Below are 144,179 nucleotides of genomic sequence, written 5' to 3'. Positions count from 1 at the left end.
CATCTGGGCTTATCCCAACCAAAAGCCCTGGATGACCCGGGAGGTCCAGCAGCTGTTGAAGGAGAGGAACTGTTAGGTCTAAACTTATAGACCTCGCTGACTCAGAGACTTATTCCCGTTAACAAAGCAAGACAAAACAGCAATTGATCGGTTTTAACTTGAACAAGGGAAGCCCAGTCGGAACCTCAGAACAGGACTCTGACCTTGACCTCAGAAGACTCCAACTTCGGCTCCCTCCGCAGCCTTTTTATTGAATACAGTTACAGTTTTCACAAGCACCACCCATCATAAAACCTCCTGTGGTGTGTCAGGCACTGTGTGTGTGCATGCATGTGCGAGCACGTGTGTGTGTGTGTGTGTGTGTGTGTGTGTGTGTGTGTGTGTGTGTGTGTGTGCATGTGAGTGAGTGTCTCTCTGTGTGCGTGACTTCCTGGTGATCACAAAGGTGTCATCTCCCTTCACCCCTGTCTATGTCTTGGCTTCCGCTAACGGTTTACCATATACAAACACAGGTGAGCCCACAAATGACAGGAAGTCACATTCCTTACATAGAATGTGCCTGCAGTTAACACTATAGCTCCCCCTCACCATTCAACAGACTGGAGGACAAGAACAAAGAACAAAGATCAAAGACAACGAAAAATGTCTTTGATCATGCAGTTTGAAACAAGATCCACAATTGTAAGCACAAAAATGACAACATTTAACAATTCACTCTAACAGGAACATTGCTTTCAGGTCTGGAAACAGGGACCACTACACCATGGCCCGAGCCAATCTGAAGAGAGGTATCACGGAGGCCAAGGGGGACTATAGGAGGAGGATTGGGGACAATTTGGAGAGTAACAGCAGCTGGCAGGTGTGGCAGGGCGTCCAGCATCTGACAAACTATGTGATCAACCTCAGAGCTGCTGAAGGTGGCCCGGCACTCGCGGAGGAGCTGAATATCTACTTCGCCCACTTTGAGGTCACGGTACAGGAGGCACTGGAGTCACAGCAACAACACACAGCCTACAGCAGCACCACCTTCACCATGGAGGAACACGAGGCGAGGCTGGGATCTTCAAGAAATCCCTACACAGTCACCTGTCCCACCCTGCCTCACGTCCTCCACCATAGTCCCCTTGTTCAAGAAGCCCCACATTATCACTAAACAAAAACAGGCTGACAGGTAGAACACACAGCATGGTAAAATGGAGATCACAACACAGACAAAAGAAAACACAGGGCACTGCAAATTATTTAATCCCAACACTATTCTGGATGCTCTTGCCTTAACTGGTAGTGTGTCAGATTTGTTTGTTATCTTTTGAGCTTATGTAATTGGCCAAAGCTCAATGCTGTCTCCCTCTTTCATCTCTTTTAAATGTGTGTCTCAACTCTCTGCAATCATTAGTTGACCTGTACTGAGGAGAATCTACCTCCAGTCAAGACTCAGGATTGTGGAACCAACTATGGAACCAACAATTACTATCAACAGACCTACATTGTAAATGATTTACATCCATGTTATGTAATACAGGGCTCCAAATACATGCTGACAAACAGCCCTTCCATTATATGTCAGGGCTCGCAAAATTTCAAAATCTCTGGTAGCCCTTCGGGCAGGCACTCTTCAGTTTTTGGTAGCCCAAAATAAATTTAAGTAGCCCGAATAAAAAAGAGAGCAATTTTTTAATGTTTTGTTTCCTTTACAATATTATACATTAAAGTATAATATTGTAACAGAAACAAAAATTAATCAGAAAATTGTTAAATACAAATCACAACTGTATAAAAATTACAATCATCAACTCAAATACTTGGTTCTAATTGAACAGAAATTTCTATGAACTTGTAAGAACTGTGTAGAACATGAATCAGTCTGTGTCAGATCCTGAATCTGAAAATTCCACTGAAGTCAAGGGTAAGGGGTAAGTGGAACCAAGATCGAGGCCATTTGCTTTTTGAAGTTTGCAAAACTGCTAAATTTGGCCAATGGTAGTTCACTCTTTGCAACATACTACGCTTTTGAAAGATTTTTCAGGACTTCTGCTTGTGCTTGTTTTATTTTTAGTATGTTTTTTGCAATTGCTGTTTGTTCTGGGAAAGATATTGCAGACTGGGTGTTGCAGACTGGGTGCAGTATAATGCATTTCTTGCGTTTCTCATGGGTTCTGATGGGGTCTTTCTTAAAATTACTGGTCCCAGTTACAAAGGCGCTTGTCGACTCAAATGAAATGAAACTCACAACACACCCGGCAGAACATCATGTTATTTAGCTCGTCATATTCCAGCCACATAAATTCTTTTGTCCATGAAACCAAAAAAGCTGAGCTTTCTTTTTGCCTCATAGTCTGATTTGTCATAACTTTTCCGTTTTGTGGTAGGCTTTTATTTGGTTGTCCCTTCTTCACCCTGACCTGTCTTATTTGGCTCAGCAGAACTAAAATACCGGCGTAAATCCTGCTGCTTTTACACACGCACTCACATAACGGTCAGCGATTCTCTGCGCAATCAACCTCTCACATGTTTAAACTTGCTGTGGGAGATTTCACTTGTCACGTTTGAATAGTAAGCTAATGAGTGATAAGACGATGTCAGAGGAATTGGTGCGCAATTAATCGTCACTCACCAATCAGTGCTGCCGCTCTCTACACACCGTTCGCGCGATCGCAAAAAACAAGCGCAAATTCAAACGCGATTTCGATATGTCACATATTGACAGTGGCTCATCGATGCCAATAACATAATTACTCAGCTACATTTGCGAAAGAAAATGCAAAAGCATTGACACATATTTTTCCTTCCTATGATAGCCCGACGGGCAGGGCTGAGATAGATTTTGGTAGCCCGACTGGAAAAATCGCTAGCCCCGGGACGTCGGGCTAGCGATTTTGCGAGCCCTGTATGTGTATTCTTGTATGCATTCCTTTCAATATTTTCTGTTATAACAATATGTGGAAATCTTCTTGTAATAATTTCTGTGATTTACTTCAAACAGCTGCACACTCCTACTAACTCTCTCATCCTCTCTCTTGCTGTGGCTGACCTGCTTGTTGGGATTATAGTCTTTCCTCTCAGCATGGCATTCTCTCTCAGCTCATGTCTTTATCATGAGGGTTTGTTTTGCAAAGTGCGAGGCACCTTTGATATTTCACTGAGCACATGTTCCATCCTGAATCTCTGCTGTATTTCTATTGACAGATATCATGCTGTTTGCCAGCCTCTGACATATCAAACAAAAATCAGTCATCATGTTGTTGTGTTCATGATCCTGATGAGCTGGGGGGTTTTCTGTGATAATTAAAATTAGTGTCACCATTGCTGGATTAAATAATGAAAACTGTCAGAAATCATCTTTGATTGGCATTGTTGTGGGAAACACAATTGGAATTATATTATCATTTTACCTGCCAGTGATCACAATGCTTTGTATCTACCTAAAGATTTTCTTTGTTGCACGGAGGCAAGCACGCAGCATCCAGAACACAACAAAGTGTGGACAAACTGCCAGCATGATGGAGAGAAAGGTGACCAAAACTCTGGCTATTGTTTTGGGAGTTGTTATATTATGCTGGAGTCCTTTTTTTCTTTGCATCACATTTCCACCACTTACCCGTGATTCGGTACCAGTTTCTGTAATTAAAACTCTTAACTGGCTTACATTGGCGAATTCAATGCTAAATCCATTTATTTATGCTTTCTTTTACAGCTGGTTCAGGTCAGCCTAGAGAATGATTATTTGTGTGAAAATATTCCAAGGGGATTTTGCCAGCACAAAATTATTTGGATATAATGTTTAAGGTGCAGAAAGAAAACATAAAAATGGTGGGAAGCATCATACACATAATGTCTCTTTGAGCTTGGTATGGTATGTATGGTTTGTATTCATAATATTACAAGATAAGACAACAGTGCCAACCACAGTGCAATCATGACGCCACGAGTATTGATATATAAATATGTGTGTGTATATACACACACACACATATTTATATGTTAATAATAATTAATATATAAATATGTGTGTGTATATACAAAGACATATTACATATTACCCTCATGTCGTGTTCACCCCCCGCCCCTTACTTTAGTGTTCCCAGTCAAAATTGACCAGTCTGTTTTAACTGCTTCGAAAGTAGCACAAAAAACATTGTTCACCATCAAATTCCGTTCAGTGGGTCATTCAGTGGGTTTTTCATGTGGTCGTTTAGTGAGTCATTCATTGGGTCGTTCAGTGAATGTGTGAGTGAGTGAGTGGACTCCCATTCATTTCCTATGGCGGTCACAAGGTTGATTAAAACACTCAAAATTCAGTGAAAGAGGTGATCATCACAGGAAAGATATGTCAATAGTTACTATTACTTGTAAATATTAGTCCACAAATACTGTGTATCCAACATGTCTATACTTCTCTAAATGGTTAGATGATGAAAACAAATGTGATATATTCACTCTCTTGTGGCCTTAAGTGAAAGTTAAAGACTATTGTGCAAAATGAATAATTTAAATCCAGATAGAAATGTTGTGGTACAGTTAAATATTGTTATCATTTCATTGTATGCTTAACAAGTAACAGACCTGAAAAGTATGGACTACCAAACTGTACAGCAAAAGTTCCTGGACTTGACTGCACAGGCTACTGAATTTTCCAGCACAAATGATTTCACTCATATGCATAGTAAACCTGCACAGACCGTTATATTTTCTGAACACCTTATGATACTATTGATAGACTGCCAGAATGCTCATGTATTCTTTGGTCCAGCTTTTGAATGATTTGCCCTATCAAGGAAAATTTAGAATCTCTGATCCTATGGTAGGAAACACAAAGCTTAGATGGACCATGATAGGTGAGAGGACTTGCCCATTACTCCTCTGGTCTCCATTAGCCACATCTGTTAACAACGGTTCCCCACTATATCAGTGAGCTTGAAAACTGTGGAAAATGTAGTGTTTCTGTAACTTTGGGGTAACCTGTAAGAGCTATTTACAGTAAAATGTATTAATACTCAGCTATCTACCTTTATGCTTCACAAAGGTTTAAAAAGGGAATGTCCACAATTTAGACTTTAACTTCAGGATATTTTATTAAAGGAATTTAACAGGAGCAGAGCAAAAGCAGAATCAAATCATAATAATAATAATGGCCATTTCTGGACATCACATCTGATGACATCTGGCCTCACCCACTTTGACAGCCAATCATGTTGTTAACCTCTAATCACCTCATGTCCAGCCACCACTTATCATCATCTGTCTGTCTATCTGCCTTTACTACATCACTTCATTACTTTTTCTTCTTTTCAGTGTCTTTCTTTAGATTATTGGCTGCTCATCTTCCGCACACATATGCACAAACACCAAGTATGTCAGGTCTTATTTGTCATCTTGATTAAAATTATACCTGGTTATATTATGATCAGTATTAAGCAATTAAGTATAATTAACTATCAGCATAACCATATATGAATTAGGATTCTATGTTTAACCCTTACTACAATTAACACAATTTCTCTTATTCAGGATCATGTATAACGATGGGTTGGCTACACATTTCTTATCTTTTCACATTCCTACAGCCACACTATTCTGCCAAGGTCTCTTTTAACATATTAATCAGAGTTATACTTCGATTTATTTATTTGAATAAGAATAAAGATGATTTACTGTCATGGTCCTGGGTTGGTGACCCAGTGTTTTGTGTATTATTGTTGTTATTCTATGATTTTGTCTTTGTAAATGACTTCTAGTGTTCTGAGTTCTGTTTTTGTATTCTAGTTTTGAGGTTTTGTTCTGGTGCCCCTGTGTCTAGTTCTTAGGTTTAGTTCTGTGCCCAGTCTGCTTCCTGTTTTACTTTGAAGGTCAACGTATTCTGTTTTGCTTCCTCCAAATCTTGTCTTTGTAATTAGTGTCAGCCGTGTTTCCTGGGCGTTTGCTCACTGCCCTGTTCTCCACCTGTTTTTAGTGTCTGCATGTGTTTCCGTTCGTTGTCGCGTCGTCCCTCATTTGGCCTGTGTTTGTTCTCATGCAGTTTTCTATTAGAAGCTCCGGAGTTTGAAATCTTTGTCCGCAGCAGCAGCGGACAGAGCTCGCCGCCCGGCAGCAGCAGCGGCAGAGCACAGAGCTCTCCGCAGCACAGCCAGCGGCCACTACAGCAGGAAGGCATTTCCACGCCGCTACCGTGGAATAATTCACCTTCTTGTGACTTTATTGCAATTTATTTGATTTGATGACACCATATTTTGGTTATTGTCGGTGATTTGTTGCCAGCCATGTTTTTTTTTTTAAACTGCTGGTTATAGATTGGAGCTTCTACTAAAAAAGAGCATTTACTGTATGTGTACATTGGGGGACTGCATTTTCCAGGATCTTTTGCGGCAGAAGTGGGAAGGTACTCAATGTTAGCTAGAAAATGGAAAGGTTTTCGGGAAGCCATTATGTTTTGTCTGTTGTACACCTCCCTTTTTTTTGAAGTCTAATATAAAGACTAACATTTCTACATCTGATGTCTGGTCCATTTTTTGACTAAATAGATTTGCCACAATACACCTCCCATGCCCTGCTCCGACCGTCATTCGCTAGCCACTTTCCTCGCAGCAATGTGGTCGGAGGACAACGAGTCGGCCACCACTTCTCCATCTTCAGCGGTCACCTCTGTTGTCCCCACTCCCTTTTCTGTTTTTATTGATGTCATTCTCATTCCACAGACATTTATTCCAGTTCCTTGGATTTTATGGAACTGCGGCTTGTTTCTCTACTGCAGTCAAATTTGTGGTAAAAACATGTTTTTTCTTAGATGACTATATAAAAAATGGAAAATAACAGTATTATAGTGTGAAAGAGTATTTTCTAAGAGTTCAGGGTTCAATTTTAAAAGCAGGGTATCAAAGTACAAATTTAGATGTTAGTGTCATGGTCCTGGGTCAGTGACCCAGTATTTTGAGCTTTGTATTATTATTGATCTTTGATTTCCTCATGATTTATCATTACTAGTCTTTTCGTTTCTGATTCTATATTTCTAGTCATCTAGTTCTTCAGTGTTTTATGATTTCCAGTTCTTGGGCTTTGTTCCTGTCCCCCTCATGCAAGTTTAGTTCTGTCTTCATGTTTATTTTCTTGTTCCCCAGTCAGTCGTGTCTCATGTCACATTTGTTACTCCTGTCCTTTCTGTTCCTAAAGTTTCAGTGTCAAGTCTGTGCCTCTGTGCCTGTCGTGTGTGTGTTACTTCCTATTTTATTTTGATAGTCCCTGTCCTGTGTGCAGTGTGTCTAGTTTTGCTTTTTCCTTGTCTCATTATGTCTGATGAGTCCAAGTTGTGTTTCCACCTGTTCCTCATCCTCTCCTTATCCTGCCTGTATATTTTAGTCCTCAGTCTTCCCCTGCTTTTTGTCGTGTTGTTAACCTTCATATGGCCTCTCTGCTGTGCGTTTTCCTCTTCGCTTCTTAGTTATTTATTCCCAGTTTAGTTCTCTTGTTTCTTAGGGTTTTGGTTTGAGTTTCATGTTTCTAGTTTCTTGTTTTTGGCTTAGTTTTGTATTTGTATGGTAATTGTTCCCATCAATAAAGCTGCCGGTTTGAGTTTAATTTTCCATCTGAGAGTCCTGCATTTGGGTCCTCCTCCTGCTTGCCACACAGCATTGCCTTGACAGAATGATGGAACCACACTATAGACCCAGCGGACTTCAACCTCTACGAGTGGCAACAGGCAGCCTTCACCTAGCTGGAAGAAGAGTTTAGGTGGAAGGCATGGCTCACCCCCGACTATGAGCGCATATTGTGCGGGACTCGTTTAGCTCTTGGGGATCCCCAGAGTTGCTGTAAACCTCCACCTATTTCTCTGCCAGCACCCAAATCTTGGCCGCTTCAGGTGGGAATCCTTCACGTTTCTCTGGACTCACTCCTTAGCCTCAGCGCTGCCATCCTGCGCGCTGGAGACACAGCTCTATTCCTCCTCCTGGAGAAAGCGGCACACATGCCGCCATCACTCTTCCCTCACTAAGCAACTCCCACTGGTGAGTAAAAATGACTATTTTTCTCATGCTGCTCCCGAGTTGGTTAAAGGTAATAACAATAACCACTCTTCAAAAACTGTTAAGACTCTCAAATTCAAGACCGTTTATTCTGAGGTTGCTGATTTACTGGACGAAAAGGACTGTTTTCATTTCACTCCTTCTGAGCCGGGACTCAGAGTCTGTCAACCCCAAGTCTGTTCATTCGGGGTCTGAAAACACAAAGAATGTTTTTTTTTCTGACCCTGCTCCTGTTCCCAGGACCGCTCCAGGTGTCTGTCTCCGCTGGGGGCTCTAGTGAGCTGCTCCAGCTGTCTGCGGTTTCCACGCCACCACCTGTTCTCACTGGTGGCTCAAAAGAGCCCACTGAGCTGCCTGTTCCTGGAGAGGTTCTGGAGAGTCCATCCAGCTGCAAGTGCAACCTTCAGCTCAACTGCTGTCGCGCCATAGCCTGTGGTTCCACCACTCATGGCTTCCACGCCACCACCTGCTCAACTTCCAACTCAACTGTCCACAACTGCCATGCCGCCACCAGCTGAACTGCCTGCAACCGACAGGGCGCTGTCTGGTCCAGCTGCATCTCCGCCAGAGGTCGGCACCTTGTCTGCCAAGCTGCCTGTGAGCCTGCAGGCATGTCCATGTCCAGAATGGCCTGCACATCCAACAACCACACCAACATCGGCCACATTCCAGGTCATCTACCCGGAAGCTTCACTGTTTTCAACGCGGCCGGCCTCTGGACCTGCTTCACCTATGCCGCTGCTGCCTTCTGTGCGGTCGGCCTCCAGATTTGTTTCGCCCACACCACTGCCATTTTCTGTGCGGGCAGCCTCTTGAACTGTGTCTGTGTTGCTGCTTACCACATGGCCGGCTTTTTGGACTTTTGTTTTTGGACTCCTCAGCTGTTTTCCAAATTCAGTGTCTGCAACCTTCGGAGGCAGCATTTGAAGGCTGATTACGTCACAGTTATGTGACAAAGGCTGTCCCAATTCGAAGGCTGCTCCAAATGCGGCTGACAAATGTGCCTTTTATTTCCCTGAATTTGAAGGATGGGTCGGTTGTATCTTTCGTGGCCCAACCTATTCCAGAATTTAAAGCACGGCGGTTTTCAAGAAAAAAAAAAACGGCGGGCGGTCAAAGAGTAAACTTTTAAAAGTAAGTACTGAATGTTATATCACTTATGTGCAAATGTTTGATAGTGAAAAACATTACTGTTGGCCACATGTTGGCAAAGTTATGTGACATTAGTGATAGTGGTTTTAAAGCCTTTATTTTAAAATATACGCCGTTCAGTAGTTGTCCTTAATCTTACAGAGAATGTGATCATTTTATGGATAATTAAAGTCAGAAATATATCCACAAACACAACAAGCTGAAAGTTAGTGAATGATGCTCATTTTTCAGTCTCGAATACCACGACACAAGCAGGATTCACTGCACTGTTAATGTTAGCTATGTTATATTGCTGCCTCTGTTTGGTGGTGTTGAGCCAAACGGACTTGAACATCTGTTTGAACAATCTGTCGGTTCACTCATTAAGCTGAAAGAAAGATGCTTTAATCACAGGAGTCACACATGTGTCCACTGTATCATCTGGGAACTCTTCTTGTTTAGCAATAACACAAACACAAAATACTCCTTCTCTGTTGCTGTTTTGTAGCAGTGTATACACCTGAGACTGTCTTTCCTGCACTCTCTCTTTCTTTCTCTCTCTCTGAATAAAAGTATGAACATGTATTTATAAGTTACACTTGTTTTTGAATCCTGCAGCTTATCACACATTTGATTTCCGTGTGTGACAACTGCAACTGTCCAGAGTAGAGATGGACCGATCCGATATTAGGTATCGGTATCGGTCCGATACTGACGTAAATTACTGGATCGGATATCGGAGAGAAATAAAAAATGTAATCCGGTCCATTAAATATCAAAAAAGCACCTCACAAAACTTGCGACATGGCGTAACTCGCCTCATAACCGTAGCATGTCGGAGCAGTGTGCTCATGTGATTGAGCGGCTGTGTGTATTTGTAGCCTCACTAGCAATCCAGCATTTCATCTCCGAGGAAGTTATCCCAGAGAGAAGTAAAGCAAGTGTGTAAGTTCATCTCTGAATGATTGTAAAGCGTACCCACGTTAAGCTTAACAACCGATATATGGAGCGACTGCCTCTTCTCTCTCTCTCCCTCTCCTGCTGCTACTTCAATCGTGAAACTTATTAATGATCAGTTGATCGGCTTTTCTGTCGTGAGTCCATCTCTCTTCTTTTTTTTTGGCCCACTTTGCACTTTGCACCAGAAAGAGGAAACCAGCGGCTGAACAACAGCAGCATGTTTAAGCTTGATAAGCTGTTGGTAGAATTTGTTAGAAAGTAATTTAATATTACTTTCTAGACCAGGATCCTTTTCTACGTAGCTGACAGCTGGTAACTGTGCAGGGGCGGATCTAGCAAAGTTTAGCCAGGGGGGCCGATAGGGCATTAACAGGGAAAAGGGGGGCACAAAGACATACTTTTCTTTCTCATTCTCATTTAAAATATCTAGCTTTTAATAAATAATTATCTGAATCTTACACCCAAAGTTTTAATCTGATGTAAAATGTATAGAAGTCCATTACTGTATATAGTAACTGTTAAGTCTAATATACCCTAGTAAGCTATAGTACTTTTTCCTTTGGGAAGATACCATCTGTGCAGTCTGCAATTCTGTAGAAGAAAGATGTTGAATCTATCTAATTATTCTTGAAAAATAATTTATTTCTGTGTTCCTGCTCAAACACAGTGGTGTTTCTGAGTAGCTTTTCTGCTTAGCAATTTAATTTAAATCTTTTGATACATCCCTTTTTCATAGTATAATCTTAACGTGCTTCATCTGAATCACCCTTTCTGTGTACTCACTACCTAATTTATAGCCAAAGTATTCACTCACTGTCTCTTTACTGTTTCGCTAGCTTAGCTTAGCTCGTAGCCGACTCGTTAGCACCATGGCTACTTCACCTGTCCCTCCTGCACTTTCCTGCTCATTGTGTCAGATGTTTAGTTACTCCTCGGCCTCCTTTAGCAGTAATGATACCTGTAAAAAATGTAGTATATTTGCAGCTCTGGAGGCCAGGATTACTGAATTGGAGACTCGGCCGCACCCTTCATTCACCCGTAGCTAGCCAGGCCCCTGTAGCTGGTGCAGCCGAAGATAGCATAGGCCCGCTAGCTGTTCCCCGGCAGACCCCAAGCAGCTGGGGAAAGAGGGCGGCTGGGTGACGGTGAGGAGGAAGCATAGTCTTAAACTGAAGCCCCAGGTACACCACCAACCTGTTCATGTGTTCAACGTTTTCCCCACTCGGCGACACACCCGCCGGGGGTCAAACTCTGGTAATTGGTGATTCTGTTCTCAGACATGTGAAGCTAGAGACACCGGCAACCATAGTCAATTGTCTTCCAGGGGCCAGAGCAGGCGACATTGAAGGAAATTTAAAACTGCTGGCTAAGGGTAAACGTAAATACAGTAAGATCATAATTCACGTCGGCAGTAATGACCAGTGTTGGGTAAGTTACTTTAAATTAGTAACTTAGTTACATTACTAGTTACTTCTCTAAAAAAGTAACTCAGTTACTTCAAGTTACTCGTTACTTTCAGAGTAACTAGTTACTAGGGAAAGTAACTTTGGTTTTACTCAGAATTCTCTTGTTAATGTGTTGCTTCCGTAACTGGATACCCAGCAAGAGTGCCAGTCTTCTAGCTTGCTTACTTGCCACAAGTGCACTGTGCCACCTACCAATAGAAAGGAAAAAATAATGTGCACATTTCCACGAGAGAAATCCCACGCCTGGACCGTCGTTGACCGCCACCATGATTCTAGCCTGCTTTTTACATCCAACACAAAAACTGCAGTCGTGGTGCTTTTGATTGTACTCAGAACTTGGAAATTCTGCCTTCTGAATAGGAAGATGTAGGTAACACCAGACTGCAGATGAGCTGCATCCAGGGCTGGACTGGGACAAAACAATCATCCCGGCATTTTGACTAGAGACCGCCCACCATTATAGGAAAAATCATAAAGCCTTTGAATGAAAATAAACACTGTTGTGACAGTGATGTACACTGTTCTGATGGTATATATGTATCAATCTATCAATCGTTTGTTGTAAGACTCAGATAATTATTTTTTTTAAAAGCGAGACATTTTAAATGAGAATAATAAAGAAAACTATTTCCTTGTGCCCCCCTCTCCCTGTTAATGCCCTACCTGGCCCCCTGGCAACACTTTGCTAGACCCGCCCCTGCACAGTTACCAGCTGTCAGCTACATAGAAAAGGATCTTGGTGTTATTTGTCTCGGAAACAGTTCATAACTTCCTTCAACTCATTCATGTCACCTAAAAGGTAAACCTGTTTCTCCATCACCTGTTCAGCTCTGATGATTCAGTAAGGACATCTCCTGGTTTCATCTGCATGTTTCCCTCTCACCAGATAACCAAACTGATATCATGACCAGCAGCTTTACAGCTGTGGCTCCAGCAAACATCAGCTGATACTAGAAATTAATATTAAATAAATTCTAACAACAGCTGATCAAGCTTAAACGTGCTGCTGTTGTTTAACGTGACATCCGCTGGTTTCCTCTTTCTGGCGCAAAGTGGGCGATAAATAAACAAGAGAGAAAAGCCGATCAGCTGATCATTGATCAGTTTCATGATTGAAGTACACTGTAAAAAGAAAATAGGTGAACCAACTTAATTGAATTATTTCAATTGGTAACACCTAATTTAATTAAGTTCTTTGAAATGAAGTTAATACATTAGATAACACAACTGATTTATCTAATGTATTAACTTCATTTCAAAGAACTTAATTAAATTAGGTGTTACCAATTGAAATAATTCAATTAAGTTGGTTCTTTTTTCAGTGTAGAAACGGGAGAGAATGAGAGAAGAAGAGGCAGCTGTGCAGCTTCAGCTTTGTGTCTTTTTCATTGTAGCTGAAGTCCGGGACAAACTGTGTTCCTTTTCACCGCAGTACCTAAACGCGTAATATTTTCTCTGAATACGAGACGATTCTGTTTTTTAGGGGACGGTTGGCAACTCTAATAATTAACCGTATGAACAAGTTCAACATCAGTAACATAGCACCCACACAGCTGTACAGAAACTCCGTCATGCTAGCTAGCACGCAGTACCTAAAATGTCAGCATACCGAAAATAAACTCCACCTAAACTTGGTTTATATCTGACCCAGATAGACTGCAGGTCATAACTTCTTACCTGAAGTTCAGTTCACCTGACACGCGGACCCGGCGGCCGCTTCGGGTCTCTCCTCTTGCCTCCCTTTTCCTTCATCCACCTGCTGGCTTCCACCACTTGCTAATGTTATTGAATCTGTGGAAGCTCCGCGATATCCACCACGAAGTAACGAGTAACGAGCCTATCTAAATCCCAGTAACGAGTAACGCGTTCCTGGTTTTGGCATAATAACTAGTTACCGTGCTCGTTACCACAATAATAACGTAGTTACTGTAACGCGTTACTTAATAACGCGTTAGTCCCAACACTGGTAATGACACCCGGTTACGCCAATCGGAGGTCACTAAAACCAATATTGAATCGGTGTGTAACTTTGCCAAAACAATGTCGGACTCTGTAGTTTTCTCTGGTCCCCTCCCCAATCAGACCAGGAGTGACATGTTTAGCCGCATGTTCTCCTTAAATTGCTGGCTGTCTGAGTGGTGTCCCAGAAACGATGTGGGCTTCATAGATAATTGGCAAACCTTCTGGAGGAAACCTGGTCTTGTTAGGAGAGACGGCATCCATCCCACTTTGGATGGAGCAGCTCTCATTTCTAGAAATATGGACAAATTTATTAAACCCCCCAAAATATGACTATCCAGAGTTGGGACCAGGAAGCAGAGTTGCAGTCTTACACGCCTCTCTGCAGCTTCTCCTCCTGCTACCCCCAAAACCCATCTCCATTGAGACTGTGTCAGCTCCCAAAAAGACAAAAAAAAACCAAAAACCAGCAATAAACAACTTAAACATAAAAATCACAAAGAAAGAACAATACAGTATCCACATCTGAACCAAAGAGTAAAACAGTGAAATGTGGATTATTAAATATTAGGTCTCTCTCCTCCAAGTCTCTGTTAGTACATGACTTAATAATTGATCAACAAATCGATTTACTCTGCCTTACAGAAACCTGGTTGCAGCAGGATGAGTATGTTAGTTTAAATGAATCAACACCCCGAGTCATTCTAACTACCAGAAATCTCAAGCACAGGCCGAGGGGCGGTGTGGCAGCAATTTTTCACACCAGCCTATTAATTAACGAAAGACCAAGACAGACTTTTAATTCATTTGAAAGCCTGATGCTTAGCCTCGTCCACCCTAGCTGTAAAACTCAGAAACCAGTCTTACTTGTTATCATCTATCGTCCACCTGGGCCTTACACAGAGTTTCTCTCTGATTTCTCAGACTTTTATCTGATTTAGTGCTCAGCTCAGATAAAATAATTATTGTGGGTGATTTTAACATCCATGTAGATGCTAAAATGACAGCCTCAACATCGCATTTAATCTGTTATTAGACTCAACTGGCTTCTCTCAAAATGTAAAAGAACCCACCCACCACTTTAATCACACTCTAGATCTTGTTTTAACGTATGGCATAGAAACTGAACATTTAACAGTGTTTCCTGAAAACCCTCTGCTGTCTGATCATTTCCTGATAACATTTACATTTACAATAATTGATTACACAGCAGTGGAGAGTAGACTTTATCAAAGTAGATGTCTTCCGAAAGTGCTGTAACTAAGTTTAAGAATATAATCCACCCACTGTTATCATCTTCAATGCCCTGTACCAACATAGAGCAGAGCAGCTATCTGAACGCTACTCCAACAGAGGTCGATTATCTTGTTAATAATTTTACCTCCTCACTACGCACGACTCTGGATACTGTAGCTCCTGTGAAAACTAAGGCCTCAAATCCAAAGTCCCTGACTCCGTGGTATAATTCTCAAACACGTAGCCTAAAGCAGATAACTCGTAAGCTGGAGAGGAAATGGCGTGTCACAAATTTAGAGGATCATCATTTAGCCTGGAGAAATAGTTTGCTGCTTTATAAGAAAGCCCTCCGCAAAGCCAGAACATCTTACTATTCGTCACTGATTGAAGAAAATAAGAACAACCCCAGGTTTCTCTTCAGCACTGTAGCCAGGCTGACAAACAGTCAGAGCTCTACTGAGCCAACAATCCCTTTAATGTTAACTAGTAATGACTTCATGAACTTCTTCACAAATAAAATTTTTATCATTAGAGAAAAAATTACCAATAATCATCCCACAGATGTAACATTATCTACAGCTACTTTTAGTACCATCAATGTTAAGTTAGACTCTTTTCTCCAATTGATCTTTCTGAGTTAACTTCAATAATTAATTCCTCCAAACCATCAACGTGTCTTTTAGACCCCATTCCTACAAAAACTGCTCAAAGAAGTCCTGCCATTAATTAATGCTTCAATCTTAAATATGATCAACCTATCTCTAATAATCGGCTATGTACCACAGGCCTTCAAGGTGGCTGTAGTTAAACCTTTACTTAAAAAGCCATCTCTAGACCCAGCTGTCTTAGCTAATTATAGGCCAATCTCCAACCTTCCTTTCATATCAAAAATCCTTGAAAGAGTAGCTGTCAAACAGCTAACTGATCATCTGCAGAGGAATGGCTTATTTGAAGAGTTTCACTCAGGTTTCAGAGCTCAGCACAGCACAGAAACAGCTTTAGTGAAGGTTACAAATGATCTTCTTATGGCCTCTGACAGTGGACTCATCTCTGTGCTTGTCCTGCTAGACCTTAGTGCTGCGTTTGATACTGTTGATCATAATATCCTATTAGAGCGATTAGAACATGCTGTAGGTATTACAGGTACTGCACTGCAGTGGTTTGTATCATATCTATCTAATAGACTCCAATTTGTACATGTAAATGGAGAGTCCTCTTCACACACTAAGGTCAATTATGGAGTTCCACAGGGTTCAGTGCTAGGACCAATTCTATTTACATTATACATGCTTCCCTTAGGCAGCATCATTAGAAGACATAGCATAAATTTTCACTGCTATGCAGATGACACGCAGCTCTATCAATCCATGAAGCCAGGTATCACAGACCAATTAGTTAAACTGCAGGAATGTCTTAAAGACATAAAGACCTGGATGGCCGCTAACTTTCTGCTTCTTAATTCAGATAAAACTGAGGTTATTGTACTCGGCCCTGAAAATCTTAGAAATATGGTATCTAAGCAGATTCTTACTCTGGATGGCATTACCTTGGCCTCCAGTAATGCTGTGCCCCATCTTATCTTAATGACCTTGTAGTACCATATCACCCTATTAGAGCACTTCGCTCTTGCACTGCAGGCCTACTTGTTGTTCCTAGAGTATTTAAAAGTAGAATGGGAGGCAGAGCCTTCAGTTTTCAGGCCCCTCTTCTGTGGAACCAACTTCCAGTTTGGATTCGGGAGACAGACACTATCTCTACTTTCAAGATTAGGCTTAAAACTTTCCTTTTGCTAAAGCATATAGTTAGGGCTGGACCAGGTGACCCTGAATCCTCCCTTAGTTATGCTGCAATAGACGAGGCTGCCGGGGATTCCCATGATGCATTGAGTTTTTCCTTCCAGTCACCTTTCTCACTCACTATGTGTTAATAGACCTCTCTGCATCGAATCATATCTGTTATTAATCTCTGTCTCTCTTCCACAGCATGTCTTTCATCCTGTTTTCCTTCTTTCACCCCAACCGGTCGCAGCAGATGGCCGCCCCTCCCTGAGCCTGGTTCTGCCGGAGGTTTCTTCCTGTTAAAAGGGAGTTTTTCCTTCCCACTGTCGCCAAAGTGCTTGCTCATAGGGGTCATATGATTGTTGGGTTTTCTCTGTATTTATTATTGTGCTATCTACTGTACAATATAAAGCGCCTTGAGGCGACTTTTGTTGTGATTTGGCGCTATATAAATAAAATTGAATTGAATTGAATTGAATTGCATTTTTTTTCCACACTGCATCAAATTAAAGTTGATTACGTCGATAAAGTATCATGAGGTGGAGGGTGGGGGGTGGTTCCCTATTTTTTTTTGCTGGGAGTTTGCAACCCTATTAGTTAGGTTACTTAATATTTCTGCTAAGTACTCTTTAAAATACCAGAATAGGAAGGATGGAGTAGGTTTAAGTTTATTAGATTGATCAGTATTGCTGAACTATGAAATATTTTGGGTGCAGTGTATTTTTACATACAGGTATAACAGAATAGCTTTAGTGTTGTTGTTTATTTAAACTTGAGTATGAACTTATACAAAATGCAGCAAGATATTAAAAAACAGTTTTATTGATTAAAAAACACACTATATCGGATTCATATCGGTATCGGCAGATATCCAAATTTATGATATCGGTATCGGTATCGGACATAAAAAAGTGGTATCGTGTCATCTCTAGTCCAGAGTGAGGACTACTGGTGGGCAGATTGATCCAAATATCGATTGTATCGATACAAAGTTGGCATCGGTATCGGATGGATACTAGCCAAGTGAGATCGATTCTTTACTTTAAGTTCTGCTCTTGTTTGCAATGCTGTGCTTTCAGCAAAGACGAAACAGCCAGGTCGCCGGACTCACCGCTCCCATGTCAGTGCAGAGCAGGCACATTTTGCTCCTCCTCCCACCTCTTGTCTTCTGTCTGTCACGTAACGTGACTTAGAGGCTTTGGGGGTTGTTAAGTTGTTTATATATTAATTATATTTTCACTAGTTGTTTTTGTTGAGAAGTTTAATTGTAATTTTTGTATTATAGTTTCTCAACAGTACTTTTTTGTTTGAATTTGTTTACTGGTTTGCGTGCACTTTAAGATTTAAAAAAAAAAAAAAAAAAAAAGAAAACAAAAACAAAACAAAACCGAACTGGACAGCACGCCGCCCTCGGGTGTGGCAGGGCCCTCGGTTGTGGCAGGACCCCCGCGCACCTCGACCTCCGTCTCCAGCTTGGTAGGTCCCGCTGGCGCGCCAGCCTCTGGCTCACCCAGAGCCGGTCCTTCCTGCGCGCTGTCAACCCTTACAATAATCACATGGTTGCTGTAACAGTACATTCAACGGCTGCAGCTCTGACGCTGCCAGCAGTACACATCACCACCAAAAACAACAACAACACAAGCAGAGCACAGATTTTAAGCTAGCCAGGCGTGATTGTAGATCCCGTCCAGGAGAGTCCATCTCACCTGCAGTGGCATCGCAGACCATGGCACGCCACATTAATCAGGCATTTTCTATTTAATTATAAACTTTGTCCTAATTATGTCCTGAGTTTTAACTATTTAATAATAAAAAATGAAACATCACAAAAAACACTTAAGAACATTTAGCAATTCAATGACGTATCCAGCTTATTTATTAAAAAGTATCGGTATCGATATTGGTATCTGCGATACTGGCCCGTATTTACTTGGTATCGGATTGATACCAAAATATGCAGTATCGCACACCGCACCACTAGTGAGGACAGACTGAGGGACCCACAGCTGCACATCATCTGTGAGGCTTTGCACCCCTGATAATCCACCTGGACAAATTGTGTGAGGAAGAGGAGGAGGAAGAGCCAACACCAGTTGAGAGATGGAGAGAATAGACAGAGTGTTCCCTCTTCGTGAAGAACTGCTAGAAACATTTAAAATAACTAATTGTCTGTCCTGAATCAGTCCTATAAGGTAATGTTAAAATAATTTTGTCATTCAAGTGTTTTCAATGTGGGAGAAAGTAGGGTCTTAAAGTTAAACACTATGAAAGGCAGTAACAAGTTTAATATTCATGTATCAGTAGCAGAATGTACCTAAAAATAAATGTCCCTGTTTTTTTCAGTTATATGAAGCTTATTTTGGAGTTCTCCTGTGTTTGTTTTATCATATTGCTGTAAATGTTTATATGCTTTATATACAGTGGCTTGCAAAAGTATTCAGCCCCCTTGAACTTTCCCACATTTTGTCACATTACAGCCACAAACATGAATCAATTTTATTGGAATTTTACGTGAAAGACCAATACAAAGTGGTGTACACTGGCCCATGGTGACTCTGGACGAGCTGCAGAGATCTACAGCTCAGGTGGGGGAATCTGTCCATAGGACAACTATTAGTCGTGCACTGCACAAAGTTGGCCTTTATGGAAGAGTGGCAAGAAGAAAGCCATTGTTAACAGAAAACCATAAGAAGTCCCGTTTGCAGTTTGCCACGGCAAACATGTGGAAGAAGGTGCTCTGGTCAGATGAGACCAAAATTGAACTTTTTGGCCAAAATGCAAAACGCTATGTGTGGTGGAAAACTAACACTGCACACCACTCTGAACACACCATCCCCACTGTCAAATATGTTGGTGGCAGCATCATGCTCTGGGGGTGCTTCTCTTCAGCAGGGACAGGGAAGCTGGTCAGAGTTGATGGGAAGATGAATGGAGCCAAATACAGGGCAATCTTGGAAGAAAACCTCTTGGAGTCCGCAAAAGACTTGAGACTGGGACGGAGGTTCACCTTCCAGCAGGACAAGGACCCTAAACATAAAGCCAGAGCAACAATGGAATGGTTTAAAACAAAACATATCCACGTGTTAGAATGGCCCAGTCAAAGTCCAGATCTAAATCCAATCGAGAATCTGTGGCAAGATCTGAAAACTGCTGTTCACAAACGCTGTCCATCTAATCTGACTGAGCTGGAGCTGTTTTGCAAAGAAGAATGGGCAAGAATTTCAGTCTCTAGATGTGCAAAGCTGGTAGAGACATACCCTAAAAGACTGGCAGCTGTAATTGCAGCAAAAGGTGGTTCTACAAAGTATTGACTCAGGGGGCTGAATAATTACGCACACCCCAATTTTCAGTTATTTATTTGTAAAAAATGTTTGGAATCATGTATGATTTTCATTCCACTTCTCACGTGTACACCACTTTGTATTGGTCTTTCAGGTGGAATCAGGGGCGATTCTAGGATCAGAGCTTTGGGGGTGCTGAGCACCCAGAGAGCTGCCCAGCCAGGCAAAATAAACTTTACACGTCACGATGAGACTTCTTCCCTGTCTCTGTTAGTCCCTGCATCCTTAAATGTCTCCAGTTTTCCCGAGTTCTCTATGACTGTCTCCTTGGTGCATTTAAACCCCTGTTCCTCCCTGTCCTCGCCGTCTGTTGTCTTCGTCTCCGTTATCAGTCATCATAATTTTACCATCTCTGTGCAAGTCTGCAAATTTCTTTATTAAATCATAAGATTCTTAAATTCATTAAGTCTCTCTGTGCCTGGGTCCTCGTCTCAAAACATGACATCACTGTTGTGTACATTTTAACACAATTTAATCCCCACATTTGTGAAAGAAAAACAAAACACTTTTTTGAAAAGTCTGTAACAAAATCATCAAATCTGATAAAGTTTATTTAAATGCTGCAAAAGAAGAATGGATTGGAATAAAAAAAAAAAATACATATCCTAACCTTAATTACTGGGGGAGAATAATGAATGATGCTCATAGTGAGTAAAAAGTAAACTGAGTGCATTTTTTGGCCAGAGATTCACTTTTAATGAGTATGTATAATATAATACAGATACATAAAAAATACTCCCAAAACAGAATAAGTTATTACGAATAAATTATTACAAAATATTAATAAAAAAAAATATAAAAATGGAGGCAACTTTGTATACATTCTACCACAGGCAGTGTATGAAAAAATCTTTACTGCAGATACTAATTTGACTAATTTAATAATACTAATTTTGTGTTGTAAGATTTATGAGTTTCATGCTTTCATAGTGGTACTTGGGTGAGCTTGACATTTTCTCAGGTGGTACACACTGTATAAAGTTTGAGAAACACTGATAAGGTAATTTATGTGTGCTTTTGGAAAACATTTAAAGCTGCAGTACAGAATCTTTGAAACAAGCTAGCTTAAAACATTTTTAGAATATAAACAGAGCACTCTGCTTCTTGTTACAGCTCCTCACTCCACCAGGGCAGTGTTTGGCATTTTCTGATAGTGTGCAAATGTGATGTACGTACTGTGGCAGTCATACAGACAACTGGACGGTCCAAAAGTTGGCCTACCTATTACTGCCTGAGGTTTTAGTAGAGTTGTGGCTGAACCACATAAAAATATATCATTAATTTTAATCTCCCAATCAATGATAATGTTATGTTGGAATGTTGTTAAAGAGGGTCAAAAATGTTTCAACCCAGTTTGTTTTGCAGATTCTGTATAGCAGCTTTAATATAGGGAGAACACAACTTCTAGATTGTATGAGTAAAATCAGGTTTTTTCTCTTTGTCAGTTTAACAGTTTCTGTTTTGCCTGTCACTATTCCCTGTCTGTTTTCTTACCTGGTTCTTCCTGACCTTGTACTTTCTCCTCACGTTCCCTCTTTCCTCTCTCCTCTTTGGAATGACAATCATACACAAATAGATTGTATTCAATTAGATGAAAAATTACATTAATATGAAAAAAACTATTAAGATCACTAATGAAAAGTCCCTCTTAGTGTACTTTCAACCAAAAGGCAAATAACCAAACCACATGAACATCTAATAAAAGATATAAATATTGAAACACTGATCCAACATTATCCTTTATTGACGGATCATTTGATCTTACACTTTTACCTGAATGTTGCACCTTTTTTTGAAAAAAACTTCCTTATATCCCTTATGAACCTGGCTGTCTCTCTGTACACAAATACACACACACACACACACACACACACACACACACACACACACACACACACACAACAGGAGTTATAAGGTTAATGGGCATTCAGTCAGTTAGCTAGTTAGTATCCATTTCAAACAGGACAGTGGTAACAACAGTAGGCTACGGACAATTTTAAGTTTTAGATTTTAAATAGGCTATATACATTTCAATGGGAACAACAGGACGGTCAAATGTCGCTGATTTTACTACAGAGCAGGACGGATTGTAGGGTAGCAAACATCGTCAGTAAAAACAAGTTTTCAACACTGCAGGTTACCTGGGTGTAATGTTTTTCGCTAAAATGAAACATGGTCTGATACCTACCTAACTATATAAAGAGTAACTGCAGGTTAAATGTAGCTAATATGTCCTGTTTTCAGCCAGGTACTTACACCTCCCTCCGCTGCGTCTCAGAGTAGGGGAGAGGCGAGCTGGAACAAACCATTTTGGGAGGGGGGGGGGGTTATCTATACTTTTGTTGTTGAAATGTTACGTGTCAACCAAGTACTGCATGCTTTTTATATTTTTTGTAGTGTGTCACAAAAACAGCAAACATTGTCAAAAAAGTAAGAAATCTTTGGGGGTGCTTTGATTCATTTTGGGGCTGAAGCACCCCCAAAAATGGGCTAAAATCGCCCCTGTTTGAATCCAATATTCACTATCCAGACTTCATTCGAGAAGATAGATGTATCCTAAATTACTGAAATAGAATAATATGCTTTGTCTTAAACTGGTAATTAAATTTTTCAGTAATCATAATCTGTCATATTAACCTGTCAGTTTACTTAGAAGCCTGCAGCACCACCCTGTGGCTGCAAAGAATAACATGAATCTATGTTTGAGAGTTATTGTTGTGTTGTGTGTGACACAATTAATATGATCACTATTCATATTATTTATAAAATTAACATTGTTAAAGCTTGCTTTTATAATTGAACCACTTGTTTACACCTATTCTTTAAGGTACTGTGTGTCTGATAGCACAGTGCAAGATGCTCAGATATTACAAAATATGCAGACTTGAGCAACATATAAGGGGTAAGGGAGCTAAATGGGAATTGACTAAGTTTAAAATAAAATATATTCTTAAAACTAAATTTATGGCACTGTAGTGCGACAGCACTGTTTCCTCGCAACAACAAGGTTCGTGGATTGGGACGGCTGGGGCCTTTCGTTGTTGTCCATTAGTATCCTGGAAAATGTGTGTACATTGGTTAACTGTAAAAAACATAAATTGGTTTAAATTGTGCATAGTTCAAGTTTTATTGTCACTGACAATTTTTTAATAGTGTTCAGCCACAGTATCATGTTGCACAAATACATATGCATAGATGGCATAAATCTGACCCATATACATAAAATAAAAATCCAACTTTCATTAAACATAAGAATATGGATTGTTTTTTTTTCCTTTTCAAGAATTGAATGAAAGGACAGATATCACTCTCCAAATAAAAATAAAATAAAAAGTCAGGGTGAAACAATTAGTCCACCTCTGTCTAAAGGTAACAAATTATGTGCAATCACCCATCTTCGGCCATTACTTTTTATATACGATCTTTAAGTTGTGTAAGAATATAAAAACAACATATTCTGTTTTTGTTTTGTTTTTTTCTCACTTATAAAAAAAACCCTGTTTCTATTCTGTGGTTTTATACAGGTCTCCATAATCATGGCTTCATATTTTCATGTATGCATATATGGATATACATATATATTTCATATTCATACAGATATGAAAGTTAGTCCATAGCTCTAAATATAGCTAAACTGAGCCCATCCTGCACAACTAAGATGGATGCAGCTTCTTGTGGCTGTAAGTTCATTATATGATTGCAGGTTAGAATCTTAACTAGAATAGGTGCAAAATTCTCATAATTGTATAGAATCCATCCATTTTCTCAGTTTGGTATTATAAATTATTCAGTTTGACCATACTGGAAGTTGAAAATGTTTGAGATTTAAAAAACCTCTGTTTGCATGCTAACAAATAAACATTTCGAGGTTGGTATGAGCCACATACCTTGTAACTAGGATGAGCAGCACATTTTCTGGAAGGCAGAAAACTTTTTTGGCTTTCTGGTAGCATGCCATGGTAGCTAGCAGCATAATACCGTGTATAATACAGCATATAAATATAATTATTTGACTGATTTATTAAAAGGAATTGTGTTCTTTTCTCTTTATTCAGGATGGCATTACGAAAGGCAGTGCGATGCATCGTTATTCTCCTACTCATATGGAACTGTCTGGAGTATGAGGGACACAGGGAGTTTCTAAATGGCATATTTGAGGTAAGAATAAGAATAAATGAATGTATAATGATTATCAATCTATGCAGACATTTACTACATTTAACATTTACATTTAATTTACATCTACATTTAACTAAATCTCATTTTTCTTCCACGAGTTAACGAGTGCAGAAGAATCCAGCATTCAACTAAGGCAAAAAAGAGCAAGTGAGTAAAATTGTTACTACAATGTATCACATGTTTGATGACTAATAATATTACTATATAATAATTGTATTTATCATAGGAATTTGCAAATTCCTTTGAAAAACAAGAAGAGGGAGGATGTTAGCAACATCCACTGTTCAAATATTTACACATCCTGGCTAATTGAACAAACAGTATTGAGTAGTGATAACATTATCTAACCTCCAATTTATTAGTTTTTCATCATCGTTTGACTTATTTTAGTTTTTTCCACCTCTAGCTTCATCAAATTCCACTGAGTATGAGCTCCAAGCTGTTATAAGCATCTCAGACCTGAAGCGTTTCCAGTCAACACTGAACACTCTCAGTTTTCCTTTAGTGATCAATGCCACTGGTGAAATTACAAGCATTAATACAACAATAGGTAAAACATCCATTTATGTTGCTTCTCCATTGTTTGCCAAACGTATTCACTCTGCCACAAAGCATCTCATTAAACTCTTATGTTGTGTTCTTCTGTTTCTTCTCAGTGTGTTCACCAAACATAACTTCCAACATAACTTTATATCAGTGCACATGTGAGGAGAGATTTGTTTGGTCATATAAAAAATGCATTAACTATGGGGCCTGTGATGCCATCGTTGGTGACACATGTGGATGCATTAAGGGACTTCCAGCAGATGGGCAATACTACCAGTTAAACACCAGCCAACCAGGTAGGGCTGTGGGTAAAAACATATTACATTATACCGTCACACCTAGGGATGGGTACCGGTGTCCGGTGCCATGATGGGACCGGTTCTGACATAAACGGTAGTAACCAGACCGAAAAGCAGCGAACATTTCGGTGCTTTATTTCGGTGCTTTTTTTTTTCCTGAGCCAATTCTAGCCAATCATTTTACGTTTCCGAGGATAGTAGGCGGGGCCAGGTACATACGTTCTCTTAGAGCAGAGCTACAGATTAAAAATGCCCAAGGCAAAGCGATCAAAAGTCTGGCTGTACTTCACAGCAAAAGATGCAAACTCAGCAGCCTGCAACAAGCGCTTTAAGCTGATACTGTGATACTGTCAAAGGAGGTAACACCTCAAATCTGATGAAACACATGGCGACACATAGCAGTTTTTTTTTAAAGCCGAGAAATGCGCCGTGTTTGATAGCTTGCTGCGAGACCTCACACTGTGCACATCTACTGCGGGTGTGGTGCCTGTTATCGGACCCAGAGTTAGCAACATTCCCCAAAAACCCGAAGAGGAGAGTCCATTTCTGCTACACTGACAGGAAATGATGACGGATGATGATGGCAGCAGCAGCCGTTCTCCTCTGCGTGAGTAGCTTCATGTTGTTCGTGTGTAATTAACGTTGAGTACGCTAACCACATTATTACATTAATGCATGTAAGGTGAACTAGCAAACGCCGTCGTAGTTACATGCGGCTGTCTTCTTGTTTGATGGCAGATACTCCCTTCACCCTGGCCAAAAAGGCTAAAATGACCAAAGAAAAAGTGGAAAACAGTTAAACATGAGAGGTTTTTGGACAAAGTTTGTGTTTTTTCCATTGCTTAAGCACTGCTTCCAGCCAAGAGTGATACCATATATGCCCTATAGCTGCAGAAAAGGCTAACATTGTTATCTTTTACAAAAAAACAGCTGAACATGAGAGGTTTTGGACCAATTTTGTGTTCTCCATTCTTTAAGCACCGGTTTGAGCACCGTTTAAGCACCGGCACCGTTTCAAAAGTACCGGTTTGGCACCGGTATCGGATAAAACCTAAACAATGCCCATCCGTAGTCACACCTGTGACGTGTACATTTAGCCAGGTTATGTAGTTAGACTGTGGATTCTACTTCTGTTTAATTTTACAACACTGTATACATCTGTTTCAGAAAATGAGTAACACAGATTTGGTAGTCATAATATGCACAATGACATAGGTCATTGTTCTAATACAGTTTTTCAGAATTACAAGAGGTAGGCAGATCGATCCAAATATCGGTATTATCAATACCAACACTGGTACCGGTATCGGATCAATACCGACGCAATTGGATTGATACCTTATTTCTATCCCCAAAGTCTAGTATGGGGGTGGCTGGAGCCTACCCCAGCTGTCTTAGGGTGTGAGGCAGGGAACATACTGGACAGGTCACCAGAGAGACAGCCAATCATTCACATTCACACCTATGGGCAATTTAGAGTGAGAGTCTAAGGAGCCTCCTGAAAAAGCTTCTTGAATAGACAAAAACAGTGGTTGTTTTGTTGGGGGGGCTACATGTGAAAACAGTTTTTTTAATTAGAAAAAAAGTGCATGCTACAGACTTACACAGTTTTAATTGCATGAAACCCTGTCTATGTAGATATGAGATGGGTGCTACGATCTTCTAGTATTTATTGTTAAATCACAGACAACATTGTAATGTATCTTTCATGGTTTGGAAATAGAAAGCATTTTTCAATTTAGTTGTTGGATGTTGTACTTAGATAAACACAATTTCTCCTGTTACAGAGTGAAAAAAGTGGACTGAACATGTAAAATGTGTTGATTCTGTCACTGTCCCTGAAGCCATGACTTGATATGAAACACAATGTTTGTCTTTGTGTGGATGAAGTGCAAAATATTCTATAGCTGTTCTCCCAAACATCTTTCTGACAGACATTTGAAGTGTCAAAGATATAGCAAAACTAAAATTGCTGTTTCTTTTTTACATTTTCTCAGTAACAACACCAGCTACACCAAAACCTATATCACAAAATGGTATGTCACAAGTTAATAATATGGCTGTTTAAATAATTTAGAATTTCATCAGATTTGCCTTTGTTACTAATGCAGCTGATAACATTTAAACACTGAATTCAAGCAAAAAGCAAATAATATTTGAAAAATAGTAACAATGCATCTGTTCCCCATGTCAGTACAGTTAATAGGATTGTGTTTTTATAGGAAAAAATGAGGCATTGAAAAAACAGCTTGTTGTCAACATTTTCATCTAAATATTGTTTCTCATGATTGTGACACATTTGTGTGATGGATTTTCTACTTTTCTCCTCCACAGAGCCAGAGGATTTTGATATAGCCTTTAACTTGCTCTTCCCAGTGTCCAGTGTGTCCCCGTATTTCTCTGATATATTCAGAGACTTTCTGGCAAATTTGTCCTTCCCTCAAACCATCACTGAGTCTTTAATCATACAAGACTTGAACTTCACTACATGTAAGACTTTTGTACTCAGTTGTTTATGCAGTGATATATGATTTATCAACTGTGCTTTATTATGCTCTGAAATGTCTTCAACAGGGTGTTATCCAAACTCCACCGGAGGACTGCAGTGGCAATGTGAGGACCAGTTTGGCTGGTCATGTGACAAGTGTGAGGAATACGGTTCCTGCAGTGATGTCATCTCCCAAACCTGTGGGTGCATAAAAGGACTTCCTCCAGGTGGAGAGTTCTGTGAACCAATCACAAGTAAGCTCTCACATTTTTTGAGTTGGAATGGGGTGGGGGGGGATGCTCACAATGACTGTGTTTGAACTTTTAACATTTTCAGATAAATACAAATAAAGTTAATTGTTACCTTACATGTGCATTGATTCATTCTAAATTATGTGTTGTTCAAGTGACAGTGTTTAATTTCTGGCCTGAAAATTATATAATTTGAATCTCTAATATTGCTCCACAGATATGGCTCCCTGTCTAAGACCATGCACTGGTATGAAAAAACATTTTGTTCATTTATTTGCAATAAAATAAAATTCAACTCATTCTATAGTCACTGAGTTATCTAAAACAGCATTCATGTATTCATGCTGTCTTTTGAGAGGTCTGGAAAATGCTTTTGCCATGATGTAATCTGTAATTTCCACAAAGCATGCTGATCAGTGTGATTTTCAATGATTGAACTGTAGTAGAGACGAGCAAACATATTGGTACATCTGAGAAGAGAGAACTTTTGTTATGAAAATGATTTTAATCTTTTACACATGATTGCATTTGAGCTTATTAAAGAGCTGTGGCTCCTGGTCAAGTGAAGGTCAGAAACTCTTGGCAGACGTTAAGGATCAGCCAATACACGGTGAGGAGGACAGGAGCTCTGAAAGGAATGGCAACACACCTGCTTACATACGCCTGGAGTGATTTTTATCTTTTATTACTTATATTCTTTAAAGTTAAGATTTAAGTTTTTATCATTTATACCTTGTATCTGTTGAGTAAGTTTTAAGTTTCAGTTCAGTTTGAGTAAGTTTCCTTCATGGTTCGAGTGTGACATTTACCCTAGAAATCACACAGAGTTCAGCTGTGTAGGTGCACAGGCCTGATGTCTGGCTAAGACGAGCAGTGTGAGGTTAGCAAAGGTGCAGACGGGGGTCATGACACATACATAGCCTACACAGCAGGCACCCACACATACACACACTCTCACATACACACACACACACACACACACCATAACAGATCTATTTTGGTAGGTAAGAAGTCAAGATGTGTTTTTGCTGCAATTGCAAATTGTGCCGGCAGATTGTCAGATGCTTACAGGAAGTATACCTGATCTACGGGAAGATAAGGAAGCGTACGTGGGGCGACACCGGGATGGAGATGAGACGTGATGTTCTGTAAAACTATGTTAAAGTTAGCAGGAACATTTTGTGGTTTAAGTGATGTAAGCTGTACTTTGTCTATTTTTGCAAAAGAGGGGGGCTTTGTTATTGTACCCATATAAAACCTTTGTTTAATCATCGTGAGTTCAGTTCGATTGCTGACTTTGCCCAGCTTCGGACTCCACGCGTGTAATCAATAAATCTTTGCTTTGATCACATCCTCTGGACCAGAGTTGTTATTTGCTTGTGAGCCCTCCGTACTCCTTTTCTCCAACTTTTGAACCTTAACACTTTCTACTTTAGATATTGTTATTACAACAACAACAAAAAAAAAACCCTGTCCATGGTGTTCAAAAAGAGTGAAAAACTATTTCCTCTGTTTCCTCTGTTTTTATTTTTCTTTTTGTCAGTGAGCAGAAATTCTTAAATCTTCATTTTTGAATTAAGCAGCGTCTGAAGCACATATTTTGCCTAGAGAAAGCAGTGAGGTGTCACATTTGCAACCAAGAAATGTCTTTAAAAAACATGGCAACCATTGTATTTTAACTCAAGCATGATATATATAATTTTTAGTGCTGTCAAAATTAACGCGTTAACGCAAATTAATCCGCCATCGAAGTCAACGCGATTAAAATTTTTAACGCAATTAACGCATCTGGAGTGCAGAATGACTCAAAATCCCTGAAATGTTTCTGTCAACGCATTTCAGGCAGTTTGTCCAAGTAGAGTTACCTTCGCACATGCGCAAATGGGCAGTTGATCTGGTAGTGACGGGCAGCTGAACCAATCAACTCAGTATGGAAGATGATAAACGCACATTTGCCTCTCGATGGGAAATTTGAGTATTAAAAAAATAACAAGACGGAACAGTTGATCTGTCACGGACTGCCGGGGCAGACCGTGTGGAGTGAGCAGAGAACCCAAGAGCAGACAGAGGCGAGGAGACAAAACTGGACTTAACAAAAGGTGAGCCTTTATTTAGGGCTGAAAACTCATGGAAAAAAACAACAAAGTAACTGAGGGAAAACCTGAACATAGGCTGGGAAACTATGACTCTTACTGTGATTTTATACTATGACTAAACAACATACAAACTATGACTTACTAGGACTTGACTGGGAAACCATGACAAGGGGTAGGGGAGATAACACAGACGATGCAACACTGAACACAGCAAAACTGAGGACTAAATACACACATTTAGTCCTCAGGGGAAGTGGAGACACATGAGGACACAGCTGACTAGAATGAAACATAATGACAACACAGGGGAGAGTAAAACTAAATGCAGAAAAAAGAACACCAGACTCTTTCAAAATAAAACAGGAAACACGGAGACATAGACATGAAACGAGCTTGACAACAAGAGCCACACAGACATGACACATGACTGGTAGCCACACGAACCAGGGAGACCGAGTACAGGGGGAGATGACAAAAGGACTTTAAGAAACAAAAGACTAAACAGCAACCTGGAAATTAACTACAGGGTGGGCCATTTATATGGATACACCATAATAAAATGGGAATGGTTGATGATATTAAAGTCCTGTTTGTGGCACATTAGTATATGTGAGGGGGATCTTTCAAGGATGCCAATGTTCACATTTTGGACAGAGAGGACAGATGGTTTGAAAGAGGAGTGAAAGAAGCCATCTCTGTCCACTGTGAGTGACCATCTTTGAACAGAGGCGGTGGTTTACGACACCAACTGTCTGCCATCTATAATCCAATTTTGAGTTCCCTCCCCAGACGCCTTAATGCCCACTCACATCCTGGGCCATCAGGAATTCCTGACCTCAGGAATTCACATGACGAGGTGGGGCCAGGTTTCACAATGAGCTCACCCGAAACCCTGGCTGATTAGGTCCCACATCCGCTTTCACACCTTGGCTCATGTGATTAGAGGATCACCAGGGGGTCCTTTGTCCCTCTTTGGGGGGATACTCCCACTGGGTTTTAATCTGGGACTCTCGGCCATTTGACCTTAGAACTGAAGAAGCTTCTCGGATGAGAGGTGAAACGTCTTCAAGCAACTTAAAGAAGTCCAGACGCTTTTCTTTGCAAACTCCTTTGACTACAATGACCTGGATGACTGAGAACCTTCACAGATATATGTGAAGTAGTTTCAGGTGCTGCACATCTCGTATCTTCACACCATAGACAATTGCCTTCAGATGACCCCAAAGTTAAAAGTCTAAGGGGGTCAGATCGGGAGACCTTGGGGGCCATTCAACTGGCCCATGACGACCAATCCACTTTCCAGGAAACTGTTCATCTAGGAATGCTCGGACCTGGCACCCATAATGTGGTGGTGCACCATCTTGCTGGAAAAACTCAGGGAACGTGCCAGCTTCAGTGCATAAAGAGGGAAACACATCATCATGTAGCAATTTCAAATATCCAGTGGCCTTGATGTTTCCATTGATGAAGAATGGACCCACTATCATTGTACCCCATATACCACACCAAACCATCACTTTTGTTGTTCCAACAGTCTTGGAGGGATCCATCCAATGTGGGTTAGTGTCAGACCAATAGCGGTGGTTTTGTTTGTTAACTTCACCATTCACATAAAAGTTTGCCTCATCACTGAAAAAAATCTTCTGCGTGAACTGAGGGTCCTGTTCCAATTTTTGTTTTGCCCATTCTGCAAATTCTGTGCGCCGATCTGGGTCATCCTCGTTGAGATGCTGCAGTAGCTGGAGTTTGTAAGGGTGCCATTTGTGAGTAGCTAATATCCGCCGAAGGGATGTTCGACTAATGCCTCTTTCCAGTGACATGCGGCGAGTGCTACGCTGTGGGCTCTTGCTGAATGAAGCTAGGACAGCCACTGATGTTTCTTCATTAGTGACAGTTTTCTTGCATCCACATTTTGGCAAATCCAACACTGAACCAGTTTCACGAAACTTAGCAAGCGGTTTCCTAACTGTAGCATGGGAGATGGGTGGTCTTGTAGGGTGTCTTGCATTGAAATCTGCTGCAATGACCCGGTTACTGCGTTCACGAGATATCAACACAATTTCGATCCGCTCCTCACGTGTTAACCTCTTCAACATGTCAATGGCTGTGAACAAAGAGAAACTTGTAAATAATTCATGAAAGAATAAAGTTACGTTGAAACCAAGCACACCATTGTTTTTCTTGTGACATTACCAATAAGTTTGATGTGTCACATGGCCCTCTTCCTATTGAAAAAACAAAAGTTGTATCCAAGATGGCCGACTTCTAAATGGCCACCAAGGTCACCACCCATCTTGAGGAGTTTGCCCCCTCACATATACTAATGTGCCACAAACAGGACTTTAATATCACCAACCATTCCCATTTTATTACGGTGTATCCATATAAATGGCCCACCCTGTACAATGTACTAAGGTTGGGGAAGCCGGCAGTCAGCTGAGACTCTAGAAGATCATTTCAAATTTGTTTCTAAAATATAGCATTGAGTTCATTGTACTCAAGTAGATGAACACAATCACCTGATGTTAATCCAACAGACCATCTTTGGGATGTTTGGATGTGCCCAAAGCTATTTAGGGGAATGAAATCCCAGTGCTAGGAGGTTAAAAATGTTTTTGGAAATATGTCAAAGTAATTATTGTGCTATCTACTGTACAATATAAAGCGCCTTGAGGCGACTTTTGTTGTGATTTGGCGCCATATAAATAAAATTGAATTGAATTGAATTAATTGAGAAGACTGAAAATGTAAAACTGCTATTCTGTGACTCAACTGCATATGATGTACATCAGACTTTCCAGTAGATTAATTGATAAGTTCTCTCATTTTCTCTTGTATGGCATGAGTCAGTCAAAATGTACACCGCATACCAGAAATGTGACCGTTTGCAAACCTTTTCTGTATTATAGGAGAGGAAGCACCATTGCTGAATACAGTGTCATTGCTCCTTCTTTACAAGTCATTGAAGCACTAAACAATGGAATTTTTGACCAGCTAGCAAAAGTCTACCCTATGATATCAGATGGTAAACATGCATCTACATTCTGGATTTCATTAAATTTTACATGTATGTTTTATATCATATCAGAAATCAGATCAGATAAGATGATTGTTTGATATATATGTCCACTAGGTTTACTATCCTGCGCAAATTTGCGTAACTTCCCTAAACCCAATACCCCCTAGAATTACTGGCTTTTTTATTTTCTGGCGCAAGTCCCGAGGTGTTAAAGACCAAACTTTCTGGAGTTTAAATTTGAAGGCAAAGGATTTTTTGGAGATAAAGTCACTGTAACATGTGGCCCTCCACCAGTGGATCTCTTTGGTACTGACTGGAGAGCAGAGTGGAGACGTGATGGCAATCTCATACTTGAAGATGAAGTGCACAGCATTTCAAAAATAAAAAATGACTCAGTCTTAACTGTATCACTGTTGGGGGAAATCTCCCAAATAGAAGGCTGCCAAAGTAAAACAGAGACACAGTGAGACAATATAATCAATCACATGTACATGGGTGAACTCTCTAATGAGAGTCACACAGTACTCTTCTTTATTGCAGGTTATATAGGCACGTAGGTTACTCAACAGGGCGGAGGCAGTCTCCGCCTGTTCTCAGAATATAGATTGCAAATGCATATCTTGCTAAAGAATATAGATTGCTTAACAGACAAATGCATATCTTGCTAAAACGTTCTGTTCATACTATACTAAACATCTGCTTAAGTGGAACTTTCCGTTCCTCTTTACACAGGAGCTTGTCTTCACAGGCATATGATAAGCATAGGCAAGGCTTCATGTTTATCAGGGTGAATCGTCATTCAGAGTTTACACAATCACAAGCAAAGCATATTTGAATAATAAACAAAATCTTTTCACATTTCCCTCCTGTTGTTTAACTTTCACACTAGTTAAAACACCATTGGTTTATTATCTGTGCATAATTTCTTGCAGCGCATTTTTAATCAGCACGTCATACATTGGTGTATCACAGCATTTCAGTGTCAGGTGGATCATCATCATCTTCGTCCATGGGCAGTGTCAGGTATGCCTGCACATGAACTGCAACAACTTTATTAATCATTGATTGTACACATGGCAAAATACAAGAAGTAAAACAAATGGTAAATGGACTGATTCTTATATAGCGCTTTTCTACTCTCCCGGAGTACTCAAAGCGCCTCATGCAACATGCCTCATTCACACCCACTCGTACAAGCACTTCTAAACACAGTGCAAACTAACCTGCATTCACACACATTCGTACTCCGATGAACGCATCGGAGGGCAATTTGGGGTTAGCATCTTGCCCAAGGATACTTGACATGCAGATCGGGGAAGCCAAGAATCGAACCACCGACCTTCCGATCAGTAGCTGATCTGCTCTACCACCTGAGCCACAGCCACCCCTCTAAAACAACAGAGTAGGAGTAGAAGAACTCCTACAAAAACCAGTCCTTTTATTAAAAGAGATTTCCAGGAACCACTCAACAGCCAGGTAAGCCAATCTTCAGTGTTCGTGACATAGTCCTGTTGCTGAGCGTCCCTGAGTTGTTTCAGCGCATGTAAGGCGCCGGTCATGTTGGAAGAGTGAACATTATCTGGAATGTACGTACAGCATGTGTTGTTAAAGAGTATACAGAGTCCTCCTTTCTCAGCCAGAATCATGTCCAATGCGACTCGGTGTTGCATCACAGTTATGCGCAGGGCATCAATCTCTTCATTTTGTTGATTGTTGATTTTGCACGAGGCATTCAGGAACAGTCCAAAGCGGTAGTCCAAAGTTTCAATCCTTAACATGTTCTTTCGGTGCCCACCCATGGAAACAGTGAGTGGAGGACCTTTTGTCCGGTGGTCCAAAGCTTAAATTCCTCTGGCACATCACTGCCATAGATGGGGTCATGTGGTTGCACTGTGGAGACGTCTCGTCGTCGTCTTGTAGTCTGAGAGCTATTTACAGCTGACATCCTGAAGGTGTGGTCTGAAATGAAGATTGGGGCACAGGTGCCCGTCCATCCGGGTGGTAGTATGAAGTAGGCACGTTGTCCACACAGCCAGGCCATTCCCTGCACCCAGTAGGTGCCGTTGCTGGGCGCGGACGTGTTTACAGGTGCGCCCTCTCCGTTGGCTGCGGTTTGGTTACAGTTGGTGGTGTTGCCTAGGGGTCTGTTACCGTTGTCTTGTCGGTAGCACATGGAGTGGTTCTTCCCTGGGGTTTGGTCCAAGAACACTGGGAAGTGAATGGACGTGTTCCGATTCGTCACGTTGAAGTTGATCCAGAAGAGCTGGTCACACGTTCCGTTGTCAAGTCCAGCGTTTTCGACGGTGATTACCTCGTATTGGGATGGTCCCTGAAACATACTAAAGAAGTTAAGCGAGTAGATGGTAGATGAGCTTGTCTCGTTGATGATGATTTTATTATGCTGATAGCCAACGCCCGAAAAGCTGGCGGCACGTTTGGCTTGTGTTTTGTTCTTTATTGTCCTCGAAAAGTGCGAGGAGTCCTGCTAGGAGCAGGAGGACAGCTGCTAGGACAGCGAGTGTCTTCATGACGACCAAACACACCTAGGTCCTCAGGTGAGTAGACTACTGGCAAGAAGAAGAGGGCGGGATATACCCAATCAGCCCTCCCTTCACCAGTCAGATCACCTGAGGGTAGGGGTGCCGGAGTCTATGAGTCTGGGCTGTCACTCACTTTTTTGCAGTGGCTTTGGTGAATCCAAGATGGTCTTTCTGCTATCTTACAGGCAGTAGGTGTGGTGAGTAGCACTTGATAAGGACCTTCCCACCTTGGTGAGCTCCAATTTTTCCTTTGGAGTACTTTGATCAGGATCCAATCACCTGGTTTCAACCTGCAAGATACTGGAGAGTTGTTTAGAACAATCTCTTTATTTTCAAGTAATTTCAAGTTGTGAGTTTCTGAGAACTTTGTGTCAGTCTCATCCACATTTTTACCAGGCCTATACACTCAGGCCATGGTCTCCCTGTTTCTTCCATGCATTTTCTCAGTCTCTGTTTTATTTCCTAGTGCTTCAGAGACCTTACTGATTACTTCATTAACAAAATGTGTCCCATTGTCTGATCTTATCAGAGTGGGGATGCCATATATTGAAATAAAATGGTTGCACAAACATTTTGCTACTGGCATCTGCTTTTTTTTTACTGGATAGATTTCTGGCCATTTTGAGAATACATCTATGATCACTAGAGCGTATTTTGAGCCTTGGCATTCATTTAGTTCAATAAAATCCATGTGGATTGTGTGAAAAGGATGGGGTGGTGTGGGAAAATGACCTCTCTTTGGTCTAAGATTCCCTTGTACATTGTGTTTTTGACAAATCATGCATGTTCTGACAAATTCTTTTGCTGAAGTTTCGAAATTTAGAGTGTAAAAGTGTTTTGGAGATTATATCTCCTATCCCTCCTGTTGATGCATGGAGAGTAACTCCATGTGTCACTAAGGCTGCTGTTTTGTGTAGAGATTTTGGAAGTATTGGTTTTCCTTCACAAATCATCAAGTCATCTCTTAGTTGCGCTCCGTATTTCAGCCATTTCTTTTGCTCAGCTGTGGGAGCTGCTTTTTGTTCATCCTTTGTCAGTTTTAGTTTGCATCACACTTCTTAGTTAAAAGAATGTGAAAATCATTAGATTTATTAGATAGGTTTGTATTATCCTATACTGCTGATTTACTGTGAGTGAGTTACACTGTTTCATGACATTTTATACTGCCGAGTTATGAAGAGAATATTGTATTCAGAGAGTAGGGGCCTCTCTCTTTTTTTTTTTTCTTTGTGATAGTAAAGAGAACAGAGCACATGCCACGGGAGCGTCACCCCCACCCTTGGTGGAAGCAGAAAAACAGGGAGCCAAGGTCATAACTCAGGCTCACAAAGAGTCAGAAAGAATATGAATACTTAGTTTTGTGGCTGTGGCGCATTTTGTATAGCTTCTTTTCTTTGTTTTAGTAGCTTTCTGCCTTCACCTGAGGGTGTGCCCTAAGCATGTGACTTCAGGTCTCCATAATTGGAGTTTATTTAAAGATAAATAAGATGATTTCATATATTGCTCGCAGATCATGCACTAGACGATATGTTGCAGTATTAGCCTGCTTCAACACTTAAACAAAACATCACTCTTTGTTTTATTATTATTATTATTATTATTATTATTATCCTGTCTCAAAACAGAAAATGAAATTGTAGTTGTTCTTGGCTGAGAAACACAAAACCTCTTTTTTTTTTTTTCAAAACAAGAAACTAAGTTTTAATTTCTCAGCCTTGTCACATAAAACAAAACAGATAACCCAGCTCTCAGCTGGCTCTGGACTTATCATCATCAAGGACACAAAAAGAAAAGAAAAAGCTGCTGCCAGAAACAGAGCAGAAGTGTGAGGAAAAACTGAGCTCACAGACAGCTGCATGTGTGACCTTTAATATGCAGCTTCTGCTCTAAAAACAAATAAAAATAAAAATGTGTAACTTGCTCATCAGCTTGGTAGTGTCCACATATTTAATTCATTTTATTCAGCTTCTCAAACCTGTAGCTTTAGCTGTTGTATACAGGGTTTGGCTTATTAGTTGTTAGTATAGGTTTGCTCTTCATCTCAACAAAGTCTCATCTAAGATGACAGGTTTACAAGCAGGTCAAGTGTCTCTATGCACCTGATTAGTGTAGTTATTTCCTTATTTTCTTCATCTCCTATATCATTGTACTGAGTTTGAGCAAACCTTAAGCTTGAATCAGACTACTTTTAACAATCTTCCACCTCACATCATAACTGACTGAGGTGCCTCTTCCTATTAATAGTATGTCATTATTAATGTTATCATTGTATTGTTTTTCCTTGTTTATAACAGCAATAGTATATCACAATACACTACTTTACTACTAATATACAATAGTTTATTATTTTATATTTCATTATGTATCCATCAAAGGCCGATGTGACCTGCAGTTTCACAAAACCAACTCTTCCATTGATCAGTTGACCCACAAATAACAACATATGGAAGTATGACTAAATCATCTAGATTATGGAAAAGGTTACTACTGTATGACTATAATGAAGTAAGCAATATTAATTTAGAATGACTGAAAAAATTTTAGTAACCATAAAAGTATTAACTAAAAGATGAATAGGTAACCGTCACTTTTGCACTAGCCTTTCACAAGAAAAAGAAATACAAAATTACAAGTTCCAGTTGTGAATGTGAACTTGCTACAAAGATGTAACGTTGCTGACACACTAGGTGATTGGGAGCACAAATGTCACAAATGTCTTATTAAAAATCCTACTAAAATATGCAGATAAGTGGTGACTGAGCTTTTAATTGTACAGCAGTAACTTAACAATTTACATTTCTATATGTTGTTATGAGCTACTGCTTTTTTGTAGTGTCTAAAATGAAACACTCAATCTACATAGGTGAACCAACCATATTCCAACTGTCTAATGCAGAAATAAGTGACCATGTCATCCCATATATTCTTATGTTTGTTTTGCTCTAGCTTCATTTATGTGTACAATAATTTTCTTTCATTTCAGGAAATTATGAATGCAGGCTCATACGGAAAAAGGATGATTCATTTTATCAACAACAATCCAGTGGAGCCTTCACACTCAAAGAGAAACCCTCAATCAGAGTAGAACCAATTCAAGAACTTGTGAAGTGTGGTGAAAATGTGACACTGAAGTGCTTTGCCAACAGCAACTACATTAACTTTACAAACAAAGATATTAGAGGTAAACCTGAAACAAAGAAGCAAAAAAATTCAAATCAGCTATTGGCAAATAATTTACATTATGTAACTAGTGTAACAATATTAATACTAACAATATTTAAAATAGTCTAACTAATCTTACACCTGACTTGTGAATTATTAGATTGTATGATTCATGTTGATGTTTTGTTATTTCTGTTGTTTATCCAAAGGTAAAGAAAGCATTTCCTATCAATATAAAAACGATACTGGCTGTACAGACAAAGGGACCGATACAATTACCTGTCAATCAGAAACATACAATGAATTCAAAGAAACAATAACACTGACATTTTACAAAGAGAGTCAGTATTGATGAATAAATTACAAAGCATTTGATAAAATTCAGGTTAAAATATCTACCTTTAATGACGTCTTTATTTATTTATTTACTAGGTGTTCCAGCATGTAATGAGATGCCATATGGTGAGGCACTTAAAGATTTCACAGCCAAAGTTCCCTGTGCAATGAATGAGGAAGGAGAAAAGAGTGCATTCTGCGATGGTGTAAACAGTGGCGGTCCTAGCCTGTTTGGCGCCCCGGGCGAACACTCCCTCTGGCGCCCCCCCCCCTACACACACACACACACACACACACATAAAACATATTAAGGATTATACATTAACATAAAACTGTTGTCGGAACCATACTGAATTTCGCCAGAGAAACACACGTACACACACACACACATATGAAGAGAGAGAGAGTATGCATTGTATGCAAACAGCTACCAAACAGCCATCACAATTCATCATACAATGAGAACAGGACAAATCAACAATTGACAATGACTAATTAATATTAAACTCTGTAACATAATGTATTGTTTGGAATTTAGTCTGTTACTGTTACTATTTTTATCATTTCTTATTGGAGCAACTGTAACCCACATTATTTCCTTAGGGATTAATAAAGTATGATTCTAATTCTGATTGTTTCAGGATGACCTGCCATTATCCAATCACACATCTGCTTATCTGTATCTTTTGCTCGTTTCTCCTCCTCTTCTTTTCTATTTTTTCTAAACTGAGCATCTGATGGCTTTGAACTTTTCTTGTCCATCTTCCATTAGTTTTAATTTTGCACTCCAGTATGAACACAAATCCCCCAACCCGAGGATCACCACAACATAACCTAACAGACCTACACCTTAGTTCATAGATTCACTTTGTCTAAGGTGTATTTCTGGGATTTCACACAACCCAGGATTCAAATCATGAATACATAATGGGCTTGGATTTACATCATTATAAATGAAATGTGCTCTATTTGGAAGCAGCCGGCCCCCCTCCCCTTTTGACGCGTTGTGTGTGAGACTTTAAGTCATCAAACTCTGTAAATTATAAATTTTAAATTGTCATTGATCCCTTTACCCCTAGTCCTAAAGTGTATATTTATTTTCTTACTCTTCTTATATTTATTGTTTGTTTACTTGCACTGCTGTAACTGGAGCCTTGTCGTCTCGTCTCTCTATATACTGTACTGTATGTAGCGGAGATGACAATAAAGTTTACTTTGACTTCAGCGGCAAGCAGGCGCACCGAGGGCTCTCGCGCTCACTTTTCGCGTATTGAATTTCGAAAAAACACCAGCGCAAATTATAAGTCTGTATCATAATGTCTGGTGTTTTCGTGTTTGTTGGTTTGTTTTTATTTTGTTTTATTTTGCGAGTTGATTATTAGATGCTGCTCCAGCCAGCCAGAGAATCCCCGCCACCCCGCCCTCTCCTCCCTGTGCATAAGCAGCAGGCGCACCTCATAACGGAGGGCGCCCTTACTCCCAGCAAATGGGCGATAGAAAGCCAATCGGTGCCTATGCCATTCCCAATATGCGGTGGCTGATGTCGGGGCAGCATGAGTATGAGCAATTTTTTTTTTTTTTTTTTTTGCCGATGCCCGTGATGCCGCCCCCCACCACGATGCCACCCCGGGCAACCGCCCGTGTCGCCCGTATCTAAAACCGCTACTGGGTGTAAAATATATTAATAAAAATGACATCTGTATACTCCGACTCATTAAGGAGCTGCTTGACCAGTCTGAGGTGACCTAGCTCTTTTCTTGTTTTGTTATTTGTATTTGAAAATGTAATTAGTCTAGTCTGTTTTTTTTTCTAAAATTTACATGCGATTAGACAATTTAAATTAAAGCGATAAAAATGTTACAAGAACCTGTCTTCCAATTACTCTTTTAATTAATGTTAATTAGTGTATTGTTGTTCTTGCTAACTGACAATTGCAACTATATATTTTAAAACTAAATTACGTGTTAGGGTCCCTGGGTCGTTGACCCATTGTTTTCTGTTAATGGAGTTTTAAGTCTTGTTTATTCATCATTGTGTTCTCTGTGTCTCTTATGTTTCCTAATTGAGTGTGTTTCCGATCAAGTTTATCACTATTTTAAGTTTAGGTTGTCTTAGTTGTTAATTGGTCCCATTCATGTCTTTGTCTCATCTCTGTGTCCTTCCCTCAGAGTCTCCTAGTTAAGTCAGTCTTGTCGTCATGTTTTTTCACCTAGTTGGATATTTGTCGAGTTTTGTCTCTGTGTGTGCCTCTCTTGTCCCTCGCGGTCTTGGCCTTTCTGTCCCTTGCTCGCTCGCCCTCTCTCCTCCCTTTGTTCCCTGGGTTTCATCAGTCTGTGTCTTAGTGTGTGTGTGTGTGTGTGTGTTTCCTGTACTTCCTGTTTTACTTTGATAATCTCCTGTCTGATGGGCATCATGTTCAGTTTTGCTTCCCCCTGTCTCATCTGTTAGATTATTGCCAGACGTGTTCCCCAGGTGTTTCCTCTTTGCCCCGATTCCCTCTTTGCCCTGATTTTCTCTTTAGTGCCCGTGTCTGCCTCCATCCAATGTTGCGATCTCCTAGTTGCTGTGCGTGTGACAGTACTCTACACCTGAGATATGAGTGAAGGACCCAAAATGCAGGCACTGGCTTGGATGCGATGAGTGAACTTTATTTACATGTGGTGAAAACACAGACAGAAACAGAGGTGGCGAGGGCAGAAACTAAGAAATAACCTAAACTGGGTAAACTAAGAAACAAGGAACCAGAACTAACAAACCTAAAATGCAAGGGGACTTAGAGCAGAGGTAAGACAAGGGATGACAAGCAGAAGAGAACACAGGGCTTAAATACACGCTGGAGCAATCAGGGAATGAGAGACAGGAGGGAAACACAGCTGGGAGAAATCTGAGCTGACGAGACAAGGGGAAGCAAAACCAGACACACCACACACAGGACAGGCACTATCAAAGTAAAATAGGAAATACAACAGCCACGCACAGACACAAGCTTAACACTAATACTTCAGACATGGCAACAGGGAGGGAACACAGAGACATGTGACCAAGGCAGGCACAGAGACACAGAACAGAAGGAGCTCAAAAATACAAAACAGAAACCAACCCCTAAGAAGAAGAAGAAGATCTTAACAAGAACTAACCTGAAACACAAGATAATAATAATCCAAACCAAACCCCTGAGGTCACAGACTCAGAACCATGACAGCACAATTATGGTTTTTTTTAGTACTGGTGGGTTAGCCTTCCCAGTTTGGTTTAGTTCTGTTATGTATTTATAAATCCAGCAATAAAGCTCTTATTCAAGTTCAGTCCTACCTGCTGCTATGCACTTTGGGTCCACAATTCTGGCTGCCACACAGCACTTCCTTAACGTCATATTAAATCAGTTTTTATTCTGTCCATATGCCACCTAAGATATACAGGATTCTGAACACATGAAGTTGATTGTTTGCATTCTTTGCTATAATGGAAGCTGAACCCGCCTGTCAAATTCTGAAATAGTGCTTATAGCTCCTCCAGCCAATGTTCACATGGCCAGTATGCTAGACAACAAAAATTGTTTTGATTGTAGGTCTATGTGGTGTTCGATTTCTGTTGAGACAGTTTCTCTACTGTTTTAGTGTCACTTTAAAGTTCCTGGGGCCTGTACAATGAAACAAGTTCAGTATACCCACTGCTTTCCATTGTCTGGATTCACTCACCCTAACATGAACAATCACAATAAATGGTGAAACAAAGCTGATCATCAACTACCAAGTTAACCTAGGTTTTCCCTTGTGCATTCACATGAGAATTAGTACAGAGGTCTGTACTACAAAATACAATTTTGTCTTCTTCAGGTAACTTTGGGCTTTACCAAAGTTTGGTAATTAAACTGAAAGAGATCCAAATGTAGGAGATTCATAATGTTCACAAGTAAAAATAGATGTCACAATTTATATATTAAAAAAATTCTGCTTCACAGTACAGACCTTAGAAAGTAAAAAACAAACAAACAAACAAACAAAAAACTACAGCCCCAAAAAAGCACACAACAGAAGTTGTGTTATGCTAGAATCAGTCAATTACCAAGCCTGCCATCTTGATGAATGTCTTTGTTGCTTTTTTTGTTCTTCTGCGTTTCACCATCCACATGTATGAGCAACTCATTTCCATGTGTATCAGACTGGATACTCACTACTTTTCCATTGACATGTCAAAAAGCAGAAAAGCAAAGCAAAATATGAAGTAAGAAAATTTCACCTTACCAAAATTGAATTTCTTGGAACTAGTTATCATAACAAACCTAAAGAGTGTACTTCATTGCTCTTATGTTGTTTATTATTAATATCAATAACCATACTGATAACTTGGCTGTTACTATGAATAATAATAATAATAATAATAATAATAATAACGGATTGGATTTATATAGCGCTTTTCAAGGCACCCAAAGCGCTTTACAATGCCATTATTCATTCACGCACACACTCATACACTGGTGGAGGCAAGCTACGGTTGTAGCCACAGCTGCCCTGGGGCAGACTGACAGAGGCGAGGCTGCCATATCGCGCCATCGGCCCCTCTGGCCAACACCAGTAGGCGGTAGGGTAAAGTGTCTTGCCCAAGGACACAACAACCAGGACAGAAAGGCCGGGGATCGAACCGGCAACCTTCCAGTTACAGGTGCGCTTCCCAACCCCCTGAGCCACGGTCAGGGGGTTGAGGAAATATTACATTTCTTGATCCTTTTTTCTTTGGTCTACAGTTTCTCAGCTGACTCAATAGGAGAACTCCTCAATAGGAGTTACATGCTGGTTAGGTTCTGGCATGTTGCCCTCATATTCTCAGATCAAACATAATTACTATCTCTGCTAGCTTCAGATATTTTTAAAATGTAATAATAACCTAAGACAACTATATATAATATAATATTTGTGATGGAACAGGCAAACTGTTAATATGTGAAGACTTTAACAAAAATAAAACTTGTCCAATAAATAATCACAAAGTAAGTAGGTAGTTTTTCTTTGTTTTGCCACTATAGCTCTGTTTGCAATTTAAGATCAAAGGCATGGGAAGCACAAAAGGAACACAGTATTCACTACTCTGTTTGTAACTGCAGGCAGATTAAGGTTAAAAGACTGTAGTAAACTTAAGCAGGATTCTCTGAGGGTTTCTACAAACAGAAAAATGAAATGTGGAGATAAGAATTAGTGAATAGGAAGACTAATTTTGTCATTTTAACTTGACATTGAGTTGACATTGTGAAACTAAATACTTTTTCTCTTCAACTCTCACAGGTCTTAACTGCCACTACACTGCCAGGATTCTTGCAACAGCTCAGCAATGTTACTAATGGGAATGCTGTGGAAGTGGTTAACTCACCTAAAAATATTGATGCTGTTGTTCAGATCCTCAGCAATGTCGCCAAAAGAACAGAATTATTAAATATCTCAATTAATGAAAACTCAATGAGGGTATACATGCATGCTAGTTTACTGATGTTACTGGGTTTTTTTTCCTTTCACTGTAGGATATCCTGATAACTGCAGGTGTTCTCACCACAGATCAGATTTGTTTCTGAACAAAGAAAGAGTCTCGTATGAAAGTATCTCGTATAACATCTCTGAAGCTGACCATGTCAGTTCATCATTATTGGAGTCTCTTGAAAAAATAACAAAACACCTTGCCAGTGTCAATGATTCTGGTATTGACACGCCTTTTATCATCTTGAACAGAACTATATACACAAACCCTATCATTGGTGATTTTAATTTTTCAGTGGAGATAGAAATACCAAAGGATGAGGGAAAAAATAAGTCAATCACAGTGATGACGTTCGCCTCACTGAATAATGTACTCCCTGCAAGAGAAATAGACAATTCATCTGTTAGGGTCATCGGTGGCAGGGTTGTACTTGTTCAGTCCAGTGGCCAAATCAATAATATCTCTTTGACATTTGATATTTTAAATAATAAACTGAGAAACCCTAAATGTGTCTTCTGGAACTTCAGTCTCCTTGATGGTTTCAGAGGATGGGACAATGAGGGCTGTGAAGCAGTGTTAAATTCAAATGAAACTGGAACTGTCACGTGCGACTGCAACCACCTGACCTCATTCTCCATCCTCATGTCACCGAACAGTGCGAAGGAACTCTATTTGGACATTAAAACCTACATTGGAGTTGGCATTTCCATGGGTTCCTTGGTCATATGTCTCATTATTGAAGGCTTCATATGGAGAAAAATAAGAAAGAATGAAACCTCTTACCTGCGTCATGTTTCCATTGTTAACATTGCTGCGTCACTCCTGATTGCAGATATTTGGTTTATAATTGGAGCGGCCATTTCAGATGCAAAAGACAAAAAAAACCCAGCATGCACTGCAGCTACCTTTTTTATCCATTTTTCTACCTATCTCTGTTCTTCTGGATGTTGGCCTCAGCTCTGTTGCTGCTCTACCGTACAACTAATGTCTTTGGTGAGGGTTTGTCTAAAGCATCTATGCTGGCCATTGGATTCTTTCTAGGCTACGGAGCTCCTCTCATCATTGCAACAGTAACTATAGCTGCAACTGCAACTGACAACGAATACATTCGAGATAATGCAGTCTGCTGGCTCAACTGGGATGAGTCCAAAGCTCTACTGGCATTTGTGATTCCTGCACTTTCAATTGTGCTGATGAACCTCTTTATTTTGGTTGTGGTTTTGTATAAAATTATAAGGAGAAGGGTCGGAACAACTGTTGCACAAGCAGGCGAAAGGCATGTTATAAAAGTTATTGCCAAAAGTTTGGCTGTGCTCACACCGTTTTTTGGAATAACTTGGGAGCTGGAATCCTGGCTAATCCAACAGACAAAGGAATCCTTATTGCATTTGCATTCTTCAATTCGCTACAGGTATAAATTCAGTTTTTACCAGCCTGTATGATATAATAGTACTCAACCAATGCTTAATAGAGTTTAGATGGTGAGTTTTCTTTTTATCACTTTTGTTTAAAAAGCTGTTGTTGTCTGTTTCTTAACAGGGTTTCTTTATTTTGGTCTTTGGAACTTTGTTGGACAAAAAGGTATCTACAGGTCACTATTCAATTTGAAGTCAGGTTACTTAAAGAATAAAGTAGACTCTAAAAAAGAATTCACATCTCAAACTTTAAATACAGTTATTTATATGTACTCATATTCTACACAAGCATTGAAAAAGACATGATGGACATTTCCATAGGCGTAAAAAATGAATGGACTATATGAAAAAAAAATACTTCAGGTGACTTTTAATACAGTGTTCTAACTCTGAAGAATGATTTTTTTAGGTACGGTCAGAAATAGCAGCATTGTCACAAGTCTCCCGTAGCAGAAGTGGGACGAGGGTAAGAACAGTTTTCTCACTTAAATGTTTTACGTGTTTTTTTTCTTCTTTTTTGTGGATTTCATGGCTTGTTCGTTCATTTTCAAATACTGTTTGGGCATGGTTTTTTTTAACCATTTTAGAGCACCAGTACTGGAAACTCATCAAGTGGATTTGGATTGTGGAGGAACTGGAGACGAGGAAGAGGTATACCAACAGTTAAGAAAATGTTCAAAACTGTAGTGTAAACTATTGTGTTATTAGGTGTGTTAGGAGCTTACATATCAGTCCAGCCCATGAGTCAAAATAATTACGCCATAATGAGCCCAGACTAGGAAGTTAACAAAGGCGGTTTCTGTGGTCAAACATCAACACATTAATGTCATTCACATTTTATTTTTTTTATTTGTTTGTTGCAGATCATGTGTTGCTCTGCTAGCAACACATGATGTGTGCGGATCATTCAGACAACCAAGGATGCAAGTCAGGCTAATAGTTTTTTTTTATATTTCTACAGCAGCGATAACAAGTTCATGTATAAATGTTAAAGCTATATCTTAAATATGATATTGAATCCAAGAAGAATAGGTTATGACTTTTAAGGCTGTAGTATTCATTCTATTGCAGTAATCAATGTTTTAAAGAATGTTAAGAGATTCTATTTAAGCTTTCTCAGAAATTATTTAATATGTAAATGTGTATTAGTCACCATAGTCTAATTCTAAATATCACTCAATTTGGTAGAAAGAAGTGTGTCTGTTGATATTATAGAAGGAAATGTACTTCTACTCATCCTCCCAAATCTCACCATCTTCCCATTTGATACTGTGTTAAGTACTTACAGCACACAATCATAAATAGAGCCTCAGGATTAATAATAAATAAATGAATAATTCATGCCAATTCAATATTCTCTGGAGTAGCTCTGTGTTGCACAAACTCACAGAAGAAAAGTTGGTGATGTACTTTAGCTAGACCTGAATTATTAAAAATTTTCATGGAGTTTTTTTTTGTTTATTTTAATCATGTTTTGTGTTTTTATTAGCCCAATCACTGACTTATGGACTTCCACAGTTACTGTATTCTGGCTATGCAAGGATGTATGTTTTATGCAATTAATATATGCGGTTTGTTTTCATTTAGTTTCTTTTTGTTGTTTTGATTGCTTAAATTTTTAATAAGCCATGCAGCTACATTGTATTTGCTGTTCCTAATTATGTCCTGAATCTGTTAAACAGCTATATCGGAATCACAATTAAAGCCTTTCAAAATCAATCTAACATAGTTCTGTCTAGTTCTGTTAACCTGGCACATTTCTTTGAAATATCCTAAAATCAAACAACAAAAAATGGACAAAAATGGGATGCCTCAGTCATATTCGTTTATTTTGGGTTCCTCCAATTCTCATGATAAGGCAGCAGCAGGGAGAATTTTATGGTTTGATCCAGCAGTTAAAGCTGTATCATGGCTGCCTCTGAACATATTTCAGGATGTCAGTGGGGCAATTTGAGTTCTTGTTAGCAGAGTTGGGACCAGATCTGAGCAGAGATGGACAATCCGATTACCTTTTTCAAGTAATGAGTAAAGGATTACTATTGCAAAAAAGTAATTAGATTACTGTTACTTTCCCATAAGCACGCTATGTTACTGCGTTACTAAACCGTGATTTTGTTTGTGAGAGTGTCTCATGACAATGACGTACAAGTGTACAACGTCTGTGGCAGCAACAGATGTCTGCAGATCAATAATATGGAGAGCGGGAGAGAGTATGACCATGCAGCGTTTAAAGCTTGGAAGTACTGACATTACTTTGAGTATGATTTAGTCAAAAGTGACAAAAACATTAGCATCCGCTCTACACTCTCGGTGGAAAGGAAACTTCTTAGTGTAAAAGTAAGACAACAAGAGGCCAATGGCCCAGTGGAAACTGCCAAATGGATGTAGAGTGGGGGTCTCAGTGCTTGTAATCTGTTAACTATGTTTTGTAAAGGAATTTGGGGTAGCTTGGATAAGGGGAGATGGCCCTCTTTATGACTGGCAGGAAGTCACATATACAGACACACACACTCACGTGCACACACACACATACAGGTACACACACACAGGCACTCACGTGCTCGCACATACATACACAAACACAGATTTTTGGGTTTACAACACACCATGTGGGTTTTACGATGGGGTCGCTTCTATAAAAATGGTGGAAACAAACAAAGAAGTGGAGATCTGCAGAGCGACACCGGCGTGACTAAAGCAAGAGACCTTTGTTAAGAATTTCAGGTTGATGTTTACTGTATCGTAAGAAAGTCGGGGTTAGAGGCCTCGTCACCAGTCAGTGTGGGTGTTCCGGGCTTGGCTGCCTCACTCGCTCTCGGATGCGAGGGCAAGACCCGTGGGACGGGAGGACTAGGTCGGTAACCTTAGGACTGGAACCCTTAAAATAACTAAGTCGGGGCTAGAGTCCCCGTTACGGACTCTGCATAACGTCTGCATAAACGCAGGACCGGTTGCTTGGGCCAGTTAAATTCTGTGCTGGGTCGAACCAGAGTGTCTACTGCAGATAGAGGGCCGTGAAGAGTGTGTGGAATTGCCGTTAGAGTCGGCGTCTCGACAGAGGTTCGGGAGTAAATAGAAGCAATAAAGCAGTTGGAGTCTAAAGTGTGTGTCACGGTGAGTGAGATGAGCCTTGTGGAAAATAAAGGAGGATCCAAACACAGGCACTTGTACAGGTGTGAGGGTGGTTTATTAAACACAAAATGAAATGGACAAATGGCGAATGGAGCAAAGACTAAACTAAACTGGGAACAAACTGACTACAGAACATGAACCTGAACATGAATGACAGCGGGCGGAAACAGATGACGGTTGACAGCAGGGAGACGCACAGAATGAAGCAGGGTGGATACTGTCAGGAAGAGGAAGATATTTTTGTGGCTATTTTTATAATCATCATTACCATTTCATTATTAATAGTGATGTTGCATGCAGATGCATTCAGATGTTCAAATATATTGGTATTATATTAGTCTTTATTACAGGTCCAAGAAGAACCACTTTAAACTGTGGAGTTGAATCTATAATTTTAAATGTTTTTCAATGCTCCTATATAATAATCTTAAATGTTTCTGTGTAGACTGCAGGGACAGGAAATACACTCTGTGCCAAAATGAGACAGGAAACACTTCTGCAAGGCTTGCAGAAGTGAAACTGAAAGCCGAGCCTGAGTGTAAGCCAAGAGCAGGGTGTTTTATTATGCATTTATCGCTGATTAAGCTTTGAGTAGTTGTATTAGATTGAAACATTTGTTTTATATATTTAATATATCAGTCAAGATTATGGCACACATACACACACACATAGTTTCAGTTGTGCTGGCCTTCTGTCTGGTGGAAAGGTTACGAGGTTTAGCCGATGAAGTGAAGGGTGAAACAAAGGGCAGCAGGAGCTGACACGTACACACACATCTGTAGACTCATTTATATAGGTAAGAGTTTAATCATGTTTTGCTATGGCTGCAAAGTGGGGGTGCGTACGTGTTAGTCTGTTCCAGGAAGTACACCAGATGTCCCAGAGATAAGCGACAGCGGAGGCGAGCGTCCGAGGATGGTGACAGGAAGCACCTGGGGTCGAGCCGAAGACGATGACTGTGTTCAAAGTTGTTAACAGAACGTTTGTGGTTTAGGCTGACGTATGCTGTACTGGATCTGCCTGACAACAGAAACCCTATAAAACCTTTGTCTGACTATTGTAAGGTAGTTCGACGCTGAATCTGCACAGCGTTCGGACTCCGCGCGCGTGTATTCATTAAAATGTCGTCTAATTGCACCAGCCCGGATCTGTGGTTATTTTTGGATTCCTCCTCAACATTTTTGAACCTTAACAATACACAGACGGACCAGCAACTACAAACACAGAAGACACAACTTAAATACACTCAGAGAAACACAGGGAGATTACACACAGGTGGGGGACACAGCTGGGAGTATTTAACGTGACGAGACAAGAGGTAAACCTGAACACACTCACATGAGACGCAGACCTTCACAATAAAACAGGAAACAAGAACACTACACAAAGACGCAGACTCGACACTGAGAGACAGACAGAAAATGACACATGGAACTAAACCCACACAAAACATGAGAACACAAATCCTATGAACTAATCCCCAAACAAGAATAACTGAAAGAGAGTCATAATCATCATAATAAGAAAAGAATCCAAAATGCAAAAACACACCAAAACATAACAACTCAAAATACTGGGTCAAACTGACCCAGAACCGTGACAGTGTGTTTGTGGTGAGTGTGTTGGAAATCGCCGTTAGAGTCAGCGTCTCGACAGAAGGTCAGGAGTAAGTTATAGGAACTAAGAGAGTTGATTTTTAAAATTGCGTTTTTTGTGGTGTGTGTGTCGAAAAATCGCCGTTAGAGTCGGCGTCTCGATAGAAGTTCGGGAGTAAGTTACAGGAACTAAGAGATTTGAGTTTAAGATTGTGTTTTTGTAGTGTGTGTGGAAATCATGCTGGGAAGCCGTGCCACTAATTGTTGTAAATTGTGAGTTTATTGGGGGGTTGAATTTGATTGTGTTTTGGGAAAAAGAGAAACCGCGGTTGGAGGCCATGATGTAGTTTGAGTAATTTGTGCCACGATCTGAACATCGTGAGCTCATAATACTGTTTTTGTTGAGGTCTAAAAGAGCGGACTGCATCCGCTCTGTGTGCTGATTAGGACGTTGACCTGAATCAGCAGAGGAGGAAGTCTCTCGCAGTGAGTTGTGAAGGGGGCTGCGAGAAGCATGAGGTGTGTGAAAGCCAGCCTCGAGGGGCGGGCTCATAGGTGGAACGAAGGAGGAGCAAAATGGAGGGGTGTGTGTGTGTGTGTGTGTGTGTGTGTGTGTGTGTGTGTGTGTGTGTGTGTGTGCGCTCACTGATGACAAAATGAGAGACAGAACAGTGGATTGTTGCTGAAACAATAATAGCAAAGAAATAACAGTAATAAAATAGGAGAAGATGAACTAAAATAAATAAATAAAATAAACAGTGGATTAGTGTTAAGGTAATGATAAATAAATAAAAAAAATTAACTGTGAGATTTAAAGGTGACCAAGTATTTAAGGATGAATGGAGAATTCAATCGCAGATTGGATGAGAGTAGTTGGGGGGAAAAGGAAAATGAGGTTGGAGAGGTGAGTTAACAGGTTGATGTGCAGGTGTAAAACAATGGGGTAAAAGAGGAAAAAGAAAATAAAAAAATAAAAAATAATGAAAACAAAGAAAAAAGTGTGGAAGTGTGAGAGGGAAATTGTCTGCAACTGGGGGGAGTGGTGATACTGCAGGTCACCCTCTAAACCTGATGGACGCAAAAGAAAACAGAATTCGAGTGTTGTGGATGAAAATAATTAATAACACTATACAAGAAGGTTTTGTGTTTTGCAGTCAAGAACAAATAAATATCTAATTTTCTGGGTTTCAAGACAGGAGAGTTCAAAACAAAATGAGTGGGGATGTGTTGCTTCAGGAGTGATGAGAATAATAGCAGTGACAGTGAATGATGAAAGTCTCTCATTCTGTCGATCGCAGGTGGGGAAACGGACCTGGGTCAATTCGCCACGGGCAGCAGTCGGAAGAAAATCATAGGTTAACATCATTAGAAACACCCAGCCCGAGTTTTGGCTGAATTTTTTTGCAGCTTCACTTCCTCATCCTGAAAAAGTAAGCTCCAAGGAAGCTAATCTCTCCTTGAAGACAAGGAGTGCAGTTCCAGATGCACAGGCATGAACATCAGCAGTTGACAGCAGTCCAAGAGACAACAGCAGAGTCCTGAGCAGAGAGGTCGAGCAGTGCTATGGGCAAATGGCATCAGAAAGAGAAAGAGAAAACCCATCATCTTGATTAGATGGATGGAGATGCATTTCCAGCAAGCTGCAACTTCATGGTGTGTGAAAGGACTTTTGAGAAGACTGTCGAAGTTTGACATTTGCCAGGTTTGGAGCAAGATGGCAATGAAAGAGACAGTGGGAGAATACACAGGACAAAGCTGAAAAGAAGAACTACCATTGGACTGCTGGGGGAGAGGAGACCAGAGTGGAAGAAGGAGCAGACACAGAGGAATGCTGTTGTTTTAGTGCTACACAATATGTTGTCGAGAACGGTCGCAAAGTGAGTGTCTCCAAAATTAAAATGGGCTCTGGAGAAAGTCACTTATTTGGGACAATCAGAAAGCGAGTCCCTGTCTAAAAGGATTCAGTGAGGTAATCCAGTTTAAATTCTTTTTTCTTTTGAAATGACGTCATATTACTGGTGGTGAGAAACTTAATGTGACGAAAGGGTTTCCACTATCAGCAATGAATAATAAAAAAAATGGGGAACTGACTGGACTGACAAGACTTGACTGACTTAACACCAATAGGGCTTTGGAGTTGACGTCACGCCGCAATGTATTGTGGGAGTGCGGCACCATCTTCCGGGGCAACGAATCAAAACACACTGTGTTGGAACGACGACTACAAGAAAGATGCTTAAAAGCAGCTCAAAAGAGAATGGACTGTATAGAGACCGATTGCGTCCAGAGGCGAAGCGGCGGTACTTGCAGAAAATAGCGTGCACTGGAAACGTGGACCCGTATGAAATACGGCCGTGGAGTAGAAACCCTGAAGACCTACCGCTATTGACGTAGCCTGACATATTTTCGTACCTTGTCTGTGGAGTCAGCGGGTATAAGTCGTCATTCAAACAAAGGTAAGTCAGCTCGAGTACTGCGAGCGAAATGTGTTTGATTTTCCCCTGAACATTCAAATTAGTGCAAGCATAAATTCATTCATGAGGGGGAAATTACAGTGAGAACATGTGGGGGCTCTGTTAGAGGGATAACATAGTGAGTTCAGTGCATTGATGTGACATTGTCCTGAAGGATTTAGTTATTCTTTATGGTTAAAGAAATTGCAGTAATTTATTCATATTTATTATAAATAATTCTAATTATACATCTTGCTTCCATGTTTGTGTCCTGTGTCCCTAAAAATACATTTTATTTTAGTTTTATACATTGATTAATGACCTGCAGAATCTCCTTATCATATTAAGTGATTCATAATTGTCACTTTATGCTTGAAAGTGATTACATCCTTGCATTACATACTTTATGTTCATTTTCTGCAGGCAGGTTTCTGAGAGAGAACAGGCAGATTTAGAATATAACATGCAGCGTTCTATAGATGGATACATAAAAAAAATGAAAAATTACATGTATGTAACCCATGTGAAATACAGGGGTTGCAGAATCCCTTTTTGTTATCTAAGGCTATAGACTAAAATGAACCAGCATTGCAGCCATGGGTCATGGTGAGCATCACAGGGAAGGTTGAAGCCGCCCACCCATGTCACTGCTCTTCTGTTTAATGTAGAAGCAACAGTGCAGATCCGTGGCACAAGGACTGTTACAGATGAACCTGCATACTGGGTTTTGCTGGGTAATATGACCAAGATACAGCCAGAGGTTGGCCATAAGATAGACTTCTCCTCTTCAGCTGCCCAAAAAAAGGCTCTTGATCAAAACATAAACAGACCATCCGTATTGAAAGGTAAAAGGAGCCGTCCTCAAAAAAGAAAAATCCCACCTGCTACTCTGGAGGAGTTGCTAGAACACAGTAAAGCTGTGGGTCGTGGGAATGACCCATAATGTTTTATCTAGGGGTCTAGATTTATGCCTGTAGTGCACTGCCATGTAAATAATTTGCATTTACTGAATATGTACTGACTGAGTACCACTGTTCAAAAGTTGAATAAAGAAACAAACTAATTTTTGCCTCTTTTTTTTTTTTTTTAATTAAAACCACTTTGTAGAACATCACATCAGTTACAATGTAGAATCCATGTCATTTATAGTTTACAAATGACAAAATGTTTACACAAAATCATGACAGTGTTTACATGATATCACCCACTACTAACACTACTTTATTACTGCTATTTATACAGCAAAAGACTTAAGAATATTTAACAGGAGCAAGTTTCATTTTTCCCTGTGTAGTGCCTCTACTCAGGACCAGTACACTTTCACTTCAAATAGAGACCCTAGACATCTTACTAGGTTCAGAAGGAGGTTTTGTTTTGGAGACTCACAAAAGGAGTTGGCTTGGAAGTGAATAACTGGGACTTTTATTGCCTCAGTACCATTCATAAACATGTACAACACAATAAACCAAACTGCACACTAATAGTGCATTTTAAAGGTGAATAGATGTAAAACAGAACAAAATAAAATAAAGACACTTAAATGGAAGACTTATACTGAATTGTATCAGAGCTCTTTTGAATGAATGAAACAGATTAAAGTGTTCCTCTTGTGAAGTTTGAATTGTCCAGTCTGAATTGTCCTTTAAAGTCGTTGAAAACCAAACAGGTGTACTGTAGGGGAATTGTCAGTGTGCAGACCCTATTATCCCGGTAGGAAAAGTAGTGCATAGGGCTTATCTGAAATCCAGGGTTGCTTGAATCAGTTTCTCAGGCAAATCCCACAATGCGATTGCATGGCTGGCCACACCATTTCACGATCATCCAGGATCTCATTTGGGCTTTTCTCGCCGTCAGTGGTTCTCTAGAATCCTTTCTGGTAGTTCAAAAAACCAACCTACACAAACAGTGCAGAACAATGAATTTCTTTCCCATCTTGTGTTCTTAACATGAGCTCATTAACTTCTTTTCCAAATGTATTAATAACAAATGGCATTCCCTTTAGCTTTACCAAGTTACAAGGGTTACAGTAACTTGTCTGTACCAGTATCAACTATTTTATCAAAATTATATCACAATAAAGAACATCAGCAGCTTAAACAGTAATGTAAACAGTCATTGCAATGAAGGTGACATTCATCCTTAAGGCTTACAACCAAATGTAACTTAATTCACAGTGCAAGTACTATTAAACTTGAAATATGCTCATATCTATTAAGACCTAACCATTCTAAGATAAACAGAGCTAGTGCTTCTATCTGAATACCTCCCCGATTGGAATATGGCTTCGGGCGGTGGGGTGGCTAACAGCTATTAGCAGCTAGCATCGGCAGTAAAACATTGTTAGCTCAAAGCATTCAACACTTACAACACACTGTAAAGAACAACAAGAGAAGTAAAACAACACACCAGATTCTCATAGCTCCAGATTGGTTTTTGTTCAAAGGTTTCTGAGCTGAATTGGCTAGTGAAATACGTTTTCTAACTTAACAGGTAGCTAACAAAAGCATGTGACTCACCGGGATTTCCCAAAACAAATAACTCCACAGACGTTATTCCCTTTATGGTCAGAGTTCGGGGCCTAATAAAAGAGTAGCTTATTAGCATTTATACATAAAACAATCTGGTCTCATTAACCGGCTTGCAGCATTGCATACCAAGATATTTTTTTTCCATGTGCTCCGACACTACTTGACCGCCATCAGAGGGAAGATCTCACAGGTAATGCTTCCTGTGTGCCGTGTGGTGTTGGAGGAAAAGGAGGACCCAAAATGCAGGCAGTGACTGATGATTCGAGTGACATTTATTTACAAATGGTGGAGTGGCAAAAAACAGGCAGTGAGGGAAGAGAGTTAACAGAACAACCTAAACTGGGAAAACTAAATAACAAACCAGAGAACATACGAACGGGGTGAGAGGCAGAGAGACACAGATGAGGAACAGGACACCGTGGAACACAGACGAACCGGCAACAGGCAGGAGAACACACAGGGCTTAAATACACACACCAGTAATCAGGGGATGAGAAACAGGAGGGCAACACAGCTGGGAGAAATCAGAGCTGACGGGACAGGGGAAACGTAAATTGAACATACTCACATCAGACGGAGACCTTCACAATAAAACAGGAAACTCAGACACAGAACCAGACAAGACACTGAACTAAACAGACAGATTCACAAGCAGACAGTGTGACACCATAGACAGACGGAGGGAACACAGAGAAGTGGGGGCAGGCAGGCAAAGAACAGAAACCTAACAAATGGCAAATCACAACAGAATACATACTCGGAATGAACAAAAGCATAAGGAAACACAAAACACTGAGTCGGCAGGCTCAGGACCGTGACATCCTGGGCACTAGACGCAAGGTCGTCAGAACACAAGACTGCATCACAGCACCCCCTTGTGACAATAACAGGCTATAGCCTTAGATAACAAAAAGGGTTTTACTACAGTGTGGTAGTAAAACCATGGGTTACACCTGGTTTTACTACCACACTGTTCACCAAAACGCAGCAAACCTTCACCATCTTCTCCAGAAGGGTCACCTCTACACCCTCACATGGAAGAAGTAATCTGATTGGCATGGTGGTATGTTTGAAGCAGGTCCCTTGTGTAGCGCTGGAACCCAGTCTGTCACGACCTGCTGATCAGCATCTCTCCACTCCTAGCCCCCCTTCTCTCCTCTTTTTCCTCTCTCTCCCCTTCTCTCCCCTGTTTTGCCGGGGCGGAACTCATGGCGGGTTCACGCCCTCGGTCCATGCCTTCCCGGATTGTGCACACCTGGGCCTCATCAGACCAGCTGGTATATCAGAAGGAGGAGATCAGCTGTTCAACGCTGGATTGTTGTGAAGGCTTCTGTCAGTACACACCCAGCTCAAGTTTCCCGTGCCTCTGTCTCAGAGACTTAACGTGTTCCTTTGTTCCTAGATTCCCCGGACCCGTTCCCATGTTTCCCTGTGTGGAGTGTGGAAGGAGTGACAGGTCGCTAGCGGAGAGGAGAGAGGCTGTTTTGAGCGCGTGTGTGATTTCCCCGTTTTCCCTGGAGCCCTGGACCCCTGCCCCTCACGTCTTGTATATAGCACTAACCCCGCACTGTCTGTACATACACTTGGTGAAGATCTGTAATAAACGATCTCTGTTTGAACGCTACCCAGGAGTCCTGCGAGTGGATCCTCTAAGCAACCCGTGACACAGTCACGATGTGTTTCATCCATTTCATAGGCTGGTTTGCCTGCAATAATGCCAAATAATTAGCAACTCTATAAATAGAAGGTAGTTCTGTAAAATCACTCAGTAGGATGTTTGTTCTAATTTGCTATGACCTCAGAGTGCATCGCAATTAAAACTAATAGGCTATAAAGAGTGATATGAACATATTTAGAACTTACTGGAATGAAAATGTCTGGAGCACACTGTCAGGTTTATATTGTTGATTGTCATTTATGCTTAGAAATATTTAACCATATGTACTTAGAGGAGTATAATCGATTGGGTAGTGATAGGATGTGTGATCCTTAGGAGTCTGCAAAGACTTTGTGTGCATTCCAGAGTGTTCTGGCATGTACACTCACATCTTAGAGTCATGGGAAGAGGTCGTATCTTCTCTTGCTGATATATGGTATAGCAAACACATTTATATCTGTTTTAGTATAAGTGCCTTTTGTTTAGATGGACTGCTGGACCAGCAGGATTAGGGAAGTCGTTTATGGGGTCACATCTTGACCCCCCCCCACCACACACACACACACACACCTACTCACACACACACACACACACACACACACACACACATACCTACACATACACACCGACGGTACTCTTTGTTCACATGTGTACCTATGTTAATGAGCCTATGTATATTCATGTAACCTCAATAAAAGAGCAGTGTTACGAGGGAGCAGACGAGAGCAACTGGGGTCAAGTGAAGGAACGGCGTTAGTCCAGTTCTCTCCCGTGCACGAGAAACATAAAGAACTTTACCTGCTTGGTGCTTTTTGCTGTGTAGTTGAATTGTCTTGAACGTTCCAGCGAACAGGTTTATGCTACAAACCTATCACACACCAACAGGTATTTGGAGATGGAAGAGAACTGGATATCAGCTCGTCTCACAGCTGCTATCCAGGCTAGACCCCTTCGTTTGGTAACATCTGATACATGAGCTGCCTCATGTTGCTTCCAGGTTGGGAAAGAATGAAAAGATAAACCATTTTCTTTTTACAGGAGCAGAAAGATGACAGCAACATCCTAGGTTGCATGAGCTTTGGGCCTTGCCAATTTAACCTTTTAAATGCCACATGTCAAGCAGAGTTTATCAAATTCTAATCTTCTGTCCTTTCAAGAAGTTGAAAATTAAAAATTTTCCAAAAATTTTCACTTGATAGAATAATAGGTATTATTACAGACCTTGTCTGTAACAATACCTATACACTGGCATGACTATTTAAATAATGATTTAATAATTAATTAAATAATTATAATATAATTAAGTGTCTACAGTAGTCATGATTTACTCCTTTCCTTGAAACTGTAAGCAGGGCAGTAACATTGGAGCACAACAATTTTTCTTAAAACCCTTTTTAGTTTAAGTCACGAAACTGGTAAAACTATTCTACAAAAGTCCTATTGTGTGTCACTAAGTCTCAGTTCTTGCGTATTGGAAGAGTATAAAAATAGTCTTTAAAGCCGCAGAGTACGGGAATCTCTTTATGTCTAATGCAAGTGCATTGTTTTCTTTTACAACCCAACCCTGTGTAAATATGTAAGCTATCCACCTACTAATTAAATTAAGGGGAAAAGGTGTGGCCAACCTAATTTCTTCTGGAATGTAGAGACAGATCTAAACATTTAATTACTGAATTACAAACCAAAGCTAAACATCAAATAGAATCTAGCAATATGTAGCCCTTAGCTCCACTAAGGTGGTTTTTCTTGTTCTAGATGATTCAAACAATTTTGGAAAGATTCTTTAAAATTATGAGACAAAACGAATGAATGAAAACGAATGAAAATAAGAAAATTGTAAAAATTGAAAAAACATATCACAAGCTGACAAAGTGATACAGACATATTTTTGGATCCAATCCAAATTAGTGTTATAGAAATAGCTAAGGTCAGAGTACAGATTGAGATAAGGCAGAATTTTAGCACAATGAGGTTTAGCATAGTGATCTTTACTGGTTCTTTTAGCACCACTCACAATAGTTAATATGGAGTTAAGTGTGAAATATACCTAAAATGTAATAATTCCCAGCACTTTGTGATTACATAACTATGTCCAACGTGCTATGTGGTAGGGCAAGTTCACTGGCACCTGTCAGACAACTTGTCTGTCTTGACAAGGATAATCATCATTGTTTTCTACACAATCACCAAGTGAATCTGCACTATGGCCAAGAAACCTGACAGACAGGTGTGTGATCCACATAAAGTAATCCACAAACATACTTTTCTCATATCTGAGACTGTAGCCTGTATGTGAACGACTGCTGTAAATCTTATGCTCTCCTTACAAGAGGCTTTTCAGATGCCAGAAGACAACAAGAGGTAATCAAACCCATTTTGAATTGCTTTCTTAATCCATTATATATACCTTCAGACTAATTGTGGAGAAGTATACAAAAAAAAAAAAAATTCTCTACTGTGATGTTCTTGTAAGTTTAATATAAAAAATAAAATAGGTTTAACTATTTTACATTTACCGCTGTTTACAAAACAAACACATTACCAACTGTGAGATTACTGAAAGCAAACAGCCATAAATTAAACATGTTGAATTTCTATTGTTTTGATAAATACTAGAAAACCATGTTCTTCTACTAACTTACAGAACTTTTACTTTCACTTTTAAACAGTCAGTAGTGAATGCTTACATTCTTTGCCACTGCTCTTAGTCCAAAGGGTTTATGATCCATTATCATCTCTCATTTAATGCATTTTAACACTTATTCCAGACCTCTACTAAGAACATTTAATACCTCCCTCCAGAAGCGATTTATCATGAGCAAGTGTGAGCAGGTCTCTGAAAGCAGAAGCTTTGGCAGTTTACTGGTCATCAATCTGGGAAAGGTTATAAGGCCATTTCCAGACAATCTGAAGTCCCTAATTCTACAGTGAGAAAGACATTTCACAAGTGGAAAATTTGTGGAAAACCAGCCCTCTCAGCAGTGGGCATACCAGCAAATTCACCCAAAGGTCAGCCAGTGCGTTCAGGGGCGGTCCTAGCCTGTTTGGTGCCCTAGGGGGAACACTCCCTCTATTTAAACAGATAAATATTTTATATAGTGAGAGAGAGATAGTATGCAAGTGGTTAACAAACAGTCATTATAATTCGTCATACATTGAGAATAGCAGACAAATCAACAATACACCTCCTCCAATTAATGGCTAATTAATATTGTGCTGAACACAGTCCAAAAGATTCAATAAGCCACATCAGTGTCTACTGTCTGTCTACTGTTTATTGTCATAGCCAAGTGGCTAACAAACGTAAATAGAAGTTTTCCCAATCCGTACTAATGAATGTTATATTGTTTCAGGATACATGTCATACATAATACCAGCCATTATCCAAAGACACATCTGCTTATTGACCTTTTCTTGTCCACCTTCCAATGTCACAATGTCTTCTGTTTTTGTGTTTGTTGTAGGGCAGTCAACGTTTATGCGTTAACGCCATCATCACAATTAACACGATTAAAATTTTTAACACAATCAACCCATCTGGAGCGCAGAATGGACAAACTCTGGACAAACGAAATGCGTTGACAGAGACATTTCAGGGATTTTGAGTCACTCTCCACTCCAGATGGATTAAAATTTTAATTGCATTAATCGTGGTGACTGCGTTACCGTTGACAGCCCTAGTTTGTTCATTTTTTTTTATATATATATATTTTGCGAGCTAGGCTAGGTATTAGGTGCTGCTCCAGCCAGCCAGAGAATCCACCACTGTCCCACCCCTCTCTTCCCTCTGCAGCAAGCACCAGGCGCACCTCATAAATGGAGTTTCCCCTTACTCCTTGCAAATTGGAAATAGAAAACCGTTCGGTGCCTATGCAATCCCCAAAATGCGCTGGTATGATGTCGGGGCAGCATGGGTGTGAGGAACTTTTTTTTGCCGATGCCATGATGCCGCCCCCACCACGATGCCGCCCTGGGCAACTGCCCATGTCGCCCATATCAAAAACCGCCACTGAGTGCGTTGCTTGATTTGATTGCTTAAAAATTGTGCAGTTGTTTTTAAAAAAAAATGGTGCAATTTTTAAGTGCTTTGACTGCTCAGAGTAGAAAAGCACTATATAAGAACAAGTCCATTTACCATTTATCAATTCTCTGGTAAAAATCTCTGAAACTGCAAAATACAAATAAGTAAATAAAAAATGTAATTCAGGAGCTTAAGAGCCTGCAGTTAGCATGTTAAATTTTATGCAGTAAAATTAGAAATAGACTCCTCTTGTGGTTCTTAGTAGTGATGCGCGAATCATGAACGAATCATTCAATACTCGAGAATCACTTTACTGACTCATGAATCATGATTCACAAGCCCAACTGACTCACTGACTCATCCCTGTTGCTGTTAGCAGCAATAAATCTAGCTTATAATTAAAACTGTGGAGAAAAACACAACATCCAGTATCTTAACAAAAACATTTCTGCTCTGCACTGGAAGAAAAAACCCTGAGTAGAAGCTCACATCAAGACAATAGCTCCTCGGTTCACAGTAGCATCGCTCTGCTAACATGCTAACAACACATTTGAGCTACTCACCCCCTCCTTTCCTGTACTGAATCGTAGGGTAAACAAATCACTCAGGACTCACTAACCCCCTCCCTCCTGTGCTGAATCATAGAGCGAACGAATCACTCACTCACTCACTCACTTCCTCCCTCCTGGATCACAGCTTCTTCTTCTTCTTTTTCGTTGGCAACCAATGTTAAGGCGCATTACCGCCCCCTGGCTCACAGCTCAGTGGACATTTAGATGAGAAAATATATATTTGACACATTTAAGGAAAATACTAATAAAATAAAAATAAACAAAATAAATGTTCCCTTTAGAAATTTGTTTGCTCTGTTTTGCTCTATAAAATAGTTGTTTTCTTTTAGAATCACTCATCTTAGCAGTAGGATTTACATGAAAAGAAAAAAAAAGAAATTAAGTTTGAGTGAAAATGTAAATTTTTTGCACTCTCTGGTCAACTGACTCAGTGAATCAAATGACTCAAAAAACCCGATTCACTTTGGTGAGTGACTCATTAAAACTCGATTCAGTAAAAAGAATCAAATTTACCATCACTAGTCTCAGCTACCATCACTCTGGCAGCAACGACCCTAGAGCCAGAGTGGGGGCGAGCTTGAACAAACCATTTTGCGAGGGGGGAGGGGTTATCTATACTTTTGTTGTTAAAATGTTCCGTCTCAACCAAGTACTGTATGCTTTTTATATTTTTAGTAGTGTGTCATACAAACAGCAAATATTGTCAAAAAAAAAGTAAGAAATCTTTGGGGGTGCTTTGATTCATTTTTTAGCCCAAAAATGGGCTAAAATCGCCCCTGGTGTACAGCAAATGTAGTGTCAAAGAATATCTTCTTTTATAACCACTTTGCTCCATCTTGTAGACTCATTCTGAAAAACATTTTGTTTTCTGAACAATGGCTCTGCAAAATATGCAAAACAAAAAGACACATAAGAGAACACACAAAAACATCTGTGTCATAAGTTACAGTATGTGCTACATCTCAAACTGGTAAAGTCAGTTTTCAGTTTCTTAAATGGATATATAGCTCAAACAGAGCACTGAATGCACTCTATACAATGTGCCTCATTCACCCAAACACTTTGTATTCTGTGCTTTTTCTGTCTAACATTCACATTGATATGAATGCATAAAAGAGCAATTAGGAGGTCAGTATCTTGTCCAAGGCATACTTTGTCATGCAGACTCAAGCAGCCACGGTTTGATCTGCCAAACTTTCGATTAGTAGAAGATCTACGCTACGTCCTGAGCTATAGCCACCATGAATGCTTACCACATAATCTGGCATTCAGATTTAATTAGAAGCTTTCCTGTTCTCCAGTCATCAAAGAGCAGCTACAATATGACATTTAAAAATCAGCAACTAATTGTATATGACAATTGGACAATTAATAAAATCCCTTATTAATTATTATGAAAAAATATTGTTACACAACCCCTTTATAATTCTACCATTTGTTTCCATTTATTCTTGAGTGCACAGCATGTGTTTTGATGCAGTAATTATGTTCAGATAAAATATGCAGACTTGATGTACATTCAGCATTAAATGAAACTATTCATGTATTCATTCACTGTTAAAAAACAAATCCTAAAAAAACAATAATATTCCGGCAGCTGGGGCACCAAAATAATACCAGAAAATAACAGAAAATGACTTTCTCATAAAAATACGGTTATTTTCAGTAATGACAATACAGTTTTTTGCCCTAATTTTACAAGTGCTTTTAAACATTAAATTAGGAACATTTTAATGTGATTAAACAATGAAATTACCTATAAACAAGGTCAATGAATGCAGCAATATGAATAATAATACTTAAATGTAGAGAAATATACAGTTAACAGTTGGTTTAAATAATAATAATGGATTGCATTTATATAGCGCTTTTCGAGACCCTCAAAGCGCTTTACAATTCCACTATTCATTCACTGTCACATTCACAGACTGGTGAAGACAAGCTACAGTTGTAGCCACAGCTGCCCTGGGGCAGACTGACAGAAGTGACGCTGCCATATCGCGCCATCGGCCCCTCTGGCCATCACCAGTAGGTGGTAGGTGAAGTGTCTTGCCCAAGGACACAACGACCGAGACTGTCCGAGCCAGGGGTCGAATATATTTGATAAATATTTGATGTAAAAAAAGTTTATAAGAATCATTTTATATATTTTTCCATAGTATTACATTTGAATTTAACAGTTCAATCTTTCAAATAACGGACAAATATTTATGAAATTATGATACATTTGTGAATGTATTTTCACAATCTAAATATGCATAAGAGAGATATTATACTCCTTATGTCAAACTGAGTGATTTGTGGCCCCCCAATAAAATATTCATGAGCTCAGGAAGTAAAGGAAGTAATAAAAATATAATATTACTAAAAAATATGATATTCATAAAAACTATGATTTTCATAAAAATATGATATTCATCCAAAATATGCTAGTTCATAGCTCATTGCTTTTTCTTCCCCCAAAAACAACTAATTGATTATTAGAAAGTTTTATATCAAATAGCATTCTTTTATTTTTAAGCCATTAAAAAAGTTTTTACTTTTTTATGCTTAAAAAAACGCCATCTGCTGGTGGGTCAGTGCGGGTGTGCGCGCGTGCGCGCCCCCGCGCCTGTGTGTCTATGCGCACGCGTGCCTGTCTCCACACCGTGCTTGTGTTTCTGGGACTGTGCTTGTGTGTGTGTGAAAATGTGTTAAATCATAGTAAAACTGCTTAGTTAAACTTGTGCTTTTGTAACGTTCAGTATGGCCAGACATACAGGGTGCATGCCTTGGGGGAAAACTTATTTCAATTTATATGCATTTGTTTAATCCGAACAAAGAAATTTAACCCTTGTATGGTGTTCGGGTCTGTGAGACCCGTTTTCAGTTTTTTTCAAAAGAAAAATTAAACAATTAATTATTTTTTCAAACTGAAATTCATTGGCTTTGGCTTATTTTATGTGAAGAACATAAATCCGAACTAATTTTCAATGACCTCATACTGTACCTCCCCCCACGCATTTACATTACATACAAGGTGTTCGGGTCCACTGGACCCATGTCTAATAAAAATGTTGAAAGTGTAGATCCTGTGTTCCCATACTCTGTCTTCCTTCTTTCTGGTGCTGCTGATAGTGTTTTCTTCCCCGCCTGCTCCCGCACAAAGTTGCAACATTGTTGAAAATTCAACTATCAACACCTTCTTACACCTCTTACATTCCCGCAGATTTTACCCTCTTTCTTGAGGGATCCAAATTTTATTTTCTCACACCCTGTCCGACCTGCAAATTAGGGGCATAATACTATAAATAAGACATTGCCAGTGTGGTTCTTTATCACAACTGATCAAGATGGCAAAAGATTATCTGCTGCGAGGGCCTTCCAATTGATTTTGGAAGAGAGAGGAGCTTCGGATGATGATGTTGACAAAGAGGTTTCAGAATATTTCACATTTCTGAAAATTCAGAGTCTGACAGTGACTTTGAAGAAGAGGATGAGGTAGAGCACCATTTAGTAACAAAACGAAGATGAGTACCCCATCAGCAGCCAGCTCCAGGACCAGAACAAGCCGACCAGACAGCAGGTGAAGAAATATGGATGCCAATAAATGGTGAAATTGAATGGTCTTCTTACCCAAGAAATGAGCCACCCTGCAGAGCTGTTACTGTGATAAGCCAGGGCCACCACGGCTGACAGTTACTCATGTGCAGGACATCAAGTCTTCATTTGAGCTTTTCATCCCAGATTCCATCCAGAAAATTATTCTGGATTGCAGTAATCTAGAAGGAAGGTGTGTTTTGGGAGAGAGGTGGAAGGAGATGGACCAAATTGATGTAAGAACCCCAAAGGCCTACTTTGCAGGAGTTTTCAGGTCCAAAGGGAATCCACAGAATCCCTGTGGGATGCAGAAACCGGCAAGAACCTTTCCGTGCATCAATGTCTCTGGAAAACTTCCACAAAATTTCCAGGATTATCCGTTTTGATAACCGAGACGACAGACCAGCTTGACGGCAGAGAGACAAGCTAGCTGCCATCAGGACAGTGTGGGATAAGTGGCTGCACCACCTCCCCTTGTTTTACAACCCTGGGCCTAATGTCACCATTGATGAGCAGCTGATCCCATTTAGTTGTGAAACATATTGCTTCACGTGTAAATGTGTTGTCTTTCCACTAACTCCACTTGATTATAACTGATTTATTTTTTTATAATATTTTATAAAAAAAAAAAAAAAAAAAAGAGAAGCACATTAATTCATAAATGTGATCTAACAAAGGTAAAGGGAAAAAATTAACCATGTTTGCTGTTCATATGGCTTGTAATTGGGATGAAGTAAACATCTGTTGAGTAATTTAACATAAAATTGTTTGATAGTGTTAATTTGGAAAGCCAAAACTCTAGCGGGTCCACCAGACGCATGAACACACCCCGAGCATAAACGCACCGTGGCTCCCAGCAAAAAGAACTTCCTGAAAAAAACTCTTTTCTCCAAAACCCTAGAATAACTTGTTAGGGACCCCTCTATTCCCAAAACCTTATATTCGATAACAGGGGAAAACACCTGAAAAAATCCTTAGTGTTTTTTCTCAAATTCAGCGATCCTTAGGCACATAACCGGCCAATCCTCCTGAAAAACAACCCTCCGTATTTCTATCCAAAAAACACGCGCAACAAAAAACCCTAGAATAACTTGTAGGGTTTTACCATGGGTAAAACTGTTGTGAGGAGTGGTAAAAGAAAACCGCCTTTTTGAGTCATTAACTTTTTCTTCTTCCTGACTCCATCCCGTCTGCATGCCATCTGTCTGATCTTCTCTTTGTATCGTTTCAACTTGTTATGCTGGAATTGTGTGATTGGATTATTTCCTTTTAAGAGATTCATACAAATCTCGCAAATAGCCTGAATTAAATCAGGTGAGCATGCTTCTAAAATAACCTTACGAATTTTAGGGGAGCTTGTGGTTAGTGTTTTTAGCAAAGCAAAGTTTCTTCTCAGTCTTACAGACATTGTTTCTCTTATTTCTTCCTGGGTAAGAAAACACACAGCTGTTCTGAGGGTAGTATCCCTGATCTCAGCCTGAGCTGCTCTGGACAGGTGGGGGTTAAATCTATCAATAAATATCCGTGTGGCTGTCTCGTTGCTTCTTCAAAACTATCCAAGAAGTATTGCAAACGTCCTGGACATATTTGTCTAGCTAGTGTATTAACTTGTAATTTATCACGGGGGTTTTTAAATAACACCATATAAGTACTGTTGAGACTGATCGTTCTGCTGTGTTTACCTTGTAAAAACACGTTTTGTGTCAGCATCATCACACTCATATTTTTATGGTGTCTGTATTGAGTGAAAATCTGGACCACTTCTGGATGATTAGCTGCTTGAAAAATAACATCATCCAGTACAATGAGATGACTTTGGTGTGAGGGAAACAAGCTCTCATCTTCAAAAGATTCAGGGAGACCTTCAATGAATTTAATGCTTTTATTTTTCTCTTGAAGCTCAGAATACAGAGGCTGAAAGGATGTATAAACCCACACCCCCCGCAGCGCTCTCTCCTCGTTACTATGGTTACAAGCTCCCTCTTGGTTGTTCATTTCAGCACAAATGCGACAGAGGGTAAAGAGAAGCTTTCCTGACTTTGTTTTATAAGGTAAAACGGGGAAATAGAGTGCTCTGGGTGGGTATACAACCGCTTTGATAAACCCAAAGTAGTTTTTAGGGTCCTGAAAATTTCGAAAGATTATTTGAGGATGACCTAAGGGGTAACTACAGGTGCTATTTACAAATGGATACAGCGAGGTAACATCCACATAACCGATTTTCTCACCAGGCCCAGCACTACAACGCATCTGTGCTGGGCTTGTACGGCCTCCAAAGAGGGCATGGCGAGGGTTCAAAGGCTCTGGTGGATCGTAACGTTTGAGAAAGTTGATTACACTCTCATCACTACGTTTTAACTCGGTCCACTCATGCTCCCAGATTGTAACAAGACACACATTATGCTCAGCTCTCAATCTAGCGAGTCTGTCTTGAGTCGCGTTGTTTATGTCTGCATAAGAGGCACCTAACAAGGGATTAACATCGGACTGATTTGAAAAACACTTAACACAACCATGGAAGTAGCAGCCCAAAAATTCCCACACATATTTTTATCTTTAATTTCGGCATATCCATCTATATAATAACTACCGAGCTGTTTTTCTCCTTGATTGAGGGCATGTCTGATAAAAACACCTTGTGTGTACGAGAGATATTCGAGCCATTGAATTGAGGATGAGGAAAATGATTTGACCTGATTATGGTAATTTAGAGGGCACGGTAATGCTAAAGAATTCGCTGGCATGAAGTTTGTTAAATAAGTTTTCAGGCACGCGCTTGCAAGCGTGTTGCGGCTGAAAGGATCTACACCTGTCTCTTCAATAAATCCGTTTCTAAACCATGTGAAACCCCGAGCTAGAATTTCAACATCGTTTTCACAGTATAACAGGGCCTCTTTCATGAAATTGAAGGTGGCGGAGCTGACTGAATGATACCATTTGTAAAAATCATGCCGGCCTTGTGTTGTCATCCGCTCGAGACTATATGCGGAAAGGGGAGGGTAGGGGCCAACATATTGTAGAGTTTCTCTCGAGCTGAAAGAATGAGGAAAAAAACCTTTAATGCTGTCTGAAAACCCCATTGCTTTGGGTATAGCTGACAGTGGCATAGGGAGAAAGCAGCTGGAGTCCATGTATCGTTGATTAAAGTCTGGGTCTGTAAAGCTGATCACTTTCGAGCCTTGCGTGATTAAGTTTGGTTTTAAACCTTCTTTAGCCATAGCACGTAAAATAAGGTATGCATCATAGCCCTTTGCATTATGCGCTATAAAGTTGCAACCCCTAATCAGAGGACGTCTAAAATGTGCGAGAAACTTTTCAGCACAATCCTCACCGTGACAGCTCCAAGATTTACCATCTGATGTTTTTGTACACACCAGAAAAGGAGTGTGCTCACCGTGATCGTTTACGAACGTTTCAAAATCATAAAAAATCAAAAACTTGTTGTTATGTTTTGTTTCGCGTTCTAAAACCTGCATGTAGCACTCGTGCGTTTGCTGATCAGTCGAGATTTTCTTGCGACAGATTGGGCATTTACTCTTTTGGCATTTGTGAGGTTTTTTGTTTGCTGCTAAATAATAAAGCCGCCAACACTTGGCACATTTTTTATAGAGTTCGCAGTTGCTGGCGGATCTTTCATGCCTCTCAACGACTTTTCTATGGCTCTCGAAACAATACGGAGATCTGCAGGTGCGATTACAATCGGTACATACAATAGGCGAGAGGAAATGCTCGTTGCAGTCAGGCTGCATACAGACTGAGCAGCGAGCAGGACAGAAGTGGGATAACACATGGTTAAACCCTGTGTAACAATGATTACAGACATAGGGTGTGCCTATAAATCCTTTTAGATTTTTGATAGCGTAGTAATGATTCTCAAATAAAAATAAACACAGGGTTTTTTCGCTACTTGATGTACTAGTTTGAAATTTACAAAGGTTGCGATCATGCTCGTTACGGTAAAATACTATAATTTTACATCCGAGTAACCTTTCAAATGTAATTATTTGATTAAATCCCACAGACGTTTGATCATTTAGACCAGCTTTTTGTTGAATTTCTCTAGCGAAAGCCTGTGCTTGTTGATCGTTAAAATCGGGGTGCAGAAGGTGGGCAAGACTTATAGCAAAACATAACTTATTCGCTGGGTTATGGACCACGTATAAAAAACGTCTTTTCTTTTTCACAATTTCGCTGTTGAGTATGTGTCTAAGCATTCTCTTTCCACTACCGGTTGGGGGTCTAACGATCTGAGCTACTAGCTCAAGCAAGCCGTCGCACATTAATGACCAGTTTGACTGTACGGCTCTCAAGAATACATTTTCAAATTCACTCAAATCACGATTGTCCCATATAAAGGCTGAAACATTATTCTGCAACTGAGGCCCTATCAACTCTATCTGTACAACAGCGCCTGGACCTGCATGCGAGAAGACCCTTTCTGATATTTCACGGGCACTGCCCATTACGCCTTGATAATAATGTGCATAATCAGGTATATCGTTTGGAGAAGGGAAATTCAAAATTTCTCTAATTTCAACGTTATTAAATTTATTTCTAACAATTAAAGAGGGTTGTGGTGAATTACCGCAACTCTGGTCTGGATTACCCCCTTGTTGAAAGGAGTGATCGTGATCATTGTTTACTGGGTTAACTGGGTCGTTCGCAGAGACAATGTCTGGGGAAGAGCTGAGTGATTGTTGATTAGACTCATTGAAACAGCTTAACAACTGTAGGGGTGGGCTGTGGTTGAGCGGGTGGTTAGCAGAAACAATGTCTGGGGAAGAGCTGAGTGATGTGTTGGCTATTAAATCATTGAAACGATTTTCATTTAACCTGTTTATTTGACTCAATAACTCTGGCGGTATTTGAACATCATCCTGTATTTGCGCTAAGGATTCTAAAGCACAATTAAGAGCTGCGAAAGGGTCAGAAATGTTTTGTGTCAGACTCCTTTGAGAATGAGCCGGTTCTGACTCTGTTTGGGCCTCAACATGCTCCACTCCTAAATTCTGAGTGTTGTTTTGCGGGGCACTTTCACTAGGGGCTAGTCGTGCAAGAGCTAAATCAAGCATTTCTAAAGGATCATTATTATTATTGATCACATCAGGTTGTTCATGATTTTGCGGAGGTGTATTCTGTGAATGATGGGTATTTTCATTTAACCTAGCTAACGCTATTTCTAAAGCAAGAAATGGGTCTGTAATATCTTGTTCCTGGTTATCCATTTTTATTGTATAACAAGAATATATTAAAAAACACACACACACAGTTTGTTTGAAAAAGCAAAATGAAAAAAAAAAACCTTTTATATGAGATATAATGCTCGAAGAGCGATAGAGGCGAGCTGGTTTCGTATGCGTTTCTGCCTTGTGCTCCTTGTCCTAGCGGTCCTACCGGTCCTCCTGTTCCTCCTGTTCCTCCTTCTGAGATGCCCTAAGAATTTGAGGGTAAGATACAAAACAGTTAGTGACGTTAAATAGAAAGGGGATAGTTTTTTTGGGGTTTTTTTATAAAATGAGAAAAAAAAGCGAGAGAGATTGACTCTCAGATCTCAGATTGGATCTCAGAGGCAGGCGCGGTGCATCTCGTGTGCCTGATGGAGGAGAAGCGCTGCTCCGATGGGCAGGAGCACAGGGACCGAGCGCGGAGAACAAATCTTGCCTCTCCCGGGCGGAGAGACGAAGGTTTTTCCCCGAGGGTCGCGGGAGAGAAGAAGCTCTGGTGGGGATGGATGAAGCGGGGCGACCCAGCATAGAAAGCAACTCCTGTCTGTCGCGGGTCGAGAGACGAATGTTCTTTCCTGTAGCTCGCTCGATCACTGGTGGTGGTGAAGAACTAGGCGAACTCCGAAAAACATAGTTGTCCAAATCCGATATGTCTAAAAAGTTTGATAAAATGAAAAAGAGGGTAAATGTTTTGTTTTTTCTTGTACAATTAGCTGTTAAGAGGGAGAACAAGAATGAAACAAACCTACCAATTCGATCGAGAGAATCAAAAAGAGAAGAGTTGAGCACGCTTATTTCAGAGTCTAAAAAGAAATAACAACGAGTATTTAAAAAACAGTAAAAACAGTAAAATATAAGCATTATATGAACAAGAGTAAGAAAAATGAGGTACCGGATGATGCCATGATCACTGCTATAGTTTAGTGTACTAAAGCACTTTTTAGCTCTGAGTGTTAGAGGTGAGCTTATATATATTTTTAAAGTGTATTCCTGGTGTTAGAAAACCTATTTTTGCATGGTTATGAAGATGAAAAGCTTTTTGAGAGAAAATGGTTAAAAAAGGAAAGTGCGAAAATGTAGTTGTGTGGATGCCCTAAAAGGGCTTCCACACTATTGAGTTCCTGTTTCTCTTTATTCTTTATTGTGTGGATGCCCTCAAAGGGCTTCCACACTATTGAGTTCCTGTTTCTCTTTATTCTTTCTCTTTATACTTTATTCTTCTAGTTGCTCCGTATTTCGCCGTTTAACTACTCCCTCAGTTTTCAGCCGATTTTCACCGTTCAAACTCTAAACTGTTCTGCTCTTTCTGCTAATGACTGCTATGACTTTTGGTGTTTTTGAAACTTGCTTGTTTTTGAAACTTGACTACTTCCTCATACTTTCACCTAGAAACTCCATTCAAACTTTAAAATGTTCTCAAATTATTGGGCTATTCCTGTCTGATTCAGCTTTTTCAGATCTTCTACCGTTTTAATCTTATCTCTCTTTAAGTTTTCAGTTGCAAAATTGTGATTTTTCAGAAAATACATGCGTTGCTATGGTTGCTATGCAATTAACTCAGAGTGAGCGCAGGTCTGTTCTGAATTTTCTCTTCATGTCTGAACAACTTCTTGCTACTCGCTCAATTTCCACTCAACCCCCACAAATTATACATCAAAACGTAGGTATTTTTGCTGGCTTTCAGAAAATGTCACTATCACTGTTGTGGAAGTTACAGATTTTTATCAAATCGCCTCAGAGCAACACAAAGTCTGAAAACTCTCCATAGAAAGTCAATGGAGAGTCTGTTCAAAATCAGCGCTGGGACTCTCTAATGAGAAGCATTTTCAAATCGTCATATCTTTTTAACAAAGCAAAGTTAGGACATGAGGCTTGTGCCAATATATCTTCAGACACTGCTGACACTCACAGTGGTAGCAGTTTTTACAATTATCTTACCGTTGAGCAATGAATTACGTTTGTTTGAGGGGTGGAAATCTGTCCTCCTCTCAGTTTTCAAACTCCGAAAATGAAGCCGTTTCTTCTCTCGTCATATCTCCGCGACAGAGGTAGAACGAGCTATTAAAATCGCAGTCAAAATACACCAAAGTCCGCTGATTCACCCAGTACAAGAATTATGCTGCTAGCCCTACTAGTTTTTGAGTTACACGACGTTTTGTAACTCAAAAAACGGCGTTTTTCGCTTCTCACCGCGATCTATTTTCTGACTGCCCAAGTATCTGTCTTTCAGACCGCCGCCCCCTTTCCAGGTGGCGCAATCAGTAATGACATGGCTCTGCAGCTCAAAGGTCGTGGGTTCAATCCCACCTTGGTCCACGTTTTTTTTTTTTCACTACAAATTTATACACTATCACAGACCTGTAATTTATATTGCTAATTTATTACAATTCTGCAAAGTTTTATGATTTTAGCAGCTTTTCTAATATGGACCTCAGATTCCTCTTTAATGCTCCATGGCAGAAACAAGTACACAGCCTGATGAAGCAGACTGAGGCAGTACCTCTGATTGGTGAATTTGAGCAGAACCAGGTTGTTCTTTCATTTCATTTCTTTATTTATTTCACACAATGGTTCAACAGTGTTTCTTTTTCTACATACAGAACCTTCTGCCTCTTTTCAGCAGAAATTCTGCTCATTCACCTCATCTCTTGTGTTGGAGTGCCCTCTCGTGGCGCCTTTTGGGTAGTGCCTTAGTAAACGTGAACACTGCAAAGAAGTGGTATCAGACTGGTTTGTAGTGGAGGAATTTGTTGCCAGTTTCTTTCATCTTTGATCCGTATTCATGTTGTAATGTAGTAGTACCACAATATGGCAGAAACACTATGTTTTGGCACAAATACTTTGATTTGGTATACTTTAGCTTCTTCACCCCTTTTCAGCAAAATTTTCATTTTTTCACCCCTTTTCAGCACAAATTCCAGCTTTTTGGCTGTTTTCAGAAAAAAAAAAACTCTTTTCAGCAGAAACTCTGCTGATTCATCTCTTTTCAGCGCAAGTTTCTGCTTCTTTGCCTCTTTTCTGCAAAAATTCTGCTGATTCACCCTCTTTTCTGCAAAACTTTCAGCCTTTTGACCTCTTATCAGCACAATTCTCAGCAGCTTCTGCTCATTTCAGCAGAATTGTCCGTCTCTCCACCTCTTCTTTGTAAGAATGACTTTGGCTCAGGGAAATGAATAGCCACCTTGAGACCAGGAGGGCCAGGTTCGAATCCTGCTCAGTGGGGCATTTTTTTTTTTTCACCACCATACAACTTTTGCAACTTTTCATCGTTTTTAGCTTTTCATAGTATCATAGTATTTCCACAAAATAATTGTATTTCTGCTACGTTATATTATTACTGCTCATAGTATTTCTGCCAAATTTTGGTATTTGCTCCAAAGCACAGTATTTCTGCCAAATCACAATATAACTGCAAAATAAGGTTTTTGAGACAAATCATAGCGTTTGTGCTAAATCCTAGTAATTCTGCTCATAGAATTTCTGCTAAGCTGAGGTGCTTTCTGCTAGATTATAGTTTTTCTGCTAAATCAAAGTATTTCATGTAAATCATACCAAGTCCCAGTGTTTCTGCCAAATCATAAATCATAAATAATGTGGCGTGTTGGGGAACAGCTAGTCCTCTCCCATCATGCCTTGGGACATGTGCTGCTGTTTAGATGTTCTTGTTTCATTGTTTATGGTTACATTACTTTTAACTGTTGTCTTGAATGTTGTGTTTATACTATGGCACAAAGTCACTGACAGTTATTGTTTTATAGGAAGGAAGAATGCAGTACCTTAAGTGAGTTCTGTTATGCTGTTATTGACCCTTGAAGCACATTGTAGAACAAGCAAGTGTTTAATAAAAGCTTCTCCTACCAGCTTGGGGTGGAATTACAAGCTCAAGCTTTCCCTGTGTGCTTATTTGCAAGACTTGTATGTGCCATAATAATTTTAATAAAGCAAAGTTAAGATGAGAAGCTTGTTCCAATTAATCTTCAGACAGTGCTGCCAGTCACGGTTGGAGCAGTTTTACTGTCATCTTACTGTTGAGCCATAAATTATGTTTGTTTTCAAACTCTTAAAATGAAGCCGTTTCTTCTCTCGTCATATCTCCGCGACGGAGGTACAAAGAGCTATGAAAATCGCAGTCAAAGTTCAGCAAAGTCTGCTGATTTACCCAGTACAAGAATTGTGCTTCTATCCCACCTAGTTTTTGAGTTACACGACGTTTTGTAACTCCGAAAAATCGGTGTTTTACGCCCTCACCGCGATCTAATTCTGACTGCTCAAGTCTCTGTGTTTTAGGCACCCGCCCCTTTGTGACCAGACCTCATTTGGCTCAGAGGGTTGAGAAGCTACTGTGAGACCCGGTGGCAGAGGTTCGAGTCCTACCTGTGACAGTTGCTACACATCATCCCCACTTGCATGCACTCTGCTTTCTTGACACTCTTCAGTGTACCCTTACACATAAAGCCATCTCCATCAAACGCGTCTACACCTCTTTTTAGCAGATAATTCTGCTTTTTCGCTTGTTTTCAGCAACTGCTGATGCTGATAGCCCTCCTAGTTTTTGAGTTACACGACGTTTTGTAACTCCAAAACGGCGCCGCCTCTCACCGCGATCTATTTCTGATTGCTGATCTCTTTGTTTTTCAGCCGTCTGCCCTCTTGCCAGGTGGCGCAATCAGTAATGACACGGCTCTGCAGCTCAAAGGTCGTGGGTTCAATCCCACCTTGGTCAACATTTTTTTCACTACAAATTTATACACTATCACAGACCTGTAATTTATATTGCTATTTTTTCACACTACAAATGAGTAGTGCAAAAACATACTATGTCTGCAACATCACAGTATATCTGTTATGTTATAGTATTACTACTAAATCACATTATTTCTGCCAATTCAAGGAGGCTGACAGTTACTAAGTGCATCAGTGTACATAGGTCATCTCTTGTGTTGGAGTGCCCTCTTGTGGCGCCTTTTGGGTAGTGCCTTAGTAAACGTGAACACTGCAATGAAGTGGTATCAGACTGGTTTGTAGTGGAGGAATTTGTTGCCAGTTTCTTTCATCTTTAATCCGTATTCATGTTGTAATGTAGTAGTACCACAATATGGCAGAAACACTATGTTTTGGCACAAATACTTTGATTTGGTATACTTTAGCTTCTTCACCCCTTTTCAGCAAAATTTTCATTTTTTTCACCCCTTTTCAGCACAAATTCCAGCTTTTTTGGCTGTTTTCAGAAAAAAAACTCTTTTCAGCAGAAACTCTGCTGATTCATCTCTTTTCAGCGCAAGTTTCTGCTTCTTTGCCTCTTTTCTGCAGAAATTCTGCTGATCCACCTCTTTTCTGCAAAACTTTCAGCCTTTTCACCTGTTATCAGCACAATTCTCAGCAGCTTCTGCTCATTTCAGCAGAATTGTCCGTCTCTCCACAACAACTTTTTGCATCTTTTCATCTTTTTCAGCTTTTCAGCAGACAGCTTCAGCGTCAAGGCATCCACACAGCATTTTCGCAGGAAATGCAAATTTTTCTAGTTAGAAAGCAAGAGTAACACTTACCGATTGATATGCACATAAGGAAAGAGGCGCCAGCTGTTGTTGAAGCGGTCCGGAGAAAGGGGTCTTATTGCGAACTCATAAGCAGTCTGAGTGGTGCCAGTTGTCCATGCTTCCGAAGTCAGATGGCTTGTGAGAGACCGAAGCCAGTCTTAACCTCGGTGGGGGATCATAAAAATCCGAGCTGGGTGCGATTGGCTAACCAGGGTGCGAGGGGAGCCGCCCCTTTGTTATGTGATTAGCAGCGGGGTGAAGTTAGGCGGAGTTGGTCTCCGGCGCAAATTTTCAAACTAGGTAAGCAGCATTCGGGAGCTGAGCCGGGGGAGCGAACAAGAAGGAAAAATTGTGCGCTGGCAGCGGTTGCGGGTCGAGTGATAGCGAAAGGAGAACTTAGACTCTGCGCTGAATTTGAGACGGAGCTAGTAGAGGGCTGTTTTGAAGAAAAAAGACTAAGGATTTTTTCAGGATTTCCCCTGTTTTCGAATATAAGGCTTTGGGTATAGAGGGTTCCCTACAAGTTATTCTAGGGTTTTTTGTTGCGCGTGTTTTTTGGATAGAAATACGGAGGGGTTTTTTTTCAGGAGGATTGGCCGGTTATGTGCCTAAGGATCACTGAATTTGAGAAAAAACACTAAGGATTTTTTCAGGTGTTTTCCCCTGTTATCGAATATAAGGTTTTGGGAATAGAGGGGTCCCTAACAAGTTATTCTAGGGTTTTGGAGAAAAGAGTTTTTTTCAGGAAGTTTTTTTTGCTGGGAGCCGCGGTGCGTTTATGCTCGGGGTGTGTTCATGCGTCTCGTGGACCCGCTAGAGTTTTGGCTTTCCAAAGTAACACTATCAAACAATTTTATGTTAAATTACTCAACAGATGTTTACTTCATCCCAATTACAAGCCATATGAACAGCAAACATGGTTAATTTTTTCCCTTTACCTTTGTTAGATCACATTTATGAATTAATGTGCTTCTCATTATTTTTTTTATTTTTATAAAATGTTATAAAAAAATAAATCAGTTATAATCAAGTGGAGTTAGTGGAAAGACAACACATTTACATGTGAAGCAATATGTTTCACAACTAAATGGGATCAGCTGCTCATCAATGGTGACATTAGGCCCAGGGTTGTAAAACAAGGGAGGTGGTGCAGCCACTTATCCCACACTGTCCTGATGGCAGCTAGCTTGTCTCTCTGCCGTCAAGCTGGTCTGTCGTCTCGGTTATCAAAACGGATAATCCTGGAAATTTTGTGGAAGTTTTCCAGAGACATTGATGCACGGAAAGGTTCTTGCCGGTTTCTGCATCCCACAGGGATTCTGTGGATTCCCTTTGGACCTGAAAACTCCTGCAAAGTAGGCCTTTGGGGTTCTTACATCAATTTGGTCCATCTCCTTCCACCTCTCTCCCAAAACACACCTTCCTTCTAGATTACTGCAATCCAGAATAATTTTCTGGATGGAATCTGGGATGAAAAGCTCAAATGAAGACTTGATGTCCTGCACATGAGTAACTGTCAGCCGTGGTGGCCCTGGCTTATCACAGTAACAGCTCTGCAGGGTGGCTCATTTCTTGGGTAAGAAGACCATTCAATTTCACCATTTATTGGCATCCATATTTCTTCACCTGCTGTCTGGTCGGCTTGTTCTGGTCCTGGAGCTGGCTGCTGATGGGGTACTCATCTTCGTTTTGTTACTAAATGGTGCTCTACCTCATCCTCTTCTTCAAAGTCACTGTCAGACTCTGAATTTTCAGAAATGTGAAATATTCTGAAACCTCTTTGTCAACATCATCATCCGAAGCTCCTCTCTCTTCCAAAATCAATTGGAAGGCCCTCGCAGCAGATAATCTTTTGCCATCTTGATCAGTTGTGATAAAGAACCACACTGGCAATGTCTTATTTATAGTATTATGCCCCTAATTTGCAGGTCGGACAGGGTGTGAGAAAATAAAATTTGGATCCCTCAAGAAAGAGGGTAAAATCTGCGGGAATGTAAGAGGTGTAAGAAGGTGTTGATAGTTGAATCAAGAAAACACTATCAGCAGCACCAGAAAGAAGGAAGACAGAGTATGGGAACACAGGATCTACACTTTCAACACTTTTATTAGACCTGGGTCCAGTGGACCCGAACACCTTGTATGTAATGTAAATGCATGGGGGGAGGTACAGTATGAGGTCATTGAAAATTAGTTCGGATTTATGTTCTTCACAGAAAATAAGCCAAAGCCAATGAATTTCAGTTTGAAAAAATAATTAATTGTTTAATTTTTCTTTTGAAAAAAACTGAAAACAGGTCTCACAGACCCGAACACCATACAAGGGTTAAATTTCTTTGTTCGGATTAAACAAATGCATATAAATTGAAATAAGTTTTCCCCCAAGGCAAGCACCCTGTATGTCTGGCCATACTGAACGTTACAAAAGCACAAGTTTAACTAAGCAGTTTTACTATGATTTAACACATTTTCACACACACACAAGCACGGTCCCAGAAACACAAGCACGGTGCGGATGCAGGCGCACGCACGCGCGCGCATAGACACACACACCCGCACTGACCCACCAGCAGATGGCGTTTTTTTAAGCATAAAAAAGTAAAAACTTTTTTAATGGCTTAAAAATAAAAGAATGCTATCTGATATAAAAACTTTCTAATAATCAATTAGTTGTTTTGGGGGGAAGAAAAAGCAATGAGCTATGAACTAGCATATTTTGGATGAATATCATATTTTTATGAAAATCATAGTTTTTATGAATATCATATTTTTTATGAATATCATATTTTTATTACTTCCTTTATTACTTCCTTTACTTCCTGAGCTCATGAATATTTTATTGGGGGGCCACAAATCACTCAGTTTGACATAAGGGGTATAATATCTCTCTCTTGCATATGTACAGACAAATATATTTAAAAAACAAGAAAATTATGTTTTATTACATTTACTGTGATTTTATGTTATTTTACATTTGAAATGTGAAATCACAATCTATTTATGTAAATTTAATGATATTCTAGAAAAACAGTACAAAACTGTAAAATACACAGTACTTTTATATTATAATTTGTTTTTACAGTGTTGTTCAGATCATCTGTTTTCAAGAGGAAGCCAATCAGAAGAAAGATGGCTTACAGATGGCTTAAAACGTTTTTAGACAGCACACAGTGAAGTGAAGGCTGTACCAAGTAGTGATGCGCGAATCATGAACGAATCATTCAATACTCGAGAATCACTTTACTGACTCGTGAATCATGATTCACAAGCGCAACTGACTCACTGACTCATCCCTGTTGCTGTTAGCAAACTAATTTCATTAGTAGAAATATATCTAGCTTATAATTCAAATTGTGAAGAAAAAACAACATCCAGTATCTTAACAAAAACATTTCTGCTCTCAACTGGAAGAAAAAACCCTGAGTAGAAGCTCACATCAAGACAATAGCTCCTCGGTTCACAGTAGCATCGCTCTGCTAACATGCTAACAGCACATTTGAGCTACTCACCCCCTCCCTTCCTGCGCTGAATCGTAGGGGAAGCAAATAACTCATGACTCACTAACCCCCTCCCTCCTGTGCTGAATCGTAGCGTAAACAAATCACTCAGGACTCACTAACCCCCTCCCTCCTCTGCTGAATCGTAGCGTAAACAAATCACTCAGGACTCACTAACCCCCTCCCTCCTGTGCTGAATCATAGAGCGAACGAATCACTCACTCACTCACTCACCCCCTCCCTCCTGGCTCGCAGCTACTTCTTCTTCTTCTTGGTTGGAAACCAATGTTAAGGCGCACTACCGCCCCCTGGCGCACAGCTCAGTGGACATTTAGATGAGAAAATATATATTTGACACATGTAAGGAAAATACTAATAAAATAAAAATAAACAAAAGAAATGTTCCCTTTAGAAATTCTTTTGCTCTTTTTTGCTATATAAAATAGTTGTTTTCTTTAAGAATCACTAATCTTAGCAGTAGGATTTACATTAAAAGAGAAATATGTCTGTGAAGGTTCTCAGTCATCCAGGTCATCGTAGTCAAAGGAGTTTGCAAAGAAAAGCGTCTGGACTTCTTTGAGTTGCTTGAAGACGTTTCACCTCTCATCCGAGAAGCTTCTTCAGTTCTAAGGTCAAATGGCCGAGAGTCCCAGATTTAAACCCAGTGGGAGTATCCCCCAAGGAGGACAAAGGACCCCTGGTGATCCTCTAATCACATGCGCCAAGGTGTGAAAGCGGGTGTGGGACCTAATCAGCCAGGGTTTCGGGTGAGCTCATTGTGAAACCTGGCCCCACCCTATCATGTGATTTCCTGAGGTCAGATGGCCCAGGATGTGAGTGGGCGTTAAGGCGTCTGGGAGGGAACTCAAAACTGGATTATAGATGGCAGACAGTTGGTGTCGTAAACCACCGCCTCTGTTCAAAGATGGTCGCTCACAGTGGACATAGATGGCCTCTTTCACTCCTCTTTCAAACCATCTGTCCTCTCTGTCCAATATGTGAACATTGGCATCCTCGAAAGAGTGACCTTTATCCTTAAGATGCAGGTGGACTGCTGAGTCTTGTCCTGTGGAGGTGGCTCTTCTATGTTGTGCCATGCGCTTGTGAAGTGGCTGTTTGGTCTCTCCAATGTAGAGGTCTGGGCATTCCTCACTGCACTGTACAGCATACACCACGTTGTTCAGTCTGTGTTTTGGAGTTTTGTCTTTCGGGTGAACCAGTTTGTGTCTGAGTGTGTTGCTGGGTCTGAAGTACACTGGGATGTCGTGCTTGGAGAAAACTCTCCTGAGTTTCTCTGATACACCGCTACATAGGGGATGACAATGTTGTTGCGTCTGTCTTTCTTATCTCTCTCGCTGGTGTCTGATCTTCTTTTCTGTGCCTCTTTGCTGACTTTATGAACGCCCAGTTAGGATAACCACATGTTTTCAGTGCTTCCTTTACATGTGTGTGTTCCTTCTTTTTCCCTTCAGGCTTAGAGGGAACAAGTTCTGCCCGGTGGTGTAGGGTCCTAATTACTCCAAGTTTGTGTTCCAGAGGGTGATGGGAGTCAAAGAGGAGGTACTGGTCCGTGTGTGTGGGCTTCCGGTAAACTTCAATGTTGAGGTTGCCATTCTCTTCAATGTGTACAGCGCAGTCCAGGAAAGGCAAACAGTTATCCTTAGTGTCTTCCCTGGTGAACTTGATGTTTTTATCCACGGCGTTAATGTGCGCAGTGAAGGATTCCACTTCTTGTGTCTTGATTTTGACCCAGGTGTCGTCTACATATCTGTACCAGTGGCTGGGTACTCTCCCTTTAAAGAGAAACAAATTAAGTTTGAGTGAAAATGTACATTTTTTGCACTCTCTGGTCAACTGACTCAGTGACTCAAATGACTCAAAAAACCCGATTCACTTTGGTGAGTGATTCATTAAAACTCGATTCAGTAAAAAGAATCAAATTTACCATCACTAGTACCAAGGTCCAATACAACATAAATAATAGATAATAAAAATTATTTTAAATATGAAACATGCTCTCAGGTGCTCTTATATTTCTGGGGGAAAAAAACATGGATGAAAAACTTTTAAGCATAATAGCTTAAAAAAGAAATCTCTAAATTAATATTTAGAGTGCTCAAGAATGTTACCAGAGACTTACTGAATGAGACTCACATAATAAATTGTAAAATAAATTGTGGGTAAGAAAGTTAAGAGGGATGAATGCTATCAAAAAACAACTATAAAACACATCAGTGTACTTAAAACTACAGTTTTTGTATATTATGGGTGGCAAAGTGAAGGAATTGATAGCACCTTTGTCTCATAGCAAGAAGATTCTAGGTTTGAGCTGGGGCCTGCCTTTGTGGATTCTGCCTTTGTTTTCCCCAGTGGCTGCATGTTCAAGGGCAAGGATGTTATTTTTAAATTACCCATGCATGGTATAGATGTTACCTAAAGTGTTTGAATATATGATTAAAATATGACTTGTAGTCAGTTTGAGCACTTTGAGTCGTCAGTAAGACCAGAAAAGCACTATATAAATAGTCTACATTACCTTAAAAACTAAAACTTTGTTTACTTACAAATGGTTTAAAAGTTAAAAGGGCTTTAAAAAAAAATCTCTCCATTATTACCCAGGAAATAGTCTGTACTCTTAACTGTGAACAGATATAAAGGTAAAATATTTATGATTTAAATTGTGTATGGTCACTGCCATTTTTTTAATAATACTCAACCTCAGTATCAAACAGATATAGATACAAAAACATACATACAGGACATGCATTACAAAAAAACAAAAAAGACCAGACTATGAATACTTCCTTCCTTGCCAAGGGTGAACTGAGAGAATGGCTAACACTCTCATGTCTGCAGCATAGTTGAAGCTTTAGCCAAGACTACTAAGAGATTATCATAATTTTGCATAAGGATAGTTAGCAAAAGATGTCCAGTAGCCCTTCATCAATTACTATTTGAGAGTTTATACATAGTTTTTAAGCTGTATATAAATATAAAAACAACATTGTGTTTTATTTTTTTCACAAACTACTCAGCCAAAGTACTAGCAGTTTAAGAGACACAATCTAGTCTCTCAGTTAGAAAACCAATGTGTTTTCATTCTGTAGCTTTGGAAAGGTTTCCCTCTTGGATTCATATTCTATTATACAGACATGAAAGTAAGTCTAGAGCTTTCAAAATAGCCAAACTTAACCCATCCAGCACAACCAAAATGGGTGCAGCATTTTTACACTTCTTGTGGCTAAAAGTTTACACAATGGCAGGCTGGAATGTTATCTAACAGGTTATGACGTTTCGGTAGCAAAGTTTCACCTAAAACTTTACAACTGTGTTAGGGAGAATTGTGATACGAAAGAATCCCGTCCGCCACATTGAGGATTACTGTAACTTTAAATTCATCGTATTTGTATTAATTCCATCCAGTTTTGCTCAGTTTGGTATTACAGTTGTGCAGCTATTAATGATTGAATTTGAACATAGTACAAGTTGGAAATTCCTAAGACTCTGTTTAACACTGAGAACCACATACCTTTAAACTGGATGAACAACGCACTCAACTCTGGAATGATTAACAAGATAATATGTTTTTACCTTTTGGCTTCCTGGTAGCATTTCAAAGAAAGAATACCAGCAGCATGACACCATGTATAATACAGCATATAAGTATATATATTTGACTAATTTATTGAAAGGAATTGTGTTCTTTTCTCTTTAGTCGGGATGGCATTACGAAAGGCAGTGCAATGCATAGTTATTCTCCTAGTCATATGGAACTGTCTGAAGTATGAGGGACACAGAGAGTTTCTAAATGGCTTCTTTGAGGTAAGAGTAAAAATGAATGAATGTATAATGATTATTATAATTCTACATAGATAAAATACAGTGAAACAAATCTGGGTTTTCTTCCAGGAGTTAACGAGTGCAGAACACTCCAGCATTCATCTAAGACAAAAAAGAGAAAAAAGAGAAAGTGAGTAAAGTTTTAGCAGTGTTACTACAATGTAACACGTGTTTGATGACTAATAATGTATTATATAATAACTGTATTTATTTAAAAAAAACAGACTTTGCAAAGTGTTTGAAAGCCACAGAGAGGCAGCATATTTAGAACATCCACTGAAATATTTATATCTCAATATCGTATCTGATCACCCCTAGTGCAGTTTATCAGTGTTACATCATCATTTTATGTTTGTTTCCTTTGTTTTTTTTTACCTTTAGCTTCCTCAAATTCCACTGAGTATGAGCTCCAAGCTGTTATAAGCATCTCAGACCTGAAGCATTTCCAGTCAATACTGAATACTCTCAGTTTTCCTTTATCGATCAACACCACTGGTGAAATTACAAGCATTAATACAACAACAGGTAAAACATGCATTTATGTTGCTTCTCCATTGTTTCCCAAACTTTGTCACTCTGCGACAAAGTGTCACATTAAACTGTTATGTTGTGTGCTTTTGTTTCTTCTCAGTGTGTTCACCAAACATCACTGCAAACATAACTGGATACCAGTGCACATGTGAGGAGAGCTTTGCTTGGTCATACAACAAATGCATTAACTATGGGGCCTGTGATGCCATCATTGGTGATACATGTGGATGCATTAATGGACTTCCAGCAGATGGGCAATACTGCCAGTTAAACACCAGCCAACCAGGTAGGGCTGCAGGCAAACACATATTAAATCTGATAGATAAGTAAGTAAGTAATGTAAATGTAACTACATTTATCCAGCATATGTCGTTAGACTGGTTTCTACTTCTGTGTTCTGTGAAAGTATTTAATAATATTAATTTTTTAAAAGATTTTTCTAGGAGCCTCTTTTTATAACAAATATAAAATAGGTTTTTACTTTTAGCGTTAAGTACTAACAAATGAGGTGCATGTGTACAACCGGATATCACAGCAATGCCTGTAATAGACATGCTCGTCCACACAGCATGTCTAGTGCAATCTTTGTTGGGATACTGTGCAGCAATTTAACATAAGTTTCATGGCTTGGAAGTAGATACAATATTCTCCAGTACACAATTTCACAAAGTACAAGGGTAAAGGCTGTTGATTTTAATTCTATCCTAAAGCCATAACTTGCTATGAAATATGTTTCAAAGATCCAGTAACTGAAGTTGCAAATATCTTATTTACGAGAGACATTTAAAATTTATAAAATAATAATAACAATAATAATAATAATAACAATAATAATAATACATTTTATTTATAGGCACCTTTCAGACCCTCAAGGTCACCTTACAGTAGCACGTAAACAATACCATAAAAAACATTTTAAAAAAATGTATATATAGATGTAAATGTTTGAAAAATGTTTTCTCTTATACAATTTCACAGTGTCAACACTAGCTACATCAACAGCTATTTCACCAAATGAGTGTAATTTAAAGCATGAATGTGTATTTGTCACATAGATCGCTGGCACTGAAACATGACAGCTTTTTCAGTTGCTTAACATGTAAGTCTCAGTGGAAGTAGAAACATGTTAAATAAATGGGGTACTTGTTTTATGTGATGATTTTCTTCTTGTCCCCTCTACAGGGCCAGTGGAGTTTGATATAGACTTCAACTTGCTCTTCCCAATATCCAGTCTACCCCAAAATTTCATTGATCTGTTCAGAGACTATGTGGGAAATTTGTCATTCCCCCAAACCATCACTCAGTCTTTAATAATAGAAGATTTGAACTTCACCACATGTAAGAATTTTGTACTCGGACGGATTTAAATGTGTTCATACTGCTGTGAATGATTGCATGAGTGCATGATTTATGAGCTGTGTTTGGTCTTCAACAGGGTGCAATCCAAACTCCACTGAAGGACTGCAGTGTCAGTGTGAGGACCAGTTTGGTTGGTCATGTGACAAGTGTGTCCTGTACGGTGCATGCAGTAATGTCACCTCACAAACCTGTGGGTGCATAAAAGGGCTTCCTCCTGGTGGAGAGTTCTGTCAACCAATCTCAAGTAAGAAACTTGTAGCTGTAGTGAGAAAAGACAGATTGCTATGAAGAAGAACTGACAAGTACGTTGACAAAACATCCTCAAAGCTGCATTTAAACATACACTGCGTGCACAAAAGTACTGGGCCACATAAACATTAGACCTAGAGGAGCTGTGAGGAGCCATGAAAACTCATGCCGTAAAGCTTTCAGTGGACTTTTACTGACTTTAATCCCAGAGGAGGTTTAGACCTCTGTAGTTATTGAGTTAAGTGAACTCTTTAGAATGATCCATTCTTTCACAAATGTTTGAAACAGGTGGATTGTACAGCTAGGTGCTATTTTTTTAACACCTGTGGAACTGAAAACATCTAAATTCAAAGATTAAGAGATTTGGCCCTGTACTTCTGTTCAAATAGCAAATTTTCATGTATGATATTGGTTATACAGGGAATGCAGAATTATTAGGCAAGTTGTATTTTTGAGGAATAATTTTATTATTGAACAACAACCATGTTCTCAATGAACCCAAAAAACTCATTAATATCAAAGCTGAATGTTTTGGAAGTAGTTTTAGTTTGTTTTTAGTTTTAGCTATTTTAGGGGGATATCTATGTGTGCAGGTGACTATTACTGTGCATAATTATTAGGCAACTTAACAAAAAACAAATATATACCCATTTCAATTATTTATTTTTACCAGTGAAACCAATATAACATCTCCACATTCACAAATATACATTTCTGACATTCAAAAACAAAATAAAAACAAGTCAGCGACCAATATAGCCACCTTTCTTTGCAAGGACACTCAAAAGCCTGCCATCCATGGATTCTGTCAGTTTTGATCTGTTCACTATCAACATTGCGTGCAGCAGCAACCACAGCCTCCCAGACACTGTTCAGAGAGGTGTACTGTTTTCCCTCCTTGTAAATCTCACATTTGATGATGGACCACAGGTTCTCAATGGGGTTCAGATCAGGTGAACAAGGAGGCCATGTCATTAGTTTTTCTTCTTTTATAACCTTTCTTGCCAGCCATGCTGTGGAGTACTTGGACGCGTGTGATGGAGCATTGTCCTGCATGAAAATCATGTTTTTCTTGAAGGATGCAGACTTCTTCCTATACCACTGCTTGAAGAAGGTGTCTTCCAGAAACTGGCAGTAGGACTGGGAGTTGAGCTTGACTCCATCCTCAACCCGAAAAGGCCCCACAAGCTCATCTTTGATGATACCAGCCCAAACCAGTACTCCACCTCCACCTTGCTGGCGTCTGAGTCGGACTGGAGCTCTCTGCCCTTTACCAATCCAGCCACGGGCCCATCCATCTGGCCCATCAAGACTCACTCTCATTTCATCAGTCCATGAAACCTTAGAAAAATCAGTCTTGAGATATTTCTTGGCCCAGTCTTGACGTTTCAGCTTGTGTGTCTTGTTCAGTGGTGGTCGTCTTTCAGCCTTTCTTACCTTGGCCATGTCTCTGAGTATTGCACACCTTGTGCTTTTGGGCACTCCAGTGATGTTGCAGCTCTGAAATATGGCCAAACTGGTGGCAAGTGGCATCTTGGCAGCTGCACGCTTGACTTTTCTCAGTTCATGGGCAGTTATTTTGCGCCTTGGTTTTTCCACACGCTTCTTGCGACCCTGTTGACTATTTTGAATGAAACGCTTGATTGTTCGATGATCACGCTTCAGAAGCTTTGCAATTTTAAGACTGCTGCATCCCTCTGCAAGATATCTCACTATTTTTGACTTTTCTGAGCCTGTCAAGTCCTTCTTTTGACCCATTTTGCCAAAGGAAAGGAAGTTGCCTAATAATTATGCACACCTGATATAGGGTGTTGATGTCATTAGACCACACCCCTTCTCATTGCAGAGATGCACATCACCTAATATGCTTAATTGGTAGTAGGCTTTCGAGCCTATACAGCTTGGAGTAAGACAACATGCATGAAGAGGATGATGTGGACAAAATACTCATTTGCCTAATAATTCTGCACTCCCTGTACATTCATAGTTGTCATGGTGAGCTGTGGCAGGCAGGAGGAAGGACCCAAATGCAGGACTCCATACGCACGGGGATGAACTCAAAAAGGCAGCTTTATTTTGCTATAAAACATTAGAAAACTACAAAACAAAACCTAAACTGGAAAACTTGAAACTAAGACTAGGGAATAGGAAACTAGGAGTCTCAAGGGAACACGGAGCACAGGAAAACCATACAGCTAGGAGGGACGATGCAGCAACAAGCAAGGGATGACAGAGGACTGAAATACACATCAGGGAAATCATGGAATGGAAGACAGGAGGGAAACACAGCTGAAACTAATTAGGCAGACGAGACAGGGAACAGAGGCTGAACACAGAGCAGGACTATCAAAATAAAGCAGGAACCAAAACCTAAGAACTAGAAAATCTCAGAAGACATAACCAGAATTAAACCAAAACCTGGGATAATATTAATCAAAACAAAAACACTAAGTCATCAGACTCAGGACCATTATAACAGTGTTTTGTTTTTGGGTAGAAAATGAACTAATTGAATGTTTTATGTTGCTTTACAGGTATTTCTCCATGTCCAACACCACCTCCTGGTATGAGACAAATCATTTTTTCTTTTGTGTTGATGCACAGATATAGTTAAACTCATTCTTTAGTTGTTGTAAACATTTATGAATGTAAAGTCACCGGCACCATATGTATTATTTTCAATATGACAACGTCTGAAAGGAGAGCTCATTGCAATAATTTTAGTTGTGATCACAGAACAGAAAATCTTAATGCTATTGTTCATCATCTGCATATAAATGGTAAAAGATTTTTTTGTTTGCTTGTTTCTTTTTAATAAAATTACTAAATAATGTTTAACATTATTATATAAATATATATTATATAAAATTTAAGGGGTAAAAAAAACAAAAAACAGAACTACTTATTTTAATAATGTTAATGGTGATTGATTACTGAATTAATCAATTCAGTAACCATGTAAAGTCTCATTGACATGTTATGCTTGTGGGGTACTTGTTCATAAAAATTTCATGTAAACATTGTTTTTCATGATTGTGAAAAATGTTTGTGATGATTTTGTCCTTGTCTCCTTTACAGAGTCAGTGGAGTTTAATATAGACTTGCTCTTGCCAATATCCAGTCTGCCCCCAAACTTCATTGATCTGTTCAGAGACTATGTGGGAAATGTGTCATTCCCCCAAAACATCACTCAGTCTTTAATAATAGAAGACTTGAACTTCACCACATGTAAGAATTTTGTATTCAGTCAGATTTAAATGTCTTCATACTCTGGTGCATGATTTATGAGCTGTGTTTGGTCATTCTCTTAAACTAATTCATAAGGGTGCTCCCAAATTTCAATGATGAAATAAGACACGGTTTGAGAAATTTGTCCTTTCCATATCTCATCACTCAGTCTTTAATAATGGAGGACCTAAATTTCACCACATGTAAGAATTTTGTGCTCAGTAAACTTAAGCTGTAAGCTGTTTACAAAATGGTGCATTATTTATTAACTGTGTTTATCATGCTCTTAAAACTTTTCAAAAGGGTGCTATCCAAACTCCACTGGAGGACTGCAGTGTCAATGTGAGGGCCAGTTTGCTTGGTCATGTGACAAGTGTGTCCTATACAGTGCATGCAGTAATGTCACCTCACAAACCTGTGGGTGCATAAAAGGGCTTCCTCCTGGTGGAGAGTTCTGTCAACCAATCTCAAGTAAGCTTCTAGCTGTTACAAAAGAACTTTGTTACTTTTAACACAAACATTTACATGAGAACGATTAACATGCTGTTGTGAATATCATTTGAGTAACATTTTCTAATAAATAGACAGTAATGTGAAAAACTAATTTTCCACTTTATGCATTCATGTTTAAGTACTCTAAATAGCACACCTTTACTGACTGTGTGGGAATCAAGACAGTAAATAGCCATGTACTATCATGTATCATGGTATACTGTACAGTCATACTGTTTTATTACTGGGTAGAAAATGAACTAATTGAATGTTTTGTGTTGCTTTACAGGTATTTCTCCATGTCCAACACCACCTCCTGGTATGAGAAAACTTGTTTTTTCATTTGTCTTGATAGTTAAACTCATTCTTTAGTTGTTGCAATTAAAACATTTATGAATGTAAAGTCACTGGCACCATCTGTATTATTTTTAATATGAAAAGTCTGAAAGGAGAGCTCATCGTAGCAATTTTAGCGGTGATCACAGAACAGAAAATCTTAATTGTATTGTTAATCATCTGCATATAAATGGCCAAGATTCTTTTCAGCTTTTTTTTTTCTTTGCTTGTTTGTCTTTAACCATCCATCCATCCATCCATCTTCATCCGCTTTATCCGAGGCCGGGTCGCGGGGGCAGCAGCCTAAGCAGAGAAGCCCAGACCTTCCTCTCCCCCAGCCACCTCCTCCAGCTTATCCGGGGGAATACCAAGGCGTTCCCAGGCCAGCCGAGAGATATAATCTCTCCAGCGTGTCCTGGGTCTGCCCTGGGCCTCCTCCCGGTGGGACATGCCCGAACACCTCACCCAGGAGGTGCCCAGGAGGCATCCTTGTCAGATGCCCGAACCACCTCAACTGGCTCCTTTCGATGTGGAGGAGCAGCGGCTCTACTCTGAGCCCCTCCCGGATGGTCGAACTTCTCACCCTATCTCTAAGGGAGAGGCCAGCCACCCTTCGGAGGAAGCTCATTTCTGCCGCTTGTATCCGCGATCTCGTTCTTTCGGTCACTACCCACAGCTCGTGGCCATAGGTGAGGGTAGGGACGTAGATCGACCGGTAAATTGAGAGCTGCGCTTTTACACTCAGCTCCCTCTTCACCACGACGGACCGGTGCAGCGTCCGCATCACTGCAGCCGCAGCACCAATCCGTCTGTCGATCTCCGGCCCCTTCTCCCATCACTCGCGAACAAGACCCCGAGATACTTGAACTCCTCCACTTGGGGCAGGAACTCATCCCCGACCCGGAGTGGGCACTCCACCCTTTTCCGGCTGAGAACCATGGCCTCAGATTTGGAGGTGCTGATCCTCATTCCCGCTGCTTCACACTCGGCTGCAAACCGCTCCAGTGCGAGCTGGAGGCCTTCACCTGATGAAGCCAACAGAACCACATCATCCATAAAAAGCAGAGATGAGATTCTGAGGCCACCAAGTGAAAGCCCTCCGCCACTTGGCTGCGCCTAGAAATCCTGTCCATAAAATTATGAACAGAACCGGTGACAAAGGGCAGCTGGCGGAGCCCATCACCCACCGGGAACGAGTCCGACTTATTGCGGCAATGCGAACCAAACTCTTGCAACGGTTGTATAGGGATCGAATTGCCCGTAGCAATGGGCCAGACATACTCCCCGCAACACCTCCCACAGGACACCCGAGGGACACGGTCGAATGCCTTCTCCAAGTCCACAAAACACATGTAGACTGGTTGGGCAAACTCCCATGCACCCTCAAGTATCCTTGAGAGGATAAAGAGCTGGTCCAGTGTTCTGCGACCAGGGGACGAAAACCGCATTGTTCCTCCTGTATCCGAGGTTCGACTAACGGACGAACTCTCCTTTCCAGCACCCTGGCATAGACTTTCCAGGGAGGCTGAGGAGTGTGATCCCCTGTAGTTGGAACACACCTCCGGTCTCCTTCTTAAAGATGGGGCCACCACCCCGGTCTGCCAGTCCAGGGTACTGCCCCTGATCTCCACGCAACATTGTAGAGGCGTGTCAACCAGGACAGCCCTACAACATCCAGAGCCTTCAGGAACTCGGGCGGACCTCATCAACACCAGGGCTCTGCCACCAAGGAGCTGTTTAACTGCCTCAGTGACCTCGCCCCCAGAAATTGGCGGGTCATTCCCTCATCCCCAGACTCTGCTTCCTCCTCGGAAGACATGTCACTGGGATTAAGGAGGTCCTCAGTATTCCTTCCACCGCCTGACAATTTTCTCAGTCGACGTCAGTAGCGCTCCGCCAGCACTATACACAGTGCAGGTAGAGCACCGCTTTCCCCTCCTGAGACGCCTGACGGTTTGCCAGAATCTCTTGAGGCAGTCCGAAAGTCTTTTTCCATGGCCTCTCCTCCTCCTCACACCCGAGTTTTTGCTTCAGCCACTGCCCGAGCCGCATTCCGCTTGGCCTGTCGATACCTGTCGGCTGCCTCCGAGTCCCACAGGCTAACCAAGCCCGATGGGACTCTTTCTTCAGCTTGGTGACTCCCTTCACCTCTGGTGTCCACCATTTGGTTCAGGGATTACCACCACGGCAGGCACCAACCACCTTGCGTCGCAGCTCAATGCAGCAGCCGGCGATGGAGACGCTGAACATGGTCCATTCGGACTCAATGTCCCCAGTCTCCCTCGGAATGCTGTTGAAGCTCTGCCGGAGGTGTGAGTTGAAGATCTCGCAGACTGGGGCCTCTACTAGACGTTCCCAGCACACCTCTCACTCACGCGTTTAGGTGCACCGGGTCTGTCCAGCGTCCTCCCCGCCACCTGATCCAACTCACCACCAGGTGGTGATCAGTTGACAGCTCAGCCCCTCTCTTTACCCAGTGTCCAGAACATATGGTCGCAGGTCTGGTGATACGATTACAAAATCGATCATCGACCTGCGGCCTAGAGCGCCCTGGTGCCACGTGCACTTATGGACACTCTTATGTTCGAACAAGGTGTTCGTTATGGCCAAACTGTGATTTGCACAGAAGTCCAATAACAAAACACCACTGGATTCAGATCAGGAGGCCGTTCCTCCCAATCACGCCCCTCCAGGTCTCGCTGTTGTTACCCACGTGAGCATTGAAGTCTCCCAGCAGGACAACAGAGTCTCCCGGTGGGGCACCTTCCAGCACCCCGCCGAGGGACTCTAAGAAGGCTGGGTACTCTGAACTGCCACTCGGCGCATAAGCGCAGATGACAGTCAGGAGTCCAGCCCCTCTCTAGGAGACTGGTTCCAGAGCCCAAGCCATGCGTAGAGGTGAGCCCGACCATATCTAGCCGGTACCTCTCAACCTCATGCACTAACTCAGGCTCCTTCCCCACCAGAGAGGTGACATTCCATGTCCCTATTGCCAGTCTTGGCAGCCGGGGATCAGTCCGCCAGGGCCTCTGCTCCTGGCCGCCGCCCAGCACACAATGCACCCGACCCCTATGGCACCTCCTGCGGGTGGTGGGCCTGCGGGAGGATGGGCCCATGTCTCCTCTTCGGGCTGTGCCCGGCCGGGCCCCATGGACTAAGGCCCGGCCACCAGACGCTCGCCCTCGGGCACCCTCCCCGGGCCTGGCTCCAGGGCGGGGCCCCGGTAACCCTATCCCGGGCAGGGTAAACTGTTCCCTCGATGTTTTCTTCATAAGGGTCTTCTGAATCGCTCTTTGTCTGGTCCCTCACCCAGGACCAATTTGCCATGGGAGACCCTACCAGGGGGCAAAAGCCCCCAGACAACATAGCCCCTGGGATCCCTGGGACACACAAACCCCTCCACCACGATAAGGTAGCGATTCACGGAGAGGAAAAGATATCACTAAATATGGGTGAAATGATAGCACGGCCTCCATCGTTTATCAATTCGGTGCACATGTCTGAATTCATTTTGGTATTTGTCTAATCCACACAGGGCCAAACGTGTACATACAAATTTGTTTGACAGTATTTATTAGATTGACCAGTATTCAGAACACATGGAAAGTCCAGTAAACCTTTTGAAGACTTAAGAGCATTGTCAATTTACACAAGTACCCTAAGAGCCAATTCTATACAAGTGCAGCTTCCAAATTCATCAATTCAAAACAATTGTACATAAGTACAAGTTATTCTGATGTGTCAGCATTTTGTCAAAGTCTGGAAGATCAGCCAAACTGTCACCATCAGATAATAGGAATCTGGTTATTGTTCAGGAACAATTCAGGAATCACAAATCCTAGAGGCTGACATGCATTGGCAACTCCTGGAACAACAGTGTCACTATCAACAGTGAAGCTTTGCATCACTATGGACTGAGAGGGTGCTGATCAGGAATGAAGCCCCTGCACCAAAACCAACACCTTCAACCTTTGCTGAAATTTGCAGCTTCCCACATGGGCAAGCCAAATGCCTTCTTCTTGTTCTCACCATTGTGACAGATACATGTCTCTTTCTCTTCTCCACAGAGCCAGTGGACTTTGATATAGTCATTGAACTACGAATCCCAGTATCCAGTGTGCCCCCAAATTTCAGTGATGAATTCAGACACTATCTGGAAAATTTCTCTTTCCCACAACTCATCACTCAGTCTTTAATAATAGAGGACTTGAACTTCACCACATGTAAGAATCCTGTACTCAGTAAGCTTTGATGTTGTTTATAAAGTGTTTTATCAACTTTTAAATCTCTTGAACAGGGTGCTATCCAAACTCCACTGGAGGAATGCAGTGTCAGTGTCAGGACCAATTTGCCTGGTCATGCGACAAGTGTGAAATATACGGTGCATGCAGTAATGTCACCTCACAAACCTGTGGATGCATAAAAGGGCTTCCTCCTGATGGAGAATTTTGTGAACCAATCGCAAGTAAGCTTTTAGCTGTTAGTCAACTATTACTGCTTCATGTCAGAACAATGTAAAATTTAAACTTCCAGTTGTGTCTCTTACAAAAATGACAGCTGCTGAATAGTCTTTAAATTTGAATAAAATCACTTCTTCTCTTATCCAGTCCTTTCTATCTTATGTTTTTCTCCATATCCTTTGTTGCAAGTTTTTTTTGTCTCCATAGGAAATAGAGAAACTGTACCTTGAACTAGCAAGATACCCTATGACCAAAATTGCACAGACAGTTTGTATTTTCTATTTGCTGATATTTGTTGAGCTGATTTGAAATTTCCTGCCACCTAAAACAGTTACTTACAGTGGTTTGCAAAAGTATTCGGCCCCCTTGAACTTTTCCACATTTTGTCACATTACAGCCACAAACATGAATCAATTTTATTGGAATTCCACGTGAAAGAACAATACAAAGTGGTGTACACGTGAGAAGTGGAACGAAAATCATACATGATTCCAAACATTTTTTACAAATAAATAACTGAAAAGTGGGGTGTGCGTAATTATTCAGCCCCCTTTGGTCTGAGTGCAGTCAGTTGCCCATAGACATTGCCTGATGAGTGCTAATGACTAAATAGAGTGCACCTGTGTGTAATCTAATGTCAGTACAAATACAGCTGCTCTGTGACAGCTTTAGAGGTTGTCTAAGAGAATATTGGGAGCAACAACACCATGAAGTCCAAAGAACACACCAGACAGGTCAGGGATAAAGTTATTGAGAAATTTAAAGCAGGCTTAGGCTACAAAAAGATTTCCCAAGCCTTGAACATCCCACGGAGCACTGTTCAAGCGATCATTCAGAAATGGAAGGAGTATGGTACAATTGTAAACCTACCAAGACAAGGCCGTCCACCTAAACTCACAGGCCGAACAAGGAGAGCGCTGATCAGAAATGCAGCCAAGAGGCCCATGGTGACTCTGGACGAGCTGCAGAGATCTACAGCTCAGGTGGGGGAATCTGTTCATAGGACAACTATGAGTCGTGCACTGCACAAAGTTGGCCTTTATGGAAGAGTGACAAGAAGAAAGCCATTGTTAACAGAAAACCATAAGAAGTCCCGTTTGCAGTTTGCCACAAGCCAAGTGGGGGACACAGCAAACATGTGGAAGAAGGTGCTCTGGTCAGATGAGACCAAAATGGAACTTTTTGGCCAAAATGCAAAACGCTATGTGTGGCGGAAAACTAACACTGCACATCACTCTGAACACACCATCCCCACTGTCAAATATGGTGGTGGCAGCATCATGCTCTGGGGGTGCTTCTCTTCAGCAGGGACAGGGAAGCTGGTCAGAGTTGATGGGAAGATGAATGGAGCCAAATACAGGGCAATCTTGGAAGAAAACCTCTTGGAGTCTGCAAAAGACTTGAGACTGGGGAGGAGGTTTGCCTTCCAGCAGGACAGCGACCCTAAACATAAAGCCAGGGCAACAACGAATGGTTTAAAACAAAACATATCCATGTGTTAGAATGGCCCAGTCAAAGTCCAGATCTAAATCCAATCGAGAATCTGTGGCAAGATCTGAAAACTGCTGTTCACAAACGCTGTCCATCTAATCTGACTGAGCTGGAGCTGTTTTGCAAAGAAGAATGGGCAAGAATTTCAGTCTCTAGATGTGCAAAGCTGGTAGAGACATACCCTAAAAGACTGGCAGCTGTAATTGCAGCAAAAGGTGGTTCTACAAAGTATTGACTCAGGGGGCTGAATAATTACGCACACCCCACTTTTCAGTTATTTATTTGTAAAAAATGTTTGGAATCATGTATGATTTTCGTTCCACTTCTCACGTGTACACCACTTTGTATTGGTCTTTCACATGGAATTCCAATAAAACTGATTCATGTTTGTGGCTGTAATGTGACAAAATGTGGAAAAGTTCAAGGGGGGCAAATACCTTTGCAAGCCACTGTAATTGATGCTTACTCCTCTTGAGAGACGCTAGCTAGATGCTGATGTGCCATGTTGACTGCACTGTATTATTAATTTGCACCATGAACACATATCCATGAGAGAAGGAAAAAAGGGATGTTTTTAGGGTTTACGCAGGACAGTGGGATGGCATTACTTTCTTATTATTAGGCAAGTATAAGCACTGAAACCATTTCCAGACTGCAGCACACAAAGAATTAACTCATAGTATTTTGAATTGATCTCACACAAATTTATTTTAATTTGCTCCTTAACTAAACATAATTGATCACTGTTCCTGTCCAATTTAACCCATAGCTCTAAGGCCATTTCAAAACATCCAGGCCTAACTGCAATATTTTTCAAAAAGGAATATTTTAAATCTAATCTTAGAGGTAGAGTATCTGTCTCCCAAATCCAAACTGTGACCTAGTTCCACAGAGGAGGAAAAGTTGGAGGCTCTGCCTCCCATTTTACTTTTAAATATCCTAGGAACCACAAGTAAGTGAGCAGTCTGAGAGCAAAGTGTTCTACCAAGATGATATGAAACTATGAGGTCTTTAATCTCATAAAGGCAATTAACTTGTCTGTAGTTGGAACTTGTCTATGGAACTTGTCTAGTCCATGGTCCGGTGATAAAGAGCAAAATTCACTGGCATTGTATATAGAAGAATCATAGGGAATGCAGACTCAGAAAACAAGACAGAAAATGAGGGCAAAGAGAGATTCACACTACACTTAAAGATAAGATAAGATAAGATAAGATAAGATGGCCTTTAGATGGAGACAAATACTAAAATACAAAAGATAACCAGAGTCTAGACAGGGAGAACACAATGGAAACAGAACAACTCTTATAATAGAAAACTAAATGCCAACCAAATACACATATTCCCACCAAAGATAACTTAAAATGCAAGACCTGCATGATAAGCAAAAGATTTACAAAGGTCACGGGGAAAAAAGCTGAGCAATTGCTGCATTTTAAAAAGAAACCAAGATATGATGTGGAGTGCTTAGTTTTTCACATGACTGTATATCAATGTTGAAGTGATCTGGTGTTAAATATTTTCTGATGTGATAATAGAATAATTAGATCTGTAAACTTGCTCCACAGGTATCGCTCAGTGTCCACCACCACCTTCTGGTATGAAAAATACTTTGTTTATTTATTTGAAAGTTCAACTCATTTTATGCTTGTGTTAATAAAGAAATATTTTAAGATGGCACCATTTATTTATACTGTGTAAACTTTACATATTCATATATATATTTAACAAGAAAAACTGTCCTTAGTGTTCTCACCACCAATTCTTCCTATATCAATTCACTTTAGTTTTAGTTATATAGCGCCAAATCACAACAGGGGTCTCAAGGCACTTTATATTATAAGATAGTGACTCTACAATAATAGAGATTGATAATATTTTTGCTTTGGTTGACTCATTTGTGGTGTAAGATCACTTGTTTAGTATATCTTGTAGACTGTATGTAGAAAAACAAAATCTGGTTTGATATTATATGTCCATGTTGAAGCTCAGTTTTCATATCGGACTACAACAATTCCAAAGTCATTGAAATAACTGACATATATTTTAAAAAAAACACTGTTGAAGTCCTCAAGCTATTCCTAGGAATAAAAATGTGATGCATGGACATAAAGTCGCAATTGATATAGAAAAAAATACAATAAATGATAGGTGGGAAAACTAATTGTTTTATGTAAATATCAGGTCCTGTAATTGTGACCAGTTCATTTGATGAATTGTCTTCTTTTCTCCACAGGTCCAGTGGACTTTGATATAGTCGTTGACATCGAAATTCCAGTATCCAGTGTGCTCCCAAATTTCAATGATGAAATAAGACACGCTTTGCGAAATTTGTCCTTCCCATATCTCATCACTCAGTCTTTAATAATAGAGGACCTAAATTTCACCACATGTAAGAATTTTGTGCTTAGTAAACTTTAAAGCTGTTTACAAAATGGTGCATTATTTATTAACTGTGTTTGTCATGCTCTTAAAACTTTTCAAAAGGGTGCTATCCAAACTCCACTGGAGGACTGCAGTGTCAATGTGAGGGCCAGTTTGCTTGGTCATGTGACAAGTGTGATGAATACGGAGCATGCAGTAATGTCACCTCACAAACCTGTGATTGCATAAAAGGACTTCCTGTCAGTGGGGAGTTCTGTCAACCAATCACAAGTAAGAACTGAAATCTTCTGGCTGTTGCTACAGAAAAATGCTATCACCAGAAACATTAATAAATGTATCTGACCAGCATGTGTTCATCAACATATAGCTATGGTTACTTAGAATGATCTGTTCAACATATGCTTCAATGTAAACTTTCTCTTGTTCGAAATAAGTGGGTGTTTTTGTTCAAGATTTCTTATTTTTGCCTTTTGTTCATTTTTTTTGTGTTCTTCTTTGCTGTTAATTATTTTTATTAAGCACAACAAAATGAACATTTGAAAGTATAATTTTCCTCCACAGATATTTCTTTATGTCCAACAACAACAACTCCTGGTATGTGAACATTTTTGCTTCTTGAAAGTACTTTTTGCAGTAAATATCATTAGAAAAAAACTGTGTAGTCATTGTACTTACTAACCTAAAAACTCTTTCATCCATGCCGTAAATATAAATATTTTCAATTCATATATTAATTTAAAAACTTTCACAAAAACAATAATTACTCATTATCAGTGATGGGAATAATGGCATTAAAAGTAACAGCGTTACCTTTTTTCAGTAACGAGTAATCTAACTAATTACTATTTCTATCATGACAATGCCGTTACTGTTACTAACAAGAAAATGCGGTGCGGACACTTTACTATTTTTCAACACAGACGGTTGAAACTGTTTTCTTCTTACCGGGAGCTAGGGGGGTGAAACAATCGCACGAGTGCTGTTGATTGGCTGAGGAAGAATAAAGCAGTTGTGATAAACCAATCGCATCACCAATTTAAGATGTCATAGCAACAAGGTGCAATGTACCAGTTTTTATGAAGTTGTGAAATTAGTGTGTAGTGTAGTCGATAGTTTTGTTTTGTGTGTCAGAACAATGAGGCGACTGCTGAATGTCACAGGTGCTGCCAAAAAGCCACCAAAGGCAGATTGCAATGTAAATGCTGTCTCCAGGTGGAAAACAGGGGAAGTGATATACATCCTGTTGTCAGGCCTGCAGGTTTCAGGCTTGTGATGTTCTCCTTTATCTTATAGTGGACAGAAATTATTTTGTTGAGTGGCACAAATAATTTGTGTGGCATCTTATTTCATGCAGAACACCTGATTGTTCTGTAAATAGTTTAAAATGGTTATAAAAAAAACTCCTTGGCTGCATTTTTAGGTAAATACTTGCATATAACTTTGTTGTTTGCAAAACTTGCGCATATGTTTTTAAAATTTACATTTGCATTTCAAGTTATGAAAATGATTCCTTAAACATGTTTGTGGTTTTTACAGTGATAAAATATAACTTTTTTTCTACACGGATTTTATGGGGGTTTTTCTGATTTTAGATCAATTGTGTTAATACAGTATGTCAAAATGAAAAAATAACTGTAAATTCAGACATGACAAGTTGTGCTAAAAAGAATGGTACCATATAAGGCAAGATAAATAGTTTTAAAGGTGAAATGTAGAGATAAAATAAAAAGTAGTCAAAAACAGCCAATTATACCTTGGACCCCAGATGGTTAAACATTTTTTTTGTAAAGTAATGCAATAGTTGCTTTTCCTAGTAATTAGTTACTTTTAGAATATTGTAACTTAGTTACAACTCAGTTACTTTTTTTGAAGAAGTCAATAGTAACTGTAACTAATTACCTTTTCAAAGTAACTTGCCCAACACTGCTCATTATCAAACCTCATGCCATCTTAATATCAGACCAAATCCCTTTACAGTCACTAAAAATGTTTATCAACATGTCTTCTCATATGATGATTGAAAAGGTCATAAGTGTTCTGCTTCATATTCTTAAAGCAAAGAGATCATATGTAATGTTGTAGGGATGATGTACATTAGATTCTGTGGCTCCATTAGAAAACAGAAATTTGAACTATAAAAAAAGTGTGCTTAAATCTGAACTGCTTCTTTTTTCCTGTTTTCACAGTCACAACGCCATCAACAACATCACCTACACCAACATATGGTATGATGTTTGATATGTATACTGAAGAATGAAGGTCTTTGTGTGAGCTCCTGAATGTCACTTGCATTGTAAAATCTAAAACATTGAATCACTCTTGTTCTAACAACACAGCCATCAAAGAGATGTGGAATTACATCTATTTGGCTTGTGACCCAATTAGCTGAGAGTATATAAACTGAGTTTTAGTGGAAGTAAATGAGGTTTGACAGTACCAGGTTAGACCTGGGCAGACGTGTGGAGCAAATGCGTCAATAAAATTGTGACTATGTGGAAACAGGGGGCATTACAAGTGACAGCTTATTGTCAGCATTTTCATGGAAATATCATTTCCCATCATTGTGACAGGTGTATGTGATGGATTTTCCCCTTTTCTTCTTCACAGTGCCAGTGGACTTTGATATAGACCTTGAACTGCACATCCCAGCATCCAGTGTGCCCCAGAATTTCAGTGTTGTGCTCAGAGACATTCTGAGAAATTTCTCCTTCCCCAAAATCATCACTGGGTCTTTAACACTGAAAGACTTGAACTTCACCACATGTAAGGACCCGATCTTATTTGACTTTTGTACTCAGTCAGATTTAATGCGGTTCATATGGTCCTGTATGACTTATGAACTGTGTTTCATTGTTCTTTTAAATGTCTTGAACAGGGTGCTATCCAAACTCTACTGGAGGACTGCAGTGTCAGTGTGAGGACCAGCTTGCTTGGTCATGTGACAAGTGTGAAGTTTACGGTGCCTGCGGTGATGTCAACTACCCAACCTGTGATTGCATAAAAGGACTTCCTCCTAACGGAGAGTTCTGTCAACCAATCACAAGTAAGAGCTGAAATCTTCTAGCTGTTGCTACAGAAAAATGCTATCACCAGAAACATTAATAAATGTATCTGACCAGCATGTGTTCATCAACATATAGCTATGGTTACTTAGAATGATCTGTTCAACATATGCTTCAATGTAAACTTTCTCTTGTTCGAAATAAGTGGGTGTTTTTGTTCAAGATTTCTTATTTTTGCCTTTTGTTCATTTTTTTTGTGTTCTTCTTTGCTGTTAATTATTTTTATTAAGCACAACAAAATGAACATTTGAAAGTATAATTTTCCTCCACAGATATTTCTTTATGTCCAACAACAACAACTCTTGGTATGTGAACATTTTTGCTTCTTGAAAGTACTTTTTGCAGTAAATATCATTAGAAAAAAACTGTGTAGTCATTGTACTTACTAACCTAAAAACTCTTTCATCCATGCCGTAAATGTAAATATTGTCAATTCATATATTAATTTAGAAACTTTCACAAAAACCATTAATTACTAATTATCAAAGCTCATACCATGTTAATATGTCTTCCGATATGATGATTGAAATGACTGTAAGTTTTCTCCTTCATGTCCTTAAAGCAACCATTTAGTATAAAAGATATAATATTTTATTTTACTGGGATGATTTACATTAGATTCTTAGAGAAATTTGAACTATAAAAAAGTATGCTGAAATCCAAACTGCAGCTTTTTTCCTGTTTTCTCAGTCACAACACCATCAACAACATCAACTACATCAACATATGGTATGATATATGAATTGTATTGGAAACTATGAAGATCATTGTGTGAACCTCCGATCATCACTTGCACTTTAAAATCTGAAAAACTGCAGCATTTTTGTTGTAACTCCACAGCTTTTTAAATGGCTGCATTATAAAAGAGAAATTTGAACTTTAAAAAAGTATGCTCAAACTGAACTGCTGCTTTTTTCCCATATTTTCAAAGTCACAACTCCATCAACAACATCACCTACCACAACATATGGTATGATCTTTGAAATGTACGCTAAACAAGAATGAAGGTCTTTGTGTGAGCTCCCAATTCTCACTTGCACTGTAAAATCTTAAAAACTACAGCATTTTTGTTGTATCTAGACAGCTATTTAAATGATCTGGAATTACATCTTATTCATTTGATTTTTGTCATCAATCAGTTTCCTCCATGCAATCTCTATAAATACTTTATATTTTCATATATCATTGTAAAGTGCTTTTGTATCAAAGTTCATATAGTCAACATGTCTGCTCATATGTTGATTGAAAAGATTGTAAGTTTTCTCCTTCGTGTCCTTAAAGCAAAGATATCAAATGTAATGTTGCACGAATGATGTACATTAGATTCTGTGGCTGCATTAGAAAAAAGAAATTTGAACCAAATAAAGTACGCTTTTAATCTGAACTGCTGCTTTTTTCCCCTTTTCACAGTCACAACACCATCAACAACTTCACCTACACCAACATATGGTATGATGTTTGACATGTATACTGAAGAATGAAGGTCTCTGTGTGAACAAAGACATTGTAAAATGCATTGTAAAATGTAAAAAATTTAATCATTTTTGTTGTAACAACATAGTTTTTTAAATGATCTAAAAATTCATGTTTTTAGATGTTTTCCAAGTGACTCATGCAACTGAGAGCTGAAGTAAATATAGCTTTGGATTGTTGCCAACATAATTTGACCATGTTGACCATTTTAATTTTGACCACGATGGGAACAAAAAAAAATTTAAAATGGGAGCTTGTTGTTAACATTTTCATGTAAACATTGTTTCCCATCATTGTGACAGGTTCATGTGATGGATTTACTTCTTTTTCTCCTTCACAGCACCAGTGGCTTTCTATATAGCAGTTGAATTGCACATCTCAGCAGCCAGTGTGCCCTCAAATATCAGTGTTGTTCTCAGAGACATTCTGAAATATGTCGCCCCCCCTCAAATAGACTCCTTAACAGTAGAAGACTTGAACTTCACTACATGTAAGGACTTGATCTTATTTACTGTATGTGATTTTTGTACTATTTTTATATAGTACTGTGTGACTTCTGAGCTTTTTTTGTAATTCTTTAACTGGCTTGAAAAGGGTGCTCTCCAATCTCTACGGGAGTGCAGTGTCAATGTGAGGACCAGTTTGCCTGGTCATGTGACAAGTGTGAAGTGTACGGTGCATGCAGTAATGCCACCTCAGAAACCTGTGGGTGCATAAAAGGGCTTCCTCCTGGTGGAGAACTCTGTCAACCAATCTCAAGTAAGAATCTAGTAATTACTCTTTATGTGTCCTGAATGTGATTATATAATCACTGAATGTATTCAAACATGTCTTTTATACATTTATTTCTGTTGGAATATTCTGGTGGAAATGTCTTTCTTTTTCCTTGATCCTAATTTTTTCTCCACAGCTTTCAATCCATGTCGACCACCAACTAGAACAACGACAATGACAACGACAACACCAACAATGCCAAATACAACAACACCAATGCCTGTTACACCAACAACAACAACAACCACAACAATCACAACACCAACGACAACCACAACATTGACAACAACACTGATAATACAGATACTTGAAATTACTATGGATGTTGAATTCAAGGAAGAATACAATCAAGAAACCAATGAGTTTCACAAAACTGTTAGCAAAACTGTAAGTCTCTATGTGTCTTCTTTCTGTGTAATTTAGCTTTCTCTTGTTCTCATTCACTCATCCACTGGCTATATGGGATATTTAATCCTTGTTTTTTGTCACTGTCTCAAACAGATCACAGATGAAGCAGCGAGCCAAGGAATAAAAGCAAATTTAATTCAATTCCGGTAAGTCACTTTGTCTTTTTGATTAATTACACTATTCCTAACAATGTTTTTTCTCCTTTTACTCTTTCTACTTGTTTTTCTTCTTTTTTTCTTTGTTTTTTTTTACATTTGCTGAGGCATGGTTATTGAAACATTCCACCTGATTTGGCAAAGTCCTTTCACAAAAACTGCTATTTTAGTTATAACTAGTTATGGGTGGGAGATATCATCATCCCCACCCTACGAGATTAGTTACCAACCCCCAAGAACAACTGGTGTGTTGAAGGCATTGAATGCGAAAGCACATGACCTGAAAGAAAGAATCATGGCTAAGTTGGAAACCTGGACCGTCTGTGGCTGAATTTCAAGACTACATGGACTAAAAGTCATTATGTATAAGCCCTGGGACAATAAGTGAAATCAACCAGCTGATCTACATCCTTGAGTGACATTTTGAGATGCTTGGGTACAAGGAGCAGTACCCTCCATGGAGAAAAAGAAGCTAAGATCAAGGCACCACAGAGGGAAGTTAGCCAGCTATTGGAATTACAGAAAGGTGTGATGCAGAAAGAAGTACACAAAAAAGAAAGAAGTACAAAAAGCTTTCCATACCCGAGGCCTTAGAAAATGCCATTTTTTGACTCCAAATGCACCCTGAGATAACTTTCTCAGGTATGAGTAAAGTAGCCTTTGCATTTTTATCATGTTTGGCTCCACACACATATGCAAGGTAGTTTTCTCCACAGTGAATATAATCAAAAGTAAATAGCAGTCCAGGCTCCGCAATAAGCAAATGAGAATGGGCCTGACTCCATTCAAGGCCAGGGTTAAAATCCTGGCAGGAAAAGCTAGAGCTCAATTCTCTCACTATGCAACAAAGTAGGGGAGTTGATTAAAAGAGGGGGAGAAAGTGAGCCTCTGAAACTGTTGAGTTGTTAAGATTTAGATGAAATTTATTATTGCTAAATGTGGTTGAGAGTGTTCATTCAGGATGTAAAACAGAAAAAAGTTAATTCAAGCTTTTTCCCCATTCCTTTTTTTTTTTTTTTTTTTTTTTTTTTTTTTTTTGAAGTTGGGTACTTCATTTGAAGTGCACAATTTTCACATTTTATTACTTTCTGTCATTTTGAAATGGAGCCTTACTTTAAATGAGAACCCTGTAGAGGGTGAAGGCAACATGGGTCCCAGTGGTAATCAGAGCACTCAGGGCAGTGACCCCTAAACTGGGCGAAATGCTCCAGCAGATCCCAGGATCGACATCCAAGACCTATATTCAGAAGAGTGCAGTCCTAGGAACAGCAAAGACTCTCAAGCTCCCAGGCCTCTGGTAGAGGACCAGAGCTTCAAGAATAAAGACTACCCACAGGGCGAGTGGGTAATAAATATGTTAAACATTTCAGGATCTAGACAAGGCATTTGTCTGAAGTCCTCAGGGTGTTCTGTGGCACATTGTTGGCCATTGTGGACCTTGAATATGGGCACATTGCAGGATATCTGGCTCCTCTAAAAGTGAACTGAATGCTTGGTTTGTATTGCCAGCAAGATGTCAGATTTGTTCCTGGTGGGCGCTGGGCTTTGCAAAGGCTGCACTTTGTCACTGATTCTGTTTATGACCTTTAGCCATGAGGTGTACAGCAGAGGTGTGGACTCGAGTCACATGACTTGGACTCGAGTCAGACTCGAGTCATTAATTTTATGACTTTAGACTTGACTTGAAAAAAGGTTGTAAGACTTGTGACTTGACTTGGACTTTTACACAAGGGCGTAGATTTGGTTTTAGCATTGGTGGGGACGGATGATTCAACCACCGAACCCTGCGCTGTTTCTTTTTTTTTTTCCTTTTTGTCTTTGCTTCTTAATAAAATAAAAAGGAGAAATATACTTGCCTACATATGCTATTCTACATGCTTTTAAACCATTTAAAATTACAATTCATAGTTTTATATGTGAATTATATAATGTTAAATTAATATTAAACAAATGACTAAGTATTTTAGACTTTAGTTTACTTCAGCCATATTCCATATAAATCAGGTATCATACAAAAATAAAAATAGCTTCAAATAGAGTCATGACAATAAAAGAATATGACTTTAAGGACTTAACAACATTACTTCAGTTATAGTACACCAACATGTCTTACACATTAGTACTAAGGGAACACTGACTGGCCTGGTGGGTTTTGTCCATAAAATCACTCATCTAAGATTACCACAAAGTAAAAGATCTCTCAGCAAAATTATGCAACATTTTAGGCACTATTGCCCCGATCAAATCAGTGAGCTGGGACTTTTTATTCTAAACATGAACTACTGTTACAGCAACAGACATGGACTACTGGTGCCCCACACAACAACTCAATGTCCACTATGTGAAGGAGTCTATACTACTGTCTATACTATACTGTCCTGGTGGACATGGCAACACTTTTTTCATGGTTACATACAGTTTTAGACTGATGTGGGCCAAAGCCTAGCACATACTTGCCAACCTTGAGACCTCAGAATTAGGGAGACATTCAAAGGGGTTTTTACAGTGTTTACTTATCGGAAAAAAATAAGTTAAATGTCACCGGCCTGTTCCGGGGGTGTCCAAATTCAGAGGGTGCGTCCACCTGATGACCCGGCCTTCGCGGTCTAAGTGGGCCGGGTCCTCCGAAAGCCGGGTAGACCGGAAATGAGCGACTGTGAAATTTGGGGGTCTAGCCTTCATAATTACGTCACCTCTGCCGTCTGCTCCTTGCTGTCTAAATAAGATAAAATATAACCGGACGCTTGCGTAGATTCTCGACCATCTCACACTTCTGTTTAATCAGTTTTCTGTTCGACATTTATTCAGCTGTGTGAAAACCCCGGAGGAACCCTCCCGAGGGATTAATAAAGTTTTATTTAATCTAATCTAATGTAATAACTTTAATCTCAGCCAAAGTAACAAGAGTAATATTAATACTAAGTAGCTGCAGTAGTAGCAGCTATTGTTGGAAACTGGAATTGGCTGGGCCAATCTAGGATATGGTTTTTAAATTTTGTTGTCCGGGTGGAAAATCGGGAGAAATTGGGGAGAATGGTGGCTCCGGGAGATTTTCGGGAGGGGCAATGAAATTCGGGATTCTCCCGGAAAAATCGGGAGGGTTGGCATGTATGGCCTGGTATTGCCTGTAACGTTATTATGACGGACACATTTTATGAGTGAACTTGACTTTAAGTGACTTACAGGTTTCTTTGAAAAATACTTTCTTATATCCAGGTTCTTCCTTTTTGCTGCCGTCCTCCTCTCCTCCTCGCAGCGCAGGCTTGCCGCTGCTAAAACTAAACAGAGCTCGCTGAAAGACACAGCCAATCACATTGGCCATATTTGTCACATAGGACTCCAGTAGAGAACGTAATTTAACTCTTTCTGCACCGCTAGGTGAATGAGACGTTGACAGATTGTTTTTTTCTTTCTATCGGGTTTGTATTTCTTTACTCGAAGAGATCAAATTATTGGTGGGGACAATTCAATAATCGCTGGATATTGGTGGGGACACGTCCCCTCCGTCCATGCCAAATCGACGCCCTTGCTTTTACACCAGTGACTTGGGACTTGAATTGGACTTGAACCTGTTTACTTGAAAAGACTTGATATTTTACCCAAATCTAAAATTTAACATACATATTATATAAAAAGTGCGGACCATTAATTCACTTTATTCATTCATTCATTCTTACCACACTCCATATGTATGTGAGCGTGGGCTGTAGCACAGCCAATCAAATTAACCAGATTTGAAAAAAACAAGAACAAAAACGCTCGAGCCAAAAATGCTTCCAAGAGTAATTTCTTTCGGGTACATAAACTACGAAGTAGTCAACAAAAAACGAAATGCAATATGCAAAACATGCAAGAAGAGAATCACAGACGGAGATGGAACAACTTCCAACTTTGTCCGACATTTGAAGTTGCATAAAGAACGGTAGGTGGTGCTTTTTTTTTTTGCTACGATGAAATAGCTGACTTAGCTAACTTCATCTTATTAGCAAATGTTCTTCGGGCTACGTTGATGATACTGTTTGGCTTTAACAGGTATGATATGTTTGTCATGCTATTTTAAATCCGGTCCTGCAAGCGCATCCAAGAATAACATGCAACTTGTTAGCTCAGAATTGTCGGTGAATGGTGAGCAGGGTCCGTTTCAGAAAGTGGGTTCTGTAGCTGTACTCAGTCTCTCTCCGTCTCCTCCCCATCATTAACCCCGTAGATTTAACCCAGTTTAGACTGACAAATATTTATTTTACCATCACATCACAATTCAAAATCACTGTGTTTAATTTGCAATTAGTGTATGGTCGTGTTTAACTTTTGCATGTCTGAGCCTGGGAAATTTTTTTTTGGTTAGAAAATCTGGCCCACCTTAGTGTGTAATTGAGTAGTCCTGCTATACATGGCCTTTTTCTTCTGTCATTTATGTCAATACATCAAATAAAATACTTTGATCTTATATTATTAGCTGTTGTTTATTTGCAAAGGTTATTCTCAACAGGGATGCTAGACAAAACGGCGTTTTCTACAGACAGCCTAGCATACGCTCTCCACTTGCAGAGAAAAAAGAAAAAAAAAAAAACACCCCTTCCCTATTGGTGTTAGAGTTTACCATGTCAGCCAATCAAAAAAAATGATAAGATAAGGCAACATGTGACATTTGGTTGTTTAGGAGAAGGGAAGTTTTAGGAGTGACACCGCGACGGAAAGCGGGCGAGCGAAAGAAAGAGAGAGAGAGTTTTCATATGTGAGACATTAGTGACGTTTAGCGTGTTTGGAGGCTGTAGTTAGTTTGTTGTGTAGTTATTGTTTTGTATTGTGTGTCGGTTAGACTGCTGAATTTCATATTTGATCTAAAAAAGCTGTCAAAGGCAGATTCCAGTGTAAACGCTGTCTCCACATGGAAAACTGGACTGTTGCACCTCCAGTTGTCAGACCTGCAGGGTTTAGGCCTGTGGTGTTCTCCTCTGTCTTATACTGAACACAAACTACATTTTTGGACTGGCACAAATAATTTGTGTGCCTTCTTATTTGATGCAGCACACCTGATTGTTCTGTAAATAGATTTAAATGGTTATATAAAAACGCCTGAGGCCTTGGCTGCATTTTTAGGTAAATAGTACCATATAACTTTGTTGTTTGCAAAACTTGTGCATAATTTTTAGAAATGTACAATTTCTATTTGCATTTCAAGTTATGAAAATGATTCGTTAAACATGTAAAAAATATAACTTTTTTCTACTCGGATTCTGAATTTTTGTCTGAATTTAGATCAACTGTGCTAATATAGTATACCAAAATGAAAAAAAAAATAACTCAAATTTCAGATATTTGAGGTTGTGCTGTAAATAATGATACCAAACAAGGCAAGAAAAACATATTTTAAAAGTGAAATATAGAAGTAAAATCAAAAGTAGTCAAGAACGGCCAATTATACCCGGGACCCCAGAGGGTTAAAAAAAAGACTTGAAAGGACTTGAAATTCAAAGTTTCGGACTTGGGACTTGACTTGAAAGTTGTCTGTCTTGACTTGCGACTTGACTCTGACTTGCTTGACTTTACTTGAGACTTGACTTGTGACTTGAGGATAAAGACTTGGGACTTACTTGAGACTTGCAAAACAATGACTTGGTCCCACCTCTGGTGTACAGTGTAATGTATTTAATAAACTAGGAGGAAAGACTAAAAAGAAATGAAAACAACAAACTAACTTAGGTCTCCTTTAACTGATAACTTTGTTATTCTAACCTGCCTCATCACGATGAAGACTTTACTGTAAACATTTCCATCTATTAAATTGTAAATTAAAGTGATTGAGGGAAAACATGCAGTAAAACTGTCTACTATCATTCTAAAAATATATAATTTCATTTCATTTTTCATTTAGTCTGACATTCAGCCTTTACCCAGTAGAAGAAAAAATGAATTTTGAATTAATTGCAATTCACTGTAAATGAATTCTTATTCTCACAATGAAAGGGATTTGATGTTTGTTTTATTTGGCATGAGACTTGTTTAGTTTGTTTGAGGGAAAAGATACATCACATGTGAGAAGATAGGAGTTGGCAACTTTTTTCTGGTCGAATTTTTAATGGAATTCTATTCTCTGTTGCAGGAGTGGAAGTACCATTGCCCAGTATAATGTCAGTGCTCCCTCTTCTATTACACCAGACTTTCGGGCACTAAATGTTAAAATATTTAACAAGCTGGCAGAATCATACCCTATGATATTTGATGGTAAGGGAGTCTTTTACATTTATGCTTTCAAATGTTGTGAATATCTATTATCTCTTGATACAGATAGTTGTGAAACAATTGTGTGACATTTGTGTTTATTTCTTAAAGCCTCGGGTACCCTAATGTTTTCACCAACTGATGGATTTTATGAGCAAACGGTGACTGTGACATGTGGCCCTCCACCACTGGATCTCAATTTTGGCACTGTCTCAGCAGCAGAATGGAGACTTAATACAGTGCTCATAGCTGAAGATGGAGGACACACAATTTCAGTTAAGGATGGAATATCAACCTTAACTGTGTCAAGGTTTATTAGCTCTGACGATGGTAAGAAATGGATTGGTGCATTCAATAGGAATAATCATAAATCATACAAAATTGAAATGTGAGTCTTGCATCACAATTTTCTCTTATTACCCAGGCAAGAGCAACAGCAAAATTCTGATAGCTTGGGTAAAAATTATTTTTACAGTGCAACACAAGCATTGTCAGTGGATCAATCAGTCTGAACCACTAATAAACAAAAAAAAATTGCAGACAAAGTTTCAAATCAAATCAAATCACTTTTATTGTCACGTCACATGTGCAGGTACACTGGTACAGTACATGTGAGTGAAATTCTTGTGTGCGAGCTTCACAAGCAACAGAGTTGTGCAAAAATAATTAAACACAAAAAACAGCTGTTGCTTGGGGGAGCTCACGACGAGGCTGCCATACTCGGCGCCATCTTGTGGTCTAGTTTCACTCAAAATGCCTATAGTGGAGTAGTCTAAAAAGCATTTTATGTATTGATAAGGTAGACAATGTTTTAAAAGCTAATTACTTAAAAACTAATGTTAACTCTCCCACAGAAAACCTGTGTGAACTACAAAAAATTTCTACCTTACTAAATACAGTGCAGAAGAATTCTGTACACTTATACATCACACATTACATGAATATCAGTGAAAGAGCAACAGGTAAACAAGACCATTCAAAAACAAAAGCCGTCAAGTCAAGGTCTAACTAAAATCATACACTGTTAGAAAAAGCGTCTTGAAAAAACTGCAATATTCCGGCAGCTGGGGCGCCAAAATACGACCGTATAATTACAGAAAATAACTCCCGCATAAAAATACGGTTATTTCCAGTAATGAAAATACAATTAGTTGCGCTAATTTACATGGGATCTCGCCTGTTTCAAGTGCCGCTAAACATTAAATTAGGAACATGTTAATGTCATTAAACAGTGAAATCATCTATAAATAGGAAAAGAAAACGTCCCCAAAAAACAGTAATATTCCGGCAGCTGGGGCGCCAAAATACGACCGTAAAATAACAGAAAATAACTGTCCCATAAAAATACGGTCATTTTCAGTAGTGAAAATAGAGTTTGTTGCGGTAATGTTACATGGGATTCTGCCTTTTCCAAGTGCTTTTAGACATCAAATTAGGAACATTGTAACGTGATCAAACAATGAAATTACCTATAAACAAGGTCAATGAATGTGGCAATATGAATCATAATACGTAAATGTCCAGAAATATACAGTTAACAGTTGGTTTAACTAATAATGGATTGCATGCTCTGGGACAGACTGACAGAGGAGAGGCTGCCGTATCGCACCATCGGCCCCTCTGGCCATCGCCAGTAGGCGGTAGGTGAAGTGTCTTGACCACGGACACAACGACCGAGAGGTCGTTGTGTCTGATCGCAACCTTCTGATCGCAAGGCGAACTGCTAAGTCATGAGCCACGATCGCCCTAGCTAGCAATGATAATAATACTTATGTGATGTAACACAAGCTTATAGGGATCATGTTATATACTTTACCGTAGCATTACATTTGAATCCAACAGTTCAGTCTTTCAAATAACAGACAGATATTTGTGGAATCATGATAAATTTGTGAATGTATTTTAACAATCTAAATATGCATATGTACAGACAGATACATTTAATAATCATGACAATTATGTTTCATTACATTACAGTGATTTGACGTTAATTTACATTTGAAATGTGAAGTCAAAGTCTATTTACGTAACTTCAATTCAATTCAATTCAATTTTATTTATATAGCGCCAAATCACAACAAAAGTCGCCTCAAGGCGCTTTATATTGTACAGTAGATAGCACAATAATAAATACAGAGAAAAACCCAACAATCATATGACCCCTATGAGCAAGCACTTTGGCGACAGTGGGAAGGAAAACTCCCTTTAACAGGAAGAAACCTCCGGCAGAACCAGGCTCAGGGAGGGGCGGCCATCTGCTGCGACCGGTTGGGGTGAAAGAAGGAAAACAGGATGAAAGACATGCTGTGGAAGAGAGACAGAGATTAATAACAGATATGATTCGATGCAGAGAGATCCATTAGCACATAGTGAGTGAGAAAGGTGACTGGAAGGGAAAAACTCAATGCATCATGGGAATCCCCGGCAGCCTACGTCTATTGCAGCATAACTAAGGGAGGATTCAGGGTCACCTGGTCCAGCCCTAACTATATGCTTTAGCAAAAGGAAAGTTTTAAGCCTAATCTTGAAAGTAGAGATAGTGTCTGTCTCCGAATCCAAACTGGAAGTTGGTTCCACAGAAGAGGGGCCTGAAAACTGAAGGCTCTGCCTCCCATTCTACTTTTAAATACTCTAGGAACAACAAGTAGGCCTGCAGTGCAAGAGCGAAGTGCTCTAATAGGGTGATATGGTACTACAAGGTCATTAAGATAAGATGGGGCCTGATTATTTAAGACCTTGTATGTGAGGAGCAGGATTTTGAATTCAATTCTGGATTTAACAGGAAGCCAATGAAGGAAGCCAAAACAGGAGAAATATGCTCTCTCTTTCTAGTCCCTGTCAGTACCCTTGCTGCAGCATTTTGGATTAGCTGAAGGCTTTTCAGCGAGTTTTAGGACATCCTGATAATAAAGAATTACAGTAGTCCAGCCTGGAAGTAATAAATGCATGAACTAGTTTTTCAGCATCACTCTGAGACAGGATATTTCTAATTTTAGAGATGTTGCGCAAATGGAAGAAAGCAGTCTTACATATTTGTTTAATATGTGCGTTGAAGGACATGTCCTGGTCAAAAAATGACTCAAGGTTCCTCACAGCATTACTGGAGGCCAAGGTAATGCCATCCAGAGTAAGAATCTGCTTAGATACCATATTTCTAAGATTTTCAGGGCCGAGTACAATAACCTCAGTTTTATCTGAATTAAGAAGCAGAAAGTTAGCGGCCATCCAGGTCTTTATGTCTTTAAGACATTCCTGCAGTTTAACTAATTGGTCTGTGATACCTGGCTTCATGGATAGATAGAGCTGCGTGTCATCTGCATAGCAGTGAAAATTTATGCTATGTCTTCTAATGATGCTGCCTAAGGAAGCATGTATAATGTAAATAGAATTGGTCCTAGCACTGAACCCTGTGGAACTCCATAATTGACCTTAGTGTGTGAAGAGGACTCTCCATTTACATGTACAAATTGGAGTCTATTAGATAGATATGATACAAACCACTGCAGTGCAGTACCTGTAATACCTACAGCATGTTCTAATCGCTCTAATAGGATATTATGGTCAACAGTATCAAACGCAGCACTGAGGTCTAGCAGGACAAGCACAGAGATGAGTCCACTGTCAGAGGCCATAAGAAGATCATTTGTAACCTTCACTAAAGCTGTTTCTGTGCTGTGCTGAGCTCTGAAACCTGACTGAAACTCTTCAAATAAGCCATTCCTCTGCAGATGATCCGTTAGCTGTTTGACAACTACTCTTTCAAGGATTTTTGATATGAAAGGAAGGTTGGAGATTGGCCTATAATTAGCTAAGACAGCTGGGTCTAGAGATGGCTTTTTAAGTAAAGGTTTAACTACAGCCACCTTGAAGGCCTGTGGTACATAGCCGATTATTAGAGATAGGTTGATATATTTAAGATTGAAGCATTAATTAATGGCAGGACTTCTTTGAGCAGTTTTGTAGGAATGGGGTCTAAAAGACACGTTGATGGTTTGGAGGAATTAATTATTGAAGTTAACTCAGAAAGATCAATTGGAGAAAAAGAGTCTAACTTAACATTGATGGTACTAAAAGTAGCTGTAGATAATGTTACATCTGTGGGATGATTATTGGTAATTTTTTCTCTAATGATAAAAATTTTATTTGTGAAGAAGTTCATGAAGTCATTACTAGTTAACGTTAAAGGGATTGTTGGCTCAGTAGAGCTCTGACTTTTGTCAGCCTGGCTACAGTGCTGAAGAGAAACCTGGGGTTGTTCTTATTTTCTTCAATCAGTGACGAATAGTAAGATGTTCTGGCTTTGCGGAGGGCTTTCTTATAAAGCAGCAAACTATTTCTCCAGGCTAAATGATGATCCTCTAAATTTGTGACACGCCATTTCCTCTCCAGCTTACGAGTTATCTGCTTTTAGGCTACGTGTTTGAGAATTATACCACGGAGTCAGGGACTTTGGATTTGAGGCCTTAGTTTTCACAGGAGCTACAGTATCCAGAGTCGCATGCGTAGTGAGGAGGTAAAATTATTAACAAGATAATCGACCTCTGTTGGAGTAGCGTTCAGATAGCTGCTCTGCTCTATGTTGGTACAGGGCATTGAAGATGATAACAGTGGGTGGATTATATTCTTAAACTTAGTTACAGCACTTTCGGAAAGACATCTACTTTGATAAAGTCTACTCTCCACTGCTGTGTAATCAATTATTGTAAATGTAAATGTTATCAGGAAATGATCAGACAGCAGAGGGTTTTCAGGAAACACTGTTACATGTTCAGTTTCTATGCCATATGTTAAAACAAGATCTAGAGTGTGATTAAAGTGGTGGGTGGGTTCTTTTACATTTTGAGAGAAGCCAATTGAGTCTAATAACAGATTAAATGCGATGTTGAGGCTGTCATTTTAGCATCTACATGGATGTTAAAATCACCCACAATAATTATTTTATCTGAGCTGAGCACTAAATCAGATAAAAAGTCTGAGAAATCAGAGAGAAACTCTGTGTAAGGCCCAGGTGGACGATAGATGATAACAAGTAAGACTGGTTTCTGAGTTTTACAGCTGGGGTGGACGAGGCTAAGCATCAGGCTTTCAAATGAATTAAAAGTCTGTCTTGGTCTTTCGTTAATTAATAGGCTGGTGTGAAAAATTGCTGCCACACCGCCCCCTCGGCCTGTGCTTCGAGATTTCTGGTAGTTAGAATGACTCGGGGTGTTGATTCATTTAAACTAACATACTCATCCTGCTGCAACCAGGTTTCTGTAAGGCAGAGTAAATCGATTTGTTGATCAATTATTAAATCATGTACTAACAGAGACTTGGAGGAGAGAGACCTAATATTTAATAATCCACATTTCACTGTTTTACTCTTTGGTTCAGATGTGGATACTGTATTGTTCTTTCTTTGTGATTTTTATGTTTAAGTTGTTTATTGCTGGTTTTGGTTTGTTTTTTGTCTTTTGGGAGCTGACACAGTCTCAATGGAGATGGGTTTTGGGGGTAGCAGGAGGAGAGAAGCTGCAGAGAGGCGTGTAAGACTGCAACTCTGCTTCCTGGTCCCAACTCTGGATAGTCATATTTTGGGGGTTTAATAAATTTGTCCATATTTCTAGAAATGAGAGCTGCTCCATCCAAAGTGGGATGGATGCCGCCTCTCCTAACAAGACCAGGTTTCCTCCAGAAGGTTTGCCAATTATCTATGAAGCCCACATCGTTTCTGGGACACCACTCAGACAGCCAGCAATTTAAGGAGAACATGCGGCTAAACATGTCACTCCTGGTCTGATTGGGGAGGGACCAGAGAAAACTACAGAGTCCGACATTGTTTTGGCAAAGTTACACACCGATTCAATATTGATTTTAGTGACCTCCGATTGGCGTAACGGGTGTCATTACTGCCGACGTGAATTATGATCTTACTGTATTTACGTTTACCCTTAGCCAGCAGTTTTAAATTTCCTTCAATGTCGCCTGCTCTGGCCCCTGGAAGACAATTGACTATGGTTGCCGGTGTCTCTAGCTTCACATGTCTGAGAACAGAATCACCAATTACCAGAGTTTGACCCCGGCGGTGTGTCGCCGAGTGGGGAAAAACGGTTAGACACATGAACAGGTTGGTGGTGTACCTGGGGCTTCAGTTTAAGACTATGCTTCCTCCTCACCGTCACCCAGCCGCCCTCTTTCCCCAGCTGCTTGGGGTCTGCCGGGGAACAGCTAGCGGGGCCTATGCTATCTTCGGCTGCACCAGCTACAGGGGCCTGGCTAGCTACGGGTGAATGAAGGGTGCGGCCGAGTCTCCAATTCAGTAATCCTGGCCTCCAGAGCTGCAAATATACTACATTTGTTACAGGTATCATTACTGCTAAAGGAGGCCGAGGAGTAACTAAACATCTGACACAATGAGCAGGAAAGTGCAGGAGGGACAGGTGAAGTAGCCATGGTGCTAACGAGTCGGCTACGAGCTAAGCTAAGCTAGCGAAACAGTAAAGAGACAGTGAGTGAATACTTTGGCTATAAATTAGGTAGTGAGTACACAGAAAGGGTGATTCAGATGAAGCACGTTAAGATTATACTATGAAAAAGGGATGTATCAAAAGATTTAAATTAAATTGCTAAGCAGAAAAGCTACTCAGAAACACCACTGTGTTTGAGCAGGAACAGGAAGTGATACTCTACCACAAAGCGAGCGAACACCAAGTGACAGCGCCACCAAGAGTCAGGAGTGTTTACTTTAATGATATTCTAGAAGAACATTCATTGGCCGATGCTTAGCGTCATGTTATTATGTGTCCCAACATCCAATGGCATATCACATTGTTTTCATGGCCACACCCTCACCCCAGGTGCAGAGGCCTATTTCTGTTCAGGAATGTTGTGAATACTTTGAGATTTATATTAATTGCAATTCCTACCTCTACATTTATTAAAACAAATATATAATTAGCACAGCGTGGCCGTGAACTGACTTAGATTGTGGCATGCAAAAGAATCTTAACTAATTAGCTCGAAGATATTGAGCTTGTTATTCAACCCCAAGCTGGTAGAGGGAGTTCTTTATTTAAACACTTTCCAGTGTTTCCATGTGCCTCAACCTTCAACAACAGCAGAACAGAAGTCACTCATGGTACATGAGTGACATCCCGCTACAAAACAACAACTGTCAGTGACTCTGCACCATGGCGTAAACACAACATTCAAGATAACAGTTAAAAGTAACTAACAATAAACAATAAAACAAGAACATCTAAACAGCAGCACATGTCCCAAGGCATGATGGGAGAGAACTAGCTGTTTCTGGATGTATTTTTACGATCTAAATATGCATATGTACAAAAAAATATATTTAAGAAACAAGTAAATTGTGTTTTACTATATTTACAGTGATGTTATGTTGTTTTACCTTTGACATGTAAGATCACAGTCTGCTTATGTAAATTGAATGATATCCTAGGAAGACAGTACAAAACTGTAAAAAATTACAGTAATATACTTTGACATTACTATTTTTTGGAACAGTGTACTAGTATTCAGTGGCTTACTCTCTAGCTTTTAGCTTTGCTTTTAGCAGTGCATGTCATACAAGTCATACAAATGCCATAAAAATGCTTTACTTTGCTGAGCTGTTAAACTTAAGGTGAGCACTATATGTGTTTTAACCAGTGGTTTAAGGATCACAATATAATCAAAACAGAGGAATGTGACATTTATAGGTACACTAATATTCTGGTATACAGTTTTTCCTCGGTTTCTGTGGCTCGCTTCTCAAAAAATAGTTTAGAGATGCAAAAGACTACAGCCAGTGGTGAAACATTGAAAAAGCTTTCAGGAAGTCAGAAGACAACTTTCAGAGTCAGCTGTCATTCTAAAATAGTGTAGCATCAGTTGACACAATGTCAAAGAAACTAGTGGCTTTGGTAGAAATGACTTAATTGACAAAACATCTGTTTAACCTGGAATTAAAGGTTTTGGGATAGTTTTGGGATAGCTAAATTCACAGGTTAACCAGTGTTTTACTGAATGGATGAGCTATCCTGTGTTAAGGCTCAGATATTGAGGAGGAATCCAAAAATAATAACCACAGATCCGGCCTGGTGCAATTAGACGAAGATTTTAATGCACACATGTGGAGTCCAACACTTGTGCAGATTTCAGTGTTGAACTGTCTTACAATAGTCAGAACAAAGACTTTATAGGGTTGGCAGTCTGCCTGTTGCCAGGCAGACTCAATACAGCATACGTCAATCCAAAACCACAACTGTTCTGTTGACGACTTTTAACATAGTTTAAAAAAGAACATTGTCTTCGGCTCGAACCCAGGTGCTTCCTGTCACCATCCTGCCCAGGCTTATCTTGTGGAACATCAGGTCCACGTTCTGCACAAACTGTCACTCATGCAGGCACAACTTTGCAGTTGCAAGCAAAACATAATTAAACTCTTACCTATATAAATGAGTCTACCTAATATGTGGGTGTGTGTGTGCTGTCCTTTATTTCACCCTTCACTTCATCAGCTAAACCTTGTAACCTTTCCACCAGACAGAAGGCCAGCACGTACACAACTGAAACTATGTGTGTGTATGTGTGTAATAATCTTGACTTACATGTAAAATATATAAAACAAATGTTTCAATCTAATACAACTACTTAAAGCTTAATCAAAGCTTAATCAAAGATAAATGCTTAATAAAATAACCTGCTCAAAATACTTGCACTCAGACTCGGCTTTCAGTTTCACTTCTGCAAAGCATGCAACTTCAAAAACATGTAACTTCCTGTCTTTACACAGAGTATATTTCCTGTCCCTGCAGTCTGCACAGAAACATTTAAGATTATAGGAGCATTGAAAAGCATTTAAAATTATAGATTCAACTCAACAATTTAAAGTGGTTCTTACTGGACTTGTAATAAAGACTAATATAATACCAATATATTTGAACATCTGAATGCATCTGGATGCAACATCACTATTAATAATGAAATGGTAATGATGATTATAAAAATAGCAGCAAATAATAGCAGTAAAATATTTCTACTCTTCACACCTGGGAAATGCATCTCCAGAGCTCAGAGGTTTAAAAAATATTTGGAGAAATGTGCCAAAGCAGTTGACAAATATTGTAATAGGTGAGTAACTAATTGGAGAGCAAACCTGCAAACTGTCCATTAGTTAATGTATGAATATCTGACATTTGGGAGACATTATTTTTTTAGGCTAGTATAGCTTAAAATTAAAGTTTCAATGTATGAAGGAGGAAAACCAGGAGTATTCTGAAAATGTAATTGAAAATTATGGCACACATTCATGTTGTTATTGCTTATATTGTATTCTTCTTTTGTTGGTTTAATTTCAACATTTCACTTTTAATTGCAGGAGAATATGAATGTAGGCTCATGCGCAAAAAGGACAAAACATTTTTCCGACAGAAATCTGCAACCTTCAGTCTGAAAACGAAACCCACAATCACCGTCTCACCAATCAGAGAGTATGTGCAATGTCAGGGAGGAATTGTGCCTCTGAAGTGCAGTGTGAGTGGTGGGTACCAGGTTGAGTTTCAAGAGTATTCTGAAGCAGGTAAGTCTGACACAAAAAAACAAAAATCTACAAAATGCAAATGTGTGATTGAGAAACTTTTAACATCACAGTATCTTTCACTAAAACATATTGAATGTGATTAATATTATTTTGTAACTTTTCAATCTTAACGCTGTCCTACTCTCTAGGTTATTTTTTTTAACTTCCTTTTATTGTTGTTATTGTTGTTTAGGCACTGGTAATTCGATTACCTATAATTATAAAACACCTCAAGGTTGTCAAAAGCAGGACAAGGTATTCACCTGTCAGTCTAAAACCCAACCTGTATTTACAAGAACAATAACACTGCAGTTATCCCCAGAGGGTGAGTATTATTTAATACATTTCAGATATTCACATATATGAACGGGAGCATACATTCATACATACAAAATGAAAACTACATGCAAAAACTGCTGAGGTATTTTTTTTCTCTCTCTACAGAAGCTCACTGTGTTGATGAAAAGTTTGGTAAAGGAAATGAAGGTTTCAAAGCTGCAGTGCCTTGTGAGCCAAACCAGGTAGGAGAAATAACTGCAGTGTGTAAGGAAAACCGGCAATTTGGAGATATTGAAGAAAACTGCATCCTACTACCTGTTCAGGAGCTGCTTGACGAGTCTGAGGTAACCTCCTCTTAAGGAAGCACACAGTACCACATGTAGTAATGGTCTGCACCAACAAAAACTCTTTCTGCAACTGCAACTGAAATAAACTTTCTTCTGTGTCAGTCTGGCAATACTTTGCAACAAAAATAGATACTGTTAAATAAATAACCACAAATAAAGCAGTTAGTGATAGTATACCTTTGACTCCAAAGATCAAGCCCCAAATTTATAAACCTCTGATCAACAACTCCTCTGTTTGTAACTGTGCATACATAAAAGAAAAGTTTATATCAAATGCAGTTAACATGTGACATTGTTCTTTCCTTAATCTCACAGTTCTTGACTGCCAGTACATTGCCAGTATTTTTGGAACAGCTCAGCAACGTCACTGTCAATTTTACTGGTGAAGTGATTAAATCTCCTCCCAACGTTAAGGCTATTGTGAGAATACTCACCAATGTAGCCAAAAAATCTTCATCATTAGATATTTCAATTAGCAATGATTCAATGGAGGTATGTTGATTAGTTTTCTGAAGTTTTCACATTTTAAACAGTAAATGTTTTTTTATCTAATATTGTTCTTTTCTTTTACTTTAGAATGTCCTCATTACGGCAGGGGTTCTCACCATCAATGGAACAACATGGAACTTTCTGAACAACAATGACACCAAAAACATCTCAAACAGCACTGATGCTGAAAGTGTCAGCTCATCATTTTTGGACTCTCTTGAAAACATAACATCTCATCTTGACAATACAACTTTTGACATTAAGACAGCATATATTCTGTTAAACAGAACTAGATTCACAGACACTTTCAGTGCTGAACTGAATTCTTCAGTGGCAATTGAAATACCAGAGGCTGATGGAGAAATAAAAACAATCACTACGATACTATTTGAATCGTTGGATAATGTACTCCCTGCAAGAGATGAGGTCAATTCATCGTTCAACTCTATAAACGGCAGGATTGTACTTGTTCAGTCCACTGGTGACATCAATAATATTTCTTTCACATTTGATATTTTAAATGATACACTGGGAAACCCTGAATGTGTCTTCTGGAACTTCAGCCTCTTTAATGGTCTCGGAGGATGGGACAATGAGGGATGTGAGGTAGTTTTAAACACAAATGAAACTGGAACTGTCATCTGCAACTGCAACCACCTGACCTCATTCTCCATCCTCATGTCACCGAATAGCCCAAAGAAACTCTATTTGGACATTATAACCTACATTGGAGTTGGCATTTCCATGGTTTCCTTGGTCATATGTCTCATTATTGAAGGCCTCATATGGAGAAAAATAAGAAAGAATGAAACCTCTTACTTGCGTCATGTTTCCATAGTCAACATCGCTGTCTCTCTTCTGGTTGCAAACATTTGGTTTATAATTGGAGCGGCCATTTCAGATGCAGAAGTTAAAAACCCCCCAGCATGCACTGCAGCTACTTTTTTTATCCATTTTTTCTACCTAGCATTGTTCTTCTGGATGTTGGCCTCGGCTATGTTGCTGCTCTACCGGACAACTAATGTCTTTGGTGGGGGTTTGACTAAAGCATCTATGCTAGCCATTGGATTCTCTCTAGGCTACGGAGCTCCTCTCATTATTGCAACAGTAACTATAGCTGCAACTGCACCTGACAACAAATACATCCGAGACAATGCAGTCTGCTGGCTCAACTGGGATGAGTCCAAAGCTCTACTGGCATTTGTGATTCCTGCACTTTCAATAGTGGTGATAAACCTCATTATCTTGGTTGTGGTTTTGTACAAAATTATAAGGAGAAGAGTTGGAACAACTGCTGCACAAGCAGATGAAAGGCACGTTTTACTGGTTATTGTCAAGAGCTTGGCTGTGCTCACACCATTTTTTGGCATAACTTGGGGTTTGGGAGCTGGGATTCTGGCTGATCCAACAAATGAAGGAATCCATATTGCATTCGCATTCTTCAATTCGTTACAGGTAAAAATTAATATTTTACTTATCTGTATACAACAACAGTATGACTGAATCCTTGATAACTGATGCTACTATGTCTTTAAAAAGGGCTTCTTTATTTTGGTGTTTGGAACACTGCTGGACAGTAAGGTACGTACAGCTCAATTTTAAGTCAGGTTAATTCAAAGAAAAATCTAGATTCAAGATTCAAGATCTTTATTTGTCACGTGCATAGTTATACAAGTATAACACACTAATAACTAATAGTTAATATATGAGTAATGTGTTTGAATGAATAAATGATTATTGTTGAATTACTTAAAAACTAATGTTAAATGATATAATTTTGGTTTAACCAACAAAGTACTTACTGGAAAAAAGGAATAAGGCAATTGTCTACTAACCTTTACTGACAAAGGAATATGAATTGTGATAAACTTCCGCCTTTTAGTGCCATTTCATGGTTTCTCTGTAATCCCATATAAATGACTATTCAGACTTGATGGCGATAGCAGCAAAAAGCAGATGGGCCCACACTTCAATAAATAAGAGTTATGTGTATGTGCATATTCCATACATGTGCGTATTCTACACATGCACACATTTGGGATTTCATTTATCAGGTGCGGTCAGCAATAGCATCATATGCACAACCCTCCAGAACTAGGACAGGGGTAAGAACAGTTTTCCTAGTCATGTCTTTCATATTTCTTTTTTCTTTCCTTTCTAATGGATGACAGCCACTTTGTTTCTTTTCAAATGCTGCATGATTTGTTTTGTTTTTTTGTATTGTTTTTTTAGAGCACAAGTGCTGGAAACACATCATCAAGTGGACTTCAATTTTTAAGGAACTGGAGACGTGGAAGAGGTAAACAACAATTAAGAAAAGAACCAACTAAGGTTTCGTATAAAATGCAGTGAATGCTGTGTGTTGTTAGGTGTGCTGGTACCTTAATCAGGCAGTCCAACAATAAAATGTAATTTTTATACCTTTTATTTATTTATACAATTATTTTACTTCTTACTTCAACTTCCTGTTGTAGTACTACAGCTACTACTGTTGTATTATTTTTTGCCACAGACTAACTATACTGCTCTGTTTTTTTAGATGGCTACAACATGACATCCAGTGCATCCAGTGATTTGCATTCAGCTAGCAACACATGATGTACGCAGAAAGCTGTGGTCATTGAAATAACCAACAAGAAGTCAGGCTTTTTTTTCTCTCCTTTTTTTCCATAGTAGCAATAAGTTAATCTGTTATTGTTTTGTTTATTGCTTATATAATATTTAATCCAAAAAGAATCAGGCTTGGTTTTAAGGAAACCAAATAAGGGAAAATATGTAATCACCAAAATATTTTTGAATGGCATAATAAATGTTGGAATTGTAGTGATAACTTTTAAAACATTTATGTCATCTTTGATTTTGATTCGAATTTATGATTATCAACACAGCATAAAGCACAGATTTGTAGTTATACTAATAGATTTTTATCAATCTATGTTTCAACAGTTTTAGAAGAAAAGAATTGAGTGTACTTATTCTAAAGAGATGTCCGATGTAAACATAATCAAAACATTGCACTTGCAATATACACCAATCAGTGTATCAATGAGACCTGGTCGCCTGTGACCCAGTGACTGGTTCACCACTGCCCACTTTGACCATGACAGACCAAAAACACCCCACAAGAGCTGCAGTTTTGGAGATGCTCTAATCCAGTCATCTAGCCATCACAATCTGGCCCTTGTTAAACATGTTTCCTGCTTCTAACACATCAACTTTGGGGAAAAAATGTTCCCTTAATTCGTAATATATCCCACCCACTAACAGGTGCCATGATGAAGAGATAATTAATATTATTGACTTGACCTGTTTGTGTTCATAATGTTATGTCTGATCGGTGTTTATCTGTGGATGTGTGCTTGCATGCATTCACACAGGTTGCAAAAAAATATACTGAGATTCCACTTTTACTCAAAATGTTTACCATTTTCTACATGTATTCATCATAAGCTAATTTTAAATACCAAACTACCTTTGTTAAAGAAAGTTTTGGTGTTGCTCATTTTATAAGCTTGGATATCAGGAAATCTATTATCTCACAATCTTGCAGTTTCATTCTGTGTCAGTACGTATTATGGCACACAATCCGAAAAATATCCTCATGAAAATTCTTAATTAAGCTGTAATAATTTCATTCATTCTTAATTCAATAATTTCTGGTAATTTTTTTATTCTGTATATTTTGTGAAGTAGTCCTGTGTTATAAAGACGAAGCAGATGTCAGGGCACTGTTGCACCTCAGCTAGATCTGATTTCTTAATGCTGACATTTTTCATAATCATGTTAATTTTACCCATATTTTTTTCTTTGCAGAACAGATTACTGTTATACTAATTAGCACCTTCATAGTCTTTACTAGCTACTCAAAGATAAAATAAATATGCTTTCTGTGCGTCTTTTGTACACTTAATGTGGTATATTTTGGATAGCTTTGACATGCTTTAATTTTGATCCTGTTTAATAATGTATAACTATAATTTGATTTATTACTAATTATGTCCTCAGGGCTCGCAAAATCGCTAGCCCGACGTCCCGGGGCTAGCGATTTTTCCAGTCGGGCTACCAAAATCTATCTCAGCCCTGCCCATCGGGCTATCATAGGAAGGAAAAATATGTGTCACTGCTTTTGCATTTTCTTTCGCAAATGTAGCTGAGTAATTATGTTATTGGCATCGATGAGCCACTGTCAATATGTGACATATCGAAATCGCGTTTGAATTTGCGCTTGTTTTTTGCGATCCGTTCACTTTGCGATCGCGCGGTGTGTAGAGAGCGGCAGCACTGATTGGTGAGTGACGATTAATTGCGCACCAATTCCTCTGACATCGTCTTATCACTCATTAGCTACTATTCAAACGTGACAAGTGAAATCTCCCACAGCAAGCTTAAACATGTGAGAGGTTGATTGCGCAGAGAATCGCTGACCGTTATGTGAGTGCGTGTGTAAAAGCAGCAGGATTTACGCCGGTATTTTAGTTCTGCTGAGCCAAATAAGACAGGTCAGGGTGAAGAAGGGACAACCAAATAAAAGCCGACCACAAAACGGAAAAGTTATGACAAATCAGACTGAGGCAAAAAGAAAGCTCAGCTTTTTTGGTTTCATGGACAAAAGAATTTATGTGGCTGGAATATGACGAGCTAAATAACATGATGTTCTGCCGGGTGTGTTGTGAGTTTCATTTCATTTGAGTCGACAAGCGCCTTTGTAACTGGGACCAGTAATTTTAAGAAAGACCCCATCAGAACCCATGAGAAACGCAAGAAATGCATTATACTGCACCCAGTCTGCAACACCCAGTCTGCAATATCTTTCCCAGAACAAACAGCAATTGCAAAAAACATACTAAAAAATAAACCAAGCACAAGCAGAAGTCCTGAAAAATCTTTCAAAAGCGTAGTATGTTGCAAAGAGTGAACTACCATTGGCCAAATTTAGCAGTTTTGCAAACTTCAAAAAGCAAATGGCCTCGATCTTGGTTCCACTCACCCCTTACCCTTGACTTCAGTGGAAATTTCAGATTCAGGTTCAAGTTCTACACAGTTCTTACAAGTTCATAGAAATTTCTGTTCAATTAGAACCAAGTATTTGAGTTGATGATTGTAATGTTTATACAGTTGTGATTTGTATTTAACAATTTTCTGATTAATTTTTGTTTCTGTTACAATATTATACTTTAATGTATAATATTGTAAAGGAAACAAAACATTAAAAAATTGCTCTCTTTTTTATTCGGGCTACTTAAATTTATTTTGGGCTACCAAAAACTGAAGAGTGCCTGCCCGAAGGGCTACCAGAGATTTTGAAATTTTGCGAGCCCTGGTCCTGAATTTGTTTAAAAAAAAATCAGAATTATGATTAAAATCTTTTAAAATCCTATCCTTGTGTCAAAGTTCCAGCTTCACACACCCTGTTAATCTGGCAGATTTTTTTGAAGTATCCTAAAATGCAAATTCCTAAAGACAAAAAAAAAGCAATGGAATGACCCTGCAGACTCAGGATCTTGCACGATGGAAAGAGCCACCTCCTCTCAATACCTCAAGAAGCTGAAAAATTCTATAAGAATCTGCCAAAGGAAACATCAGAAGATGCCCATGATCAGTGAGTCAGAAAGGACAAGTTTCTTAAACAAAAGGTTACACTTTAAGACATTCCATGAGACTGCTCCTGCTCCAACATAACTAATTAGCATTGACAGGAGACAGATAAAATCTTGAGTTTGAATTAATATGTAGTTTATGTTAACATAACTGGGCGTTTTAAAGCGCTTATTTGCTCTAAATTTAATCTGAACTGTTTTGGGATATATACCAACAGCTAAGCTTTAAATCTGATAAATATTTATGGCCCCAGTGAGGATAACCCATCCTTTTATGAAAATTTAGTTCTAACTATGTCAACCTTGAAGGGTCTCTATATCATAGGAGGGGACTTCAATTGCACCCTGGACCCAAACCTGGTTAGGTTGACTCAAACTGACACTACCCATACTCAGACTAGAAAATTTCAATTTTGCTAAATTGCAATAGATTGCTGACCTTCCACTATTAACAAAAATAGAGGATGTATGCATTGAGAATACAACGGAAAAGGCTTTCTCTCTGTATTATAACTTATTGATGCTTTCCTCCAAAGACTCAGCAGGATATCCAAGAGGATATCGATAAAAATGACTGCAACCAGGCTTGTTTGAAAGCACAAAAACAAACAATAAACATACACTTTAAACTCCTGCAATATAAATGGCTCATGAGAACGTATATAACACCCGTCAGGCGCCATCATATGTCCAGTGATATTCCAGACATTTATGCATTTGTACGCCAAGCACCGGCTCCCCACAGGGCTGTGTACTGAGCCCCCTCCTGTATTGTCTCTATACCCACGACTGCAGTTCAACCCACAACAACAAACTCATCAAGTTTGCTGTTGACACCACGGTAGTCGGACTCATCTCAAAGGGAGACGAGGCAGCCTACAGAGAGGAAGTCCTGAAGTTGGCAGCATGGTGTTCAGAGAACAACCTGGCACTGAACACCAAGAAAACAAAAGAAGTCATTGTCAACTTCAGGAGGCACAGGACTGACTTAGCCCCCCTATGCATCAACGGGGAGTGTGTGGAGAGGGTCCACACCTTGGCGTCCTCATCTCCACAGACATCTCCTGGACAGACAACATCACAGCGTCAAGAAGGCCCAGCAGTGGCTGCACTTCCTGAGGTTGTGTCATCTCTCTCTATTGAAAATAGCATGAAATACGATGTACTGAAAGAGTCCATCTTTCGTGCTTATGTTCCTGTACCTGAGGTCTACCGACAGAAGTTCAGAAATCACAAGAAGTCTAATGATCAAACATATGTCAAGTTTGCACGTGAGAAGGGAGTTCTTTTTGACAAGTGGTGCACAGCAAGTGAAGTGAAGAGGGACTTTGAAGCTCTTTGTCAGTTAATCCTGTTGGAAGATTTTAAGAATCTATTAACAGAGAAGCTTGTAATGTTTTTAAATGAGCAAAAGGTTGCCTCACTGTCAAAAGCAGCTGTTTTGGCTGATGAGTTCATTTCATAAAAATGTGTTTGCATCATCCCCTCGTTCAGATAAAGTTTTGATCACCAAGATCAGGCTGACCAAGCCTGATCTTGGTCAGCCTGAAGCCAGAGCTAAGCAACCATTTCTTTCCAATGAGGTACGTGAATGCTTCTATTGCCATAAAAAGGTCATGTCATTGCTGATTGCCTTGCACTAAAAAATAAGACTACACCACCGCAACCCAAGGGCATGGGTTTGATTAAAAATGTGTCTCCTCCCAGAACCCAAACATCCTTGTTTCAAACCTTTTATCACACAGGGTTGTGTTTCTTTAACAGGTGATGCTGTTGACGACCAGCCTGTAACAATACTGAGAGAAATGGGTGGTTTGCAGTCTATCATTTGAGAGGGTATTTTGCCTTTGTCTGTTGAGTCATCCTGCCAGTCAAGTTTTGTGGTCCAGGGTATCAGAATGACTTGTGTCTGCACCTTTGCACAATATTCATATCACTTCCTCTGTTTTCAGTGGAGTTTGTAAGGTTGCTGTCGTCCCCTTGCTGCCATAAAAGGGGTTGATTTCATCCTCGGGAATGATTTAGCTGGTGGAAAAGTCCTGCCTGTGCCTGAGATGCTGGATAAACCTGAAACAAGCTTCGAAGTTAAACAGCAAGAGTATGCTAACATTTTTCCTGCTTGTGTGGTAACTAGATCCCAATCCAAGAAGAATGACTTTGATTTGTCTGACTCCTTCCTCGTTATGAAAGAAGCATCTGATAGTGTTAGACCAGAAGCTAAGCTTAATGATGAGTGTGAGTACAAGAAAACAACTATTAGAATATTATGTGTTAAATTTGCTTAGATAAGAGGGTCCAGCAGTAGATCAGAGCAATAGGGAAGGATTTGTCTGTGTTTTTTAGTTTGGCTTAGCTATAGGCTTGAGAGTGTGTGTAATTGTGTAGAGGGAAAGGAATTTATTGACACTGGGGGTCTGCCTGTCATAAAAGGAGACAGGAAGCTACAGTTGGGGGATGCTGATGCTTGTACCTTTAATAAAAACTCATAATTGTCATAACTTAGAAGTAGGTTTGCAGGAGACTCTCCACATGCTTATCTGTAAATGTAAGACAACAAGAGGCCAATGGCCCAGTGGATGCAGAGTGGGGGTCTCAGTGCTTGTAATATGTTAACTCTGTTTTGTAGAGGAATTTGGTGTAGCTTGGTTGAGGGGAGATTACTTTTATGACCGGCAGGAAGTCACGTACACAGAGACACACACACACACACACAGTGCTTTAACTGTTACGACGCATACACACCCACACGGACTCACGTGCACTCACACATACACACAGGTACGCGCACACAGTCACTCACATGCACTCACATAGACACACGGGTATGCGCACACACAGGCACTCACGTGCTCGCACATACATACACAAACACAGAGTTTACAGCACACCATGTGGGTTTTACGATGGGGTCGCTTCTATAAAACTGGTTGTAACAAACAAAGAAGTGAAGATCTGCAGAGGGACACCGGCCTTGCACATCTCCCCTTCTAGAAGATGCATGCGTAACTGAAGATGAATAAAGGTTTTTGTAAAATGACTACTGAGTCTGGTGTCGTCTCTGAATGCCCGAGGAATAAAAAAGAACCAGGGTGAAACTGCTTTACGTAACACGAGTCTAGAAAGTTGTTGTCTCTTCCTAGAGCCGACATAAAACTGCCCGCTTCTAGAGAGGAATTTATTGTTGCACAGCATGAAGATGACTCACTTCTGAAATGCCGTTCTTCCGTACTTACTCAGGAGGAAGCTAAGGTAAAGAAGGTGGCGTACATTGTTGATGAGGGCCTCCTTCTACATCGCTGGGCTGGTGAAAACTTGGATGACTGGCATACAGTTTATCAAGTTGTTGTGCCAAAGGTTTTCCGCTTGCAAGTGCTAGCCTTAGCACATGATCACCCACTTTCTGGACACCTTGGCATAAATAAAACATGTAATAAGGTCCTCAAACATTGTTTTTGGCCAGGGCTCAAGTCTGATGTTGTACGCTACTGTCGTACCTGCCATGTTTGCCAAATTGTGGGCAAGCCAAATTAAGTTATCCCACCTGCACCTCTGTCGCCAATTCCAGTGATGGGTGAACCATTAGCAGAGTTACTGTTGACTGTGTAGGACCTTTACCAAAATCAAAGTCAGGGCACCAATACATTCTAACAATGATGTGTACTTCTAATAGGTTTCCTGAAGCAGTGCCCCTGCAAAAGGATCGCCACTCCTGTCATCAGTAAAGCTCTGGTAGGGTTCTTCTCAGTGTTTGATCTTCCAAAGGTAGTCCAGACTGATCAGGGAACCAACTTTAAGTCTAGGACCTTTGCTCAGGCATTAAAAGCATTAAGAGTGGAGCACATTACATCAAGCTCCTACCATCCTGAAAGTCAGGGAGCGCTTAAAAGATTTCACCAGACATTAAAGTCCATGCTCCGCAAATACTGTCTGGAGACAGGAAAGAACTGGGATGAGGGTATCCCATTCTTATTGTTAGCTGCTCGTGAAACAGTGTAAGAGTCCCTAGGATTTAGTCCTGCAGAGCTTGTATTTGGACATGAAGTTAGAGGACCATTGCATATCCTTAAAGAACAGCTAGTTGTTCCGACTAAAACACTGAAGAGAATCCCTGAGTACGTGGCTAAAATTAGAAAGCGCCTTAAATCAGCTTGCGCTATTGCCAGGGACACCTTAACTGCTAGGCAGGTAAGGATGAAAAAACACTATGACCGGAGAGCAGTTGCTCGTCAGTTTAAACCTGGTGATCAGGTTCTAGTTTTGCTCCCTATTCTGGGCTCTTCTCTGAAAACAAAATTTTTTGGACCATATGTTGTGGAAAAGAAACTCAGTGAGACCAATTATGTTGTTCAAACTCCTGATTGTTGTCGCAAGACTAGAGTATGCCACATTAACATGATGAAACATTATCTTTCTAGAGAGAATGAAGATGATCCCCTCACTCCACACAAGGTTAAGTCTAGGTCCCCTGTAGCATGCGTAGCTTCAGATATAGCCAATGAAAGCAGTGAGGAGGATGCGGTCCTGTGCAAAGATGCGTCACAGGGGACGAGACTAAGTAATAGTGAGATTCTGTCTGACTTGCCCCACTATTTGTCTCACCTGTCACTTAATCAGGCTGAAGACATTCAGAACCTGATCGTGTCCTTCCGGTGTATTTTTGGGGATGTTCCTACCCAGACAAGTTTGATATCCCATGACATAGTTCTTACCAATCCTGCACCCATTAAACAGCATGCAAACAGAGTCAATCCCATCAAAAGAGAAGTTATAAAAGAGGAAGTAGAGTATCTTGTTAGAAATGGACTTGCCATACCCAGTTGTAGCCCCTGGAGTTCCCCATGTTTGTTGGACATTAAACCTGATGGGAGTCCACGGTTCTGTACGGACTTCCGCAAAGTGAATGCTGTGACAGTTCCTGACGCGTATCCCTTGCCTCTCATCGATGATTGCATTGATGACATCATACCTCCCACATTTATTACTAAACTGGAAATGTTAAAAGGTTATTGGCAGATTCCTTTCGACATATCTGGCTGTGGCTCAGGTAGTAGAGCAGATCAGCTACTCATCAGAAGGTTGGTGGTTCGATTCCTGGCTCCCCCAGTCTGCATGCCAAATATCCTTGGGCAAGATACTAACCCCAAAATTGCCCTCCGATGCATTCATCAGAGTGTGAACGTGTGTGAATGTTTATTAGTTGCACTTGAGTTTAGAAGTGCTTGCGTGAATGAGGCATGTTGTATACAGTGCTTTGAGTACTCCGGGAGAGTAGAAAAGCACTATATAAGAATCAGACCATTCACCATTCCTTTAACCAGAAGGGCATCGGAGATATCCGGTTTTGTAACTCTGGACAGTTTCCTCCAGTACACAGTCATGCCATTTGGGTTATGTAATGCACCAGCTACATTTCAGAGGCTAGTGAGCAAAGTATTGGGTGATGTTCCAAACTGCCAGGTGTATCTGGATGACAGTGTTGTGTATTCCAGTGAATGGGCAGAACATCTTGTTACTTTGTTAGCAGTTTTTGAGCGCCTGTCAGCTGCCTCGCTGACTTTGAATCTTGCAAAGTGTGAATTTGGTTAAAGCACCGTTCTTTATCTAGGCCAACAAGTTGGTGGAGGAAAGGTATGTCCAGTGGATGCAAAGATCCGTGCCATTTCAACCTTTCCAGTTCCTTCTACAAGAAAGGAGCTACGTCGTTTTCTTGGAATGGCCAGATACTATCGTTGGTTCTGTAAGAACTTTTCAACAGTAGCTGCCCCGTTGACTGCCTTGGCCAGTCCATCAGTTCCATTTTCCTGGTCTGATGAATGCCAACATGCCTTTGAGAATCTCAAGGGGTTGCTTTCATGTTCACCTGTTCTCTCCGCCTCAGATTTTTGCCGACCATTCAAGCTGGAGGTCGATGCTAGCGCGGTTGGGGTAGGTCTGTCCTTCTACAGGAAGATCAGTATGGACTTGATCACCCTGTGCGCTACTTCTCAAAGACGTTCACTCATCCTCAGAGAAGGTATTCTACAATCGAACAAGAAACTCTTGCCGTTCTGTTGGCTCTGCAACATTTTGAGGTTTATCTTGGATTAAGTGTGGAACCCATAAAAGTCTTTACAGACCACAATCAGCTTGTTTTCCTTTCAAGGATATACAATAACAACCGTCAGCTTATGAGGTGGTCTTTAATCATCCAAGAGTATAATCTTCAAATCTGCCATAAAAAAGGGATAGAAAATGTCTTGGCTGATGCACTGTCCCGTGCCCTGTAGTCTGTTTGTTTTTTTTTTTTGTGTATGAAGGCTCCAAACTTTTTGTTTGGACTTGTAAGGGTGGGGGTGTTACGTGTCTGCAAGCTGCATGTTTTCTTTCCCTCTCCTTTTGTTTACCATTTCCTCAGGTACACAGACTGCAGGTTGGTGTCAATTTGGGGATCTCCAGCTAATTATAGGAAGGACGCTTTGATTGGAAAAACCACACCTTGATAAGGAGACTCACCTGTGGCTGGGCGCGGCTCTCTCTTCCTTGCTTAGAATTGTTTGGCACTTGTGTAGAGCTCCTATGGTGTATTTCTTTTGTTTGAAGGTTGTGGTGGGAGTAAAGAGGACTAGGCAAGTCTGGGGACCCTCATGTGTTTCCCCCTTTTTTTGTTTTTCTAGGGTAAGAGCTCAGCTAAGTTTTGGGTTTGTATTTTTGGTGGTTTTTTTGGCACAACCTAACTGTCTCTTTCTCCCCCACATTTTTTGTATAAATTTGGGTTATTGTTTTTGTGAGAAAGCTGCCATTAAACCTGTTTCTGTTTATTGCACTTGTACCGAGATTCTGGAGTTGTGTTACGTCCTCCTGCTCTCGAGGAGGTATAAGACTTTCATATCAAAAACAGAAAACAGAAAAACTTTGGTTGGACAGGTAAAATTTAAACCATTCCAATGCAGTCCCTTTGATTCCGACACAGTGTTCAAGCCGAGAGATAAGAATCCTATTATCTACAGTATCAAAGGCAGCACTGTAGTAGTAATAGTATTAAAATGGCAGAATCTCCCAAGTCCGTAAATGTTAAAAGGTCATTAAAAACTTTTAAAAGAGCAGTTTCAGTGCTGTGGTGTGCTTTAAAACCAGACTGAAATACTTCACTAATGCCATTTTTATCTAGAAAGGTCTAGAACTGAAGAAGGACAACTTTCTCTAGGACTTTAGAAAGAAAAGGCAATTTAGAAATTGGTCTGTAGTTGGCTAAAACTGTTGGATCAAGGTTTTGCTTTTTAAGAATAGGTTCCACCACAGCATGTTTGAAGTCAGCAGGGACAGACCCAGACTGAAGACTGCTACTGACAATTGAAAGCAAACATATACCCACAGTGTCAAAAACATCTTTCAGTAAACGAGATGGAACGATATCCAGAGTACATCTTGTGGGTTTCAAGTTGTTGACTACTTCATTCAGTAATGAAAAGGACAAGGTCACTGAAAGTGGGCAAAAGCAACTGAAGTTGATGTATAAACAGATGGGTCGGATTTCAATCAGTTTTCATATGTTGCTTTCAATGCTACATGGGGAGCAGCAGGAGGCGGATTAAGAAGTGATTTAATAATGCTAAATAAAATGAGGTTTGTGACAGTTATTAGACACAATCTTAGAGGAATATTTTGTTTTTGCTGCTCTTACAGCCTTCTGATAATTTAATAAAGTAGATCAAGCGATACCTGAAGTCTGTCCTTTTTCCATTTTCGTTCAGCTTTTCTATACACCTGTCTGAGTTCTCTGGTATCATTATTCAACCAAGGCTGGGTTTCAGGTTTTAGACACCTGGTTGTGCACTGTAAAAACGATAACTAGTAATTGTTGATTTGAGTAAAGTTTTCAAATTAAACTGACTTAGAAATAAAACTTTCCATTTACAACCTAAAATAGCTTGTCTGCCCAACAAATTTCTTCCATTGTTGTCCTAACTAAGATTTTCTAGCGAGCATAACAAAGATTATCAACTTTTGAGTAGATTTTTTGAGTCGAGTTGGGAACCAGTGGGAAACCCCGTAGGTGACTGGCACACGTCGTGGTCTGAATAAGTTTGAACTAGACCAAACGAGTCTGAGCAGACTGTGTGATAGTGGTTTGTCGATGTGTTCTGAACTGAAAACCTGCTAAGAAACTTTGAACAAACGTGGCCAAAGTTGGATGAAAATTACAATTTTTTAAACCATTACGGATTTTACCTGGTCTGAAGTTGGAGTGTATTATTTGACCATTTTTGGACAGGTGCGGAGCTGCGGCCATTTGCCCTAGCAGGTAAGCTAACGACATCTGTTATTAGGATTTTCTACAAGCGCTAGGCTGCATCCTCCTGAGGACCCAGGAGGGTGGAACGAGTAAAGCACTGAAAAAAAGCCAAACAATAACATATTTAAGTCATCTAAGGGACTTATATATCATGTCTAAGCTAGCGAAGGACCGCTGGGGGTTGAAAATGATATGCCAGGAGTTCTCTGTTCTCGATGCTCTAGCGAGCCTTGAATCGCTAGCTAGCTATCGAAGCTGGTGGTAACAGACGTCTCCCAGCATGAAGCATTTTTGCAAAAATGTGTTGTCTTAATAAACTGAGCAGATATTTGAAATTTACACAGCTACATTCTCGCCTGAAAATACCTTAAAAGTTTACTTTGTGACCCAGAAAGAGAGTAATATTAAAACTAAGTGGCTGCCGCCATTGTTTGAAACTAGATTCGGCTGGGCGCGCTATGAATTCTGGCATAGGGTGAGCCACGAAGGATACACCTGACCCATCCTTCAAAGCTGTGGAAAGTATTGTATTGTTTTGAGAGCCTTTTGTTGGTGGAGTATTGATTTTATGTACAATTCCACGGGTAGACGCGATCTGTACGGGTCCGACTTTGCACATGCGCAGTAAGGATCGGGAGTCCGATCCGTAACTTTTTTTTTTCTCTTTTTTTTTTCTACATTATATTGAAATGTTTCATTATTGCAAACATTTTCTCTCAGGCGGAGAGAGGTCGTGGAGTGTCAGCCTATGGTATCTGAGGTCCAGGAGAGATGACCTGCGCTGTTTTCCTCTGAGGAGGTAAGACTGTCCTAATTTATTTATAATTTAATTATTATTCAAATTGGGCATGATTTATACTTATATTGAAGCAGTACGGTATTTGCTGGGGTAATGCATTGGCCAACTTTATTATCTTGTGCTACCACTCCAGTCAAGGCCCTTGCCAGTGTTATATTGAAATCCTTACCCTGAACATTTCTGCCAGTACAAGAGTCCCCATGCTAAATCGAAATTGTGAAACAGAAAGGCAATCTCATAATTTTGACTTAGCATGTATTTTTTTTCTTTTTGTGCTAGAAATAGGACTTCTATAGACTGAGATGGTTAGGGAAAGAATACTAAGGCAGGTCACAGAATCTGATTGGTCACAGATTTTGGTGCAACTTAGAACATAATATGTATTTTCATATTGATACTGGGTTTTGTGGGGGGTGTTTCTATTCCTGTGCAAAAGACGTATTCATGAGAGATTTTTGAAGTAGGTAGGTTTTGCTGTTGATAACACAGTCAGGCATATAACATGGTGCAGACTGTCCAAGACAGCTACCCAGGAATTTTCTGTGCTGAATAAATGACAATATTTTGGTGAATGTATTGTTTAGATATCTGAAAATTTCATCGGATCACAAGCAAAGACCTCCTGGGGACCTTCAATGCATCCCTTGACAAAGTTGTGCCTGGCCTGCTGAAACTGTACTGGTCTAAGAAGGAGCTCTTGGTGAGGAGATGGAAGACCTCCTGGATAAACTTGATGAACAGGTGAGTGAAGTGCTCCTTTATCTGACATTTTAGAAGAGAGTATACTTTTCTCTTAACAGAAACTGAAAAAGATGTTGGCTTCAAACAAAACACATCAGTGGATATGTCAGTAAAATGAATGTCATGAGTCATTGCTTTGTTCTTATTTGGCAATATTTTATTTAATTTGTAAAACGAAAGTAAAATTGTTTAACATGTTGTTGTTGTTTTTTTTTGGGGGTTTATACGTTTTGCGTGTTGCTGGGTCTGACCTGTGCTTTACTTTCATTACTATGAGAGTTCTGATTTTGCATTGTGTATAGTACACCATGTTACTTCACTAATTGAAATTCTTGTTTTCCACTGAATACTCTTTAGACATCCAACACTGTGTCCAACGGGCACTGAGAGGCCTGCCCATTTTCCTCAAGAGAAGATGCAACAGAGGTTTTCCTGAAGTGCTTAGTAAGTACAAAAAAGTAATGCAAGTAAAACTAATTGCTATGAGATGTTTTAAAGGATGAGTTTATCCAAAATGGAAATGTACATTTTCTCAGTGCAGTCCAGATAATTTTATAGTGGGGATTGCAGTTGTCATAACTCTCACTCCTTTTTTTTCTGCTGAGCAGCAGCTGGGCATTGTTAGTGGTTGTTCTATAGCAGAAAATATTTTTGTACAAAACTCACAAGGTGGCATTAATTAAAAGAAAATAAGCTTTTTCTTCTTAAAACCTCCATGGGTCAAACGACCAGCATGGTATAGAGGTTAAAGTTAAAATATTTAGAAATTTGTTTTGTCTTTAGTTTTCTTAGCTTTCAATAATTCATATTTTACTTTTCTTCAGGACACTGACAATTTGGAACCAGTGTTGAACGGTGCATCAGTTGCCATCCTCACCATCCTACAAGATGACGATGCTGATACGTCTGTGCGAGAACATGCAGTTGTGTTGGAAGGGGACATTGTGCTACATAACATTCCAGATCTCTCTACTGCCCTGGCACACCTCTTTGGCCTTCTGTATGCCCTCAACATTGATTATCCAAAGCAGATGAGTTTTACCTTTGAAGCAATTCAGGCCATCTTATTTTGGCCTGGTCGGACAATGTGAAGGTGAAGTGGATAAATCATTATTCGAAATGTAAATTTTAGTCAGATGAATCTGTATTGTTGAGAATATATGGTGAAAATTTGTCTTGTAGTATTTTAAAAGATTTGTTATAGTGTTAGTTTCCTCTTCATTGATGGTAACATTTCTAAGAACTTTTAACTTCCATAGTTCATCATAGTAAGCCTGTGTAAAATGTCAATGTCTGGGTGCATAGGCAATCGTTTGTGGCACTACCCTATTTAATGTGCAATAGTTATGTTCAGCTTTCAAGACGGTCAGGGTGTGTGTGCATGAATTATTAAGTTGCTGGACACTTTTCTTTTTGGTTCTGGACTCTGGAATTTTAACGTCTCTGCTGGGGTGCTCAAAGCACCCCAAAAGAAACTGGCAACACGTTTTTGTTTGTTTGTTATTTCTTTTCTTTCTTTCTTTTTGTTTTGGTTTTTTTTAACAGAAATTCACCCTACTACCCATGACATTCTGAAATGTACTGAAAAGACTGTTGAACAAAATAAATAAGCTTTTAGATAACATTGAATTGTGCTTTGTTTTATTCTATATCTATTTATTAAGTGTTTTTTCAAGTATAATAACAACATACATTTTCCTTTGTTTATATAGGTAAATTTTCAACTCACTGGAGTAAGAATTGTATGATTACTCAACAAGAATATCTGTGTTTGGTGAAGGCAGAAATACATGGCATTGAAACCAGAATTTCTTCGTTAGACTTCCAGGATTATCCTAATTAGGTGAACAAGAAGATCCAAGTTGGCAGAACTTGTAAATCTTAGTTGAGTCAACAACAGTTGGCAAAAGTTGAGAAAACTCAAAAATCTCTTGCATCATGTTGCCTTGAAATTTTACGTTTTCTCAACATTTTCTTTTTTACAGTGTGAGAGGAGCAATGGAATCAAGTATTTCCAAGCAGGGTGAATTAAACAGAGAAGGTAGGCTTGTCAGTGGTCAAGTGGATGGACCTATTAGAAAGTAAGGTATGATTAGAGTTTTTATAAGAACAAACAAAATGACCAGCTGGATCTGAGGTAATCATGCGAGATCGGTATTTGAGCACATCAGAGGGATCATCATTTGAGGGAACTCAAATATTACAGGCAAAGGGTGAGAGAAATTAATGATGCAGATTTCAGTGTCACAGAGAGTCAGGCCACTAGATAGTACAAGATCCAAGCTATGTCCATGTTCGTGTGTTGGGACTTTAACTGACTGAACAAGACTAAAAGAGTCTATAAGATTTAAGAAGTCATTAGTCAGCGGTGTATTAAAGCAGCAAACGTGGATATTAAAATCCCCTGCAATTAAAACACTGTCATACCTTGGCATAATTCCTGCCAAGAGTTCAAAGAAGTCTTGGATAAAATTCTTATTGTATTTCGGTGGTCAGTACACCAGTGCACACAGCATCGGAGTGGACAGCTGGATTTCAGACAACTGCAGTTCAAAGCTAGCCTAAGCATCGGCTGTTAACTGCTGACAGTTGAAACTGTTTTTATAAACAGTGGCTAATCCTCCACCCTGGCCGGTAGTCCTAGGCGAGTTGAGATAGTTACAGTCTGGAGGGACAAGTTCAGAAAGCGGGCTCAACTCATCCAAGTTTAGCCAAGTTTCTGTCAACAGAAGAAAAAGTGGTGAAGAAGTCATTTAAAATAAAGGTAGCCCCGTTTCCCTCGCCTTCTGTGGCATTTCTTCCTGGATGGATGGATGGATGGATGGATCGTGGCAGAGGAACAGTAGTACGGTCTCTAACACAGGTGGGATACGAAAATTCTCACATCCTGGGGCCAGTAGTGACTGCTCTTTATGCTTGGATATTTAGTAGCGATTGGAAGTCATAAACCAGAAGAGTAGAGACATTTTTGAAGAAAACATTTGTTAACAAAGCTACCAGTTGACAGCAAGCCACACACACAGGTGCCATCTTGGATTTGGATGGATCCAAATCCAAGATGGCACCTGATATCATAAATGGATATCCTAGGGAGTGGAGCTGGAGGTTATTCATGAGGAGGAAGGAAAAGAAAGAAGAGGAAAAGAAGGAAGGGGAAAAAAGGGGAGAATTTTGTCTATACTATTTTTTTGTATCACTGTGAGAGCTATGTTCATTTCTATTCTTGATCATGGTGCATGCAGGTTTGAAGTGTGGGTAGTGAATGTGAGGGGGTTTAAATGTTTGTTTGCATTGTATAAAAGAAAATTTCAATAAAAATATATGGAAAAAAGTTAGTGTAGCAAGGACCCAACACAACCAAGGTCTATGTCACTGTTTTGTGTTTAATTTAGTGTTTCCAGCAAACATTTTTAATTGGTGTTGTGGACCTTGTCAGTAGCTGACTCTGCTTTTCAGTGTTCACCTGCTCCAACTCTGTCCTTTTCATCGGGGTCCTAGAAGCTGCTGAAATAGGGAAGGCATGATTAAAATGATGGATGTTACATGTAGCTGTGTCAGTTAGCCTCCCCTGACACCGCCCCCTGAACAACCCAATATCACGGCAAAGCGTGTAATAAACACCCATGCAGGAATTGCATTACCAGCAGGGTAATGCAATATAATTAAAGCCATGAAGTCAATGACGTCAATAGTGAGCAAAAAATGTATGAAGTATATTCCGGGGTCCTTAATTGCCAGAAACGATTAAGCTAGGCAGCTAATATATATTGAGAAGAGATATTTTACTGTTATTTTATCATTACATTAGAATCATATAATAAGCATTGCATTAAAGCATTTATTGAAGCTATTGACATTACATTAACGTTTGTATTACAGTGATTGTTATAACCTCATGTTAATCTTCTATTTACAGGTGTTGGTATAATCATATAATCTTTCATTACAGGTGTAACCATGATCATCTTTATACATATTGCTGCTTGGTGCTTATTATGGAGTTGTGCTCATGTCAGTAAGGGTTAAAAGCTACAATCAGCGGGATGTCTGGCTGATCTATTGAGGGAAGTGACGTAGAGCGTAGAAGGCCGCACATGCTTACAAGACACTTACATCATGTTATTTTATGATCCTTCATTTAGATATATCTTTTGTTAACCTTTAAGTAGTGTGTATTGGCAATAATTACTCATTAGTTCATTTATGTATCATCATCATCATTAAGTGTTACTTCATTAGAGAATTTCTTTAGGCTGTCGGCCTCATGTTACAACTTGTATTACAGGTATTGTCATGATTCCATATTAACATTTTCTATTACAGGTGTAGTGATAATCCTTTTGTATACACATGCATTGTATTTTTGTGCTTGCCAATGAGGGGGGCTCGGTCAACTAGTGGAGGGTCAGAAACTTTGTTCGGCGCGAGGACTGAACAATCTATTGTGTTAAGGATCTTGCGCTATAGAAAGAACACGCTTACAAAACACAGATATCATGTTATTCATCATTATCCTTTAGTCATTTATATTCTTTTATTAAGCTTTGAGTAGTGGCATTTGATTAGAACATTTATTTAACAGATTGCATGTATGGTTTCGGTTAGGTTATTGCACACATGCAGAGTTGGCCTCTGTCCTTAAAGACAGAGTGAATGCTGAGGTCGAGTCACACATGCACACATACAAGCAGCAGTTAAACTCATGTAGAGGGGAGAGTTCAAACATTTAAATAATAGTTTGCAAGGCCTTGTAGCTGTTTGATTATGCTTGCAGGAGAGACTGTTTGTTCCAGGGGATAAGCAGAGTTAGAAGATTACTGGGAAGGATCTGGCCTCGGGAAGAAGGAGATGTTCTTTTAATGTGTTAAAAATTGTCAACATTGATTGTATTGTACCTACTTTACGCATGAGGGGGCGTTCCAATACCCTGATTTTCATAAAAACTATTGTTGTGTGGTTTTCGGAGAGAGATCTGGTGCTGTCTGCGTACAGTGTCCCATCTCCCACACGTGTGCATTAAAATCATCGTTTGACTTGACCCGGCCGGACTAGTGTTGTTATTTTGGTTTTCCTCCTGTATCCATCCCCAATATTTTGAACTCGTGACAATATATATACAAGTAAATGTGTTAATGATGCTTAAATACTTTCCTGTGATTGTTTTCATGTTGGCTTGAAATAATATCCTCCATCTGCCGTTACTGCAGCTTACTGCAACTTCTGCATGACTGTTGAGGCGGCTGGAGCCTCAGCTGTCATAGGGCGAGGGACATCGTACACCCCAGACAGGCTGCCAGCCTGGTAACCAACATAACAAATAGGAGCAAAATGACTATGAGACCGGCCTCTCACTGAAAATCTCTGTGGAGATAGCCTTGGAGGCTGTTTGCATGCATGCATTTGTGAAGGATGGGAGGGGAGAGTGAGTGTGACTCTAAGGAGGCACTAAAAGAATGCCTGACATTAAAATGTATTTAATATAAGAAAGTGTATCAAGTATATTTTAATTGAAAAATACAGTCAGAGTTTTGAAGAGAAAAAGTGAGAAAAAGTATTATTTTTATATATTTGAATTAAAAAGAGATTATGAAGAAATGGATGTTCATGTAAGAATAAGCTAATGACAAATTTAATACACTAAAGTGTAAGTGTATTCATATGTGACTGAATGTTCATATTTGATGAAATTTACAATAAGTCATGTTAAAGAATAAAGAAAAGAAGTTTGTCAAAGACCCGAGGCACACACAGGCAGTGTTGCAGGGACAGCAACACTCCCCCAGCCTAGTAACTGTGGTTTCCTGTTCACCTAGCTGAGGCAGCTTTTACTCCTCATTTTATGACAGGCAGACCCCCACTGTCAATAAATTCCTCAAACTATACAGTTACACGCCAAGGTTTATAGCTAAACCAACTAGGTCAGGGTTCAGCAACTTAATCTCATTCTGGAGAACTTTAAGGCCACATGAAATGCTTTGAGAATGAAAGTCCACAATTGTCCTTTAAACAGGGGTTGACACTGTCATCTTAACAAAACACACACTTACGAATCATTTCCTGTTCTTCTGATCTCCAGCAACCCCCTATTATCTAAGCAAACCTAAGCACATTCTGTTCTAATCGTTGATTTATTCTACTCACAAAACCTTATGATGTAACTACATCTCAGCTCATGCAGTAGTATATTAATGACTAACCTTGTATTGTGGATGGATTATCTCAGTTGTTCTCCTGACGTTTGGTCCGTTTACAGCATCCTGCCATGCAGTATTTGCCCCTAACCATCGGGAACCCTCACGATAACTTTTATTGATTGGAAAAAAGTTAGCGTTCGTCCTCCAGTTTCACTGTTTATATTATGCTAACATAGCTGTGTTGCTAGCGATCATGTAGCACATCATTATATACCAGCTAGCCAAACTTCAGTAACTCTACAAACGTCACTGCTGTTTACTTTCCTGTCCTCATATGTCGGAAATGACAGCAGAGCTGTACGTCTTAATTTGTTTCAGAAGTCCCTCAATCAGAACATGGTATATTATTTTTAGATGGAAACTAGCGAGCTAACTCTCTGCTAACTTCTAAGTCTGTTAAATTTCATAAATTCTGTTTTCATGGATGCCTATAGGGGTGGGTTTTGATTATCAATTTTCCGATTAAAATCGATTCTAGCTTGAATAACGCGATATCGATTCATTAAAATCCTGAATCGATTTTTAAATATAAATTTATTTTGCCCAAAACACCACATTTTCAGGTTAAACCTCACAAAATTTCGACAACCACCAAACAGCTAAAAACGTAAATGAGAGCAGGTACACGGATTCTGCACAAAGACGTAAACACAAAGCGCAGACCCGCCGATGCATCAGAATCAGTGAGATGTCGGCTTTTTCACCCGACTGCACAATGACTGCACAACGGCGTGTCCGTTGGGGGTGAACGCCGACAGCAGGTCTTTTTTTGTGCTAGATTCTGAAGCTGCAGTTTTGTCTCTCTCTAATCAAATTTGACTGAACCAGCAGCAAAAGAAGATCCAGACTACACTTCACATTTCGCTTCACATAAACAGCGTCATGAATTCCCTCTTACTTTTGCTGTTTTGCTTCCACGATGGTAAAATGACACTTCATACACAGCTCTCTGTCTCTGTCTCTCTCTCTCTCCCTCTCTCAGTGTACTTCAAGAACAGTTTACCATCTAAAAATCTCTGTTGTCTGCATTATTCGCTTGCTTATTATGCACAAGTCTACCGTTATGTACAGCACTGACGGCCGCTGTTTTTTTGTTTTGTTTTGTTTGTTTGTTTTAATTTAACTGACTTCCGACAAGAAAGCCTCATTTCTGCTGTTCAATACTGAAGAAATTTAAACTTTTTAAAATTATCCGAAATTGCAAAACGCTTAGCTGTGTCTCTAATTAAACATCTGTAACTTTGCTCTGCTTCACTTCAGCAGCATCAGGTTTTCTTTCATGTTTTCTGTGTTTTATGCTCTGTTGCTTTGGCACAAAGGCATCTGCTGTGATGCTTACACCTCTGATAAAGTCTCACAAGTGTCAGCTTTCTTTTTATAGATGTAAAAATATGGATATGTACTGATAAAGGTTCAGAATTATAATATTTCTGACTGTCTGAGGCAAAATTTCCCCAATTGAAATCGTAATGATCAAATCGAATCGAATTGTGGATCAAATTGAATAAGGACCTTGTGAATCGGAATCAAATCGATTCTAGAAACCAGTGACGATACCCAGCCCTCGATGCCTATATGTTAAACTTAATTGTTACATCTGCTAGAGCAGCCAGACTGATCGTTTTATTACAGATGAAGGAATTTAGACAGTTTTTCAACTCTCAGTAATGCTGCAGTAATCGTTTGACTTAGGGACCTGCAGCAGAGTTTGGGCCCAGACATGGTAATGACGTCAGACTTAAAGACCGGATAGCAATCACTCTTGTGAATCTGCATTCGCTGTGTCTTCAGGTCTGTCCTCTAGTCCCAGCTGGCTACTGAAATACAGAGCGTATGACCACACAATCAGTCCCAGTTTCTCTGCTGCACTGCCCCTAAACCCACTACTCCACCCCCCTTCTCTGCAGCGGAGTCGCAGACCACACCCCACGCCACAAGAAGATAATGTAATAAAG

At 39.7% G+C, this 144,179-nt stretch overlaps 2 protein-coding genes and 1 long non-coding RNA gene across 3 annotated transcripts; 2 read left to right on the top strand and 1 right to left on the bottom strand.

Annotated features, from left to right (window-relative positions):
* Nucleotides 1-25,458: 25,458 nt before the first annotated feature.
* LOC116332840 (adhesion G protein-coupled receptor F5) lies at nucleotides 25,459-28,130 on the top strand. The gene is made up of 4 exons (XM_039598533.1): nucleotides 25,459-25,517; nucleotides 27,245-27,400; nucleotides 27,485-27,652; nucleotides 27,867-28,130. The coding sequence occupies exons 1-4, from the start codon at nucleotides 25,475-25,477 to the stop codon at nucleotides 27,935-27,937; spliced, it is 438 nt and encodes a 145-aa protein (XP_039454467.1). The 5' UTR covers nucleotides 25,459-25,474; the 3' UTR covers nucleotides 27,938-28,130.
* A 26,014-nt stretch (nucleotides 28,131-54,144) lies between these two features.
* On the bottom strand, nucleotides 54,145-55,892 carry LOC120433347. The gene is made up of 3 exons (XR_005608508.1): nucleotides 55,518-55,892; nucleotides 55,380-55,441; nucleotides 54,145-54,757 (listed from the first exon to the last, which is right to left on the bottom strand). It is a non-coding gene; the product is annotated as an uncharacterized LOC120433347 (long non-coding RNA).
* A 3,396-nt stretch (nucleotides 55,893-59,288) lies between these two features.
* Nucleotides 59,289-124,627, top strand: adgrf8 (adhesion G protein-coupled receptor F8). Its single transcript, XM_031755946.2, has 39 exons — nucleotides 59,289-59,409; nucleotides 83,192-83,298; nucleotides 83,386-83,446; nucleotides 83,698-83,841; nucleotides 83,948-84,133; nucleotides 85,030-85,185; nucleotides 85,283-85,450; nucleotides 87,990-88,019; nucleotides 88,534-88,683; nucleotides 88,987-89,154; nucleotides 89,465-89,494; nucleotides 93,579-93,734; nucleotides 93,809-93,976; nucleotides 97,031-97,060; nucleotides 97,699-97,854; nucleotides 97,950-98,117; nucleotides 98,409-98,441; nucleotides 100,034-100,072; nucleotides 100,455-100,610; nucleotides 100,723-100,890; nucleotides 101,182-101,214; nucleotides 101,600-101,638; nucleotides 101,841-101,879; nucleotides 102,320-102,358; nucleotides 102,723-102,872; nucleotides 102,977-103,141; nucleotides 103,293-103,543; nucleotides 103,658-103,710; nucleotides 109,823-109,944; nucleotides 110,053-110,271; nucleotides 119,306-119,506; nucleotides 119,700-119,831; nucleotides 119,951-120,129; nucleotides 120,448-120,624; nucleotides 120,709-122,076; nucleotides 122,161-122,202; nucleotides 122,676-122,726; nucleotides 122,854-122,920; nucleotides 123,161-124,627. Exons 2-39 carry the CDS (start codon nucleotides 83,197-83,199, stop codon nucleotides 123,217-123,219), a joined length of 5,655 nt encoding a protein of 1,884 aa, XP_031611806.2. The 5' UTR covers nucleotides 59,289-59,409; nucleotides 83,192-83,196; the 3' UTR covers nucleotides 123,220-124,627.
* Nucleotides 124,628-144,179: the final 19,552 nt, after the last annotated feature.

Source organism: Oreochromis aureus, linkage group 15 (assembly GCF_013358895.1).
Source record: "Oreochromis aureus strain Israel breed Guangdong linkage group 15, ZZ_aureus, whole genome shotgun sequence".
In the NCBI taxonomy this organism is placed as follows: domain Eukaryota; kingdom Metazoa; phylum Chordata; class Actinopteri; order Cichliformes; family Cichlidae; genus Oreochromis; species Oreochromis aureus.
The sequence above is the reverse complement of the archived record's forward strand: the minus strand, read 5'-3'. Positions and strand labels throughout refer to the sequence as shown.

What these genes read in the sequence shown, in the direction of transcription:
- adgrf8 (XM_031755946.2), top strand. Translation starts at nt 83,197, where the DNA reads ATGGCATTACGAAAGGCAGTGCAATGCATAGTTATTCTCCTAGTCATA. An exon ending in ACTCTGTCAACCAATCTCAA is followed by an intron (nt 103,142 to 103,292) that starts GTAAGAATCTAG and finishes TTTTCTCCACAG; the next exon opens with CTTTCAATCCATGTCGACCA. An exon ending in ACTGCAGTTATCCCCAGAGG is followed by an intron (nt 119,832 to 119,950) that starts GTGAGTATTATT and finishes CTCTCTCTACAG; the next exon opens with AAGCTCACTGTGTTGATGAA.
- LOC116332840 (XM_039598533.1), top strand. Translation starts at nt 25,475, where the DNA reads ATGATGACGGATGATGATGGCAGCAGCAGCCGTTCTCCTCTGC. An exon ending in CAGCAGCCGTTCTCCTCTGC is followed by an intron (nt 25,518 to 27,244) that starts GTGAGTAGCTTC and finishes TCTCCTCCACAG; the next exon opens with AGCCAGAGGATTTTGATATA. An exon ending in GTTCTGTGAACCAATCACAA is followed by an intron (nt 27,653 to 27,866) that starts GTAAGCTCTCAC and finishes ATTGCTCCACAG; the next exon opens with ATATGGCTCCCTGTCTAAGA.